Below are 144,179 nucleotides of genomic sequence, written 5' to 3'. Positions count from 1 at the left end.
TGTATGGAGTGTAGCCATGTATGGAAGTGAAACATGGACAATAACTAGTTTGGACAAGAAGAGAATAGAAGCTTTCGAAATGTAGTGCTACAGAAGAATGCTGAAGATTAGATGGGTAGATCACATAACTAATGAGGAGGTATTGAATAGAATTGGGGAGAAGAGGAGTTTGTGGCACAACTTGACAAAAAGAAGGGACCGGTTTTTAGGACATGTTTTGAGGCATCAAGGGATAACAAATTTAGCATTGGAGGGCAGCGTGGAGGGTAAAAATCGTAGAGGGAGACCAAGAGATGAATACACTAACCAGACTCAGAAGGATGTAGGTTGCAGCAAGTACTGGGAGATGAAGAACCTTGCACAGGATAGATTAGCACGGAGAGCTGCATCAAACCAGTCTCAGGACTGAAGACCACAACAACAGCATCCTCAACTTGATAAGCATACGTTTTTGGTTTTAAACTTAGATGCTTAAGACATTTTTTCCAAAATTTTTATAATTATGTTTTTTTATGGAATTCAGTAAATATTATCTTTGGATCTCGTATCTTTATAACAATCTTTTCTTCTTATATAAAAAATAAAAGTATCATTAACCATAGAACATAAATGAGTATTTTCTCCATATTATAGTTTTATATCTTTATAATGAAAAACATGCATTTTATTTTTGAAATATCTAGAATTCTCATTCCTAATTAACTTGGTTTGCTGGATTTCACTAATTTTTTCCATAAGAACTCCAACCAGATTTTCTGAAAATCTAATTGTATGTTCAAAACTTAGTTTTGAAATATGTTTTGTATATTTTTTCTAATTCTGTTCTTATTTTCACATTTGTTTTTTTTTCAATAATTTTCCATTGACTTACCATTTGTTGAATTATAAGCAATTGATAGATACTTTTTCAAATTTATTTGGAAGTTAGGTTTCATTTCTGTGTTAAAATCGATTAATTTTCAAAACAATCTCATTGTACAAGTAATAGAATTCTATGAATTTTTTAAATTTTGGACCTAATTTAAAGATATTATAAAACATACTTTTTTATTATTTATTGTAATTAAGAATTGATTTCCTCCTTCTTGTGGTAAGCGCAAATCCTTGTGTTAGTCATGTTTTCTTTTGGATTTCATATTGACTTCTAAAATTTAATTAAAACGTTTTGAATTGACCTAATTGAAATTTTTAAGTGATAAAAATTGAAGAATTGCCCATCTGTATAAATTACTTGCATTTAAATATTCAGTATAATTTAATTGGTTTTCTGGCTCAAAGTTTTTTGCATATTTGTTATTTGGTGTGGCATATCTTTTACTACTTTGAGAAATTCCTCCTCTAATTGATTTTTCAATGAATCATATCACAATCGTTAACAAATCTAATTCAATTTTTGTCATTTCTACCATAGAATCCCAAAATAAACCAGGGAATGAAAAATACGAAGAAGGATCGAGTTTATAAATCTTAAATCATATAACCTTAAAATTTTTCTAAAATATATGCTAAAATTAAAAACTCAAATTTATTATATAAACATGTATATCCGTCTAAATTAGTAATAAATTATTTTTTCCAAACTGATTTTGATCGTCTGTATCTTTATCATTCCTTTTTAAGCAATTATGTTCTTGTAGGTTTTCTTTATTAGAATAAACTCCTTTTCAACTATTAAATTTAATTCTTCATCTTTAAAATATTTTGCTTTCTCTCCAAATTGTTTTTGTAGCATAGAAATTATTTATTCTTAATTGAGGTCTTAAATTGAAATGTATCCACAAATGTTTCTAATATCCCATGTTCAGCCACTTTACTAACAGGAATCTATTATTGTTAATTATTTGGAATCAGATAATTATTTTGATTATTGCTAATTCCTTGATAATCAAATGAACATCTCAATTTGCCAAATTACCGGTATATACTGTAATAAAATAACGATATTGATAATTAGGTTTCAATCTCTGTGTGCAGCTCCTCGATATTTTCCCTTTAAATGAAAACGATCTCACTATTTCTTTCTTCTTTAGTAATACATATTTGAGTTTATAATTTTCTTATTTTCATTTGAGATTATCATTGGAACATTTGAGTCAACTATCCCAGCACTTTTAACAGATTTTTGTTTTAACAGTTTAACAAACTTCTGTGATGCATCTTTGTTAGTATTTGTTAAAGGTTTTCAATAATCATCGTTAGAATATTTAATATACTTACTAAATGAAGCTGGTAAACGATTTTCATGTATAGTAATATAAGGTTATCCTGGTTTTCTTTGAAAAGTGTTAACATCTTTTAATTATTACAATTTTTATTTTATATTGTACAGGTATCTGGCGCTTTACTTTTTTATGCTCTTTGGAATAGTTTTAATTGTTTTCCTGTGAATAAAAATATCTTTAACATCTATCACAAGGAAAAATTTTTCCATTCTGTTTATTGTTTGTGAACCTAAACTAGATAACTTTTTTACCCAACAAAATAAGCGAAATTTTTTATATTTATTATGTTTTTCATGTTCATTTTTTTGGTAAAGAGAGTATACTAAAAATTTTTCATCATGAGTGTTAACATTAATTGTAATATTTGCAGTCTTTTCAAATTTTAGAATGTTAATTGAACAGGAAACATAATTTTCTCATTTTCAAAAATTTCTTCTGTTTCTAATCCAATATTTTTATAATTTTAACTCATTCAACATAATTTACTGACTGTAAATGTGATTTCATTAAATACAGAAAACATTATTGAGCCTTGTTTTTCACATTAATTACAGTCTTTTATTATTAATTTCTTTTGTTAACCGATATAAGAAGAACTAATAAATGCATTGAGTCTATTAACATTTAGTTCTAAACTATTTTAATATAATAAAGGCCAACACAATTTTTTCTTTGCATTCCATCCATTTAAGTTAATAGTACACATGTTGTTTTTTTGTAATAAATTTCTGATTATTTGTTCTTCATAAAACTTCGCCAATTCTTTGAAAATCAATTTCTTGCATTTCTTTTTTATGTTCAAAATTACAATATAATTTTGCAAAAACTTTAAGCCCTTCATTGAATTAAAAGATTCTTAAATCTTATACTTATTTCTTTTTTAATTTAATTAAAAAATTTTAGTCATTCTGCAATATTATGGACATCATTTATTTCCTAAGTTATTATTTTCGATTTCAAAGTAGAAGTTTTTCTGTTAATTCGTTTAGATGATTTTATAAATGAGCGTCATCTAGAAAATGGTAGTGAGGAAAATTTTTCTGACAATTTTTTGTTTGATGTCTTAAGATATTTCTATAGATGCTTTCGAAAGTAATTCTCTCTATTGGTATTATTAATATTACCCTCAACTCTATTGATAAGTCGATTAATTGTTGTTTATTTAGTTTGGGATAATTTTTCAATTTTTTAATTTTATCGATTTATGAAGATCGTTAAAATGTTTTATTCAGTTCATTATCATTATTATTAATTGTGTACTCAGGTTTCTGATTAATCGTTGTTTCTTAAGTGTGTAATAATTTTTGTTTTACAGATTTCATGAAACTTCCTTATAAGTTTACTTTTTTACTATGATATCGTTAATATTAATATTGTCAATGTGATTTAAATTAAAAGCAATTAATTTCTCCTTATCACGTTCAGAATAATTTTTTGATTTCTCGTTTTACTAGTTGCTTTAACTTCTTTTATATTTTCACATTTTAGTTTCCTCTTCTTCGTGTCTTTCATATTAAAATAATCAGTTAATTCCTCTACATCTTGCTTCATTACATTTGAATAATCTTTTTCTTTACAATAGTTTTCTAAATCAACATAACTTAATTCGCATTTTTCTTTATAGTAATTTCTAAGTTTCAAGTAGCAAAGCTTTGGACTGCATTTTTGTTGTGTTTGTATTTATATAGGATAAAAATAACTTTTTTAAAATTTTAAAATGTTTATTCTCGAAATATATGTTTTAGTTTTTAATTAAAATTTCAATTGATGATATAGATAATCGATGTTTTACATAGCTTCTTTATAAAGAGAAAAATTTATTAGATTTTTATTTCTCAAATAAATAATTGATCTTCGAGAGCCTATGTAGAAAGAAAACGTTATCAAATTATTATTGTTTAATTAAAGGAAAATTTCGTTCATCGATGTAGATTAACACAATCTTAGACAATCTGCTTAAAAAATTATTAGATTATTATATTTTAAATTACTTAAAATTTGGTTCATGGATATAGATAACTATTTAAATTGAACTCAAATATTAGTTTCATATCAGGAATTTTTTAAGAATGTTCTGTTTGGTCCAGGACTCATACATATACTACCCACCTCTCTCTGATTTTACAAGAATGTAAAGGAAGTAACGATGTAAAGGAAGTGACACATATTTTCTACACCAAGGACTAAACACTAACAACAGTAAACCCTAGCTAGTAACATATAAAACAACTGTCTCTTATGAGATTGAAATAAACAATGTATGTGGTACTAAATCAGTTGAAACATATAAAATTAAACTTCTTGATATCGACCTGGACCATAATATTCGTTGGGCAAAACACATTAATTCCATATGTGAAAAAATTTTCAGTAGCTTACATCTGATATGCCAACTGCCAAAAATAATTCGATTCGAACCTTAAAAATTATATACTATGGAACAATTTACCCATTTCTTGATTATGGTATTGAACCGTTGGGCTGTGCAGCAGCATTACAGTACAGTATTCCAGAAGGAAGCAATTAGATTAATATGTAGTGATGTCCATGTGATGCGTTTGTGCTGTGTGTGTTTGTTTTTGTCATGGCTGTTTATATGGCATCCATCACAGGCGCTATGTTCCAGCATCGACAATTTCTGTTTACTCCTTAGCTTTAGAATGGAACCTTCTTCAATGTCTATAGGTTATGAAACCTTGCACAATTCTTTTACGAGATGGTTCTACTCACATGTAAAGCTTCTCTAATGTTGTTATATTTCCTCTTTTTTTAAGTATAGACTCTTTTCACAGTGTGCAAGACATATTTCGTGTACTAGGCTGGTTGATTACCACAAAATGTAAAAATATATCGTTCGAATGGCCCATGTGTCGCCTTTCCAAAAATGATCACCTGACGTGATCAGCCTGTGTAAACAGCTCAGAAAAGGCGAGAACTTCCATAAGACCAATGTCGCAAAATGACAAACGCACCGACTGTGACAATACCATCAATGTCCAGACGTGCCATGCGATTGCCACATTTATGAATGAACAACCTTACACTATTATTTGGACAACTTGAAGCAAGCTTTCGTTACCCTTGAATATCTACAGATTCCACGTAGTTCGTCTGTGCTCAGCCAATTACTTTATTACTTAGTTGCAGAGGCCTGGGACGCGATGAAGGTACCACCTGCGACTAACTCCTACGAAAAACTAAAGGCAGAACTGATCCAAGGAGTCTCTGCCTCACAAAAAGAGTGCATTCACCAAGTTTTGAAACAGGAAGACATCAGCGACTGGACACTATTGCAGTACTGGAGACATTAGAGAAGCAAGGTTGACACCTGCACTGTGCAAGACAATCAACTGCATTTGTTGTGGTGTAGCAGCTTGCCATCTCAAGTCAAAGTTATTATAGCATCGCAGACTGAAATTCCTTTAGATGCAGTGACAGACCTGTCTGACGAAATACAAAATGCCATGACACTCACTCACAGCAATGCAGTGGCAGCACCATGTAACAGTGAAACAAATGTGGACAATGACTCTCTTGCAGTGAAAGTTAATGTGTTAATAAAACGAATCAGTTAATTATTGTCTTGCCGCATGTCTAGCAATGTCAGGGATCGCCACTGTAATATGTCATGTAGCTGTCCTTCAACAAACTCTTCGACACCTGGTGATGAACAGCACTCCATTTCTTGGTATCACACAATATTTGGGTCTCAGGCAAACACCTGCACCTCACCTTGTACCTACCCAAACGCCAGTGGCAAATAATTCTTTGATACCAACATATAATATGCAGTAGACCGAATTAGATTTGGGACTGCGTTGTGCGTTTACATAGGATTTTATGATTGCTGATGTCATGGAACTATTAACTGGAACCAACAACCTGGCGTACTAACATATGACATGGGCGATGCAAGATTAATCGATAACATTAATAGCTTGACAACCACAGGCAACTGGAGTAGCACATCAATGTGCACTGCCAATCCTGTGCAGGTGGTAAATGGTGATTACACAGATCTACAGGATCACCTCTTATTTTTAAACAGTTATAATTTCTTTATTTGTGAACCAGTTTTCTTAGAACTAGTTTCATTAGAAACAGCATTGCGAGGGGTTGCGTGTAACATCATTTTCTTCTATTGTTTCAGTTGGGAAATGCTGTCTGTATTGAATGTGGAAGAAAGTGCCAAAACACTATCTCATTATGAAGTCTGGGGACCAGTGGTGCAAGTACAAAAGTGGTGAACGTATGAACGAGGGATCTATGCAACACTGCGAGAAAAACAGTTAAAAATTACCATTCCAAATTACTAACAACATGGAGTGTCGCCACCGCAAAAAGATCAGGAAGACCATTAACTTTGAGGACACCAGAGAATGTTGACAGAGTTCATTAAATGTTCATGAAGAATCCTAAGTAATCAGTCCATCAAGGATGTTGTGAAAGCAGTACTTCACATTAAGCAGTTGCAACGATTTTTAAGAAAGATATCAATTTTACGCTGTAGAAACCACATTATGTGGAGCACTTGTTCTCTGATGATTGTGACAGAAGAATGGAGTTGACAGATTTTCTTGTGGTGGAATGATGAGTGACATGAACTTTTTGAGAAAGTTCTGTGCACTGATGAGGCAGTTTTCCACACTGGAGGATATGCAAACAGGTGTAACTGTCATTACTGCACAGCAGAACCTCCACCCTGAATGTGTTGAATTAGCTCAGGGGCATCCAAAGCTGACAGTATGGCGTGCTACCACGGCATCTGTAGTTTTTGCTTCTTTTTTCTATGGAACACAAAATAAATGGCGAAAGATACCTGGAAATACTGCAAGATTGCGTATGGCTAGTAATTTTACAATGGAACAACGCAAAGTTTTACTTCATACAAGATGGAGCACCTACACATTTTGCAAATGATCTCAGCGAATGGCTCCATGATCATTTCCCAGGTTGGTGGATTGGCAGACGCATTGCACATAAATGGCATGCCTGCAGTCCTGATTTAACGCCCTGTGATTTTTAACCTTGTGGTGCGCTAAGGAGGAGATTTACAAGAGAAAACCATGGAATTTGCATGAATTGGAATCAGTAATGTTCGATGTGTTAGTCAATGTTCCATCTAACATGCCGCAGGCACAGTATTGCACATACCAGTTCGTTTGAAAAACGTGTAGAGAAAGCTAGAGCTTATGTAGAAGTTTAAAATGATGTTAAATACAACCTCAAGGAATGCTATTTGTTTCAAAGGTAGTTCTTCAAATGGTTCAAATGGCTCTGAGCACTACGAGACTTAACAGCTATAGTCATCAGTTCCCTAGAACTTAGAACTACTTAAACCTAACAAACCTAAGGACATGACACAACACCTAGTCATCACGAGGCAGAGAAAATCCATGATCCCATCGGGAATCGAACCCGGGAACCTGGGCGTGGGAAGCGAAAACGCTACCGCAGGACCAAAAGGTAGTTCTAGTATACACTCTGTACTGTGGAATTTTCCAGTCTTGACACGGTATCCTGGAGTTATTAGGCAGGCTATTAGGCAGGTATGTCATAGCACTATTCACCTATTAAGACTAACCTCAGCCTGTACATCTCATGTAGATCTAGACAATCAGCTCCCAACTGCCTGGCTATTGTGAAAGCAGAATTTCATTCCATGTTCAAAGGAGGCATTATTCACCTGTCAAGTATCTCATGGTCATCTCCTCTCCATCTTGTGCCTATGAAGTGTGGTGCGTGGCGTCTGTGGGGTGACTATCAAGCAAACAGGACAGTGCCAGACCAGTATCTAGTATCCCTCTTGCAGGATTAGAAGTACACTTTTCATCATGCAACAACAGGAAATGTGTTTACCTGTGCGAAGGCCTTCACTCAAATTCTGATGGCAGAAGAGAGCATCATCCCTCCATTTTGTTTATTTGAGAGTCTTTTTACAACATTCAGCTTATGTAAGACAGCACTGTCGTGGCAAAGGTGTGTTACCTTAGTACTGCAGGGTCTGCTATTGTGTTTCGCCTGTCTGAACGACATCCTTGTGTTTTCGGCCACTGCAGAACAAAACCAACAACACCTAATCGAAGTCTTTGAACCCTTAGTACAGCACAGAGTGTTTCTATATACTGGTAAGAGTATGTTTGCCCAGTAGCAAATTAACTTTCTAGGCTACCATATTTACCGTTCGAGCTCAGTATCATTGCCAGAAGAAGTAGATCCATTCTAGACTGCACGACCAAACACCGTTACGGAATTACGCAGATTCTTAGGCATATTTCATTTTTACTCTCACCGTTTTCCACGAATTACGGGAACATCTGACTGCAACACTCGTTCAAAAAGCAAAGGAAATTCTCCAATTCAGTGGACAGCCGCTACGAGCTCTGAGTTGAAGCGACAAAACAGGATATAGTGAATGCTGCACTCCTGGCATACCCTAACCTCGACACTCCCCTTGTGTTAGTGGAAGACAAGATCCAGGCTACCATTGATGCATCATTGTAACAGTTACAGAATAGCTCATGACAGCCACTCGCTTTCTGTTCACATAAACTATCACTATTGCAGCAAAAGTGTAGCGCATATGATCAACAACTTCTCGTACTCTAGGAGGCAGTAAAGTATTTTTGCCCATGATTGGAAGCCAGAGTGTTTACTGTCTTTACGGATCATACTCTGCCGACACGAACCTTTTTGCAAAACGACTATTATTCACCATATCAGTACAATCATTTGGAATTTATTGCCCAGTTCAGTAGTGATATCAAGCATACTTCTCTTGTCGACAATGTTGTTGCTGATTGTCTTTCTTATGTCAGCAGTGTGTCAAGCACCACTGATTTACCAGAGCTCGCTAAGGCACAGCATGCGACCTGGAGATTCTGAATCTCCTCAGTGATGCATCAACCTTGGATTTGCAACTAGTCAACGTTCCTGGTGCAAAGTTATAGTGTGATATCTCAAGTGAAATGTCTCATTCCAACAGTGACATCCCGCAGATGTGTCTTTGACAGCCTGCATAATCTGTACCACTCTGGCGTCAGACCATTATCTCGCCTGGTCCTGAATCGATTTTTTTGGCCTAGAATGCAAGAAGACTGCCATTAATGGACACGTGTATGTATCTAGTGTTAACGCAGTTTGGTAATCCTCCATGGGGATACGCCAGTGATAGGTTTCCCTGAAACAACTTCACCGTTTGTGGACATATCGATGCTGCAGGCGCACTACATCCACCAAATGGTCAGCACTATCTTCTGTCTTCTGTCACTATCATTATCACTATCTTCACTCGCTGGCTGGAATTAGTGCCCACTGACAACATTGCAACAGACATTCTAGTATCTGCCTTTGTGTCATATTAGACATATCGTTTTAGTTTCCTGCTATCCCTCACAATGGACCACAGCCGTCTCTTTGACTCTCATCTTTTCCCGCAACTTGCCAAATTCTGCATCACCGTTTACTACAACAAGTTATCAGCTGGTGAATAACGGCATAATTGAAGATTGGCACAGGTCCCTGAAAGCAGGACAAATGAGTCTTGAACTGAATGACAGGTCTACCGATGATCCTACTTGCATAGATTCCTCATAACTGGTACTAGTCTACAGTGAAGCACAGTGTTTTCCTGGAGAATTTACTGATGCGAATTGCCTACAGCATTGTGACCAAGACCAATGAGACATAATTCATTGGTTGAGAGAAAATGCACTACTCATTCCCCTCACAAAGCTCCAGGGCACAGTACAACACCCATCAGCGTGGATCACGACTTGGACACATGCATGCACATATGGATGGTGTCAAGGCCTCACTGCAGGCACCTTACACATGTCTGCACTGTTTCTTAGAAAGAGGACTATGGACACTGGACGTAACACTAAACAGCAAACGCTCTACAGTTTCCATCGACCAAATTACGCCAGTGTATGTGTTTCAAGACGTACTGACAACTGATGTTGCACGGAACCAGTCACATCTGCAAGTACATAATGCAGATTCGCATTCAGAATGCAGAAGAATCGGACTACAAGTATGTTTCCCTGCATGTTTTTTCAATGATTCTCTACTTGCCCTAAGAGAGCTGTTGCAGCAATCAAGATTAACGTCCACTCTATTTGTGTTGTATGTGTGTGTTTTTGTCACGGCCGTCAAAGGGTTTATACACCAGCCATAGCTGTGTTCCAGCATCGACAATTTCTGTTCATTCTCTGGTCTTAGAATGCAACCTTCCTTGGTGTCAAAAGAGTAAGAAATTATGCATCATTCTTCTAAAAAGGCGATTCTACTCACACATAAATCTTCTCTTAAACTGCTTTATCTAACAAGATTTTTTCCTTGTGTGCTGCGCCAAATAAAGATATTTTTCCATGGCAAGCAAGAGTTATATTTCGAACCTGGCTAAATACACTACTGGCCATTAAAATTGCTACACCACGAAGATGACGTGCTACAGACGCGAAATATAACCGACAGGAAGAAGATGCTGTGATATGCAAATGATTAGCTTTTCAGAACATTCACACAAGGTTGGCAACAGGAAGAGCACTGTTTTTACAATAATCAGAATGAATCACGCTCAGTTGCCATATTCGATACTTTAGGGGTCTTGAAACAGATCTGAATCGTTCATGTAAATACAATAACTGACAACATTAAAATAATAAAAACTGCTTGAGTACTTCCCAATCACTGTAGTGTACATGCAGCAATACCCATGGAGATGAGTATTCCTTAATAATGAGATGATATTTATTGTACAACTGCAGTACACACCATTTAATCCATAATAGGAAATACAAACACAAAAATAAAGATGAATTAAGGCAAAGGGTAAATGTCACTTAGGTCAGAATCATTTTCTCCTTCGACACTGTCATTATCTGAACTCTGGTCCATCGATGGGCCACTAAAAATGCCCAAGGATATAATTATATTTTCTATATTACTCTCAACATTCACTTCACTTCTCCACACCTCTTAAACAAGCGTTTCTGTGTGGTGGACAACATTTCTCTAATTCTCTGGCGTAATTTGTGTCACTGCTTCCTCTAACAGTTTTTGAGTTTCTGCCCCAGTGAAGCTTCCGTTATTTGTTGCTACGTAATTTTTAATTTGTGCCCAAATCGATTCGATGGCGTTAAAGTGACAGTGGTATGGTGGAAACCTAAGAACACTGTGGCCAGGTTCTTTAGCTACCTCGACCATATCTTGTTGAAAATGTCGCTTATTTTTCTTTGCCATTTCCAATACCATCGCCTTACATAAATCGTTCTGAATTTTCACGTTGTTGTGTTTCAACCTTTCAACAATGTCAACTTTTTTCGTTGCCATCGTTGGAGCCTTATCTTTAATAACTGAATGGTATGCGAAATTATTCATTAAAATGACAGATGGCCAATTTATGTTTCCCAGTAGTTGTCCCTAGAACCACTTCAGAAACCTATCGTGGTTCATGTGCTCATGGTAGTCGTTTGTTTTCCTCTATTTGTAAACAAAGAGACAGTTAGGTACGAAACCAGATGCAATTCCAGCATGAAAGACAATAATTCTTGCGCCCTTTCCCAATGGAACAGCAGAACTTACACATCTGCTATCATTTGACCAGTCTTGTCTGACAGAATGATCGGCGTTTATACAGGTTTCGTCGAGCCGCGCAATATCTTCAAACGGCACGTTAACAGTAGTTCTTAAAAATCAAGAACGCCAAGCTACGATGTCTCCATTATAATTTTCCGTCCATTAATTTTTTTATACCGAAAACCGAGGAGTCTGGCAACCTTTGACAAAGACGTTTTGTTTCCACTGAATAACTCTTCCTCACGAAGTGTAACGCACAGTTTTTTAGTAGTTGGTTGTTCTTTTCTCACACAATATCCATATATGTAGCGACGAACAGCATCTTCTTGAAAAGAATCCAAGTTTGTTAGATGTGGTTCTGTTCTTCTCTTTTTTCCGGGAGTCCATAGCTTAGATGAACCAGGCTCTTCCACAGTATTTCTTCTTGCAAATTGTGACGACAGTAGTGTTGTGTATCTTCAAGTCATTTGTAGTTCTTTCTACTACCTTCGTGAGAGACAATAGAATTGCACAATTGTCTCACTCTTATTCGAAATAGTCTCCAACTGAGTACACAAACTCACGTGTCTGTATCCAGAAAGGCCCGTACAGGACCTGCAACATGCGGTCGTGCATTATCCTGCCGAAATGTAGGGTTTTGCTGGGATCGAATGGAGGGTAGAGCCATGGGTCGTAACACATCAGAAATGTAACGTCCACTGTTCAAAGTGCCGTCAATGCGAACAAGAGGTGACCGTGACGTGTAACCAATGGCATCCCATACCATCACGTCTGGTGGTACGCCAATATGGCGATGAGCATTACACGCTTCCAATGTGCGTTCACCGCGATGTTGCCAAACACGGATGCGACCATCATGATGCTGTTAACAGAACCTGAATTCATCAGAAAAAATGAGGTTTTGCCTTTCGTGCACCCAGGCTCGTCGTTGAGTACACCATCGCAGGCGCTCCTCTCTGTGATGAAGCGTCAAGGGTTAACCGCAGCTGTGGTCTCCGATCTGATAGTCCATGCTGCTGCAAACGTCGTCGAACTGTTCGTGCAGATGGTTGTTGACTCAGAGATAGAGACGTGGCTGCACGATCTGTTACAGCCGCGCGGATAAGATGCCTGTCATCTCGACTGCTAGTGATACGAGGCCATTGGGATCCAGCACGGCATTCCGTATTACCCTCCTGAACCCACCGATTCCATATTCTGCTAACAGTCATTGGATCTCGACCAACGCGAGCAGCAATGTAGCGATACGATAAACCGCAATCTCGATAGGCTACAATCCGACCTTTATCAACGTCCGAAACGTGATGGTACGCATTTCTCCTCCTTACACGAGGCATCACAACAACGTTTCACCAGGCAACGCCGGTCAAGTGCTGTTTGTGTATCAGAAATCGGTTGGAAACTTTCCTCATGTCAGCACGTAGTAGGTGTAGCCACCGGCACCAACCTTGTGTGAATGTTCTGAAAAGCTAATCATTTGCCTATCACAGCATCTTCTTCCTGTCGGTTAAATTTCGCGTCTGTAGCACGTCATCTTCGTGGTGTAGCAGTTTTAATTGCTAGTAGTGTATGTCTACCTACATAATTGTATATATATGTTCATATTAGTTGGGGAAAAAGCGGTAAAGTGAGAGAGAGAGTAACTGAATAATAGGATGTGGCTCCACTTGGTTGGAGAGTATGCAATAATAATAATAATAATAATAATAATAATAATAATAATAATAAAGTAAAGCAAAAGAAATGAAATAGTTAAGTGGTCAGTGCGATGGACTGTCTTACCACAGACCCATGTTCGATTCCCGGCTGGGTCGGAGATTTTCTCTGGTCAAGTACTGGGTGTTGTGTTGTCTTATCATTATCACCCAAGTCACCGAAGTGGCGTCAACTCAAAAGACTTGCACCAAGCGACTGGTCTACCCGACAGAAGGCCGTAGCCACACGACATTTCCATTTCCATTAAAAGGTGCTGTGAGAAGGTAAACAGTAGGGAACCACACAGCTGCTGCTGCTGCAGCCATAATGCGCGGGCACGCGCCTACAAACCCTTCCACACTCAATTCTCCTTTGCTGTTAGTCACTTTGTTATTCTGATCCAGTATAGAAGTAGCAGTAACTACGTCAGGCAGGGGACAAAATTAAAAATAACTGACAATACTCCTTATATTAATGGGAAGACATGGTTGTACGAAGTGCCGTATACTGCGAAAACTTGATAAGCAAAGCTGTTCCACAAGGAGTTAAAAGCCTTCCTGGTTAATGAATGTTTGTATTCATTCAGTTAATTATAGACTACACATCCTCTGTTGTAGTATGGTATATTTAGAACATTAAGATGAATATTTGTACCACTACTGTAAGCGTTATTTATATTAATTTATTACATAACCCATGTACAGCATTTGTAGAAGTCATCACCTTGATGGCTACATACAAAAAAAGGTAAATAAATAAAAGGTAAAGTACCACCCAGCAAGGCAAAGTGGTAACGTGGCCATAGCAGGAACTAGCAAGATCACGTGACTACGTACAATTACATTGTGGTTGAAGTAGTGCACACTGTTACGCTGCATGGAAGGTGAGTGTGGAAAATGTCTTGGCAGCCAGGCGAAATGGCTTATGTTAACGTGATTATATTTGTTGATGATGAGAAAGAGGGGGGATTTATCATAGCAATGGAGAAGGTTACGGAACACGTAGCCAAAATGTTAAAGCTGAACAAGAGGACAGTTTGCAAATTACATTAGGTAGGTCACAGAGTCAAGCGATGTGAATTTCGTTTCTACACCAAAGAAGAAAAAGGAAGGTGCTCACAACAGGTATTCCAGTGACGATCTCCATAAATACACTCCTGGAAATGGAAAAAAGAACACATTGACACCGGTGTGTCAGACCCACCATACTTGCTCCGGACACTGCGAGAGGGCTGTACAAGCAATGATCACACGCACGGCACAGCGGACACACCAGGAACCGCGGTGTTGGCCGTCGAATGGCGCTAGCTGCGCAGCATTTGTGCACCGCCGCCGTCAGTGTCAGCCAGTTTGCCGTGGCATACGGAGCTCCATCGCAGTCTTTAACACTGGTAGCATGCCGCGACAGCGTGGACGTGAACCGTATGTGCAGTTGACGGACTTTGAGCGAGGGCGTATAGTGGGCATGCGGGAGGCCGGGTGGACGTACCGCCGAATTGCTCAACACGTGGGGCGTGAGGTCTCCACAGTACATCGATGTTGTCGCCAGTGGTCGGCGGAAGGTGCACGTGCACGTCGACCTGGGACCGGACCGCAGCGACGCACAGATGCACGCCAAGACCGTAGGATCCTACGCAGTGCCGTAGGGGACCGCACCGCCACTTCACACCAAATTAGGGACACTGTTGTTCCTGGGGTATCGGCGAGGACCATTCGCCACCGTCTCCATGAAGCTGGGCTACGGTCCCGCACACCGTTAGGCCGTCTTCTGCTCACGACCCAACATCGTGCAGCCCGCCTCCAGTGGTGTCGAGACAGGCGTGAATGGAGGGACGAATGGAGACGTGTCGGCTTCAGCGATGAGAGTCGCTTCAGCCTTTGTGCCAATGATGGTCGTATGCGTGTTTGGCGCCGTGCAGGTGAGCGCCACAATCAGGACTGCATACGACCGAGGCACACAGGGCCAACACCCGGCATCATGGTGTGGGGAGCGATCTCCTACACTGGCCGTACACCTCTGGTGATCGTCGAGGGGACACTGAATAGTGCACGGTATATCCAAACCGTCATCGAACCCATCGTTCTACCATTCCTAGACCGGCAAGGGAACTTGCTGTTACAACAGGACAATGCACGTCCGCATGTATCCCGTGCCACCCAACGTGCTCTAGAAGGTGTAAGTCAACTACCCTGGCCAGCAAGATCTCCGCATCTGTCCCCCATTGAGCATGTTTGGGACTGGATGAAGCGTCGTCTCACGCGGTCTGCACGTCCAGCACGAACGCTGGTCCAACTGAGGCGCCAGGTGGAAATGGCATGGCAAGCCGTTCCACAGGACTACATCCAGCATCTCTACGATCGTCTCCATGGGAGAATAGCAGCCTGCATTGCTGCGAAAGGTGGATATACACTGTACCCTGCCGACATTGTGCATGCTCTGTTGCCTGTGTCTATGTGCCTGTGGTTCTGTCAGTGTGATCACGTGATGTATCTGACCCCAGGAATGTGTCAATAAAGTTTCCCCTTCCTGGGACAATGAATTCCCGGTGTTCTTATTTCAATTTCCAGGAGTGTATATTACCAGACAATTGTTGTTGTTGCGGTCTTTAGTCCAAAGACTGGTTTGATGCAGCACTCCATGCTACTCTATCCTGTGCAAGCTTCTTCATCTCCCAGTACCTACTTCAACCTACAGCCTTCTGAATCTGCTTAGTGTATTCATCTCTTGATCTCCCTCTACGATTTTTACCCCCCGCACTTTCCTCCAGTACTATCCCTTGATGCCTCAGAATGTGTCCTACCAACTAATCTCAAGAAATCAGGTTGTACCACAAATTTCTCTTCTCCCCAATACTATTCAGTACCTTTTCTTCTGTAGCACGACATTTCAAAAGTTTCTATTCTCTTTTTGTCTAAACTGTTTATTGTCCATGTTTCACTTCCATACGTGATGACATTCCATATAAATACTTTCAGAAAAGACTTCCTAACACTTAAACCTATACTCGATGTCAACAAATTTCTTTTCTTCAGGAATGTTTTCCTTGCTACAGCCAGTCCACATTTTATACTCTTCTTACTTCGACCATGATCAGTTATTTTTCTTCTCAAATAGCAAAACTCACTTACTGCTATATGTGTCGAATTTCCATTTCTAATTCGCACAGCATAATTTGATTTAAATCGAGTACATTCATTATACTCGTTTTGCTTTTGTTGGTGTACTCCCCCCCCTCTTCCCTGGAGATCTGAAGGGGGGCTATTGTACCTCCAGAATATTTTACCTGAGAGGGCGTCATCACCATTTAACCACTCAGTGGAGCTGCATGCCCTTGGGAAAGATTACGACCATAGTTTCTCTTTGCTTTCAGTACCAGCACACCAAGGCCATTGTGATTGATGTTACAAAGCCAGATAAGTCAATCGTCCAGGCTGTTCCCCTGCAACTACTGAAAAGGTTGCCACACCTCTTCAGGAAACAAACATTTGTCTGCCGTCTCAACTGATACCCCTCCATTGTGGTTGCACCTATCATACAGCTATCCGTATTGCTGAGGCACAAAGGCCTCCCCATCAATGGCATGGTCCATGGTTCAGACAGTAATTACTATGCTATTACAAACAATGTATGAAATACCAACTTTGCAAGAATTACATGGCTTTTATCACACAGGTCTCAACTTACTGGCTACTAAGGAATGACTTAGAAGATTGTTCTGCCTATGAGATTTAATTTTAAAAGATGCCAAAATAGACGTGTTATTTGTCAAAGACAGGACATAATTGCAAAAAGGGCACACTACATTACTTTTCTATGCAAGAATGAAGCATCAGAATGAAAGAGACCAGTGATTGACCTGGATGAACAAGGATTCACACACATCAATCCATAAATAAATGTTGGCAAAGTGAAATTGTGCAAGGATTGTCGAATGAAGTGTTGGTCACCATTTAATTTTTGTGCCCACAAGAGGTGACATGGATTTCATGAAGGTTTCACTTCTCATATATGACAGAAGAACCAAAACATCAGACTATCACTCACAGATGGACTATGAAGTCTTTCCGTTAATTTATTTGAGAAGAATCACATATCGTCTTTCTTTGATGAAACAAGGCGCACAAATGCTAAAATGCTTTCTAGATCAACAAAACAAAACAAACTTTTGACAACTGTGTTATCCTTCATAACAGGATAATTTAAAAACTATTATAGCCTTTTTCTCTTATTGGTAAACGCTCTCATCTGCAATCATTTGATGGTGACAGAACAATTTAACTCATAATGGGTGGGGTGTAATCGACTTCTTGACTCCATCTGCAATCTTCTGGGAAAATCAGAAAGCTAATACAACGATTAAAATGACGCGGGGAAGGATTAGAAATAAAATAAATACAATTAATTTAATAAAATTAATAAATAAAATCATTTTGATAAATAGTAGAAAATAAAGAATAAAAAATAAAATCTAGTGGCGTCTGGTTGGATCCAAACTGTGAGCCCTGGTTCAACACAAATACGACAAAAACCCCTATGACACACTACTGTGTGGAGACCACTACTACTTTGACTACTATAGATGTTCATGCAAAATACATTTTGTTAATTACTTGGGAAGTCTTTTCCGATTTGGGATATTTCTAGCCATTGTAAGTATCTAAATTTCTGATTCCAATATTGTTCAACCAATGATTACTTTGCAGTTATTTTCCAAGAACAGATGTGCGATATGGCGGGAATTATAAAACGCTATCAAATGGTTAACATTTTTAAACATCTCTTAGCGAATAATCGTCTAGCTCTATTATATAAAAAAGCTATGAAGGCACTGATAATCTCACTGCACAGAAGTGGATAAATTGTAACATTAGATTTACATAATCCATTTGTGTTAGACAAGTGACACTGGGAAACCGATATTTGATCGGGTCACCAAAACGGATTCTGGTCTGATGTGTAAACACGACATGTAATTCAAATTTCGAAATAAGATTTTAGTCTTCCAAGAAGTGTGTCATTTGTAAAGATGGTGACAGAGAGGCAGCATGTTACACCAGTCCACTTGTAAGCACAGAGGTGTATGGCAGTACTGCTTCCACTTCTATTATTTTCCTCAGGAGTAAACACAGTGGCGAGATAACCGTTTTGCGGTGTTTGAAAGGAGCTGAGTCAACGTTCATTCAAAAGCAAGGTAACAGAGGGTACCATGAGCATAGTTAAAGATCAATCACGATTAAGTTGTTTCTACTATGCACCAAAATTGGATGCCAGTTAGCAAAACGTGTTCAGCTGTTGTAATTTATTTCTTCCGATAAATTTAAAAACTATTAGATGGTTTTTATTAAACTGAAAGGGGTAACAGAACAACTGAACAAAAACGCCTGTTTTACTCTTTGATGGTACAGCACTTATCGCATCACACAGAGAATCATTAAAATTGCGATCTTAACACCCCAGCTCAATTTAATGATTTTACATTTAATGCTAACAAAAATTAAAATAAACCCAATAAGCTCTTCAAAGCAATGAATGTAGGAGCTGGTAAGACTCTGGTAAAAAAAAAACTACAATCTGGTCCTTCAAACGTACATGCTCGGCCATTGATGATCGTGCACTGGTGAAGTTGATGCACAAGATCATATTTAACATTGACATGTTTCAACCATCGATGTTCCCATGTTTTCAGTAACTGTATACAAGGCTGATTATCCTCAAATATACGAATTGGTAGCTGGAGTGGAATTTGAATATCGTCCAGCAAATATTTCACCCACAGTAACTCAGCTCAGCTGCCACCAGAGCTACATATTCTGCCTCTGTAGAAAACGAAGCAACACTAGTCTGTTTCTTTGTTGCCCAACAGACGGTGTTTCCAAAACATTTTAATAGGTAACCAGAGGCAGATCTTGCATCTTCTTTTCTATTCCCCTTTCGAGAATGTAGTCTCATATTGACGGTTCCTCTGATATATATCAAAACTCCTTTTAGGCTTTTCCAGAGTTGTTCTGATGCATTTTTTTGGTATCTGCTCAAGTTCACCACAGCACACGAATCAGGTCTTGTTGCTGTCACTGCTTACATCAAACATCCAATCAACTCTCTGCAGGGCTTGTAGATCATTTTTCCTTCCTTGATGATGTCTTGACTGGATTACAGCCTTGCATGTTGAATTGTTGTAGTAAATTCTTCAAATACGATGTTTGGCTCAGATACATTTCTCCGTTGTTCATAAATATCTCGATTCCCAGTTTCTTTATTTTGAACTTCTGCTTGAACTTAAATTTCACTTTGTCCATTTCCTCTCTATTATTTCTTGCCATCAAAATTTCGTCAACATAGATCACAATGTAAATGACAAATGCCTTTAAAATCATATAGTATGAAATTTATCTGCTTCTAACTGAGTGAATCGTATAGACACAAGAGAGGTATGAATAGACTGATTCCATGCTAGTGGTGCTTGCTTTAAGTCGTATAAAGATTTCTGTAACCTTCAAACCAGAACAGTTGTGCCTTTCAGTTCTTATGGAATACCCACTCCTTCAGGAACAATCATGTATATTTCCTCCTTGAGTAATCCACGAAGAAAAGCGTTGGTGACATCAAATTCTTCCAGAACCAGTCCTAGTTGGATTGCAAAAACCAGCATTATTCTAATATTTGCAAGTCGAGGCACTGGTGCATATCTTTCATCGTAGTCAAATCTCCTTTTCTGTGAACATCCTTTTGTCACAACTCTAGCCTTGTGTATTATGATATTTCCATCCTTGTCCATTTTCAATTTCAACACTAACTTACTGCCAATGGTCTTCCTTCCAGGTGGTAATTTAACAAAGATCCAACTCTTGTTTTCCTTTATAGAGTCAATTTCACCCTGTAGAACTTTATACCAGTATTCTTTATATTCACGATTAGCAATTTCCTTGTAACTTTTCGGTACATCATCCACAAATGAATCAGCATTGAATGCAAGAACAGCATGGTCTTTCAGACATTTAGGAGGGTTCCTCTTCCTGGTAGAACGCCGAACAGTTTTCCTTCCAGACAAATTGACAGCTTCCTCTTCGTCACTGGTCAGTTCTGGTATAGGAATTCTTTCATGACCTCCATCACTTGATTTGGCATCTTCTTCGACAATGTCTTCTCAAATCTGCCTTCGTAGAAAACATTATCCCTTCCTGTGACTATTTTTCCTTCCTCTGGACACCAAAGCTTGTAGCCATTAGGACAGTAATCAGTGAAATAGCATTTTAAGAACTCGCCTTCAAATTTCCCTGTCCTCAATTACTTTGGTACCAGCAGATAAGCAATATATTCGAACACTCTCAGCTTACTCAAATTAGGCTTCTTGTTATACCACAAAGCTGCAGGCACCTTTCCTTCCAAACTCGCGGTAAGACTTCTATTAAGCACGTACATGGCAGTATGAACAGCTTCTGACCAGAACATTTTATCTAATTTACACTGAAGTACCATCGAGCTTTCTCAATAATAGTTCCGTTCATTCTCTCTGAAGCACCATTTTGTTGAGGAGTATATCTGATTGTAAACACAAACTGTATTCCTTGTTCTTCAAAAAACTGTTTTATTTCATCTGACATGTATTCACGACCACTGTCACAGCTCAGTCTGCAAATCTTCAAGTTGAAATGAGCTGCAACCATGGCATGAAACATCTTCAGATAATGAGTTACCCCTGACTTCGATTCCACTGCATAGGCCACTGTGAAATGTGTAAAGTCGTCGACGAACGAGAGCACATACATCTTTCTGTCCAACGATTCTGGTGCAATTGGCGAACCCATTTCACTGTGGACCAACTGAAAAGGTCTGGTGGCACATTCCCTATTGTGATTGTATGGCAGCTGTGATTGTTTTCCTTCGACACAATTTGAACATTGTTCCTTGCGGATTGTTGAAGTGTCCAGTTCCTTACCATCAACTTGTGACTGGAGGTGTTTAAAGTTATCATAACTCAAATAACTTTATTTGCTATGCAACAGTTTCGGACTAGTTGCAGCTGAATCATCTGACAAGGCTTTTCGTTGCAAAAAATTTAGAAGATATAACTGAGATTAATTCCTATTTGCAATGGCAACAGTTTCCTTTAGTTTTTTTAATTAAACCTTAAGTCTTTTCAAGCATAATACTAAAACCATTCATTTCCAGTTTTCTAACTGACAGCAAATTATAATAAAGATCAGGCACAGATAAAACATCTTTAATCGTTATGTGAATTTCCTTTCCTTTTACCACACTAGTGACTTTAATTTCTCCTTTTACTTTAGCCTCAAGAAAAATGGCTGACTTAGCTACTCTGACTTTAATTAGCTGCTCCAGTTTCCTTAAATTAGTGAGAGATATTTTACTGTTCATCAGATGTTCCGTTGGTCCAGGGTCCGAGAGCCAGTTTATGTTGTTCGTTGACTAATATTCATTTGATGCTGCAAAACAAAACCCCTCTTTTTTATGTTAGCTACGACAATAGAGCTGCTGATTCCTGAGTTCTTGTTTGGTACCTTAACTCTACAATTAGCCCCTTTGTGTCCAGGCTTCCCACAATGGTGACAAGTAAAATTGAAAGAAGTTCCTTGTTGACTTGTTGTTTTGCTGGTATTTGACGAACCTTTTTTAGTTACCGTTGAGTCTGAAAAGCTATAGGAGGCGGTGTTTAATCAGTTTAGTTTTTCCAGACGACTCCCTTCCGCTTCGATTCTTCATCCAGTAGCCTATTTTTCAAGAAGCTCAGCGTCAAGTCTGTCATAGAGAGCGTTTCGGCTGCAGTGACCACTAGGTTGTATTCCACAGGCATCGTTAAAAGCACATGGCACACTATGTTCGTTTTTCGACAGTAGCTCCAATCGAACGTAAATCACGTATCAGTTTATCAAACTTCAGAAAGTGGTTAAGTAGCAAATCATTTGTTGCGTTAAATTTCATTGTTAACAACTGTTTTCTCAACAGAAGTTGAGCAGCAATTCCGTTTCTCTCGAACGTATTGCACAGAGAGGTCCATAAATCAAAAGAAGTTACCCTATCTTTTGCGTATTCCAAGTGACTGTCGGTAATGCGTTGACCAAGATGAGACTTACATTTGCGATTTTGTTTAGACATTTCAGCCAATCGTGTTTCCTTTGCGGCACGCTGCGTGTTCTCCTTTCCATCGACAAACTCCACCTTTGTGAGATAATTCGCTAGTGCAGATGGTAATAGTTCCAGATCCTCAAGGAGAATTTCCATCCTGAATTTCCATTTGTTGAAATTCGTTCCGTCGAATAAAGGAATACGATATTTTCCGCTCCAGTTGCCATCTCGGCTTAATTTTACGTGAGAGTACACTTGGGGCCAGGTATTTATCGCAGATTCCGTTTATGTGAAACAAACATGGGCCCATAATCTGTTGTAATTTAGTTTCTTACGATAAAATAACTATGTGAAGTTAAAAACTATTAGATGGTTTTTATTAAACTGAAAGTTGTAACAGAACAATTGAACTAAAACGCCTGTTTCACTCTTTGATGGTACAGCACTTAACACAACTCACACAGAGAATCATTAAAACTGCAATCGTAACAAGCTAACAGGGAATTTAACTGTGGTAACTCTATGTGTTAGAAACGAACTCGCCCATGATGCATGCAGAGATAATGATAATCATTATTTGTGGTACTATGTTAGCTTTTCTTCTTCTTGTCTTCTTGTTGTAGTAGGGCTATTATCACTGTCCTGTGGAAAGCAAGGAAATGAGGGCTAATTCATCAAAAGCATCTTATCTGAAATACTGGGTGATCAAAAAGTCAGTATAAATTTGAAAACTTAATAAACCACGGAATAATGTAGTTACAGAGGTAAAAATCGACACATATGCTTGGAATGACATCGGGTTTTATTAGAACAAAAAAAAAGTATTGCTAGACGTGTGAAAGATCTCTGGCGCGCTTTGTTTGGTGATGATCGTGTGCTCAGCCGCCACTTTCGTCATGCTTGGCCTCCCAGGTCCCCTAGTCCTCAGTCCATGCGTTTATTGGCTTTGGGGTTACCTGAAGTCGCAACTGTATCGTGGTCAACCGACATCTCAAGGGATGCCAGTTGTATAAACTTCGTAAGTTGTGAGACAAGCATTGTATAAAGGGAATGCTGAAAGACAACATCTGACGCCAACGTCTCACCATAACTCCGGTCATGCTTTACAGTGCTGTTCACAACATTATTCCTCGGTTACAGCTATTGTTGAGGAATGATGGTGGACATATTGAGCATTTCCTGTAAAGAACATCATCTTTGCTTTGTCTTACTTTGTTATGCTAATTATTGCTATTCTGATCAGATGAAGCGCCATCTGTTGGACATTTTTTGAACTTTTGTATTTTTTTTTTGTTCATGTCATTCAAAGCATGTGTCAATTTGTACCTCTCTATTTACATTATTCCGTGATTTATTCAGTTTTCAAATTGATACTGACTTTTTGATCACCTGGTACTTCTAGAGCTCGTCTGGTGTAATGCGAAAACTTTAGAATCCAAATGAAGGAATCAGTGTAGTATTCCGAAGATTCAGGACTCGCTCGTTCGTGGTCTGAACAGCAGAAAATGTTGTACAATGATTTGACATACCTAATAGTAGAAGTTATTCATTAACTCAGTTGAATATTCATCCGATTTTCGGTTTTAAATTGAATTTAATTAAGCTGTAGTGTCTAAGGCCATGCAACAGATGTGCCGCCACAGCTAGTGGCATACTGCAGTTGCAATGCACTGGCGAGTGAACTCCCAGTTTTTAGTACCACAAAATAAGAAACGCAACTTTTGTCGCACCACAAAAAGTTCAGCTTGGTTGTACTTTGTTACGCCATTTTCCTACCACTACTGGTCCCTGGCGGCAGTATTGAGAAACACAGACATTCTGTCGCAGTTATCATGCAGTAATTCCTGCTGTACTCCGTTCGATTACAGTGGGTGCATATTTTATTTCTGAAGAAAGTGAAAACAATGTTTGATGGGTACATTTATGCAACTTCAAAAACTACAAGAACAGCAAACTAAGTTTTGATTTTTCTGTCATCCCCACCATACTATCCCTCCCCCTCCAGCCTCATCCTTACCCCCTTACCCCCACCAGTCGCCACTCTCATCATGCACTAGTGCAGCTGCTCAGAGTGTGGTTTCAGTTGCCTGAAACTGCAGAGGTGTGTGTGTGTGTGTGTGTGTGTGTGTGTGTGTGTGTGTGTGTGTGTATGCGTAGTATTTGCAGACCAACAATGTATCCCACAAAGAAGAAATAAATAAATAAAATTAATATATTTAACAATAAATGTCAGTTGTATAAACTTCGTAAGTTGTGAGACAAGCATTGTATAAATTGTGGATTATATGCAGGAAATAGCTTAAGAGTGTGATATGGCAGCTGTTAAACTAAAAATTAGTTATTCAAATTGTCTATATGAATGATACAATCTTGGAAACGTTGTGTGTTTGCAGATGATAATTACATACCAGTCATAGGTTAGTTTGTCTTTGCAGATAGCATTATACTATCCGAGTGATATTTTGTTTATAAATATGTTTGTTTCCCCTCATTTATCCTTGTGCGAAATCAATTTTCGGATATAGCATTTGGGTTTCATTTTCCTTGTATTCAACTCTTTTCACAGCTGTAATGCTGTAGCCTGCACTATAACATTAATACCCTGCCATCTGATTTCATCTGACGCCATATTGAAAGCTGTACAGCTAAGTAGAATCTGTTGCGTCCTGTGTGAATGACAGCTCATGATGGCACTACATCAAGCCACAAGCTGTGACACCACGTTAGATGTGTTAGATGACAGTTTACATGGGCATAATATCCTCTTTATCGATGTTACACTGACTACCATCACTCTGAAGCAGATAGATCGAGGGTTCATTTGATTGGAAGAGTAGATTTCTTTGAAGCTGCTCATCATCAGTGAAAAAGATACTTACCAACAATGTATGAACATGAGTCAGTCCATAAAACCAAGAGGTGGGTATATATATTTTACACGAAATTTCACAATAACAAAAATTTATGTTAACTTTCGGTCATAGTCAACCAGTTGTGTTAAGATTTTCAGCCACTGGGGGTACATTCCAGACGTTGGCTTTTGCAACACAAATTGCAGAAATACATTATCTATAATAAATAACATCGGTTACTGCATGTAAGACTTCTATTAGTTTAAGAAGAAAGACGTAGAATCTTTTTGAAAACAAAAGGTGTAAAATATTTTTCTCTTAGCAGCTCATGATGGTATCAATTAGGCTACAGCTTCAACAGTGCAGCCGTCTTCTCTGAATTTGTATACACTGTGTAAAGAGCATATCCACAAATGCTTTTATTTGATATTTAAGTATGACAAATTGTACCAGAACGATACAAATTTGATACATAATCGTTGTGTTGTAATATTGAAATCCACTGTACCAATGAGTCCAAGAAATCCAGCTAGTGTCCTGAAACCATGCCTCACAAAGGGTAATTCTGTTCGAAAAGGCAATTTTTTGTATTGTAGGGACACTACTGCTATGATCCCCAGTACATCACTTATAATTATTTGCACTGCTGTAATGTGTACAATGGCAGTGTCACCAATAACTGTGTTAAACGCACCATGTGCCTATGCCCTTTAATATCATTAGAAGTCTGTTGGTGTGCGAGACAGAGTTATTCCGATAAGTAGTAAATTTTAACCCCTAGTTGATTTTACCTAAGGACCACATGTTCGTGTAATCTTTGAAATGATTTTTACTTGCCAAAAGTACACAAATAAGGTTGCGGCGACGATTTACATGAACATCTTCTATGCCCAAGAAGGTTGAAATCCAGCCTCCTTGTTCCATACAATGGACCAGATGTACAATCTGCGGTTAGCAGTCAGTTAAGCTCTATTACACAAGTAGCGCGAGGAACTCGTTGTACAAACCCTGAAGAACGTCTAACCCGATGATAAACTCAGGATAACTTAACTTTTTGACCAGTTAGTGAGCTTAACGGGGCAATATGTTTTCAAGATGGTAGGAATATTGACAGATACAGTTCCAGACAGCAATGACGTGGTTTTCTTCTGAACTGTCGACGATTCCGAATTTATAACCATATTTCGCTGATCAAATGAAACCATACATAGTCTTTTTAATCTTGTATGCGAGAAACTGGAGTATATGATGAACAGGTGAGCCTATTTCTGTGTTTCCTAAAATAATACTGTTTATTTTTGGTAGTATGCATTTGAATTCAGTACTTTGTGAATTCCATCATGTTTGTATGTAAATCAGGAACATTAAAATGCCGATTCGTGGCAAATGGTCTTATTTATTTGGCATGTGTTGCAATTCCTGTAGCAGTGGAAAGGACTGTTTCGTTTTATTTAGCAGTGCCTTAATAGACATAACCAAATCGAAGAACCACACCAGTTGTGGGTGCTATTTGTGTTAACAGATATTTCACTTTTATACCAAAAACATTGTTTTCTCATGTAGCAAAAAAATTTGATAAAACGTCTGTGTTCCAATTTCTTTCAGCTACAATACAGTAGCAGAAACTCTTGTTCCACTCTGTTTTCCATTCGGATGACCCTTCTTTTCAACATTACATTGGGTCAGAACAGCTATCGTCTTTTAGTGAAGGTATTAGGATTACAGGCCCATTAACACTTCAGAGCAACGACATCGTCCCTCAGTTGTTATTATACATTGAAGCCTGTGAACTATCTGTGATTACTCAAGCTATGTTTATCACAGTTAGACGAACAGGAAACGTAGTATATAAAAAAAAGTAATAAAATAAAATAAAAAGGGTAATGCCTCCTCAGCTACAGAAGACAGCTGTAGTGTTTCTCTATTATAAGTGTTATCCACATAAGCCCATCCATATTTATCTTAAAATGATAGCTATACACGTATTTTATAGGATCAGAAGAGGAATCTAGTTAACGAATCTAAATAGTTGTAGCATGTGGAAGGAGTGCCTGGGATACCATGTTTTTATCTTTCTTTGAATATCAACTTACTTTCAGTGTCCTCTTTTGTTTCAGGCTGTGTCTAGCTGAAGGTAACTTACACTGAAATATCTTATAGTACAAATTCTCTGAAACTGATGGCTTTTTATGACTGTTTAATGTAAGAAAAAGTCTGATAGTATACTAATGTCAAGAGTTCACTTAGCCACATCTATATCAGAAAATATTGTACACTCTTATTTCTCACTGGGGTAACAACTTTCCTTCTTTTAGTGAATGCTTCAGAACAAAAAAACTATACACCACCTAGTATTATTCCTATAAACATTTATGCTTACTCAGAGTAAGTTTAAAATAGTAAAATTGACATGAAAGTCAGTCTTTTTAAGAAATCTATAGGATATGACGGTTGCGTTTCTCAGTGTGTAGTATTATCCACATCCATATACATCAGAAAGTAATTTTTATCTGCGTGTCATAAGAACGTAAGTACTTGTCATTCAGCTAACAGGGACTCTTTAGTTACTCAATCTGCATAATCATAACAGTGGAAGTAGTGCCTAGCAAGCTATGTTTTTAAATTTCTCTTGAACTGTCAAATTATCTTATGTTATTCTATTTCTTTCTTTCAGAAATGACTTTTTCCATCAATAAAGCAGCTACTACTGACACTCAAATATTTTGTCTCTGGTGATTTTTTTCTGTCCATTGGAGACTTCACCGGTATTGGCAAGGGATTATTGAAGGGATGACACTGAACAAAGTGCACAGGAGACAGGTTTATTAATTATTTTAGATCTCTGATGTAATTAAATGAAGATAAAATAAACACATGTACCTGGAATAATACAAAGGATGTATCTGAAAGAATAATCTGATTAAAAAGCATAACTATTGTGTTAATTGAGTTATGTGTGTAAACCATGTGCTGTTAGAAGAGCAAACTCTCGAGTTTTACATGGTTCTCGCTAGGTAGCAGCAACGTGCGTCCACTTCAGTTCTAGTAAAAGGGTGTTGGGACATCAGAAATTTTTTTGTGTTCTACGTTTTGTGCAGTGCGGGTCGTACTAGGTATGGCGTGCATCTTCCTGCATCACAGAGCATTAGACAATGGCGTGAAAAATTCAGAGAAACAGGTTGATTGTGTAAAGGCAAATCACCGGACCGTCCCCAAGTCTCTAACACAGATGTCGAGCACATCTGAGAAGTTTCACAAGGAGTCTGCTTGAGAACTTTCTTTTCTCACAGTTTGGATGGGGCAGCACCACACTGGCATCTAGAAGTGTGGGAACTCCTAAATCAAAGGATTACTTAGCAATGGATTGGTCTCACTGGACTAAATGAGTCACCCTTACATTACTGGCTTCCAAAGTCTAATATTTGTTGTTTCATTGCCCCAGAAGATTTTGCCATACTGTTCTGGTCAGTATATTGCACTTCAACCACCTGTTTGCGACCACATAGGTATGTCCTGAGCCACTCATTGGATATACCTGTAATTCCTAATTGGTCAAGCTTCTGCAGTAGGGCATTATGGTCAATAATGTCAAAATCTTTGGATTAATCAAGGCATATGCCCATCACAAACTCACTTGCATCCAATTTAGTATAGATTTCATTAAGAAATTCAAATATTGCACTGTGAGTTGGATTGCCTTTTCTGAAAGCGTGTTGTGAGGGAGAGAGAATTTTATTTTTATTTATGAAATCGGACAACCTCTTATAAAAAAATTCTAAAATTTTTAAAATACAGGCAGTAGGTGTATTGGTCTATAATTTGAAACACATTCTGGATTTCCTTTCTTGATCAGTAGTTTCAGTTCTGCTGTTTTAAATCATGAAGGGAAGGTTCCTGATGCCAGTGAGTTGTTGCACAAGTGTGTCAAGGGTTCAGCTAAGATAAAACAGCATTTTTATAATTGTATTTGGTATTCCATCAATTCCACATGAGTACCTTGTTTGCAAGGTTTTTATAACTGATAAAATTTCTTCAGTATTTGTAGGAGAAAGGCACATTGATGTTGACACATTTTTCACGCTATTGGATGGGGGAGGTGATATTTTGTTGAGTTATTCTAGTCCACTCACCAACTGTGAACTTACATTTGCAAAATATTTGTTGAAGGTCCCTGCAATTTTTGTTGGGCAAGAGATGATTTGTCCTTCATAACATAAGTTTATATTTTTATATTGTTTAGTTTCACTTTTTGTTTGATATTTTATATCTTCCCACATAGATTTAGATTTGTTTCTTGAATTTTCAATGTATTTGTCATTTGCCATTGTTTTAGATTTCCTCACAACATTTTTGAGGATCAACTTGTAATTCTTCAGGTACAAATGAAATTCATGAGCAATGTTCTGTGTCCTTGCCCTGTTGTGTAATCTTCTTTTCTCTGCTCAAGTGATTCTAATACCTGTTGCAATCCATTTGTTCTTTTTAAAGTTAGGTTGGCATTTTTCTTTTTTTAATGGAAATGCAGCTTCAAAGTATGACATGAAAATTTCCATGAATTTTTCAAACTTTTTGTTGGTATTTTCACACGTATACACTTCATACCAGGTTTCTTCACTTAGTCTCTGTATAAAAACGTTTATTTGTTTGTTAGTGAATCTTATTGATTCTCTTACAAGTTACTCTTTCTCTTTTGTTTCACTTGGGATGTGTAAAGCAATAAACAGTGTATTGTGATCACTGAAGCCAGTATTAAGATTTCTGGCACAGAAGTTGTGATTTACATTTGTGTTTATTAATATCTGATCAATTGTTGAGGTAGTTGTTGGTGTAACTCTTGTAGGAGACTCTATGGTGGCTTTTATGTTATATTAGGGCCAATAAGCTTTGCCGGTCTTTCGAGATTTCTTGAAAATCAATATTAAAATCTCCACATATGATCACTGTTATGTTGAAGTTTATTATAGTATTAAAAAAGCTGCTTCTAGGTGATGACAGAAGTCATTTAAGTTCCCATCAGGGCTCCTATATAAACAGATGACTATTAATTTTAATGCAGAGAGTTCAACTGCAGATACTTCAAAACCTTTCTCTTCAGCTAACAGTTCAATGGGTTTTATGATATAGTAATCAATACCAGTTTTAACAAATATACATGACCCTCCATGACTGGATATAATTCTAGAGAATGATGATGAAAGATTGAAGTCTGTAAGTTTTGTGACTGACATTGTATCTTTAGGCAGCCAGTGTTCAGTTAAACACATTACAGAAGCGTTTTTTTAGCTCATCAGTACATAACATTTCAAGTTCACTTAATTTGTTTAGCAATGATGGGACATTTTGATGAATTAAAAGATTTGTTGGACTTTGGCATAATGTTAGACTTTAGCATATTTAATTGATCACTTACCTTTATCTTGTCAATAAAAAATCATTCAGGTGTGCTGTAAGTACTGCTTTTCTTTTCTCGACTGCACTTATTCTTCTATATGCATCTTCAGCAGAATTTTCATCTGTGTCTGGCTCCCCTGTTAACTGTTCAGCTAATCCGATTATTGATTCTGCTGCTGATCCTACTGTTGATAATATTGCTGCTGGTGTTAGAGCTAGGTCTCCAATTGCTGGAGCTGTTACTGCATTCATTGTTGTTGCTTGACCCTTAATTTTGGAGACACCTTGTTTCTTCTTTTGTTGTTGATGGGGAGTGAAGCCTTGCTGGCGTTGTTTCCTTCTAATATTGGGGTGGGGGTGGGGGCAATCCAGGATGATTTTGTTTTTGACTGTTTAATGTATCTTGTTGATAATTTCTTCAATTTTTCCGACGAGCAGTTTTTTCCCCATGTTGTTAACGTGCAATCCGTGTAATGTGTGGAATCTGCGCCTAATATTAACATTTACGGCTTCTAAATTTCTGAGATGTTTACAAAGTAATGAATTTTGTTGGTTGGCATTGATTATTTCTTTATTTACACATGACCAAGATGGTAAGTCATGCTGATGTGAGATGTTCAGCACTAAAACATTTGTGTGTGTCAACTGTCCTGAGCACCTTTTTAGTTCTTGTTTTGCTTTGTGAGTTTCGTTTCTGTACATCTCATTTGACCCACCAAATATCACAATAAAATCTTCAGAGGATAAGTCAGCAACGTCTGTGGATCGTACATGGTTGCAAACTTCCGACATAGAAGCACCAGGTTTTTGTAAGCGATTGTTTGTACTCTGGACTGACCATTCAGAAGGCGAGAAAATCCACGACCATGACTGTCCGCCATCACAACTACTTTTCTTCGTTTATGTTTCTCTGCGTGTTTAGAAGGCCCGCCAGCTTTATAGGCAAAAAATTTAGTATCAACGCTGAAAAAACACAACTGTTCAGGTCTTTAAAACTCATTATCTTTCATAACAGTAATTGAGTTGTTAGGCATTCTTTTGGATGTATCACTCCGCGTTTTTTTACTTTGTAGTTTCGTATTCAGCTCGAAAATTAGTTTTATGATATGCACAATGTTTCTTATCTTGCACAGTTGATTGCACGCTGAATCTGCTTGCAAACACGATATTGGGTTTATAGAATAAGCTTCCCAGATTATATATGAAATAGTTACTGTTCGTCAAACATTTATAGTGAGATACAATAACAACGTCCAGTTTGGATATTTGCCCTAAGTACACTTCTACACTAGGATCATAAAAAAATTATTGTTGTTTACTGTAAATTCTGGCTTTTTATTGTTCATATATATATATATATATATATATATATATATATATATATATATATATATATATATATGTGTGTGTGTGTGTGTGTGTGTGTGTGTGTAAGAATTATATGTGCCCAGTAACTACAAAAGTGGATGGACAATGATCACTAATTCAGCAAAGGCATCTTCTGTCGAAACCCTTTACTGATGTAATCAATTAATCATTCTAAGTCATAAATAGAGCAACAAATGAGCCAGTAACACCTGTGAGGATCGTTAGTCGGATCAGTCTCAACGATGTCTGTGTTGCCACAGTTGGAGACTCTGTAAAGACCAAATATTTTACGAAGTTGACCGCATTTCGCAGTTGCTTTAATATTATGTCTCTACTTAAGCTGTGAAGTCCTTCCCTTGACTTTATCAAATCGTAAATTCCATCGAACATAACGTGAAACTTAGATTTCACGCATCTGGCACTACCGATCTTTAGTCTCTACTTGCTTTTCTAGGTGTAATGTTTATGCGTTTCTTTCTTAGTAGAAAAAAATCGTATGTCTGTTGTAGCTGCTCTGTCGGTATGTACGAAGTTGAATGGAAACTGTTGCATACTTTTTCCCACAATTTATTTGGAAATCCTGAAAGATCTCTTACTGGTAAACACCAAATACATGATAATCTTTTAATTAATTTTACGATAGATCGTTATACGTTCTACACCCTATAAACTCAGTGAAATGTTTTGCACTTATGTTTCTGTTGAAGTTTTCTACTACACTCTTGAACCCTTCTAAAGTACATACCACCCTCAAACGAATAATTTTGCTAACGTTAGAAGCGCTATTTCTGCAGACGACATTTAAAGTATATGAAATTAATTACATGAAAATACCCATTGTGATATTAAGTTGTTGCCCACTTAACTGGACGAGATAGCATATGGTGTCGTACAACGCGCCCTCCAAGTTAACCCGTGATTAGCCTTTTCCGCGGTTAGTCGTCACTGGATTTACAGCCCAAGATTGTACAACTGGCCCATAAAAAATGAAAACGGGCCGCCATTTTCATACGGTACGTGTTTATCGCCTTGTAACTGCGATCAATTCAAGGTAAACGAGACTACAACCTCAGATAACTTTAACCGCGGTTAATTCCCTCATTTAACTGTTACTGTAACGAGGGTGGTGTATTACAATTTTTGAAAGGCCGATTTTTCCGGTTAACTTTAATCGACCTTGGTGTAGTCGACAACAAGTGTCGATAATCGAATTGTACACTGTTGACATTTGAAAATTTCAGCGCGAGTTGAAAGTGGCAAGCGGCGTTATATCCAGTGAACTAGTGACAATTAAGTGGGATAGAAGATGGAAGAATTTCAATTAAAAGTCATAAATTGGAGAGCAGCTCTTGGACTTCCTCCACCAGATGATGAAACCTTGCGAAGGTTGGTGCGATTCAATAAAATCTGCTTATCCTGACAGCCACCTATAACCATAGTGCTATGTTTTCGTTTTCTCGCTGGATTATTGCTGAATACTTAATTTGATTATTATAACGGGACCTACTTCACGACATCATATACAAGTAGGGGCATTTTAGGGTTTAGTTTTAGCTTTTCTTAGTGTTTGTATTACGTTGTTTTACAGAACAGATCCTTTTTTTCGCTCATAGGATCAAACTGTTATGGTCTCATTGGATTTTTCTGCCAGGACGAGTATCCTGAAGCGCAGTTTCTGCCTGTTCAATTTTTATGTACAATATTTTCATACTTAAGAACAATTTTTAAATAAAAATGTTACTTTCGTTTTTCCCTATTGGATTTCTTCAGTGTCTTCAGCCCCATACTGACATACTGGTATGGTGACTGTGTTGTAGTGTCCCAGTTTTGCGTATTTTGATATGCATTTTTTCTCATGGATGTCACTGGTTTGTCAGAAAGCTGTGTTTAACTTAGATACAGCCAGTTTCGTAGTCAGTCTTCTTCAGCCTAGTTTCCTGAATAGTTTAACATATATGTATTTAGGTTGAGATGCACTCTTGGTATTTTCAATGTTGAATTTTAGAATTGTAGGTACCAGATAGGCCTATTTGCAGGATATATTTTATTTTTCCAAATTACATTTGGCATCCCACTCTTGTCTTGTTTCTTGAGGAGTTTTTGTACCATTTCATTGTCCTGGGATCATAATACTGGTTCTTCCTAATTTGATTGGTTCATAAATTTTAAACTCTGATCTCATTTTTCGCCACTTTCGGATTACTTTTTATAAGACATTTGAAAAGTAATGGAGGAAATCCACCACCTTGTCTCACTCTTGTTTTAATTTCAAAATATTCTCTCACAAATTGGAATTTGTACCATTTAATGTTTCACTAATAATTGCAGTGGTTTTTAGCTCTAGATCACCTCTTTTAAGAATTTGTAGGAGACCACAATCTAGTAAGCTTTCTTAAAATCTACAAAGATACCTTCTTTATTATTAATATTTAGATGTGTGAGAAATAGTTTCATAGCTAAAATTTGTTTCAGATAAGATCCGTTTGGTCTGGAATTTTCTTGATATTTGCCGAATTTGCAGCCAAGTTCTTGTGTGTGTTGACTAGGACACAATTTTGTATGGCACAAAGTGAAGGCACCTCTAAAAGTATTATCGGTTATGGTTCTTTTTTATTTAGTGGATGTATCAGTGCAGTTTTCCTGTGTGCGTGGTTTCCTGTCAGATATCTTGCTTGATCACTGTAATTTTCTTTTAAAATTTTTATGGGAAATTTCAGGACTTCTGCAACAGTTCTGTCATCAAGAGATGCTTGTTTTGAACCTCTTGTCCAGCAATTTCCCCTTCATTTGGTGATTGTGAATCTAAATTGGTTTTTAGAATTTCTGGTAGAAATCTTTCTTTGGGTTTAGGGCAATTTAGAACTTTCATTAATTATCTATTTCTTGGTTATGTACCAAGTGTGCACTTTCTTTCATGAAACAGAGTTTTTGGAGCTGGTATCCGTTTAGCTTTGTTTTAAAAGCTTCATAAAAGAATCCCTGTTTTTTGGAAGTCTGTAATTACCTGAAGATCACTTTGCATAAAGTCTTTTTTGTTCAGTTTTGAAACTGCTTTGAGTTGCTTGGCACATGTTCTGGTTTTTTCTTTCCAATTTATTATTTCATGATATAATTCCCTTTATCAATATTTTACAGCTTGTGCAGCCTTTGTTCCACCATAGATGTCACTTTCCATTTTTGGAAATTAAATGTATGCAGTTTTGATAAGTTTCTGTTAAGATTTATTTGTAGTTTTGTGCTTGTGTTTTGAGTTTATTTGCTAATAATATTGCTTGGAGTTAGTCAGTATCAAGTTTGGTATTACCTGTATCTGTTTGCTGAACTTTTGAGGCTTTAAATTTAGTTTCACTTTGGTTAGGTAGTGATATGTCAATATTTGGACTTTTGCGTACTTGTACATATTTAAAATCCCCTTGTGATGTGGCTGTGAGATTGTGATATGATAAATTTGGAATTTGCCTAAATTCTTGTCAGATGATAACAATGTTTTGTTTTTTTTTGTTTTGAGGATTTATCTTAAAATGTGTTGACAGTTTTGTGGTTGCAGTTTCTACACAGTTAGACAAGTATCCATTTTGCATGTTCCATTTCTGCACAAGGAAGTCACAAATTATTTCCTTGCATTTTCTCTTGCACTAACTGATCATTAAGATACTCCATCAAAAGTTTCCCATGATTGTGGAATTTTAGATATTAATTTTTCTGTCACCCCATCACATGTTTACTTTTCTGGATTTTATTTTCTTGGCCGATTATCATTAATTACTGTTTAAATTTTATTTGCACATTCAAAGGAAATTGTCATTGATTTGTTCTTCACTTTGATTATGGATCTATGAATGTCTTGTGAAACTGTTAATACAGTCTTCCTCATGGGATATATTTATTGGTGTTCTTTCACCTTTTTTCTTGTTGAATAGCCTTTAATTTTCAAAATCCATAGTAAGTGGCATTCTCACTTCGCAATCTTGTTTCTAGCATGGTTAAAATTTGATTTTTCTCCTGATTTGTAGAAATTCCTTGTTTTTAGGAGTGAAGTAATGTTGATCATACCAAAGAAAGTTTTGAATTTGGCCTGAGCAGACCAGAGAATTCAAATGTCTTCTGGTTTGGGAACCTGATGATCGACTATTCCAGAATACTGTATATTGGGTTGATAGAAGCATCCGATCCCACGCATCGGCTTTGACTCGTGACGTAAGGGTGTTGCCGCGTGTGACGTCATGATGGCGCGGAGTTTGGTTTGCAAGTGTGGCATGTTTGTAGATGTCGTCGTGTTTTTTGTTGTGCTCTCTGGTGGTATGTTCAGGGTCTTAGTTTGTGTGGTGTAATGGGCTCAGTTTGCTTATGCTCATTATCCAGAATTGTTAGTGTGTCGGCTGTGTTTGTAGTGGAATTCGTTTCAGTGAGCTAACGATTTTGTGTGAAGGTTAATTTAGTGTTGTTCGCTGTACATCATGTGGTAATTTTAGTAAAATTAATAGGTTGTTGTTTTTGTTCCAGACTGGATATGACGGATAAAATTAACAGTGCGCAGGTCAAGGGAAGTGTTTGATCCCAATGTGTGGCTGTGTGTGTTGATATTGGTATCGGGATATGTTTTTGAGCTATATAGGCCAAGGGAAGTGTTTGATCTTAGTTTATGGGATCAGGAGCTGGTGTTGAGCTATATAGGTCAAGGGAAGTGTCCGATTCCAGATGATATTGTGTTTAGTAGTATTTGAGGAGTTTTGTGATGTCGTTTTTTTTCGTCATTTTGTATGGGGGTGAGTGTCTAAATTTGTTTATATTTAGTTTGCCCCCACCCAAAAACACCCCATTTCCCCGCGCTTGTCCCGTTTGTGTCATTATGCTTTTTGTGGAAAGTGTGTGTGTTTGTTTTCGATCTCGTAATGTGTACTTACTGACTTTATATGCACCATATTGGAATCATGGTTTATGGCCGTTTCCATATTTGTGATGTCATGGGTCAAAGCAGATGGGGGGGGATCGGACGCTTCTGTATTTGCTGTATATTTATCCATGTGTAGACAATGTAAGTTGTATGTATGTCATAAATATGTGTATGGATGTAGTATAGACCCACTAACATGTGCCCAAGTACACATAGTTACGTACATAGATCTGCAATATTTGCTCTGTTACATGTTTGTACAGAATTTTTCACTATTCTATTGAATGTATTGCAAAAGCCCCTTAATCATAGTAGTTATAATAGTATAGTTATCTATATAATTTATGTATTTCAGGTAATCCTGAAGTTTCAAAATTGCTATTTAATAAATAATTTTGAGTGTATAGTATTACTGAAGATGTATATTCCACTTTTGTCTTCGATCACTTATGGAAGTTTATTGCATAACTGTATTCAGTTATACAGCACAAGATTTTATTTTCTTTCCTTCAGAGGTGTAACTGGTGGCTGCAACTGTTTCCATGTTGATGTAAAGACCGATTTCTTTGGTGCACTTGGAACAGTAAAGATTCCCTTGTTATAAACAATTCAGTACAGTGAGTTCTCTTCCCACTTTGTTGTAATGTCTATAGCCCCTTATTGCAGCTTAGATGTTGTTACTGTATTCAGTGCATTTGTTTCCTGGCATATTTTCCATAAATAAAAACAGAATTGACAATCCAATATATGTTTTAATGTGTAAGCTACTGCACACTTGAATTATTATTACTGAAACTGCATAGCATGCTGATGCTAGTTACTTCAGAGGACTGTAAATTGATAATTTCGTATTAGCTTTGGATCAGCATGCATCCCTAGAAATTTTGTTCTTGATAAACATTCGGCAGTCTCAACTTACAATTTGTGTTTCTGTACATCTCAGAATTCCATATGTTGCTTATATGTACTTTCTCATAATAAGCCAGAATTATGTACATATTCTTATCACTTGTATTTTTGAGTCAACCGAAGCGTCCAATCCCGCCCGTTGGGTTTGACCCATGATGTAAGGCTGTTGTGGTGTGTGACGTCACGACGGTTTGTGAGAGTAGCGTGTTTGTAGGTGTCGTTTTGATGTGATTGGTGGTGCTCTCTGGTGGCGTGTTAGGTGATGTTTTTGGTTTAGTTTGTGTGTGTGGTGTGTTTATAGGTGGCGTATTGTTGCGGTCAGTGTTTTCCTCTGGCGGTGTGTTTATGGGAAGCGTGTTACATGTCGTATGGGGTTCATTTGCGTGATAGCATTGCACGTATGTGGTAACGGGACTTTGCTTTCAGCGAATATTTTTCAGTGAGTTAACGATTTTAGTTTTGTTATTTCGACGTTATTATAGTTTTTTTCTGTTCGTAGTGTGTGAATTTTGGTAAATTGCATTTTTATGTCTTTGCTAGGTATGGATATGACTGACAGGGTCAACAGTTTCCAGTTGTCACCTATGATGGGGGACAGTCCATTGTCTCTAATAAAATTTCTTCAGCTATTGGGATTTGTGGATGAAGTCGTGAAGTGTTCAGTATGTCGTGAAGAAATGAGGCTTACTTAAAGTTCCGGTGTCTCGGACCAGGGATGGTTGTATGTGGAGATACCGTAAGAATAACTGGTCAAGGGAAGTGTTAGATTTCAGTTTTGTTGGTTTGTTGTGTTTTTTGAGGTAGTGATTATCGTGGACGTGGTTGTAGTTCTGGATTTTATGATTTGGTATCGGTAGTTTCTGTTGACGTAGATAGGTAAAGGGAAGTGTCAGATTCTAATGTGTGGTTGTGGCTGTGGGTATTCCGGTATCGGGAGTTGCTGTTGAGCTATATAGATCAAGGGAAGTGTTTGGTTCAAGAGGATATTGTGTTTGGTGGAATTTGGAGAGTTTTGTGTTTTCAGTTTTTTTCGTCGTTTTGTGTGGTATGGCGGTGTGTGTCTAAATTTGTTAATATTTACTTTGTCCCCACCCAAATCTCCCAATCTCCCATGCTAATCCCGTTAGTTTCATTAGGTTTTTTGTGGAAAGTGTGTGTGTGTGTGTGTGTGTGTTGGTTTTTCAATGTATTTTAGTGTTTGTGTCATAGGCGCCATATTGGAGTCGTAGTGTGTGGTCGTTTCTGCCATATTTGTGACGTCATGGGTAAAAGCAGACGGGTGGAATTGGACGCTTCTGTATTTCTCTATTTTTTTGTGATATCTCTCTGAACCAGAACTGGCTGCAAATTGAACATAAAAGAATACACACACTTGTTGGTTTCTTGGTGCTGAAGAGGTTGGATGGATTTATTTATTGCTGATGAGATATTCACTGTATGAAATTTATTTATAATTTTATATGCATCCCAAGTGGGCTAGTGTGTGATAGAGTACATATCCCTACCCCAAACCAAAAATCGACAGAGTGTAGTAGCGCAACAAGAGGTCTAGGTTTGTCGTGAGGTGATAATCTGGTAGAGTTGATGTAGCCTACAAAAGTGAAAGCTAAATATAGGTGTTTGTGCAGGTGGCTATGCAGCATAGCCCAAAGTTTGTGCCATATTTAAAATACTTTGCCCTGTTTAACATAGGTGTTGTCATGAAAACTTATCTGTACAATAAATTCAGAAAACCAGTTTTAGATAATGGGTAGGCTTTAGAGTATTTTGATGCATTATGTACAGGTCTTGTGCATTACCTACAAAAACATAAGGGGGAACTACTTCATAACTTTCACTCATGAGTGTGATAAAACATGGTTGTAGAACACAGCATTTTTTTCATGACTGACTACACATAAAGTAAAATATACAATGCCATTTGTAATATAAGCAAGTGATATCAGTCTTTTAGTAGAGTACACAGCAGTAGATAGGATTGTTAATTCCAAATGAAAGATAATTAGGTCAGATGCTGTATCAAGTTGAAGCTGAGTCCTGTTTGAAACTATTATATCAACATAAAAAAAGTGTAAATGCTTTCAGTAAGAAACATGTTTCATGTTATTGTAAGGCAGTGGAGGTAATTTGTTTCTTCCTAGGTGAACTTCTAATTTGATATGGTCAGGGTTGTCTGCTGCACTTCAAGATTTTTGTGAATAAAACAGTCTTGGCTGCTTAACATTTCTTTGTTTATAATACCTTTTGACTTCTGCCATCATCAGACCTGCAATTATGACTATAGGCACATAAAGAATGACAAGCGTTCATTACTCAGTATCATGGTACAAAAAGTAAAAAAAAAATTAAAAGTTAAATAATTGTAAAAAGGTAATGCAACAAATCTTAGAATTTGTAAAACAAGATTCAGTCCAAAATCAAAAACATGTGCCTAATTGTGGTGTCAACTGTAAACTTTGCAAAAAAAATTTATAAAAATGTAAGTTCTGAGAGGCAACATCCCTACACTGCCACAAACTGTGAGCTGAAACTTAAATATATTATTCATTTTATGAGCCAAGTTAGTCTCCTGATTATGCATTTGTTTTTTATGTTGACTTTTGCATGTTGTAAGGTTTGTTGAATCAGCTTTTTAACATCTAATATTTCATCTTTGTAGCATGATATTGTATGACATGCTGCCTGTTGGCTTCTGTCTCGGGTTCTTCAGCTAATGTATGATTAATTTTTCTGATGTTTTGCCAGCACAAGTGGCTGGCATTGTCAAAGCTTCACCCTTCATCATGGGTGGTGGAGTGGAGTCGTGCTCGTGGCCGCAGATTTTATGTACCTTCTGTGCCAATGTCAAAGGGCCTCTTTCCGTAGGCATTTCCAGTGCGCCTCTTTGCTTTCTATCTGCAATCAAAATGTCCGTAGTCTTGGGTTCAAAACATGCAACCACTTGAATTTTGATTAATAATCGGGATTGGTGGTCAAAGACTTCAAACATAACAAGTAACCCTCACTCTGCCAATGGCCTTGCCAAAGAGGGCAGAGGTTCAGAGCAACTGGGGCGGGTAACTGCCCCTAAAGGCAGAAGAGTCAGCAATGATCAATGGAATGAGGCTGTAGAAGGCAAAGGAAACCACTGCATTAGAGGCACGTAACTTGTAGCCACAGGACATGTGGCCTGTAGGTGAGTGTCGTGATGGCCTCTCTAAAGTGTCACGTGACCTCTCCATCGGCAAAAGATTCTGGACTATTCCCCTGTTCAGATCTCTGGGAGGGGATGGTGACCATGAGAAAAAGATTCAATAATCATCGAAAGGATAACATTCTAAGAGTTGGGACATGGAGTGTCAGAAGTTTGAATGTGGCAGGGGAGCTAGAAAATATGAAAAGAGAAATGCAAAGGCTGTATCTAGATATAGTAGGGGTAAGTGAAGTGAAATGAAAAGACAAAGATTTCTGGTCAGACAAGTATATGGTAGTATCAACAGCCACAGTAAATGGTATAATGAAAGAATAATTTATTATGAATAGAAAGAGTGGGCAAAGAGTGTGACCCTTGCAGGCCTGGCGGTTAGAATAGGCCCAAGGTATTACTGCCTGTCATAAGAGGCGACTAAAGGGAGTCTCTCACCTTTCAGCCTTTATGTGATGGTCCCCTGTAGGGTTTGACCTCATTTTTCAAAATTTTCCTGAAAAGCGAGCCAATTGGGGAAGCGCGCCTTACACGGTGCATCGTGTCCATCGTGCATTGAAATCTATAACCAACTTTCTTGTTGTCGCATTGCGGTCCCACTCATCCTTCATCTCTTGGGCAAGGACATCTTCTTGGGTGAGTTTTCCTCCACCCACTATGCAGTGTTGTTTTCTGTGTCAACTGTGACCGTGCAATTCTTTGCACAACATATCCAGCATGGTAGGCAGTCCATTGTGGTGGGACCGCCATGTGCCCTGTTTGTTGTAGCTCACTGTCTACACAGGGATTGCTGTGCTGATGACTGCGCCATTAATTCCCCATGTATGCCAAGGAGTAGATGCCTGTCACACTGGAGCATCAGGACTCCCTGCAATGGCCATCCTGCCAGGTGGCCTTTGCTGCAGCTGGGTGGTGTCTGTGGGGAGGGCCTCTGGTCAGAGGGGGTGGCATCAGGGCAGATGACATGCGATGAAGTGTAGATCATCACCACTTGCTGGTGGTCAAACACCAGCAGTCTCTAAGTGTTCACAGGCTGAATTCAATGCACAAAGGTATGACCCCAAATCGTTTTCCTCCCTGGCCACACCATGGCTAAGGATGGCAGCGGCTCTTATTTGCCCCAGTACCTTGTATATTTGAGAGCTGATGTGGAAGTTTTCATGACGATGAAGCCTCAGTTTTTTGTTGAGCATTTAGAGGGCAAGTTTGGGGGGGGGGGGGGGAAGAGAGGTGGAGGGCTTTTCCAAAATGAGGTCTGGGTCAGTCTTGATCAAAACAGCATCCTCTGCCCAGTCATGAGCGTTACTCACTTGTGACAAGCTGGGGGCTTTTTCTGTAACCATCATGCCCCATAAGTGCTGAAATATGGTCCAGGGTATCATCTTTCACTAGGACCTTCTTTTGCAATCTGACGATGAGCTACACCCATTTTGAGTGGTGAGGCACAAATTTCGGTCGGCATGTCCACTTGGGTCCGAGGGATGATAAGGTGGCCACAGGTGCCTTCATCTTGGCCTTTGAGGGTGATACATTACCTGAGGAGGTCAAGGTGATGGTCTACTGCTGTGGTGTAAAGCCCTGGATCCCTCCCCCAGTGCGGTGCTTTAAATGCTGGAAGTTTGGGCATATGTCTTCCCACTGTACTTCAGAGCATCACATGTCAAGATTGCGGATGCCCATGACATCCCAATACTCCATGTACCCCACCTCCCATTTGTGACAACTGTGGAGAGCTTTATTCGCCTTGCTCACCTGACTGCAGGATCCTCCAGAAAGTAAGGAAAATCATGGAGTACAAGACCCTGGACCAAGTGACCTCTACTGAGGCTAAGAGGAAATTTGAATGCCTACATTCTGTACCTCTGACATTGTCTTACACTGCCAGTACAACAGTTCTAGCGCTTTCAGCTCCGACAATCCAGTTAACTCTCAGCTGGAAGACTACACCTGCCCCGTTGATGGTGGGGGGCACTTCCCTCCCTGTTGCTCCTGTGCAACCTACTTCAGGAGCAACACACCCCAATCATCGGTGATGTCAGTACCCACTTCTCAGCTAGAGAAGAGTAATTCTTCTTCAGCTCCACTCGCCAGGAAGGGGTCCCTAGGGACACTCCCTTCCCAGGTTTCTGCTAGTGGGAAAGGTGACACCCGCCAGTGGCTGAAGAGCCCAAAAGCAGCTGGTCGTACAGCTTCACGCTCTTCCTCGATGCCAGAGACTGAATCAGCGAGAGAAATCCAAAAAGAAGATCCCCAAGACCAAGGTAATTGCTGTGGCTCCCACACCACCTCTACCTACAAGCTCTGCAGATGAGTTGGAGATTCTGGCGTCAGCTGAGGACCTAGATCTCGCTGTACCTTCAGACACAATGGATATAGACTGCTCAGGCAAAAAGTCGGTGGCAGCAGGTGACCCTGAGTCATAAACTGCCCCATTGAATGTTCCATGCCTTCCCAGTCTCATGATGTCATCCTCCAGTGGAATTGCGGTGGTTTTTTCCATTGCCTGGCCGAGATATGGCAAATGTTAAGCTTTACACCTGCTTGCTGCACTGCCCACCAGGAAAACTGGTTCCTGGCAATGTGGACCCCTGCCCTCCGTGGCTGTAAGGCAAATTACCGGAACTGTAGCGACTATAATAGTGTCAGGTGGAGTTTGCGTTGATGTCCTAAACTCGGTCTGTAGTGAAACCCCTTTTGAAGCTGTGGTTGTGAGGATAAGGACAATGCAGAGAACAACTGTCTGCAATGTACCCCTGAGTGTATTAGTTGCACTGATTGATCAACTCTCTAAACCTTTCCTACTTTTGGGTGGTTTTAATGCCCATAACCCCTTGTGGGGTGGTACCGTGCTTGCTGGCTGAGGCAGAAATGTCAAAACTTTACTGTCTCAGTTCGACCTCTGCCTTTTAAATATTGGGGCTGTCACACATTGCAGTGTGGCTCATGGTACCCTGCCATTGATTTATCAATTCGCAGCCCAAGACTTCTCCCATCTATCCACTGGAGAGCACATGACAACCTATGTGATAGTGACTGCTTCCCCATCTTCCTGTCACCCCTGGCATGCCCACTTACGCCTACCCAGATGGGCTTTAAACAAGGCAGACTGAGAAGCCTTCACCTCTGCTGTCACTGTTGAATCTCTCCCACATGTTGCCGTTGATATTGTGATTGAGGAGGTCACTACAACGATAATTTCTGCAGTTGAAAACGCGATCCCTCATTCTCTAGAGTGCCCCCAGCAAAAGTCAGTCCCTTGGTGATCACTGGAAGTTGCTGAGGCAATTAAAGTGTGTCGGCAAGATCTACAGCGGCATAAGCTCTAGATTTTTATGTAAAACTTCCTCTCGCTCTGTACTTTCCGTATGGTGCCTCCCTTAGTTCCCCCCGTATTCAGGAGAATGGCATTCCGAAGGGCTCCGTATTGAGTGTATCTCTATTTTTAGTGGCTATCAATGGCGTAGCAGCAGCTGTAGGGCTGTCGGCCTCCCCTTCTCTGTATGCGAATGACTTCTGCATTTCATACTGCTGCTCCAGTACTGGTGTTGCTGAGCGGCACCTTCAGGGAGCCATCCACAAGCCGCAGTCATGGGCTCTAGCCCACAGCTTCCAGTTTTCTGCCGCAAAGTCGTGTCTCGTGCACTTCTGTCGGCATTGTACCATTCATCCGGAACCTGAGCTTTATCCTAATGATGATCCACTCGCTGTAGTGGAGATGTATTGATTCTTAGGTCTGGTTTTTGATGCCCAATTGACTTGGTCTCCTTACCTTCATCAGCTTAAGCGGAATTGCTAGCAGCACCTCAATGCCCTCCACTGCCTGAGCAACACTAACTAGGGTGCAGATCACTCTGTGCTGCTGCAGCTCTACAGATCCCTTGTTCAATCACAACTTGTCTAAGGGAGTCTGGTTTATAGTTTGGTGGTGCCCTCAGCATTGCGTGTAGTCAACCCAGTGCACCACTGTGGCATTTGTCTAGCGACGGGAGCTTTTAGAACGAGTCCAGTGACCACTGTCCTGGTAGAAGCCGGAGTCCCTCGATTGTGGATCCGATGTGCACAACTGCTTGACAGTTATGTTGCACACATTCGTAGCTCCTCTGAGCATCTGAATTGCCATCTCCTGTTCCCAGATGCTCTTCAGCATCGACAGCCCACATTAGGGCTCACGATTTCGGTTTGCGTGTGATCCCTTCTCTCTGAACTGGAGTCCTTCCCTTTACCATCTTTGCCTGAGGTCCATTCACGTACACCTCCGTGGTGTACACTTCGGCTGAACCGTTGTCTGGACCTTTCGCACGGCTCTAAGGACTACGTTAACCCCGATGCTTTCTGCTGTCGCTTCCTCTAGATTTTGATGTGTACCGAGGCTCTGAAGTTGTTAACACTGACGGCTCGATGGCTCTGTATTTATGTAGACCTGGTGGCCATATCTCGGCCACTTTAGTACATCCGTTCCTGTTCTGGTAAGCAGTTTCTTCTCTGTTCTGACTCCCTGAGCAGCTTACTAGCTACTGACCAGTGCTACCCTCGCCATCCTTTGTAGCAAACATCCAGGAGGTCATGTCTGCCCTGGAACAGCCCAGCTGTTCAGTGGTGTTTGTGTGAACCCCAGGACATGTCGGAATCCCAGGTAATGAACTTGCTGACAGGCTGGCCAAACAGGCTATGCGGAAACCTCCCCTGGAGATGGGTATCTCTGAAACTGCCCTGCGTTCTGTCTTATGCCGCAAGGTGTTTCAGCTTTGGGAGACAGAGTGACATAACAGTATGCACAACAAACTGTGCGTCATTGAGGAGACTGCTAATGTGTGGAAGTCTTCCCTGCGGGCCTCTTGCATAGAATCAGTTGTTCTTTGTCGACTCCGTATTGGCCATACGTGGCTCACACCTAGTTACCTCCTCCGTCACGAGGACCCACCTCAATATTGCTGTGGCTTCCAAATGACAGTCGTCCACCTCTTGCTGGACTGCCCACTTTTAGCCACTCTGTGGCGGACTTTTAAATATCCCAGCACCTTACCTTCGGTGTTACATGACAATGTACCAACAGTAGCTTTAGTTCTATGTTCTATTCGTGAGGGTGTGTTTTATCATTTAATATGAGTTTTAGGATATGTCCTTTGTCCCTCTGTGTCCTCCACTGTAGGGCTTTTTAGCTGTCATGCAGAGTGGCTTGCTTCTCCTGATCAGCCAGCCATGGTGATCTGCTTTCTTGTTTCTAATGTGTTACTTCTGCTTCAATCATTATCGTAAACTTCTGGCGGCCTCACTTTGACTTGGAACACACGAGCAAGTGATTGTTACTTAGTTTCTGGAATATCAGTTTTGTCTCCTGTTAGGATTTTCTATTGACATCTTGCTTCCCATTGATAGGATTTTTTAAGCATTTCCTTACAGTAATTGACACTTAAGTTTTGTGGCATTTGTTGGGCACAGATATTTTTCGTAGCTAGATGTTAATGCAAAATCAAATGCATTGCAGTCTCATCGTGCCTTGGGATGTATCACAATAAGTCATGTGCCAGTCCTTTCCAGTCTCGTCTTAACATAATTTACTGCTCACAGAATCATGCTTGTGATGATAGTCTACAAACCAATTGTAAACAGCTATCTGTGGAGGTGATTATCAAAAGTTGAACAATATGATTTGAGGCACTGTTGTTAATTTAGGCCATTAGAAAAATTGTAAAGTCGTATAACAAATCTGTCACACACAATTTCCATTTTTCGCAAGTTTCCTTAAATGCAAGCTGAAAAAACTCAGCCAATTTCTGGTGTGCTGCTAGAATGAGTATGGTACAACTGGTGTCGTGCTGAAATGGGGTTGATTGGTTGTGATGACACAGTTCTGTAGCAGTAGCCTAAAGTCTAGGTTAGGGTGGAAGGTGATAACTTGGTAGAGTTGATGAAGGCAACGAATGTGAATGTTAAGTAAAGGTTGTTGTAAGACTGGCATCTAGTATAGCCTAGGTTCATATTTGTGTGTATTTAAACAGTTGACTACAGCCGAACACTGATTGTGCTATTGTCATTCTAGTTGTTCGTCTGTTTCTGAGCTGTTTTTTCTAACAGTAACAAATGAAAAACTTTAAAACAGTGGTAACTGTGCATTTCACTAGGTGACACTACAAATATTTAGCAAATTACACAGCACAGTAAATTCCCTGATCTTTTCTGATGCCTTGAGACTTTTGTATTTATATTATTTCTTTGACTTTTAACATTTATTTTTAACACAGCAAACCAATTGTAATAGCATGTTGTACTATTCAGTGTGTGTAATCCACAAATGCAACCAATCGTAGAAGAGATGATGATGCGCATCCGCCCAGTGGAAGAGGTGAAGATGATACGGAGATGTGTGGCTATGAGTGAAATGAAAAAGAAGTCTGAATCTGAAGAAAAAAAGGTAAGTTCTCTCTATTTTAAAAAAGTCTCTGTGGTGATTATTTGCTGTTATATATTGAAAGAGGTCTAGTCTTAACAGGTCTTCCTATCCATTCTTTTTTGCATTAGCATTACCATTACTTATAGACCTGTGATTTTCCGCTGTACTTTATCATTCATAGACTGCTTGAGCACATAGCAGCAAACCAGATCTTTGTCATTCTCTTTTATTTATGTGCTTATTTAACCCAGGAATTGTCATGATGGTGTACGATGTCTCACAATAGCACTATGAATACAAGTGGCTCCAGTACACACACACACACACACACACACACACACACACACACACACACACACACACACACACACACACACAGAGAGAGAGAGAGAGAGAGAGAGAGAGAGAGAGAGAGAGAGAGAGAGAGAGAGAGAATGAATATGTTTTATGTGGATACGACAGTTGGTTAGCAGTGGTCTTGCTGAAGGCACCAATCTGGTATTTGCCTGAAGTAAATTATTATGTCAAATGGTTATTCTGTAATAAATTGTTTTAATCTTAGCTGCACTAGTTGGAATGCTCTCCCTCGATCCCGTAACACCAGGGCCTTGATCTTCCCTAATTGCTTTTCTCCACCTGCCTCTTCCCACTTCTCTTCTTCGCCTCTGTAGCGCTGCACGCCAGTGTGCAAGGGTTGGTGAACTGGTGAAATGCACCCATTCTAAACTCGCTAAATTACTTGTGCTCGAGCTACAGAAAGTGGTACTAGCTGGGGTAATTCACTGACTACTTCAGAGAATTGCTTCTGATTGTTGAACACACAGGCTAAGAAGTGCACTGTCCAGTGAAGGAGGTTATATAGAGTAACATAGTGATTTTTAATTTCATTTATCTTCAGTAGAATTTGTAAGTAAATTTTGTTCCATATTATGTCTCAATTATCTTTGTTCAAAAAATTCTTGGAATAGTCTTTCATTGTGACATTCTCAACCATTTTGTTTCAAATACTACTTCCAAATCAGTTTGAAGCTGATGTGACATTCTTTTGGTTTTGGCTGACAGTGTTTTTGACTACGGAGGCAAGTTTTTTCCTACTGTAGAACAATAAAAATTCATTAGCAAATTTGTTGTCTCCTACTTTACCTTTCCTTCATACTGTATTCTAATAACTTTTCTCAGTATGAATAAAATATATAGAAAAATATTACAAATTTCTGTTGTTACAAAGTATTAATATTGAACATGATATTCATATTGCACATTATAGAGGATGTACATAAAGTCCAGGAACACTTTAAATTATTTACCGCACAAGAACTAAACATTGTACAGATGTCATACATATTGCATTTTGAAAAGAACCTCTGAAAGGTTGTTCTCCTCCTCCCCCTGAACATTCAATATGCAAACCATGAGTGACCCGGCAGAAGATGTCAGTGTGGTAATAGAATTCTTGCCATACCCGTACCAGTGTGGCATCGTTGACTGTGGTAGTCGCTTCTTGTATTCCCCCGGAGCTCTTCTATGTCGAGTGGTAGAAGCAGTACGTACACCAGATCATTAATGTGTCCCCATAGAAAAAAAGTCTCTCACAGTGCGATTTGGCGATTGGGGAAGCCATTTCATGAAGCAGCTGTCCCCTTCTGTAACACAGCTGTGTTTGTGACTAGCACTGACTATCGGCAAATTAACAAACTACACTATGGCGGTATATGTGGGGGAAAAAAACTGTCAGAGTTTCTCTGCAAAATGACATATATATAATATCTGTACAATGTTTGGTTCTTGTGCAGTAAATAATTGAAAGTGTTTCCGGACTTGATGTACACCCTGTATTCATATTTCTTAGCAAACTTGTTTACAATGCTAGCTCAATGTGCAATAACCAGCATTAAATCATGTGGCAACTAAAAGTGTTTAATTAGCAGCCATGGAAGTTAGATAAATAAAACTTGCTCTCACATACAACAAAAAATTACTTCTGGAAAATTTGGAATTTCAACCTGGAAATCTCAGAAATCGTATGATGAGTCATCACCTTGAGGTTTTTTTTTCATGTTTGTTTTCCATATTTCTCAACACTGACAGTTACTAAATGTATTGAAAATATTTGTGTAGTATGTCTGCCTTCCATAAACAGCTATCTGATGACTGACGCTGGTCTGTCAGTCCAGTTGTCATTACATTGAAGGCAAAACCACAAAAATAACAACTAATTATTAATAATGCTGTATTTTATTTTTTGCAGTCAAAGGAAGAAGAAAGGTTAGCATTGCTAAGAGAATACAAAGCATTAAAAATGGAAGTCCAGGAGAAGAAAGCAAAGGAATTAGCACAAAAGGAGAGGATAGAAACTCTCAAAAGAGAGATCAAAGAAAAACGTACGTCTTTTCCAATGTTGGTTAGTTAATGACTAGTAATATGCAGTAGTTGATTTTAATTATTATTATTATTATTATTATTATTATTATTATTATTATTATTATTATTATTAGCGAATGTCCCCATAGGAGAACGATAAGCAGGTGATTTATCAATATTTCTTTAGGTTCTTCTTGTTTTGCCAATATTTCTTCATTTTCTCCCCAAACGCTTTCTTTCTTTCTTTCTTTCTTCAGTCCACTTTGGTCGGTATGGTTTTGGTGCCGTCTCTGAAGTAAACTTCCACTTGTCAATTTTTCTTCTGAATGTATCCCTGTCTGATGCGTCTGTTATGTCAATTTTTGCTTTTGTCAAATCCTTCTTAACTTCAAAGATTCCAAGACTTACCAAGCGGGAAAGCACCGGCAGACAGGCACACAGAATTGTGTGTGTTTGTGTGTTTTGTTAATGTGCCTGTCTGCCGGCGCTTTCCCGCTTGGTAAGTCTTGGAATCTTTGTTTTTAATATATTTTTCCCATGTGGAAGTTTCTTTCTATTTTATTTACACCTTCTTAACTTCAGTTACCCAGGGTATTGTTGCTTTAAGTGATGTCACATAGTCCAATAGACGTTTAGTTAACCTGTTTCCAGGTAATCTGTGTAGGTGTCCATAAAATTTCATTCGTCTCTTTCTGATGTCACTTTCGATATTTGATAGTTTTTCAGTTGTTTTGATGGTCTGCAGTCTGTATCCATCTTGTGTGTATCGTGGTCCCAGAATTTTCCTAATAATTTTTCTCTCTATTTTCTTGTAAATCTAGTTTTCTATTCAGCGAGAGCGTGACTGTAGGTTTGATAACTGTGTTGTAGTGTCTGATTTTAGTTCCTTTTGTTAGGCATTTTTTGTTATATATGCTTTGAACAAGTCCGAATGCTTTCTTGAATTTCTGTACTCGGTTGTTTTGTGCTATTTTCTCGAGTCCTGTTGGTTCAATAACTTCGCCGAGATACTTCAAGTGTTTGACTCTGTTGATTTCACCAAAATTTGTTTCCAGTTTCGGAATATCTAATTTGGAGCACATAAACTCAGTCTTCTCAAAGGAGATTTGCAGGCCAACCTTCTCTGCACATTCTTTAAGGATCTCAATTTGTTTTATTGCAGTTTCTTCACTGTCAGTTATAATTGCTAGGTCATCTGCAAACGCTAAATATGGGATGTTCAATTTTCCTTTACCTCTTCCTAGTTCAATTGGTTTCCAGAAGTTTGGTTTCCTTAGTTCGATTTCCCATTCTTCCATTACTTTGTCTAAAACTATGTTGAATAATAGTGGCGAGATCCCATCTCCTTGTCTTACTCCTGTTTTAATTAAGAATGGTTCCGAGATTTCGTCTATGAATTTAATTTTTGATTTGGTTTCTGTCAGTGTTTGTTCGATTAGTTTTCGGGTTTTGGTGTCTAGTCCACGTTCTTTGAGAATATTAGAGACTGTCTGTCTATAGAGTCATATGCTTTTTTAAAATCAACGAATGTGCACACTATTGGTTTAGACCAGATTGCTTTCATTTTTAAAATAGCTTTAAGGTTAAAGATCTGTTCAGGGCATGATCTGTTAGGTCGAAAGCCTGCTTGGTAGTCTGAAATTGTATGTTCTAGTTGTTCTTGTGCCCTCTTTAGTAGACACGCGGATAAAATTTTATAAGTCACAGGTAAAAGTGAAATGCCTCTGTAGTTGTTTACATCTGCTCTGTGTCCCTTTTTGTGCAGTGGATGAATTAGTGCACACTTCCCATCCTCTGGAATATTTTCTGTGATGATTTGGGTGATCTCTTTCAGGGAGTTTGGGCCAAGGTTCTTCAGTAGTTCAGCTACAATTCCATCCTCTCCTGATGACTTATTATTTTTGAGCTTCTTAATGTGGCTATATATTTCTTCCTGAGTTGGCGCTGGTGAACTTTCATTCGTGCATTCTGGTTGTAATCTGGGGAATCTTGTTTTCGGTTGTGGGCAGTTTAGAAGTTGTGAAAAGTATTTAGCTAGTTCTTGGCAATTTTCTTTGTTAGTTAATGCTAATTTTCCATTTTCTTTCCTGAAACAGAGGTTTCGTGGATTGTATCCTTTGACGTGATTTGCGAACATTTTGTAAAAATCTTGTGTGTTGTGGTTCCTGAAGTCTTCTTCTATTGAGTTTAGTTGTTCATGAAGATATTTTCTTTTAGTTTGCCTAAGTATTTTAGCTGTTTGCTTTCTCACTTCGAACAATGTCTGTTGCGTGGTTTCCGATTTGTCACAATTGTAATTTAGGAAGGCGCGTCGTCTCTCTTCTATTGCATTATCACAATCTGAATTCCACCATGGGTGTTTGGATTTTTTCTTTAATGGTATCAGTTCTCTTGCTTTCTGTACAATTTTTGTTTGGAAATCTCTCCAATTGTTTGCAGGTTGCTTTTCCCATACTTCTGTAATTTTTGATTCTTAGATTTTTTTCAGATCAAATTTGGGAATTAGTGGAGTTTTCTTTCCTCCTTTCCTTTTTGGAGTGAATTTAATTTTCACTCTGGTAAGATAGTGGTCAGAATCTATATTTGCCCCTCTGCGGATTTGAACGTCATGTATTTCTTTTTGGAAATCATAGGAAATCGCAACATGGTCTATTTGAAATTCCCCTAGCTGAAGGATAGGGGATCGCCACTTTTTTGTTTCTTAGGGTCCTTTCGAAATGATGTCGACATGATTTTTAGGTTGTTTTGCTGGCACAGCTCGATGAGCCTCATGCCATTTTTGTTCGTGAATTTGTGTGCAGGGTAGTTGCCGACTGTTTTTTTTATATTTCTTTTCTTTGCCGATTTGTGCGTTAAAATCACCGAGGAGAATTTTTATGTCCTCCTTTGGAATTCTGGACATTTCATTTTCAAGTTTTTCCCAAAATTTTTCTGTCTTCTCGGGTTCTTTTTTGTTATCAATGTTGGTGGGTGCATGCACATTAATAAATGTATATGTTTTGTTGGTGTGCTTACTGACTGACTGACTGACTGACTGACTGAAGGTCATCAGTAAAGAACACGTAACTAACATTTCACAATTAGTTGTCATCAACCATAAAGGAACTAATAGTACATTGGTAGTGAAAAACACATGCATAATAAATATACAGGTTTCAAAGATGTTTCCTTTTCAGTGTATTATACTTAAACTATCTGTTAGAACCTTTAATCACCAATATTGCGTGGATATTCAAACACTCTCACTTAGGAACACTCTGGTTACATGATATCAACTCAGTATCTCGTATTCGACTGCCGTGCTGTGACATGCGGCTGGCGCCATTCGTAGCTAGGTGGCGCTCCCGCACTCAGCCGAGTTGCGGAGCGCCTCTATCGTTGTTTGTGCGTACTGTCGTGGCGGCACTGTTAAATGTGGTGGCACTGTCACAACACTATCTTCCCTGCTGTGATCATTTGGATGATAAGAGTTATACAGTTGCTCACAGATCTACAGCACTGTAGGTCCCATGTCAACATTTAGATATTTCTTTGATCTAGGAATGTGTCCTTGTCACTTTTGTACTCATTTTACAACCCCTTTTAGAGACATCCATTGTGATCAACCATTCTTCAAAGTCCTTTGCTGTGTGACAAAATTAGTGTTCCAGAATGAGTTTGGAAGGTAGGAGACGAGGTACTGGCAGGAGTCTCGGTCCGGCACACAGTTTTAATTGGCCAGGGTGTTTCAAAATTAGTGTTACTTGCAAATGTCAAATTTTTTATTCCTTTGCCAAATTTTTCCTTTGCCCTCCACTGCTCGTTCAGTCTACCTATTCAATAGCATTGGAGATAGGCTACAAACCTGCCTCACTCCATTCTTGACCACTGCTTCCCTTTTGTGTCCTCAGACTCACAGCTGCATTCTGGTTTCTATAAAAGTTGTAAATAGTCTTTTGCTCTCTTTTTAATTCTGCAACTTTCAGTATTTCAAATAGTGTATTCCAGTCAAATTTGTCAAAAGAATGTCTGTAAATCTACAAATGCTATAAACACTAATTTGTCTTTCTTTAATCAATCTTCTAAGAAAAATGGCAGGATCAGTATTGCCTCATATGTTCCTACGTTTCACCAGGGAGGTTTGATTATCCAGAAGTAGTGTGTGTGTGTGTGTGTGTGTGTGTGTGTGTGTGTGTGTGTGTGTGTCAAGGTTATGCAGTACACACAGCCAAAGAAATTGTCAGGACTCTTTGATTGGTGAAATCAAAGCTTTGAAAAAACTTGACTAATGCCAAATGGAAAGGCATAGTAACAGGTGGAATATAATGCCCAATTAAGTCCCATCTCCAAGGTGTCATTGAGGCAAACAGTATCACTTTTGTGAGGAGTGCCAAAGACAATCACACAGTTGGCTATGGTGCTGAGACCCCCCTCCCCTACCCCCTGCTCCTTTCCCAACAGCATGACACAGCAGGTAATGTCTGTCTGCCATGGGAATTAAAGGTGACAATGTCAGCGTGGCCTCAGGAAACATAACCTTGATCATTTTTGTGCTGGCCTTGTCTATAATTTCGTAGTCAAAGCATGAGATCCCATAAAGGCATTATAAGTGTCATATTTTGAAGGTAAAAACAGTCTTGCTCTGCAGTCTACACATTGTGATTTCACTATTTCTTGGTTGCCTGATCTGAACACCGCATGATTGCCTAACAGCTTCACCTGATGCTTGAAAGTAAGGAAATTATTCAGTGTTATGTGAATGAAAAGGTGTATATAGTTGAGGCTTACATTTGCACTGGCTCATAAAATTGTTCAGACAGTGCCTAAGTATTTAGCACTCTGTGAAAGAGTAATATTCAGAAGTTAGTAGCAAAATGAGTGATGCAGCAATGTCTTACTCTGATTTTAACTGTAAGTCATCTGTTACTAATATGGAGCTTGCTGCTTAATAGGCCGGTACCAAGACATTTGTTTTCAGGACAATAAAAAACATGAAACACTGTATAAAAATTGTCAGCATATAATTTGAAGATTGCTTTGCTGTGTCACCTACCGATATTTGTTTCGTATATTCTATCATATTTGTTGGGCATGTACTTTCCACTAACTTGAAGTGATAAACCAGCAGAATCACAGAGGACAATAATAATGTTTCAAAAGAATGTCAGTGACATATAAACAAACAGGCAGCTCCATAATGGAGATGATGGTCATGATTTTGATTTAATTTTCATGAAACAAATGCACTGTAACAGTTATTAGCACATGCCACTTCATCACTCGTAGCTTTCTTCATAACCAGTTTGTGGTCCATAGGATTTACTCCCAAGTTCCAAAAGCTTGTCACTAGACAGTAACACTAGATCGATGTCAGTCAGACAGACGTCCCAGTGCTCAAAACTATGAATTCCTTTAGTGAGACAGTCTAGTGTTCGGCTATGTTGCAAAAAAGGCGAGAAGAGAATGGAGAGACATCACCAAGAGCTGCAGTTGGAAAGAAAGGTGAGTACTCTAGGAATGTTTGTGGGTTTGAGGTCTCCTGAAAGAACATGGCAACCATTTTCTTATTGTGTAGATTAACATGCATTATTTTCAAACAGGTCATGTTTGAAATGTTCTGTTGTCATTACCTTTGTAGGCTAGTATCATTAAATAACCTCATGCAATACTGGTGCTGTTTGTTATAAACTTAGTTATTCCCTCTTTCCTGTAATTATCAACTTACCCTGCCAAAAATGTTTGTCTTCATTGCCAGTAACATTGTCACGTGTAAAAGAAATTTTGCTTCCTCCTGCAGTTGTTCAGCAGCTAAGTTAGAGAGCATTTCTCTCTTTTCCTTCAACAGCGTATTTCATTCACAACATGTGTGTAGCATGATTGATGCGCATAGTGTGTAGAATCCTGTGGTAGATGATGCTGGTCTAGGAGGAAGTGTGGTTATTGTAGGACACACAGTATTACAGCTTCCAGTTACTCGTATTAAACATCTGTTTTATTTCAGATCAAAAAGCTTCAAGTTTGCTACATGAAATTCGGGAGCTGAACAACCTAACTTTGACCGTGAATGCAGCATCCCAGCAGCTTAAGAATGGCATGAAGCTAATGTGTGACAGTAATTGCATCACATCGTACAGCAAGAATGTTACGCAGGTAAGTGAAGAGGTCTGCTGTAGCATTCATTTTGTTATTAATTTAACTGTAAGTATTTGGTTGTTGAGGGTGATACCGTGCTGCATTCATTAAGTTATCTGCACGTTCAGTGTGCCAGCAGAGGATACTTTCACAAAAGAAATCCCCCCCCCCCCTACTCCCATGTCTTCTAGATTCATAGAGCAATTTCATTATGATACTACTCCTAAAAACAGGAAAAAGTAATCCTCCTCAGAAAGTTAGCATAGTGTTTAGCTTTCAAGCTGTTTGTAAAAACTCGATTTTGGCTATTGTGATCTAAATGCCCAACAGACGTGTGCTACGTATGCTCCTCGGTATCCTGGGCGACATCATCCAAGTGCCCGGACCATTCGTCAGATAGTTACGTTATTTAAGGAAACGGGAAGTGTTCAGCCACATGTGATGTGAAATGTCAACCACAACCTGCGACAAATGATTGAGAATGCTACATCAACATTGATTGCACCTATACCATATTTCTATGCACCAAAAATTGCATGGCGACGACTTTGAATGTTGTGTACAGTTCTGCCACTGGGCACAAGAGAAATTACGGGATGATGACAGATTTTTTTGTATGCATTCTATTTAATGACAAAGTGTCATTCAACAACAGCGGTAACATAAACTGGCATAATATGCACTAGTGGGCAATGGAAAATCCACTATGGCTGCGACAAGTGGAACATCAGTGACCTTGGCAGGTTAATGTATGGTGTTGCATTATGGAAGGAAGGATAATTGGCCCCCATTTTATCGATGGCAATCTAAATGGTGCTATGTATGCTGACATCCTAAGTCAATTTTTCATATGCAGGTAGAGCCTTACGTGGCTATTCTTTGACATTGGTTCATTAACTGGCAAGTATTTTGGAAATGTTCTGTGAACTCAGATTGCAATACCTGGAGGGAAGGGGGCATTCTTTCAGCAAATCACAACTGAGAAAGATTATAGAACTGGAATTTGTGAGAAATAGGAGAATGACCTTACTGCCCCAATATATGTCTTGTGTAAGGGCCACATTTGAAAGTGCAAGAGGAAAGGGAATGACTTACAAATTGCAGCTATCCAGAGGTCAAGTGTAAGCTGTAATCATCATATGGCAGTGAAACTTGGTAGATATGCTAATGTGTTAAGGTGGAATGGGTTTATGTGTGGGAAAAATTAGTTCCATTTTTGGCCACCAGACACAAATGTGGTGATGTTAACATTGGAAAGATGTATAGAAATGTATCCATATGTAATGGAATAGGACATGAGTCAAACAAGCGAGAAAGTCATAATGTTGTTTTTATTTTTAATCTCAGTTACAAAATTCATTCAATGTGAGCACCAGAGACGTGAACGAGATGCTGTGTCTGTGAAATGATGCGATTGACAGTTGCCTGCAGCAGTTCTGGTGAAATCTGAGCAACATATTTCTGTATACTGTCCTCCAGAGCATGTAGAGACAAAACGTGTCCCATGTATACACATTATTTTAGATCTTCTCAGAGTCAAGTCACATTTTCATATCAAGTGATCTTGAACGCCTTGCATCTGGAAAATCTCTGGACATAACATGATCATGGAAGGTTGCATTAAGCAGATCTTTCACTGGACGGGCGACGGGAGATGTTGCTCCGTCATGCACGAAAACAGTGTATTCCACAGAGTTGTCTTCCAAAGCAGGAATTGTGCAGTTAGAGGACATCTCGATAATGTGAAGATGTCACTGTATAGGTACTCACGAATCCACATCACACAATCTCATACAAGAGCAATGGCTCTCGTGTACAACACAAGGTTTGGCAGTACCCCAAATTCGGCAGTGCCGTGCATTCACTGCACCCTGCAGTATAAAATGTGCCTCATTGCTTCAAATAATGTCAGGCCACATGTCATAAAATTTCATCTGTGCCAGAAACTGAAGAGCAAATTCAGAGTGTTGCTGCTGATTCAGAGATTCCAGTTACTGCACTGTCTTGATGTTGTGCAGATACTAGTGTAAAATGGAACTTGAAACTTTCCATACTGTTGACCATGGGATAGACAATTTTTGTGACACAGCCCAAGCACTAACACCACCTGGGGCATATACTGCTCGGTTAGTTACAAAAACGTCAATCTCGTCAATACAGCATGCCTGCCATACTGTTGTACAAGATACAGTGCCAGATTCACACCTGGTGGCCAAAAGTGGAACCAAGTTTTTTTTCCAATATAAATTTGTTCCACATTAGCATATCATCGAAGTTTCGCTGCCATGTGATAGTTACAGCTGAAACTAGACCTCTGTGAGTAGTTTCACATTAATTACAGTCCCCTGGTGTGAGGTACACTCTGCCATGCACCCTGTAGTGACCTGAATATGTATGTACATGAAAGTATAAAAAGGATTTGGGTGCAGACAGGTGCTTTCTAAAGCTTTCTATAAATAATTCACTCTGTGCTGTATAGACTAAGAACAAATAAACAATATAATGCACTGAGAAAGTCACAGATAGGCCATAGCAGGCGGAGCACACAGTCATTCAAGCAAAGTCGAGCCAGCCAGTGGATGTGGAGCTAGGGCTAGCGCATTTTGGGCCGGTATTTTGAGTTCTCCCCATGACAGAATTTTCCGAGAGAATGCTATTTAAGTTGTAAGAGAGAAATGCTTGTTTAAACACACAGGTGGTGTGGCTCTGTGGGTATGTGCCTTGCTTCAAATCCAAAGATATGGGGCAGATCCCCGTTTAGTCTTGATGTTTCCTTCATTTCCCTTACTGTTTCTTTCTCCTCTGGACAACTGTCTTTTAACGTGAAAATGCCAGTTGGACAGTGGTATGGAGTCGTTGAAGTGTAACACGCCTTCACTCGCTAGGGACCGCGTCTAGTAAACCACTACATTGTTGAAGACAATACAGGATAAGGACAACTGTACTTTTTTGTGTCAAAATAATCAGGTGTGTAGCAGTTGTCTTAAAAAGCAGTGCCCCAGGACGTTGTTTCCTCCCCATGCATAGGAATGACTATTTATGAGTCACTGCCAGATTGTCAGTAAAATAGTTCAGTGTAACTGGACAAAGCTGATGATGGTTTTCTTGTAATATCAGATCACTTCATAAAAGTAATAACTTAGTACCTGTACCAGGTGTAGAAGTATGAAACTGGAATTCCCCTATCGATGGTGCTAGCCATCAGCGTAGGTCCTGAGACATCGCGTCCGCGGCACCATCTGCTTCCTGTAACGGCTGACGACGAATGTCAACACACACGAATCCAAGTTTCATACATTGGTATCTGTTTCAAACCTGTAAACATGACAAGTTTTTTGCTTACAAACTAATGTTTGCGGACACCATTCATTTTTTTGACGTGAGAAACGACGAGTGTGGGAAACCACCGGAAAAGTTAGAAGACAACCAATTGCAGGCTTTATTTGAGGATGATGGGGGAGGAGTGGGTGATGAGGAGGATGATACTCAAACTCAACAGGAACCCACAGAACAATTGAATGGAACTCAAAAAGCCATTTGTCTTCGGTTGAAAGCTATGTGAAAGATGCAGAAAGTGGGAAAATTGGTTCAGCATGAACTGAATGAAATACAGAAAGCAGATCAAAAGACCACTTGTGAAATACAACTCACCAGATAAAAAGAAAGTCGTTTCCCCATCAAATAGTGACAGGTGACGAAAAATAGATAATTTTGGGAATCCTAAACGTTGTAAATCATATGTGAATCCAGGCAAACCAATGAAATCCAGTGTAAGACCAAATCACTTTGAAAAAAGAACAATGCTCTATGTTTGGTGGGATCAGAAGGATGTCGTCTATTATGAGCTGCTAAAACTTGGTGAAGCCTTTCACACTGATCACTGCCAACAGTAAATGATCTATTTAATTCGAGCATTAAGTAAAAAATCACCGGAAGAGGGAAAAGACAAGTCATGTTGCTCCTTGATAACACCCCATCACACAGCAAAATGGGTCAGGGAAATGATAGAGGCATCCAGTTGAGAAATACTAAGGCATGCTGCTTACTTTTCAGACTTGGCTTCGTCCTATTATCATCTATTTGCATCACTGGGACATGCTCTCACTGAACAACGCTTCAATTTGTTGTATGTAAATGGCTCACTGACTGGTTCTCTTCGAAAGAACTGTGTATGTGTGGGGGGGGGGGGGGGGGTTTAAGCCTGCTGGAGAGGTGGGAGAAATGTATAAATAGCAATAGAGATTATTTTGAATGAAATATTGTCAGTCAGTTTCAAACAGATGTGTAAGTATTGCAGCCAAATTCAAGTGACATACAGTACTTATACACCTGCTATGTTTCCAGTGAGTGATGGTCATGAGCACATAGGAATTTTGTTAAGTGGGTAATAAGTGAGAAGTAGAGAATTCGTTTATATGTGCACGAAATCGGGAGGCTGGACATCTTGTTTCCACAAGCAACTGGTTACCACAGTACAGCACTCTGTGGAGATTCGCCACTTCCCAGAGACAGCACTGCCCCAGAGAACCCTGAAGCTTGTAACAAAAAATGATATCACAAGGACAGCAGAAGATACATTGTGTCTAGCCCATAAATTGGAAAGACTGCTCAATTAATGTGAACAATGTTAATGTTTACGGACAGAAATGTAGTAAAAGATGTATTTACTGCTGCAATATTCAATTAATATTACAAGGTTTTGTGAAGAAGCTAAGCTAAGGTAAGCAAAGCAAAAGGGGATCTTGGGTAATTGTGTTATGGTTCCTGTACTCTTTCAACTCATTCCTAATCGAACTACAAATTAACTGAGGCAGAACACAGGTAACATTTCATTTATGGCTTTCACATAAAAACTATCAATAATTCTGAAATTTCAACTGCTATAGCAGTAATGTGTACCAAGCTGGAAGTTTTGGTCGGACAGGAAGTGTGTTTAGCTAGCCGAAGTTATTGTGACCGCCCGTTTAAAAAGGCCCTTGTAGTTCTGTTGGTACATTGTTATATATAAGTGAAACGTGCAACTGCTAACATAAGAAGAAAAGTTGTCTCTGTTGTCGTACTAATAATTCTGTGAAATTACAATAATACTACACTCTCTGTTACTAGGAGCAGCAGTCTTCACCATCAGAAACTCCTTCTGTGGTCGAAAAATTTATAGCAGAACAGGAGGTAGTGATTGCAGATCTCGCTGAGTCTCGCATCTCGGCGCCACCTGAACCGACGCCAGATGTGGGGTTGTATGCCGAGCTGATTGAGGCAGAAGTTCACAACGTAGCCCTGAAAAAGCAGTTGAAAGAGAATGAATCTAATATTGAACTGGCCATTGATAGTCTGTTGCAGAATACTATGGTAAGTTACTATGAGACTTCCCAGATTCATTACTCTTTGTGAATATTACCCAAAGAAATGTGGACAGTTGTCATATTAACAGAGAGCATGTCATCATCCTGTCACTGAAAATCTGAAAAAAATTACTTAAATGTTTGTACTGTTATGGTTGTGGTCTTTAATCCAAAGATAACTTTGATGTGTTTCTCCACAGCTGCGTATCCCATGCAAGCATCTTCATTTCTAAATAATTGTTGCAGCCTCCATCCATTTGAACTTGCTTACTGTAGTCATCTCTTGTTCTCTCCTAGAGTTTTTACCACTTGCACTTCCCTCCATTACCAAATTGAAAATCCCTTTGTGCCTCAGGATGTGCTTTACCAACTGATAGCATATATTAGTCAAGTTGTCATAAATTTCTTGTTTTTCAAATTTAATTCATTAGTTTACTTGATTCAGTGCTTGCATCCAGGAAGCTATACACAAAGTTTGAGAAACTACTGAGGTGAGGATCAAAATTAATGGGCACAAGATAGTAATGCTATATTATGCAGATGATATTTCTATAGTCACGGAGACAAAGATGATCTAAGGGAAGTCCCCAGAACAATGGAAAAAAGTCCATGCAATCAGTATGGAATGAGAATAAACAAGAAAAAGGCTAAAGTGTTGATATGCAGTAGAGGAGCAGAATATGAACCTCTGAGAATGAGAAGTGGAAGAGAGAAGCTGCAAGTGATAGAGGAATTTACTTATGTGGGAAGCAAAATCACAAGGGATTTTAGGGGGGGAGGGAGCACTCTGTCCTACTGGGACCATCCGACCGCCGTGTCATCCTCAGTGGAGGATGCGGATAGGAGGGGTGTGGGGTGTAAGATGGTATTCTTGACTGAAGCTGCTACTGTTCGGTTGAGTAGCTCCTCAATTGGCATCACGAGGCTGAGTGCATCCCGAAAAATGCCAACAGCGCATGGGTCCTGGATGGTCACCCATCAAAGTGCCGACCACGGGCGACAGTGCTTAACTTCGGTGATCTCACGGGAACCGGTGTAACCACTGCGGCAAGGCCGTTGCCAAGGGATGGTAGAAGCTGGAAATAAATTGCGAGCAGAATACAAAATGTCAAAACCGCATTTAATCGGTGAAGGAACTTACCAGCGACAACATCAGTCTGAAAATAAGGAAATATATCATGAAAGGTTTCATTTGGAGTGTGGCCCTATGCGGATGTGAAACTTGGACAATTGGAAGAGAAGAGAGAAGACGGCTGGAGACCCTGGAGATGTGGTGCTATAAGAGGAGGATGATCAGCTGGAGAGACAAAGTAACAAATGAAGAGGTGCTTAGAATAGTATGGGAAACCAGATCTCTGTGGAGGCACATCCAAACAAGGAGACAAACTTGTAGGGCACATCCTACGACACATCATCATTGGAACAATAGCAGAAGGAGCTATTGAGGGAAGGAATCGGTGGGGGCAACCGAGGATATCGTACATGAAGAGGAAGGCAGACAGAGAGGAATGGCGCTCTGCTGCAAACCAACCTCAGGGTTGAACACTAAAAGAGAAAAGAAAGTTACTTGATCTGCCCATCTAATCTTTCTTCTCATCCAAACCATATCACACTTCTGCATAATGCTACACACCAGATGAATATCTGCAGGGAAGGCTTCCGAACACTTAAATTTATCTTAAATCTTAGGAAACTCTTTAAATTTATGACTTTCTCCCAGACAAGAAACAAATTGTTTGTAAATGGAAGAACTGTGATGTACTCAGTACTTCACTGCAGTATAAGTTGTGCTAAGGAAGACATACAAACTTAGTTTCACACAGGGGAAAGAGTCTGAGATGAGATATAAAAAAAGTCTGAGAGATTGATTTTTTGGCACTAGAAAGATGTGACTATTTGGAGTCATGAAATGAATACTTCAGTATATACAACACATTATTCCACTCATCTTTCTACAGATGCAGTTCTTCGAAATAAGAAAGATATTGTGAATCTCATAGGAAAGGAGCCTACTTCAACAAAATGTTCTATCAGTATGAACATGATACTCCTGCATCTGTTTTATGACTTGACTCCATTGCATGTAAGTGAACTAGATCATGGCAATTACTGATCGCACACTTTCACTTGGCTCCTGAGTGGAGAATGCTGGGAGTAAAGGCTCACATTCGGCTTGTAGCACATTAGCTGGTGTGACAAGCCCCACCTCCTTCTTGTATGACAGCCAGTTACAGATGCAGCTTATAAAAGAAATGGAATAAGCATCACTTTAAAGTGAGCAATATCTAGGTAGAACTAAAACCTTACAAAGCTAGTCGCTTCCACTGCAGTTGTTCATGGTTTTGTCCATGCTAAAGTCGACTGATTCGGTGGTGGTGGCTGGACACGTGTTAATGACAGTGTTGTCAATGGCAATTTTCATCACACCGTCACGCCTTCAGTAATCTTCCTCCAGCTCACATCTTTCGACAGTATGGTTCCCACTCCTCGGTGGTGACAGACCGATAGGCAGCATCGGTGAGACTGACATGTTTCCAGCAGAGACATCCGGGGTGGCGCATTGGTTTGCGCTATGGACTCGCATTTGGGAGGACGACTGTTCAATCTTGTGTCCGACCATCCCGATGTAGGTTTTCCGTGATTTCCTTAAATCGCTTCAGGTAAATGCCGAGGTGGTTCCTTCAAAAGGGCATGGCTGACTTCGTTTCCCATCCTTCCCTAATCCGATGAGATCAATGAGCAAACACCCCACCCCTCCCTCCCCCTCTTTCCAACAGAGATATCACCCACAACATTTTGTTCTCTGAATTGTCGTTTCAGTTTAGCCCGTGGAAGCTCAGTTGCGTTCATATTGCAGTTGTATGCTTGCAACTAAATAAAATTTAATGAAAACAAAATGATTCATTTTCACAAAACAAATTACTAACAAACTTTATACTCAACACCCCTTCTGGCTGCCTTTCTGCATTTTACAAAATCAAACTCACTCGGACATAAGTTGCAAATCCCCCTATTGCACAAACTTTCTCATTCATACATTTGCATAGTTATAATGAAATATCACATTCTCAGTTTATGTATGTCATCCACTCTCTGCTCCCTCCCCCCCCCCCTGCCCAATCTCTCTCTCTCTCTCTCTCTCTCTCTCTCTCTCTCTCTCTCTCTCTCTCTCTCTCTCTCTCTGTTATCCATACAATTTTGTATACAAAGTATGAAAAAGATTGATAATATTTAATAGTACTGCTTCCGATTCGTGAAGGGTATGCGGAATATACTGCATGCAGCTTTAGTCAAGCACACAGCTCACACGGCCCAGTAGCCAGTGTCAGTGCGTGAACCAAAATCTGCCCTCCTCACAGCTCCATGCCATCCTATGCTTTCAATGCAAGATGACAACTCTCAGTACGAGGGTCGATTGAAAAGTTCTCGTAATCACGTGAGGTCAGCACTAGTGCAACGAGTTGTTCACATAATATTTGTTGGACTGTTGCCTGTAAACACGTGCCACGTCATTGCTCTTGGAAAAGAGCTGTGGTGGTTATGTGGCTCTGTTGTTGTTCCTGCATAGTGGTTTGTGAAGCCGGAAAAAAAAATTGAAATTCAAGCAGTTATTATGTACTTTGTACAGAAAGGTATGAAAGCAAAGGACATTGGTGCCGATTTTCAGAATACACTGGAGAACTCTTCTCCTTCATATTCAACAGTTTCCAAGTCGACAAATGAATTTGAATTTGGTCAGGAGAGCTTAGATGATCATTTGCTAAGTGGTCAGCCGAGATATCACTAACCCAAAAATAATTGCAAAAGCGCACAAAATGGTCATGGAGGATCACTGATTGAAAGTGCGTGAAATTGCTCATGCTTGCCAGATGTCATCTGAAGAGGCATATCTTATTTTAACTGAAGAATTAGAATTGGAAAAAATTATCTGCAAAATGGGTGATGCGACTCTTGACGCTGGATCAAAAACGCACGAGAATGGACATAACAGAACAATGTTTGGCCCATTTTAGAAGAAATGTATAGAATTTTTTTGCACCTGTTTGTGACCACAGATGAAACTTGGGTGCTCTACCATACCCCAGAGTCAAAAGCAACAGTCAAATCAGTGGAAACGTGCTGATTCTCGGCCACCAAAGAAAGCAAAGACAATTCCTTTAGTGAGAAAGGTCTGGTATCAGTGTTATGGGAAGCAAAAGGGATCCTATTTGTACTCCTAGATTCTCCCCCCCCCCCCCCCCCCCCCCTCTCAAGTCCTTTTCCTTCACCCCTCTTCCTTCCCCTTCAGCCTTTCTGCCTAGAGGAGCAGCCTCTGCCTCTGAAAGCTTGCCTAATTACAACCTGATTATTGCTTTTGTATTGTACAAAGTGCTATCTGTTGGTTATTTTGCACACTTTTTGGTTTCAATAAAACCCCATGTCATTTCAAACATGTGTAAATTCTTATATCACTACCTATGTTATTTTGTGAAGTACTGAATTTTCAAATGTTAAGACTTTTGAGTCATCCTGTATTATTACTAATTAATGTGTACTGCGCTTTTGAGTCAGCACAAATTCACAGGAGAAATCATATACAAAATAATAAAAATATGTCACTGAACAATTATTACTGTGTCGTGACTAATGCATGTGGCCAGTGGTTGAGAATACCGCTACAGTTGTAAGAGTCTTTTATTTAACATACAACCGGTTTTCGGACTCTCGTATGCCCATCTTCAGTTGACGTACTGAAAACAGTAAGAGGCGGGAAATAAATTTTACCATCAGCAAACACACACAAAAAATCCATAAATTTAAAAACATTTAAGAACTGGTGGTTGGGCTAGGTGCTGTGAAACCTAAGTCATTGCCAAAGTGACAAGACAGTACTATGGAAGACTGCCTGGGTAAAGAAATATGCAAATTATACCAGAACACTTACATGTGGTACTGTGACCCCGAGCACCCTGTTGGATGAGTAGAGGATGCGGTGTGCTGCCGATGGGCGCAGGTAATACATTACATAAATTTTATGTCGCAGCTTCCACTCAGTTTTACTACAGTTCTGTGCTGCCCTGGTGAACATGTTACTTTACCACACATAATGCACTTTTAACATTTCTCCTGTAATGTTTTTTAATGTAAATCACCAATTCTAATTGTGAATGGCTGGGCTAGTGGCCCCGCATAATTCTTCCGGTCAATAGATGGCAGTACTTTCACCACTCTGGTTTATCAGTTTGCTTCCTCCTTCGTGTCCGCTACTCCGAGCTCTGCGCTGATTGGTAACACACCGCATCTTGTACTCGTCACTGTGGCACTCGGGGTCACATCACTAAGTGTAAGTGTTGTGGTATTCTGTGCATATTTCTTTACCCAGGCACTCTTCCATAGTACTGTCTTGTCACTTTGGCATTGACTTAGGTTTCACAGCACCTAGCCCAACCAACAGTTTATGAATGTTTTCAAATTTATGGATTTTTTTGTTTTGCTTTTTATGTTTGCTATGTGTAAAAATTTATCTCCTGTAGCTTCCTATTTTCACCCGGTAGACGGGTGTATAGGAACCCTAAACTGGTAATGTGTTAAATAAAACAACCTTGCAGCTGTAGCAGTATTTTCAGCCTCTGGTATAATTTTCAGTAGTGGATGTTTCTCAGACAGGATTAATTGTAGTGCATATAGATTAAGTTTTGACAACAAGAGTTGGTAATATTTAGTATCGATATATTTTAGGTCAGCACCGTAACTGACTACCTTTTAAAATTACCATAGTTTTACAGGATTATGCTACCTGACCACGATATTGTTCCACTTGACCTCCTGTAGCCATTACCGGAAACGTGCAGTGATGTTACAGTAAACTAGAGTTGTGATTAAGAAAAGTGCATCATACTGTGAACTGCTTTAAGACAGTTGTGCATATACTGTCAAGTGTTTCAGTATGTCCTCATGAAATATCACTGTGAGAGCTCATGATAATCTGACCACAGCGCCGTCACTCTCGGGTGCAATAATATTGTTCGACTAATACTACTGATAAGGTTGCGATTGATGGTTTTATGGGCAGTGACAGGTGTCCTTATACCAAGGATGTTGCAGCTCTGTCAGATATTTAGCAGGGTAGCTGTAAAGAAAGGAAATCAATTTGTAATTATATACTTGAATTATTTGCAATGTAAATGTTCTGTCCACTTACAGCACACATTATCAGATTCAGCAGACAGAGAAATCGTACGAGAATGGGCAAAGCTTCAAGTTACGAGACAGACTAGTGACGTAGTCTGCCATTCTCTGAAGGAAATCATTTCAACTCGTAGCAGCTCACTTCGTTGCGACAGAGACTTCCTCCGTGTTGTTTTAATTGATGCTGAAAAGAAACTTAATGCACTTGATGAAAGATATGTAAGTATTAGCTTTTGTCCTTCATACACATTACATATGTAAGCTGAAATAATATACCATTGGACATGTGCAGTGCATAGTTCTAGTAAGTAACTACAAAAGCATTGATTGGTCTGTATTTCCAAATACTTCTATTCTTTCAAGGTGGTGGTGGTGGTGGTGGTGGTGGTGGTGGTGGTGGTGTTGTTGCCGCCGCCACCTTCAGTCCAGAGACTGGTTTGATGCAGCTCGCCATGGTGCTCTATCCTATGCGACCTTCATCATCTCCGAGTAACTACTGCAACCTACATCCTTCTGAATCTTCTTAGTGTGTTCATCTCTTGTTCTCCCTCTGCATTTTTTACCCTCCATGCTTCCCTCCAATACTAAATTAGTGATCCTGTGATGCCTCGGAATGTGTCCTACCAATCGATCCCTTCTTCTAGTCAGGTTGTGCCACAAATTCCTCTTCTGCCCAATTCTATTCAGTACATCCTTATTAGTTACGTGATACACCCACCTAATCTTCAGCATTCTTCTGTAGCACCACATTTCGAAGGCTTCTGTTCTCTTCTTGTCTAACCTGTTTATCATCCATGTTTCACCCCTGTACATGGCTACACTCCATACAAATATTTTCAGGAAAAAGACTTCCTGACACTTAAATCTATACTCGATGTTAACAAATCTCTCTTCTTCGGAAACGCTTCCCTTGCCATCACCAGTCTACATTTTATATACTCTCTATTTTGACCACTGTCAGTGATTTTGCTCCCCAAATAGCAAAACTTATCTGCTACTTTGTCTCTCATTTCCTAGTCTAATTGCCTTAGCATCACCTGATTTTATTCAACTACACTCCATTATCCTTGTTTTGCTTTTGTTGATGTTAATCTTAAATCATCCTTTCAAGACACTCCATTCTGTTCAGCTGCTCTTCCAGGTCCTTTGCTGTCTCTGATAGAATTACAATGTCACTGGTGAACCTCAAAGTTTTTATTTCTTCTCCATTGATTTTAATTCCTACTCTGAAATTTTTCTTTTGATTCCTTTACTGCTTGCTCAATATACAGATTGAATAACATTGGGGAGAGGCTATGACCCTGTCTCACTCCCTTCCCAACCACTGCTTCCCTTTTGTGCCCCTCAACTGTGCCATCTGCTTTCTGTACACATTGTAAATAGCCTTTCGCTCCCTGTATTTTACCCCTGCCAACTTCAGAATTTGAAAGAGTATTCCAGTCAACATTGTCAAACATAGGTTTGCCTTTCCTTAACTTATCTTCTGAGATAAGTCGTAGGGTCAGTATTGCCTCACATTTCTCTCTCTCTCTCTCTCTCTCTCTCTCTCTCTCTCTCTCTCTCTCTCTCTCTCTCTCTCTCTCTCTCTCTCCCTCCTCATTTTCATCCACTGTGCTGCTCCCTCTGGTTGTTATGGAAGGTGGAAGATAGTGTTGTCGCTTCGTCAACAATTTTGCCATTCTTATTGCTCCAGTTACACTGCTTATGAAATCTAAAAGAAATCGAAGGTGAGAGGCTATTTGCACCTTGAGCTGCACTGGACAACACTGACGTTTTTTCCACTATGTCTCTTATACCAGTGCTGAAACTTTTGAATTTATTCATCATTCCCGCTGAATAGATGGCAAATGATTAGGAATGATGTCATGCACTTGAGTAATCCAGTGTCTGTAAATATTGAAATATTCAACTTTTTAGCTTCTTGTGATTCCTTGTAAGGTCTATTATATCATCCTTTCAATACTTGTTTCCATGTTAGCCACAATTGAGCATGGTTTGAAATAGCATATAGCATAAGTTAACTAATTTACAAACACTTGTCTGTTTTATACTGTGTATTTTTCATGTAGATTTTGCAAAATACTGCTCCAGTTTCTGAAACACACAGAGATTTGTACCGCTCACAGCTGTTTGTCCGAACCAGAGAAGGGACTGTCTAAAAAAGTAACAAAAAAATCATGGAAATTTGCTTTTTATTTTCCAGTAATGGTTCTGACGTTTTCAATGATTATGCTGCTTCTTAGAAATCTTCGGAATGACTTTTTTCACAAAATTCCTACAGTGTACTAAGTAGCATCACATCTGTGAATAGTGATCAAATATTAAAATACATTTACAGCAGTCTTCAAAAGTTACAGAAATCAGATAAGCTACACACAGTCCCCACAGCCTCAATGTGATTAGGGAATGAAAACATGGTCCAAGTAGTCTGTGTTCTTATTATCTGTGAAACTGACTAATTTCAACTGTGGGTGATCTTAAAGCACCTGTAATACATTCAAAAATGGTGACATTGGTTTATCCGTCAATTCTCTACAAACTCTTGCATATACATATACTTTCTGTCGTAAACTTCCAGCTTCGCTTCACATTCTAATGTATTACTGGTACATGTGGACAGGTAGGCATCACATTTCTGCGTGTTTGTGGCACATAAATACAATAGTGTACATGATTAGGTCCCTTAGCTGACAAAACTGGAAAGCTGCCACATCATAGTATAGGGACAACTGTTGTTGCATGACCAAAGATGTTGAGTCTGATCTGTGGGTGATCAACAATATTAAGTAAGCTATTGGTGCAATATTCACTGACATATATTTGTTATTCTCACTTGTGCTATCTTATTAAAAGTAGAGGATCGAAACTCGTACAGCATAAGACATGCTGCATGTAATATTAGAAATTACAGTGCAAAGGCCATCTACAGAAGATTGTTGGGCTTCTTAATGAGGTGTGCCAGTCAGTGTAGAAAATGAAATAATACTGATGTAATTACAAATGATATGACCTGCCAGGTTAGCAGAGAGTGCTAATGCACTGCTTCCTGGGCTCGGGTAGGCGCACCAGCTCCAGATCAAATCTGCCCAACGGATTAACGATGAGGGCCAGTGTGCCAGCCAGCTTGGATGTGGTTTTTAGGTGCTTTTCCACATCCCGCTAGGTGTAAACCAAACTGGTCCCCACGTCCCGCCTCAGTTAAGACTGGCAGACATTTGAAACGTGTTCGCACTCTTTCATGATTTACACTAAATGCAGACAGCTGGGGTACACTGATCCCGTAATGGGGCGGGGGGGGGGGGGGGGGGTATGGGGTGGTGGCAGGAAGGGCCTGCGGCCAAATCGGATAGTCACCACTCCAACCCTGTGAAAGGTGCGGGACAGGGTGCAAGCAATACTAAGTAACAAATGGTACATTAGAACCAGTTAAAAATTCTACATATCATAGTCAGTACAGTTATTTCAACAGTATATTACAGTACAGATGTTGGAACCTACAGGTGGTGTGTGAGGGAGAAGGACCTACCTTGGATTGCCTGTATGAGGAATCTAAATTACTGTAAAAGTCAATGCAGAATAGAAGTATTAGCTACTGTTTTGGGAAGATAGCCTCATTTACAGCTTATATTTGAAAGTCTTATAGTACCAGCTGATTCATAGCTCGTACATGATGTCATGTTACATGTACAAATTTAACATTCATTGTCATATTAATATCTCTAAAAATATACCGCCATAGACATGGGGGCATATTAGTCACACTAAAAACTAAAATCTCCATTGATAAATTATTAACAGGATGATATTTTCCTCAAAACTGTAGCTACTACTTCCATTTCGCATAAAATTGTAGAGTGATTTAGATGGTCCAGACAGGCAAACCAAAGTAGGTCCCTTCTTCACATAACACTTGCATGTTCCAATATCTGTACTGTAATATATTGTTGAAATGACTATATTGACATGGTGTAATCCAACTATGGTTTTCCAGTTTTATTATAACACTGCATGGTGAAAAGATTCACCTACTAGTTTTGATCCTTTACTTCCAACAAAATAGCACGTGTGAGAATAACAAGCTTATGTCAGTGAATATTCCATCAGTACCAACTTAATGTTATTGACCATCCACAGATAAGATCGTAAACAACTTCAGTCATACCATAACAGTTGTGCCTATACTATGACATAGGGAGTTTCTGTTTTTGTCAGATAAAGGATGTACTCACATACACTATTGTATTGCCTTTGTGCCACATACACACCGAAATAAGAGGCATACCTGTTCACATGTACCAACAATGTATTGGAGTGTGAAAAGAAGCTGGAAGCATAAGATATGTAAATAACTTGGGTTATAAAGTGTATGTATGTGCAAGAGCTTGTCAACAATTGGCGTATAAACCAATGTCACCATTTCTGAACATGTTATCGGTGCTTGAAGATGACCCAAGGATAATAAAAAGAATACAGTCTACTTGGACCATGTTTTCATCCTCAAAACACTGGACCGAGTTTACCCTCTTCAAAACAACAAAAACTGTGGAGCTCTGATTGTGTGCCTCTTCCTGTTGGCATGGCCAGCAATGCAACATAACAAAAAAAGGTCCATGCAGACATAAGATCAGCTGTGCAAGATGTCTTTAGTGCTTTTGAAAGTGAAACCTGCATTGCCAGTCTGTCAAAGGATAAGTTTTGGTCCTGTGTGAAATCCACCAATGGATCAAATTTATCATTTGTAGATAGCAACTGCACAAAACTGGAAGTTGGGAAAATTCTAGAGTTATAAACAGTTACTCAGATCACATGTTCTCCACATTCACTTCCGTGCACACATTGACATATATGCATGTGACACGTGTAAGGAGGAGTGTTTGTGAGATGGAAAATTAAGAGTCAGGAGGAACGGGCGAGGGTCCAGTGGACATTATGAAACAACTATTAGATAATACATGTAGCCTCTCTTAATTTTAAGGCGCTCCAGACAGGTTGATATCTTAATTTCCATATATATGCTTACCAAGCGGGAAAGCACCGGTAGACAGGCACAATAAAATAACACACAAACACACACACACAATTTCTAGCTTTCGCAACCAACGATTGCTTCTTCAGGAAAGAGGGAAGGAGACGGAAAGACGAAAGGATGTGGGTTTTAAGGGAGAGGGTAAGGAGTCAGTCCAATCCTGGGAGCGGAAACACTTACCTTAAGGGGGGGAAAAAAAGGACAGGTATACTCTCTCTCTCTCTCTCTCTCTCTCTCTCTCTCTCTCTCTCTCTCTCTCTCTCTCGCACGCGCGCACACATTTGTAAAGGCAAAGAGTTTCGGCATAGATTTCAGTCGAGGCAGAAGTGTGTGTATATATTTTCTCTCTGGTCATGGTCTACAGAATTCATCATTCCCAATAATAAATAAAACACATATATCTCCTTAGTTCTCGTTTATTCATTCGTTTCAACAAAACGTTGTGAGTAACCATGCATACAAGGGGCATTTGAAGAGTCTGTGCATAAATAAAAGCTATTTATGTGTTTGGAGTAAGCTTTTATTTTTCAAAATAGTTTCCTTTTTGACTTATGCACTTCATCCAACATGGTTCTAATTTGTTGATCCCTTCCAAATAATAGGAATTATCCAAGTCTGCAAAACAATTATTAGTTCCTGCAATCACCTCCTCGTTTCAATAAAGTCATTGTCCTGCCAGATATTTCTTCAAATTTGTGAACAAATAGTAGTCAGAGGGAGCCAAGTCAGTAGAATGTGGGGGGGGGGGGGGAGGGGGGGGGGGGGAGGGAATGAGTTGGAATCCTATTTCCATTAATTTTGTGACCACAACTGCTGAGGTGTGTGAAGGTGCATTGTCATGATGAAAAAGGACTTTTTTGTGATCCAATCGCCAGTGTTTTTCTTGCAGCTCGGTTTTCAAACAGTCCAATAATGATGAATAATATGCACCTGTAATAGTTTTACCTTTTTCAGATAGTCGAATCCCAAAAGACAGTTGCCATAACCTTTCCGGCCGAAGGAATGGTCTTTGCTTTTTTTGGTGCAGATTCTCCCTTGGTAACCCATTGTTTAGATTGTTGTTTGATCTCAGGAGTATAGTAATGTATCCATGTTTCATCCACAGTGACGAAACGACACTTAGTCCTGCAGATTCCTCCTGAACGGCTACAAATAATCCTTGCGATGCTTCACACAATTCCGTTTTTGGTCAAGCGTGAGCAATCGCTGAACCAATCTTGCGGATAACTTTCTCATGTCCAAATATTTATGCAAAATAATATATACCCATTCATTTGAGATGCCCACAGCACTAGCAATCTCACACACCTTAACTCTTTTGTCATCCATCACCATATCATGGATTTTATCAATGATTTCTGGAATTGTAACCTCCACAGGGCATCCAGAATGTTCAGCATCACTTGTGCCCATATGGCCACTCCGAAAATTTTGAAACCACTTATCAGTGGTTCTAATCGGACGTGCAGAGTCACCATAATGTTTATCAAGCTTCTCTTTAGTCTCCTGAAGCGTTTTGCCTTTCATAAAGTAATGTTTAATCACCACACAAAATTTTTTTGTCCATTTTTTGACAATCACTCCACTTCCTTGATTCATACGAATGTCAAACACAAAGAAATAGACCAATATGGCTGATGCTTGGTGTGCGTTCTTTCCAAAGATGCTACTAACTAAACATGACCTCGATACTTGCCATCTCTCGGACTTTTCAAACACCCCTCGTATGTTTTGAATCCCCCCACCTCTGAGGGCAATTATTTAGGAGGTAGTGATTCAGTAGCTTTCAAAACAATTGAGGAAGAGAAGCTATGTGGAGGAAAAGTAACTATCACCAAGCAGGAGCGCGAAAAAGCAAATGGGTACGAGGCTATGAGGGCTGAAAACTGCATACAAGGGAAAGAAATTGCAAGATGGCAGACAATTAGACGGTAAGAATAGACTGAAAGAATATGTCGTGGAAAGAATTCAAAACTATTATGGCAGGGCAGTAGCATAGAAGATATGAGAAAAGCTGTGTGGGCAGTTTTGTTTCACCTCTTTTAGAGACGACAAACCCATTCATAGGCCTTCCAGAAAGTGATTCATGGTGCAAATGCATCACAGCACAGCAAAATGGTGAGAAGTTTATTTACAAACTATCTATTTCTTTTGCAAGTGGAGATCTTGAAAGAAACTTCCAAGGATTTGTCAGATGTAAGCCCACTGAAGAAAATCGCTCCCAGAGTCCTAATGAGTCCGTTAACAGTGTAATCTGGGCGAGAATTCCTGATAGTGTTGGTGGCAACCAGTATACTGCATTTTGGTGTCTTGGAAGCAGTGACAACATTCAGTGAAGGAAATGTTGAAAGATATGAAGTACTGAAAAGCCTGCTAGAAACCTTTGGTTATTTTGCAGTAAAACAAATGTTAAATTTAGATAAAGAAAGGCTTGTTGTGTCAGAGAACTGTTAGAGACTTTGAAACAATGGCAAGACAAGCAGGAAATAGGATATTGTAAGATGAGATGGAAGAGGATGTAGACAATCCAATGTATGGAGCTGGGAGGTGTTGACAACTTTAATGGCTGTTTTCCGTAAGTTTCTATTAGCCAGAATTTGTTCAAAATTATGGGGTATACGCAGTGGAGTATCGTGCATATTTTAACACAGAGTTTTTCTTATTTTGTAAATCTCATTATGTACATAGAAAACCGTAGAAAGTTTATTATGTCTACTTTTCACAAATAAAAATAATCAAACCTCTGTTGAAGTGATTAGAAATGTACAATCCAAGGCATATTTTCTTCAAATTTTTATTCCCAGTAATTACTGAAAAAAGGTACCTTTTATATGAACAAATATTACATTGTTTAAGAGAGGGATTTTTCCAATCTGTTCAAGGCTCTTTAAATGAAATAAGATCATATCAGCCATATTATGCCTTACGTGATTGTGTAAAGTTTGGGATTGCCATTTTAATGCTTTCTCACAAAGGCCACATAATCGTGTGGGCAGTAGAATCAACATTCATTGATGTTGAAGAAATGTAATGCTTGCCATGAAATAACTCCTGTTCCTCTATACCTGCAACAGCTGAAATGAATATTGTTTTAATGTACAGCCTTTTTTTTTTCCAGAAAAGTGCTCAGAAGGAATTAATGAATGTGGCTAGCGATTTGTCTCACAGCTGGCACAATATTGAGGAAGCAGCAGAAAAAGCTAGAAGGAAACGTTCACAGCTAGACATAGAATCCAAGGAAGCACCAAATCGTCTCACAGAACTAATGAATAAATTGAGAAGAGCTTCAGCAGAGGAACTTAAAGCTGTAAGTATATTCTTCTCCTCTTCCATGCACATAAGCTGGGGGGTCTGTCTCCGTCCAGAACATATTCTCATCTCGACGCAATATTTCAGCGGTCCGCTGGGCCGCCATCTTCAGTTGAGTAAGCTGTTACAGTAGCTTGCCAGAACTGAAGTCAGCCACGGCATGGTGGCTCATTCATATACAGCCCATAGGTCCAATGCAAGTGCACAAACATAACTGCCCTGTAGTGCAAGGCACAGCAGTGCACTGGTGGTGAAAAATTGTTGAAATGATAAATTGATATCACACACTATTGACCACGGGCATACTGTTGTGCCCTGCACTAAAGCACAAATATGTTCACGCACACATGATGGACCTACGGGCGGTGTATAAATGTGCCACTGCAGTGTGTTCGATTTCATTTGTGGCACGTTCGTGTGACAGGTTACTCATCTGAAGTTGGCGGCCGGGTGGACTACCAAAATATTATCAAGATGATGATATGTTCCAGCTAGAGACCCGACATGTATATCACCAATTACCACACCGCAAAAGTTTAGAGCCACAAGAAAACAGAGTACTTTGCATTAGAGAAGTAGGAAAAACTGATTGCTTTCTTCTATAAACTGTACAAATTAAACCAATGCTTCTAACTGAAAGCCTTGCAAGATCAAAAATAACCCCAACATTCTCCAGATTGAAAGGATGACATTTGTTTTGTAACCAGTACTGTGGAGGTTGAGATGGTGATTCTTTGTTAGGGGTAAGAATCTTTACCTTACAGAGGTCAGGCAAATCCTCACTGATACTGTGAGGATTTGTCTGCCCTCTGTCAGCTGAAGTTTCTCACTCTGAACAAACTAAGAATGTCCAACTTGTCCATACAGGTTTTATCATTTTGAGCAAATTCATTTGTACTCTGCACTCAACATATCTCAGACATTGCAAAATGCTAAATTACAAATTCCATATATTATTCACACAATGATAACCCAGCACAAAACCGAAACAAAAAGTGGTGGCTATCATAGTATACAGTTCGTGAAAGAGAGCTATCAGTCTGACTTAAAGAAGAATATAATAATTCCAATCCCAAAGAAAGCAGGTGTTGACGGATGTGAAAATTACCGAACTATCAGTTTAATAAGTCACAGCTGCAAAATACTAACGTGAATTCTTTACAGACGAATGGAAAAACTAGTAGAAGCCGACCTCGAGGTAGATCAGTTTGGATTCCATAGAAATGTTGGAACACGTGAGGCAATACTGACCCTACGATTTATCTTAGAAGCTAGATTAAGTAAAGGCATACCTATGTTTCTAGCATTTGTAGACTTAGGGAAAGCTTTTGACAATGTTTACTGGAATACTCTTTCAAATTCTGAAGGTGGCAGGAATAAAATACAGGGAGCGAAAGGCTATTTACAATTTGTACAGAAAACAGATGGCAGTTATAAAAGTCAAGGGGAATGAAAGGGAAGCAGTGGTTGGGGAGTGAGACAGGGTTGTAGCCCATCCCCGATGTTATTCCATCTATATATTGAGCAAGAAGTAAAGGAAGCAATAGAAACATTCGGAGTAGGCATTAAAATCCATGGAGAAGAAATAAAAACTTTGAGGTTCGCTGATGACATTGTAATTCTGTCACAGACAGCAAATGACCTGGTAGAGCAGCTGAATGGAATGGACAGTGTCTTGAAAGGAGGATATAAGATGAACATCAACAAAAGCAAAACGAGGAAAATGGAATGTGGTCGAATTAAGTAGGATGATGCTGAGGGAATTAGATTAGGAAGTGAGACACTTAAAGTAGTAAAGGAGTTCTGATATTTGGGGAGAAAAATAACTGATGATGGTCGAAGTAGAGAGGATATAAAATGTAGACTGGCAATGGCAAAGAAAGTGTTTCTGAAGAAGAGAAGTTTGTTAACATCGAATATAGATTCAAGTGTCAGGAAGTCGTTTCTGAAAGTATTTGTATGGAGTGTAGCCATGTATGGAAGTGAAACTTGGACAATAAGTAGTTTGGACAAGAAGAGAATAGATGCTTTCGAAATGTGGTGCTACAGAAGAATGTTGAAGATTAGGTGGGTAGATCACGTAACTAATGAGGAGGTATTGAATAGGATTAGGGAGAAGAGGAATTTGTGGCACAGCTAGACTAGAAGAAGGGATCGGCTGGTAGGACATATTCTGAGGCATCAAGTGATCACAAATTTAGCATTGGGGGGGGGGGGGGGGCAGCGTGGAGGGTAATAATTGTAGAGGGAGACCAAGAGATGAATACACTAAGCAGATTCAGAAGGATATAAGTTGCAGTAGGTACTGGGAGATGGAGCTTGCACAGGATAGATTAGCATGGAGAGCTGCATCAAACCAGTCTCAGGACTGAAGACCACAACAACAACAACAACAAGAAAAACACAGCAACTACTCACTGTAAAAGACGTGCATTTATCCACAAAAGATAATGTTATACATCTGGTAGAACAATGACGGTATGGTGAACTACAAATTGCTTCCCTAAGGTGTAACCGTTACTGCTGACATTTACTGTCAACAGCTGAAATGTCTGGCAAATGCAATCCAAGGACAATGACCGGGAAGATAGCATGATGTGATGCTACTCCACAGTAATGTCGTCCTGCATTCTGCAGGACTGACAAAGTAATACAGGAGCTGGGTTGGAAAGTCACTCCACACCCACCTTATTCACCTGACCTTGCGACCTCAGATCTTCACCTTCTCTGCTCTGTATCAGCCTTCAAGGAACTCCCTTTCCAGACGAAAACATCCTCTAAGCATAGCTCAACTAGTTCTTCACCTGATAGCCTCATGATTGCTACAGTTGTGGAATTGAAAGGTTACCCTGCCATTGGCATACTGTTGTAAGTAGTGAAGAAGAATGTGTCAGTGATGACTAAGTCCTTGTTATATTGTGTGTGTGTGTGGGGGGGGGGGGGGGGCATATTTTTGATAAAGATCTTGTTGCCTAAAAGCTGATTTTGTGACAGTTTTTTTTTCTTGTACCTCTCTGCACCTCTTCTATATGATGAGTAACAGCTACCCTTTCCATAATATTGTTACATTTTAGAAAGTGTTGCAGGTGTCACTAAGAGGAAGGTACACCTTGGCATTTTATAAGAAGCTGGAAATTTAAGATATGAGGATGGTTTGAAAAGTTCTCAGAATGGAATAGAAAAAAGTACTTACATCACTGAAACTTTTTCATTTTTCAATGTAGTCTCCTTGTAGACTAATGCACTTGGTCCAATGATGTTCCAGTGCCTTGATCCCATCTCGAAAATGAGTTATCTCCAGCACTTCATTTGAAGTGAATCTACATCCACCAAGAAAAAATTTCAGTTTTGGGAAGAGATGGAAGTCTGACAGAGCCATATCAGGTGATTAAAGTTGGTGTGGCAACAGTTCATACCTTAGTTCGTGTAATTTTGCCATGGCGACGGCACATGTGTGGGCACATGTCAAGAGCTGCAGCACCCATCTTGCAGATAATTTTTTCATTTCTAATTCTTCAGTTTAAGTAAGGTATACCTTTCCCGATGACATCTGGCAAGTGTGAGCAAATTCACGCACCTTCAATGGGTGATCCTTCACGACTATTTTGTGCACTTATACAATTATACTTTCAGGGTTGCTATTCAAAGTGACATGTGTAATATCTGTCGAATGTTTGATTCTTGTGCAATAAATAATTGAAAGTGTTCCCATACTATATGTAAACCCTGTATATGTTGTAGGAAGCAATATACTAGTAACTCTTCGAGGAATGATAATTAATTAATTGAAACCATCAGCTGCCGAAATGTGTTGATGATACCTCGATGGAGACAGTTGAAAATGTGTGCCCCGACCGGGACTTGAACCCAGGATGTCCTGCTTACATGGCAGACGCTCTATCCTTCTGAGCCACTGAGGTTACAGATGAATATCACGACTGCAGGGACTTCTCTTGCACGCTTCCCGTGAGACCCACATTCCCAACTGTCCACAATCTATATATGTAATGTATCTAATAAATATTTGCCCTTCCACTCATTACTCGTGCACACTAAGTTGTCGATTGCCATAAGAGTTCAGGCAACCTGTGCGCATTCGCACAGACGAAGGTCAATGGCTGGGTAGCCTGTAACTATATATATGAAGATAGTAATTGTTCTCTAAAGAACAGATACCATTGATCACCGTGCAGCTTCCCTAGAATAAATGATAATTAATTGAAAGTTGCTGACAGGTGTTGTTGATATACCTCGACGGGGACAGCTGAAAATGTTTGTGTCTGCCATGTAAGCAGGAGATCCCGGGTTCGAGTCCCAGTCCACACACACACACACATATATATCCATCCGCACATACACAGACACAAGCAGACATATTTAAAGGCAAAGAGTAAGGGCAGAGATGTCAGTCGAGGCGGAAGTACAGAGGCAAAGAAGTTGTTGAAAGACAGGTGAGGTATGAGCGGCGGCAACTTGAAATTAGCGGAGGTTGAGGCCTGGTGGATGTCTGCTTGTGTCTGTGTATGTGCGGATGGATGTGTGTGTGTGTGTGTGTGTGTGTGTGTGTGTGTGTGTGTGTGTGTGTGTGTGTGTACGAGTGTACACCTGTCCTTTTTTTCCCCCTAAGGGAAGTCTTTCCGCTCCCGGGATTGGAATGACTCCTTAGCCTCTCCCTTAAAACCCACATCCTTTCGTCTTTCCCTCTCCTTCCTGAAGAAGCAACCATCGGTTGCAAAAGCTAGTAATTCTGTGTGTGTGTTTGTGTGTTTTGTACATTGTGCCTGTCTGCCGGCGCTTTCCCGCTTGGTAAGTCTTGGAATCTTTGTTTTTAATATATTTTTCCCATGTGGAAGTTTCTATATATGCGTGCGTATACCTGTCCTTTTTCCCCCTGAGGTAAGTCTTTCCGCTCCCGGGATTGGAATGACCCTTATCCTCTCCCTTAAAACCCACATCCCTTCATCTTTCCCGACGAAGCAACCGTGGGTTGCGAAAGCTTGAATTTTGTGTGTATGTTTGTGTGTGTATCGACCTGCCAGCGCTTTCTTATCTGATACAGAAACCAGCCTGATGAGGTTCATAAAGTATTGGTTGAACAAGGGTTTTGTAAGCTGCCTGCATTGTGGGTTGCCTCCATCTCCTCAGGATCTTCCAATGAGTCTGTTTGGTGTCTACCTCAGCAATAAGTTTCATGTGGTTATTCCACTTTAAACTGCTCCATACATATATTCCTAGATGTTTTATGGGAGTGATTGCATCCAGTTTTCTGCAGTTGTTCAGCCATATAGCAGTGGGGCTTCCTGCCTATTTATTTGCAATGCATTAAATTTGTTTTACGTTGAGGGTCACCTGCCAATTCCTGCACCAAGCATTGATCATTTGCAGATTGTGTTGGATTTGAATTCAATTTCCTAGTGTTGAAACATCTCTGTACACAACAGTATTGTCCATGAAAATCTTCATGGTACTTTCAACATTAGGACATTTGTGTTTTGTACATCTGAAGGTTTCTCTCTGTTCAAAATGACATTGTGTTCTGTTACCTAGAAAATCTTCAGTCCAATCACTCAGCTAGTCCAATATTCCATATGCTCCTCTTTTGTTGTCAAAGGTATGAAATTGTGTCAAACATATTCTGGAAGCTGAGAATGTCGTCCCCCCCTCCCCCCTTCACAATTCATTTTTGTAAGTTAATTAGTTTCTGTAGTTGTAAATTATTTCATGGAGGTTGGATTTCTCTGGGAACCATGTTCTCAACTACCACAATATTAGTACTGTAAACAAGAAAAATTGCAGCCTCACTTGTAAGAGATGGGAAATCATTTATTACCGCAAATTGATTTCAGTCCCTGCATGGCCATTTTCAGTACAAAAATAAGTATTGAAGACTCGTGTAATAAAAGCACATACTAACAACTTCAACATGGCGGTCCGCAGCTTGTGGTCTAGTGGCTAGTGTTGCTGCCTCTGGATCACAGAGTCCCGGGTTCGATTCCCGGCTGAGTTGGGCATTTTATCTGCCCAGGGACTGGGTGTTTGTGTTGCGCCATCATTCCATCATCATCATCATTTGTGAACATGACTAAAATTTGACTGTATAAAGATTGGGACACTGTACGAGCACTGATGACTGTGTGGTTAAGAAGCCCACATCATCATCATCATCATCATCATCATCGTCATCATCCTCATTCAACTTGGCCAGAAACAGACAAAACATTTGTTCACTAGCTGCTATGTTTATTCTGTGTTGAGATCATGCTGAATTTACAATATGTGCTTTTATTGCACAAATTTTAAAACTACTAATTGCACTGAAGAGGGTCCTTAGTAAATGAAATAGATTTTCTGTAATAAATGATTTCATCTCTTAGAATTGAGGCTGCCATTTTTTTGTATAGAGGAGCTATTATTGTTATTATTATTATTATTATTATTATTATTATTATTATTATTAGTATTATTATTATTAGTATTATTTTTATTTGAGGTTTTAATGACGGAACTGCAGTATCCAAATTGTGCCCCCAATCTTTCTTTGATTGCAGTTGCATGAAACCATGGTATCACTGATGAACAGAGATTCTACTTTACAAGAGTCATTGGACTTTGGTACAGCATATAATGACTTGTTCTATATACTGGATCTTGTGGCGCAAAAGAGGATGGCAAGACATGTGACACTAAGTTTACCTGAAATGTCTATCCTCGCAGGTAAGAAATAGTAACTTGGAAAAACATTGCAAATAATGATTGGTCTTTCAATTTATGTGCCAAAACTTTGTAAGAACTGTGTTAACGATGGTCTGGCTGAATTAATTTCTGCAAAATGTTGCATTTTTAATAAAATAGAACAAAGTGACACATTAAAATCATTAGGATGATGAAACTTTGATATGGCTTACGAAATAAAAATAATTTTCAGATGACCCTCGTTTAGAGCATCTCATTGGCATGCACTCAGATGAAACACATGAATCTGAAAGTTCCAACAAATTCTCAAATACCTATGAATGGAATCAACATATGGATGCTTTCCTGTCTAATAATGATCAACTGGTTCAATCATTAAGAGACCTCATTGCTGTATGGTGAGTTCCAGCAAATGTATGTTTCTATATTTCAATTGATGTCCAGTGTATAATCTTGATTTAAATAATTGAAGTAACAAAATTCATATCTTTGTGGACTGACTGCTATGCTACAGAATGTAAAAACTAACATACATATTTAGAAGTATTTATTGCAGTGTCATGGTGTAATGTCAGTTTGAAACAGCAAGGTGTGAGGAAGGGACCTCCAGGAGTGCATACATCGTATTTGTTCTACACAAGTATCACACATTATTACTCTTGCGTTTTGTTTTGGAAGTTTTGATTCGAATTCCTTTGTTTACCAGTTTTTTGTTTTCATTTCTATGAGAGGTATATGTGGCATCTTGTGTGCTCTCACTCTTCATCTCATTTACTTGTGATTGGAGTATATTCTTAAAACATGACTCATATTCTGCAACCAGTGTATAGTATGACAGTTTCCAAGACTACAGGAAGAGAACACACACGTAATCATTAAACCGTGCAGTAGAGCTTAGATGCTGCTTATGGTTGCCACATCAGGGAAGGGTGGGACGTTTACCATTTACCATTTGTAATTTTGGTTCCAGGGCTCCCTAAATGGGTTAGACTATGTCTGTCCTAACTACTAACTGATACAAAGACCTAACTGCAAGATGAGATCTACAGGTAGCACATTTCTCAACACTTTATCGCAGTAGACTGTGCGGAAAATGTTTCAAAGATATCTTTTGCAGTGTATGTTAACTCTGCTGCAATCTTAAAGGTTTTCAGTTTTCGATTCTGAATTACACATTTAATGCTCATTGCATGTATTCAATCTGATGCTTTTCAATATGTGTGATAAAATAATGGTGTTACTTTTAGTAACAGGTCCTGTGCTGTGTTTGGCTGACAGAAGCAAACTAAGTGCCGAATTTGAATTGAAATGTATGCGAAGATAATGTGCCTTATTTTGTTATTTTTTGTACTCATGCTTTTGTATAATGAAATGTGCAGATTGGTACACCACATTAAAGATCTGTCCAAAACACATTATTTGTAGTATCGTTTGTTGAAATAGTCTCCGGAAAAGTGGCATACGTAGCAAGCTATTACCATACAGGTATATTGCTCTGTTGGAATTACGTGTACCCTTACCTGGATCTGTACTGTTTATAGTTCTCAGTTGTTCAGGTATGGTCTGGATGCACTAACTTACCTCACTTTTACCCTGAACCCATATTCCAAATATTTGTCTGATACACAGCACACTCTATTCATATTTTTCTATTCTGGCTCCCAATATGTACACTTATTTGTGAGAAAATGAAATTCTCAAGAACTCTGGTACAATACATTCAGGAGAAGAAACTTGCTAATAATGCATTTCATCTCCCAAATACTGTCAATGAGTGAGGAAATTCTCAGCAAGTAGCAACTAAAGGTAACAGGACATGTTTCACATGCATCTTTTATGAAACTCTGTTTAGATGGTCCTACTTGTGTGAACATATGGTAGTGCCTTCCGAGACATTTACAAACTTTACATTCCTTCTCTACAGCAGATAGAATTCCCAATTGATATTGTCGTTTCTATTGAATTTATTCCAAACCATTGTGACATGGTTGTGCAGCAGCCTTATAATGTGATTAATATTGAAAAACACTCCCGGCGAACATGTTTCTCAGTGGATTTTTAAACCATCTTCTATGGTTTGCTTCCTGTTAGGTTACAATTTAACCTAATAATTCCATAACACAGCCCCCCCCCCCCCCTCTCTCTCTCTCTCTCTCTCTCTCTCTCTCTCTCTCTCTCTCTCTCTCTCTCTCTCTCTCTCTCTCTCTCTGTCTGTCTGTCTGTCTGTCTGTCTGTCTGTCTGTGTGTGCGTGTGTGTGTGTGTGTGTTTCTTTCTTGCCAGCTCTCTTCCAGCTTCAGTCTTCCATACTGGTGATATCTTCTACAGGGTTGAGTAAAACGTGGGTATATAGAAAAAAACTCGGAGGATAAAATTTTTTTGGGCATTTTTTCATGTTTGTAATGAAGCAGCTAAATTTAAAGTTCCATGATTAAGTTATTCACAAGTCTAACCCATTCTAGTACTTCTTTAGTGCCTCATTTCATGCCCTGCCAGCACTGCATCCATTGAGAGAATCTTCTGCAGAAAAGATAATTTACATGTAAAAGTTAGTTTTGTTGATTACTAGCTTAGCATCTGCCACTTCACTCTGACTGTGTGCTCTGCACAGATTTTTGAAAATTGAATTTTTATGTTCACAAATTGCAGTAACTTCTAAACTTCTCATGCTAATTAAGGCCATAGAAGCATGGTCTTTCCCAAATATACTTCTTACCAAAATGTGAATCTTGTAGCTGGAGTCAAAAATGGGCGTTAATCATGCCTTTTGCATTCTTGTGGAGACATTTCATCCCTAAAACACATTTTTTATATATAACTGAAAAGTGAAATACCACTTTTCAGAGTGTTAGCTTTAAAAATTTTTTTAATACAACAAAATATTTTCTTACACGTTTTCATCTCTCATTTCATACCCTTAGGGGTTGAATTTCCAAAAACAATGTAACAGCTATTTTTTTTTTCTAATGGAGAAGCCAAATTGCAGTTTTAAGATTTAGCTTTAAAATATGTTCATCATGAAATATTTGCATAAAAAATTTCATTCCCTATTTCACCACATTATCATTTTAATTTCAAAAACACTAACACAGATTTTTATAAAAAAAAGTCTGTAACCAAGAAGACAAATACCAATTTTCATATCTGTAGCTTCAAAAATACTTCTTTAGAGCTAGCTTCGAAATTGACTTAATAGCTAATATTTTCAAAAAAACCTTTTCTTCCATGATGAGTCATTCAGGGCATTGCCTTTTATATGTATGATACATATATTGTAGTTTAGAGAGAAACCTTCAAATCATTTGGATAAAGATGTATAAGTAATAGCTAGATTCCTTACAGTCTGATGCAGGATACAAACTCTATCTGTGCAAAATAGCTCAGTGCAAGCAAATTGTCAAAGGATAGAAAACCCAGAATGGAACGTGGGCAATATGAAAGGAGATAGTGCTGCTCACCACACACGACAGGCATCGAGTGGCTGGCAAACGATGGTTGCTGGGAGGAGTGTTGCCAGCTTTCCATGGGAACTACTGGTGGAAACCATAGTATGATTAAAAATTACGTGTTAGTTGACACTTCTGGCTTTGTAGCTGCTTTCCTGAAATTTGAGTGCTCAATGTCACACCCACACCATCCACTGTTGCCAAACTGCCACAGCAGTTGGTTCACTTCCAAGTGCTTGTCTGGCTGTCTTTCTTGATGATGTTTTCAGATCCCAACACACACACACACACACACACACACACACACACACACACACACACACACGTTTGATTTGATTCACAACACAAACCAGACACTGCTGGAGTCTTCCAAACAAGGCGCAATTCAGCGTCACGTACACAGTTATTATAATCCCAGAGATGAGCTTACGTTAGATAAGCTTCGCATGGCATTGCATGAAGCTGAATTTTTGAAGACTGCACTTAATCGCTGCAACTGGGTAACCAGAGTCAGTAGAGGTGTAGCTCAGTGTGCAAGGTTGTATCTTTAAATCTTGTTAAATACAGCAAATTCTTTTCTTTTCCTGAATCTAATCAAAGGACTTTATTATTTTAGTCATTTAATTGGTTCAGATGTATTTTATTATTTCCAATTCTTTGCCTCATCATTTTCATAGTTACTTGCTATCATTCATTTTTAATTGAAATATGCTTGTGCTGTCTATAACCTGCAACTGAGTGCCAAACAGGACTGCTCATCTGTTGGTAATACAGCAGCTGATGTAGGCAGTGAGAGGATAGTTTCAGATAATCAGTCATAGAGAGAACTTACAATTTGCTTTTAGCAGTGAAATTGAAGTTTTTCGGTCTTAGTTTGCTTCTAGAGGTTAGCTGTAATAGCCTTGAAAAAAGTGATCGTGATTTTACTTCTGCTGTAGATTGCTGACTGTCACTTTCTTGGCTAGATTGCAAATCACTGGGTTGTGTTTAGTTTAGGACAGAAGTTTAAATTCAGGGCTGTAAAATGATTCTGCTGACGTAGTTAAGTTGTTGTTGTAGTCTTCAGTCCTGAGACTGGATTGATGCAGCTCTCCATGCTACTCTATCCTGTGCAAGCTTCAGCATCTCCCAGTACTTACTGCAACCTACATCCCTCTGCATCTCTTTAGTGTATTCATCTCTTGGTCTCCCTGTACGATTTTCACCCTCCATGCTGCCTTCCAATACCAAATTGGTGACCCTTTGATGCTTCAGAACATATCCTACCAACCGATCCCTTCTTCTATTCAAGTTATGCCACAAACTCCTCCCAGTTTCTGTTCAGTGCCTCCTCATTTGTTACATGATCTACCCATCTAATCTTCAGCATTCTTCTGTAGCACCACATTGCGAAAGCTTCTATTCTCTTCTTGTCTAAACTATTTATCGTCCTTGTTTCACTTCCATACGTGGCTACACTCCATAGAAATACTTTCAGAAATGACTTCCTGACACCTAAATCTATACTCGATGTTAACAAATTTCTCTTCTTGAGAAACGCTTTCCTTGCCTTTGCCAGTCTACATTTTATATCCTCTCTACTTCGACCATCATCAGTTACTTTGCTCCCCAAATAGCAAAACTCCTTAACTACTAAAAGTGTCTCATTTCCTAATCTAATTCCCTCAGCATCACCCGACTTAATTCGACTACATTCCATTATCCTTGGTTTGCTCTCAGCCTCATGATGCCAATTGAGGAGCTACTCGACCAACTAGTAGCGGCTCCGGTCATAGAAAACGATCATAACGACCGGGAGAGCGGTGCGCAATGAAAACGATCATAACGACCGGGAGAGCGGTGCGCTGACCACACGCCCCTCCCATCCCAACATCAGATGAGGATGATACGGCGGTCGGATGATCCCAATGGGCCACTTGTAGCCTGAAGACCTGCCATCTAGTTTCTGTACAAATTGTAAATAGCCTTTGCCCCCTGTACTTTACCCCTACCACCTTCAGAATTTGAAAGAGAGTATTCCAGCCAACATTGTCAAAAGCTTTCTCTAAGTCTACAAATGCTAGAAATGTAGGCTTGCCTTTCCTTAATCTATTTTCCAAGATAAGTCATAGGGTCAGCATTGCCTCACGTGTTCCAACATTTCTACAGAATCCAAACTGACCTATCCCGAGTTAAATTGTGGGTAGCCTAAAGTCGGCTGTTGACAGATCATCTCCAATTGCTGTCTTATCTCATGCCAACCGCTTCAGACATTGCTCTGCATTACACAATAACAGCATCCAAGAAGTGTCCCCGCCATGTGTCCGTGCCACTTGTAACAGAACGGTAGCCGGCAACCGATGTGGCAAATTGTAGAGGCAAGTGACAGACGTCAACTATTGAGGAATTGTGATCGGACCATAGTTTTCTGTAGAGTACTGACAACAAAGAGGTACTGTGTACATGTGGAAAGCAGGTGCACCAAGACAATTGCAACTGTCAGCGATCTCATCTCACGATTCCACTGTCATTGGTTGCTTTGAAATTTGGTCAGTTTTCCTCACCAAACATGAATATGCATCCATCTTAAGTTTTTATTTATTTATACTTGTTCTTCATTATAGGAAGTAGGTAGTGTTTAGACTTAATGAACATGTTAATCTACTGACAGTCTGTTTGAAACAGTAGATGAATGTTATCAGTTTATTTAATATGGGATTCCCTTTCTAGTGAACTGACTATCCAATAAGAAATTCATGTACATGTAAGTTACTGCCTAATCTTATTTGTCTTTATTGTTACACGTGTAGCTGGATATCAGTGTCAGAAGTCACTTTCTGCCAGTGATGTCCTCTGATTCTATGCTTGTAGTTCTTTGCTGCTTTTATCATTTACATCAAGTGCTTGTTGCAGTGGGTAATCAACACAAAAAGCACTTTAGTTGCTGAAAGTACCTATTTTGATAACTATTTCTGTTTTTTAGGTGGCAACAACCGTTTGAGACAGGTGTTCCAGAAGATATGATTGTAAATGGAAAGAACATATTGCAGCATACAGCTCACTGGGATCGGGTAACAGCTTTCTTGGAAAGAAAGCAAATGAAGGAATAAGTTGTGGGAAATCATATTTGAAAATTATGATTTACAAATTTATTTATATGTAATTTTTGTTAAGTATTAAAACAATATGAAGTTACGTTCCTCTGTTAACTTGCAAGATCCTGGTTGAGTTATAGCTTTTTATACGTTTAATCAGTGCAATATGTAAATTAAAATAAACTACTTTCTTCATATACTACTACATAGTAATGGTCTTTGCAATGCACCGATGCACAGCTGTGATTTTATATATGTAAATATCTAAGTACGTAGCATTGCCTGTGTATGCAACCCCCCACCCCGTTATGATCCCACCCCTCTTCGTCTGTCGCCTTCACCCCATCCTTGTCTGCCCCCCTCTCTTCCCTCTGTGGTACATTCAGCAGCAAATGTGAATACTGTCTGCTAAATGTGTCGGGAATAGAGTTAGTAACAAAGTAGTAATCAATTTAAACATTATGCCTGATGTGACAGTTTAACTGCACGAACTGCAAGTATGTAGTACACAATAACTTTTTTTGCCTCATAATTTTGTCAGGTCTGCAAGTCAGAAAAAGTTGAGTAATTGTTTGAAATTAAGTATAAAGTTTGTTGCAAGTCACTAAGGACTCCCGTTGTCAAGTACTGGATAGCTACACATTATGCAACAAATAGTTTGGAAGTACGAATTAAACGCATCGAAGATTGTATAAGCACTGTATTTGTTTCTTTCAATGTTATTGAGTAGCAAAAATTGATTAACATAAGCATTTTCACAAATGTGATGAAGTTCAAAAGTGGAAGAGTAAATACTACCCCTAATTCGCATAAGATTCTTAAAGTCAATAAGTATTTTGTACTATAAACTTTGTAAATAAGGCTTGCCTGTCCTCAGGATTCGAGCTATCTTATTATCAAGTTTTATGAAATCTGTTCAGCTATTTAGTTATAGTAAATTTAAACATCATGTATGATGTGACTGTTTCTCCATCTCACTGTGTATGGCATTTTACTCCTGAACTGTAATAGGTAGGTGGCTCTTACCCATACAGCAATTGTTGGCTGACAGTAAGGGATGTGTGTACCAAATTTGGTTGAAACTGATCCAGTGGTTTAGGAAATGTGGAATATACATATGTGTATACATAAGTTTTTATAATATGGATGGATTATTTGAAGTTTAAAACTTTAGAGGTTGTAACACGCCCCCCCCCCCCCCCATCAAATAAATTGATAGGCTCAGCAGAACAAAACTTTGAAACTATCTGTAATAGTTTCACTAAAATTCTGGTGTAAGAGCTGAAGTGCTAAGCCATTTGATTTCCACAACTGTATTAAAGAAAATTTCAACTGACCATTGTTGTTTTTCTGATTACTGTGAGATATGAAAAAAAATCAGTATCCTGATACCTTGTGATATTGAGACTTTCTAATGTAATGAAACAACTGTTTAGGATAAACATGAATACAAAAGTAGCACTGGTCAATTTTTTCAATGCGGCTTTCTTTATCTCTCTCTCTCTCTCTCTCTCTCTCTCTCTCTCTCTCTCCATAACAAATAAGTATAATCACTATCTCTCAGAATTTGTAATATTAATACGAAAGTTACAGAATTTCTCAGCTTGAAAATAAAAGTTACAATAAAAATTCTTGTTGTCTCGTTCTCACTGCAGGCATGTACCATGGAATGCAAGAAGGGGACGTTGTTTGGTGGCTGGTATCCTCTTCTATTACACAAACTGCCCGCAAGTATTAGTTGGATTCTTTACTCATAAGAATAGGAAATTAGTTAACTCAAGATAGTCCAGGTGTTGTGGTACAGGCTCTCCATAATAGTCCACGTTAGCCTCACTCCTGGTGAAGTACAAATCCGCTATGTACACTGCTCTGGTCACTAGGTAGAGGCTGAGCTAATTGTGACTGTGACTCCCCTGGGCTGTGACAGTTGGCTCGGTGACTCACTGGATGATAGACTGGAACTGACCGACTGGGGCACGGCGATGATCTAAATACTGGTGGCGCGTTTCTTGCACGTCTGTCTTTGGCCTCTATCAATCGATCTCCCAACCTCTGCTACCTGGTGTGTCGGTGACAGCATACGCCAGCACAAAAATAAAAACCGATAATGTTTGAAATACAAAAATTTTTATACTATAAGAACGGAAAACTTCCTTAATATTACAGCACATTTTGATGTTATAAATTGGACTACATTTTAACACTTTGTTGACCTTCCTTGTACAATTAATATGAAAAACTAGTTTTTGTTGACACGGAGAGAACCAGAAAAGCTAAAATGAAGAGTTGAAACATATTTTCTATTGACTAGAAAAATAAAGTCGTAGTTTTTCTTAGACATTTCTGGTGGTATTTTGGAGGCTTGCACAACTTTCCATTAACAAATGATTTTCTATTTTGCGGCAGATTATATTTTTGTATTTCATGACTATCTTCTCAGTTTACTCTTCCTTTCACGGTTTGACTCGCATTTTCTTTCTGTAGACTTCTCCTTGGAATATTTTGACGGCTTGATAATCTTTACTGTAAAAAATGTTTACAGTAACTTGAAGTGGTCTTCATGAATCGTGAACTGTTTTACATTTTCAATAGGATTTTTTAAGATCTCTGTTCATCATGAAATGCTTCTCTAGTTTACTAAAAAGGTTTAATCAATGAAATCGTATAATAATGCGAAGATGTCATGAAATTGTGGATTTTTCTTCATGCTTGTAATCTACTGAACACTGGTGTGAATCGTATTGTTGTTATTTCTGCACCACTTGTTAGCAGCAGACACAGTGGCTGCACCAAAGGCTGAGACAGCCTGGAGTTTTACAATTATTTATTGAACTTTCTTTACAATTTCTCCCTCATCGTCGCTGCCCGGCCCTGCGGATCCCTCCGCCTGGCTGCTGCTGTGTAGATTCTCTGACAATGCGCGCACCGCTGATAGCACTCGGGAGCCTCAGGCCACCAGTGCTCCGCTGAAGCCAGGATGCGCTGTGGTTGAGATGAATTCGGCACCCCAGTACGGGCACGCCCACGGAGCCGCGTCGCCGTGAGGCCAGCTGCCGAGGCCTGCTGCATTGGCGGCTGGGAAGCCGTCAGTCGCGATGTCCACGAGGTCCCGTCATGGACGGACCATGCCCCGTGGGGCCGGGTTGCTGTGAAGTCTGAGCGTCAGTCCCCGGCGACGCCTGTGACCAAGACCGCGCTGCGGCCGGTCCTGCTGGAAGTTCTCACTGTAGTCAGTCAGCTGTGGTGCCGACTGAACTCGGGCCGATCTCCAGAGCTGAAGTTGACATCTGGCGGCGAACGTATGACTCCTGTGAGCTGGAACAGACTTCCAGAATCATCACCTACGAAGATTGAACATTCAGACATGGACCACGTCCGTCCTCAGATCCTAACTGCTTCCTAGTGACTTCTGCCTGTTGCTGCCTGTGCTCCACTATTTATATCTGGCAGGAGGACGTTTTTTACCCTCAGTGGTAGGTTTTTGTTATTACTCCCACAGTATATTGCAGCATAACTTAGCGTGCTGGCCTCACTTCCCCTCATTCAGCACTCTCCAGGCTTCACTCGGCACTCGGTCTGTGTGCGTCCTTGCGTCAGCCTGCTACTGTCAGCAAGGCTATCTGTGCTTGCCTACTTTGCAATGCCTCGGTCACCGGCGTGCCTTTGTTTTGCCATTCTCCACTGCCTGAAGCAACGCTTACTACATGTGGCTGCGACACTTCCTCCTCCTAAAAATTAAATTCGTCCCCGAGTTTACCCAATACGTTAACTCTAGTTCTATCCTATATTCTACTTCTTCCCTATATACGTCCAGGTTGCCCTGACTCATGCCCTACTGGCAATCCATTCTACAGGAATGTCATGGAGCGGTCTTGCATTAACATGCTGAACCTTCCATTTTAATAAGACCTATACCACACCGATAAATACAATCAACACGGTAATAGTAGTGGTTGAAATACCAATGGTCACTATGCTAAGTTTCCGCCTGGTATTGTACTACTCCAGATGCCTTATTAATTGCTGCATTGAAATTTGACCTTTCTCCGAATCTACTAGGTTATCTATTGTTTTCAATAGTGTAGCATCCAAAGTGTTGTTAATATATGTCAAATTTTCTCCTAGAGCAATGCTGAATGATGCATCTGGCCAGTAGAATGTCAGATGAGTATTTGTAACCTTGGTGACTCCTGTGACTGTCGCTAGTAAGTTGAAACGATCCCATACTATTTCACAATTTGTCCCTTTGATTAGCAAACCACTGTCCCGTAATTCCATCTCCGTGGTTGCTTTCCAATTCCCATTGTTACAACACTTGGCTGATATCCTCTCCATAGCGAATACTACCAATGCCTCCTAACTTGCTGAAAATGTGGCGTAGGCTTCACTATTACTCTCGGACACTCCAAAGCTTCTGCTTCTGCCCTAAATAACTGGATCTCACATGACCCCTTGCCCTTGAAAATAACCCGTGAGGGACAAATGGAAACTGACTCCATTAGACATCTACTCAACTCTAAACTTGACATAGTAGCATGAGTATCCCCCTCCTTAGAAATTAATAAAACCTCCTGTGTCCTGAACTGTATGCCTTTCCCGATGCGCTCCCATCTGACCAGATAAGGATGCACTGGTAACAGTGATACTGTCTCCCCAAACTAGTTACTGGAAATCTAATCTCTATATACATATTAACTAGATCCGTTGTTACCTTAATCCTAGATATCTGATAAAGTCGCATACTCTCTTCAATTATCGGCACTACGTGCTCTACCCCCTCTGCGTGCTTCAGACTCCGTCTGAATTTTTCTGGTTACATCGTCACACTCACCTGCTCGTGCAACGTGTGATGTATTGCCTCTTGCAATTCATCCATCCTCACTCGTGCATCACCAATGCTGTTAACCAGTTCCCGCAGCAATTTAGCCATTTCCAGCGTCCTTTCCACTATATCAAATTGCGTTTGTTCCTGTTCCAGATCCGTATTCATTAATTTCTGTGTTTGTTCTGTATATGCTCATAACCCTGAAGCCATCCCACGTACCATGCATGTCACATTCAACAACTCTGTACCTAATCCATGTATCTCTGTTGTGTGCATATCCACTAACTTCCCAATGCTTTCCTCCCTGTCACGAATAACTGTCCAAGAATTGTTCAGCATATCCTGTACCTGGTCAGCTTGTCAGCTGCCAGAGGACTACGCCCCATACTATTCACTTGTTACCCCATCCTGCGTCACCTACAGCATGGAGAGAGAGAAGGAAAAATCTCCCATCACTACCCCTTAATACCAATAAAATAACCGTAGTCTGTGCACAAAAATAATACACACATGATAATTACTGCTAACTACACATCCTTCGAACGCAACATATGCTTAATACACGATTTACTATCTGCTTCTGGCGCTTCTTTTCGCTTTCTGCCAGAAGTAGTACATATACTCAGATCTACTACCCCCTGGAACGGCTTAACTCTACTAACATGAACCACCATTGTCTTGGTAGCCAATTATAATTTTGCATTGACATGTGATGTCATTTTCACTACCTGGTATGGTCCCTGGAACTTGTTTGTGAACTTCTTCCTTCTCCCTTTTGGAACATATGGATTAGCTAGTAGCACCCATTGGCCTAATCTGTACTGTGGTAACTTCCTCGTTGTACCTCCCATCTGTTCTTCTCTTTCCAATGTTTTCGTGTTAGCCCGTCTAACTATCTGCCATACTTCCGTAATGGTTTTCGCAAATTGCCTTGCATGCTCGCCGTCTGCTGCCAGCCTTGGACGAAGCATGTGAAAAGGTGATGCCATCTTCTGCCCATACACCACTTCGTATGGCGACAATCCTGTCGACGTATGTACCTTACTATTATATGCACTGCTTACGAATTGCAAGTACACATCCCAGTCGGTGTGTTGACTATTTACATAGTGATTCAACATCTTAGTGATCGTGCAATGCACTCTCTCCATTCGTCTGTTTGCTCGCGGATGGAATGGACTAGTCCGTAGTTTCTTTACCTTAAGTGACTTGCACAGTTGCTTCATCAGATCATACGTAAAATTAGTACCTTGATCCGAGATTGAGGTATCCCATACATGAGTAACCAATTATTAACTAAAGCTTGTGCCTCCGTACTTGCTTTTTGATATGGTAATGTGACCATGACTAAATACCTAGAAAAGGGGTCAATAACTGTTAACACATACTCATTCCCTGCTGCACTCCTATTAAATGGGCCTAATACGTAAATTCTGATTTGTTGGAAAGGTCTGTCTGCCTCTGGTAATCTTTGAAGCTGAATCTTTTGATGGCTCAAGTCTGTACACTGTGCGCATGGCACACAATTGCTGACGTGCTTGTCCACATCTTGACGTCATGTCTTCCACCAAAACTTCTCCGCTATCTGCCTATCCGTAGCTCTTCTCCCGCCGTGTCCTGAAAGAAAGTGATCATGTGCCTGTTGCAAAACTTCAGATCTTAACACTGCTGGTACAAAGATGCGCGGGCCGCATTTCGTCGACCTGCAAAGTAACCCGTCCTGTACTAGGAACTGGTTACTTTCTGAACAATTGGCAGTCACTATCCACAGCTTGTGCCCTTTTCCACTCATCTTAAGTCACCCCTGTTACTTGTAATACTGCTACTTTCCTGCTCAATGCGTCAGCATTGGCATGTTTCACACCTGGCTTGTGTATTACCTTATTATCGAACTCACTGAGTTTCAGCACCCATCTCACTAGCCTACTCGCTGGGTTTTTCAGACCTAATAACCATTTCAGAGCTGAATGATCCGTTACAGCCTTAAACATTCTACCATACAGACAACATCGAAAGTACGAAATCCCTTATATTACTGCTAACAATTCCTTCTCCGACGTGGAGCAATTTTGCTCCGGCTTGTTAAGTTGACGAGACTTTAACGCAATCGGATGTTCTTTGCCATCAATATCTTGCCCAAGTATAACCCCAAGTGCATGATCAGATGCGTCATATTGTAGTATAAACTCCTTCAAAAAGTCTGGAAACTTCAAAACTGGATCTGATGTCAGTACCAATTTCAACTCTTGAAATGCTTTCTGACACTCTGACGGCCACTGGAAGGTAACATCTTTTCTTAGCAACTTAGTAAGTGACCCCGCTATTTCTGTGAATCACTGTACGAATTTTCGATAATAGCTTGTGAGACCAATATACGATTGCAGTTGTTTAACCGTTCGCGGAACCGGAAAATCTCATATGAGATGAGGATCTGTCAGTACCCCGTCCTGACTGATAATATGCCCAAGATAATTTACTTGTGCTTGCGCAAAATGGCATTTGTCCAAACTTAATGTTATCCCTGCTGCCTCTAATCTTTCAAACACCTCCCCTAACCATTCCACATGCTGCTCTATATCTCTTGAAAAAATTGTCATCCAGATACACCATGCATTTTTTCGATTTCAACCCGTGAAGGACTCATCCAACCACCTCTGAAATGTTGCTGGGCGTTTTTTAGTCCAAACGGCATTCTTTTATATTTGAAGTGACCACAATGCTTCGTAAATGCTGTTTCTGGCCAGTCCTCTGGACATACTTCAATCTGGTGATAACCGCTTCGCAAATCCATAGTGGAGAAAAATTTAGACTGCCCTAGGTTGTCTAACGTAACTTCTGTGATATTTGGAATTGGAAATACGTTCGTCACTGTCCGTCCATTCAAATTCCTGTAATCACAACAAAAGTGAAATTTTTTCGATTTGTCCGGTGTCTTGTTCACAACTAGGACCACGCTACTAGACCAAAGACTATTACTGTGCTGGATTATCCCATCTTCCAGTTGTTGCTCTATTAATTGCTCTATTACTGGTTGTAATTGTCTCAGTAGTGTGTGTGGCTTACGATACACCAGAGCGTGATTCCCTGTCAGAATGCGATGCTGTGTTATCGGTGTAGCGGGTAATGTACTCTGTGCTTCAAACAATGCTTTATACTTCAGTAATAATGTTTCCATACCTGAACAATGAAGTAAATGAAGCAGGCAAAAAGGAATACAAACGTCTCAAAAATGAGAGAGACAGGAAGTGCAAAATGACTAAGCAGGGATGGCTAGAGGACAAATGTAAGGATGTAGAGGCTTATCTCACTAGGGGTAAGATAGATACTGCCTACAGGAAAATTAAAGAGACCTCTGGAGAGAAGAGAACCACTTGTATGAACATCAAGAGCTCAGATGGAAACCCAGTTCTAAGCAAAGAAGGGAAAGCAGAAAGATGGAAGGAGTATATAGAGGTTCTATACAAGGCCGATGTACTTGAGGACAATATTATGGAAATGGAAGAGGATGTAGATGAAGATGAAATGGGAGATACGATACTGCGTGAAGAGTTTGAAAGACCTAAGTCGAAACAAGGCCCCGGAAGTAGACAATATTCCATTGGAACTACTGACGGCCTTGGGAGAGCCAGTCCTGACAAAACTCGACCATCTAGTGAGCAAGATGTAAGAGACAGGCGAAATACCCTCAGACTTCAAGAAGAATATAATAATTCCAATCCCAAAGAAAGCAGGTGTTGACAGATGTGAAAATTACCCAACTATCAGTTTAATAAGTCACAGCTGCAAAAATACTAACATCAGTTCTTTACAGACGAATGGAAAAACTGGTAGAAGACGACCTCGGGTTTGGATTGCGCAGAAATGTTGGAACACGTGAGGCAATACTGACCCTATGACTTATCTTAGAAAATATATTAAGGAAAGGAAACCTACAGTTCTAGCATTTGTAGACTTAGAGGAAGCTATTGACAATGTTGACTGGAATACTCTCTTTCAAATTCTAAAGGTGGCAGAGGTAAAATACAGGGAGCAAAAGGCTATTTACAATTTGTACAGAAACCAGATGGCAGTTATAAAAGTCAAGGGGCATGAAAGGGAAGCAGTGGTTGGGAAGGGAGTGAAACATGGTTGTAGCCTGTCCCTGATGTTATTCAATCTGTATATTGAGCAAGTAGTGAAGGAAACAAAAGAAAAGTTCGAAGTAGGTATTAAAACCCATGGAGAAGAAATAAAAAGTTTGAGGTTCGCCGATGACATTGTAATTCTGTCAGAGACAGCAAAGGACTTGGAAGAGCAGTTGAACGGAATAGACAGTGTCTTGAAAGGAGGATATAAGATGAACATCAACAAAAGCAAAACGAGAATAATGGAATGTAGTCGAATTAAGTCTGGTGATGCTGAGGGAATTAGATTAGGAGATGAGACATTTAAAGTAGTAAAGGAGTTTTGCTATTTGATGATGGTCGAAGTAGAGAGGATATAAAATGTAGACTGCCAATGGCAAGGAAAGCATTTCTGAAGAAGAGAAATTTGTTAACATTGAATATAGATTTAAGTGTCAGGAAGTCATTTCTGAAAGTATTTGTATGGAATGTAGCCGTGTATGGAAGTGAAACATGATCGATAAATAGTTTGGACAAGAAGAGAATAGAAGCTTTCGAAATGTGGTGCTACAAAAGAATGCTGAAGATTAGATGGGTAGATCACGTAACTAATGAGGAGGTATTGAACAGAAACGGGGAGAAGAGGCGTTTGTGGCACAACTTGACAAGAAGAAGGGACCGGTTGGTAGGACATGTTGTGAGGCATCAATGGCTCACAAATTTAGCGCTGGAGGGCAGAGTGGAGGGTAAAAATCGTAGAGGGAGACCAAGAGATGAATACACTAAGCAGATTCAGAAGGATGTAGCTTGCAGTAAGTACTGGGAGATGAAGAAGCTTGCACAGGATAGAGTAGCATGGAGAGCTGCATCAAACCAGTCTCAGGACTGAAGATAACAATAACAACAACAACACCCGAACAATCATTTCCTCTCAAATGATTTACCTTGTCACGAAGTGCAGACGTGCTGACGGTTTGCTTTACATCATATTCCAGTCTCTGTCTATCTATGTCCTCTTCATCCATTAACTCTACCGTGGCTATTGCTAATCCCTTTGGCAGTTCGACATCATTCCGACCAAAGTTATCTAAACTCACCGGAACCATAAACTGCCCATTTGTGTCCATTACCAGTGATACACCCCTACGAATAAAGCAATGCTTTTCGTCTAAAACCTCATTACTCAGTAGTGGCTCTACCAAGAATAACCCCTGCTGTGGCACATTGACATCCGCCGGTACCCAAATCAACTTCCCTGTACTTGTTCATACTATGTCAGTCGAAATCACCTTTAATGCACTTGTACGCAGTTGGTATCACCTTAGCTATCGGTGCACCTTACAACTCTGAAACATTGGCAACGGTTGCACCCATTGAGAACAATTTGCCATTGAGTTCCAGCGTACGTTGTGAAAGGTCAATTTTGGCGTGACGTTTAATCAGAAAGTCCAACCCAAGTATCGCTGAAAATCCCTGTCCCGCAATTAACACCACCTCCATTTGCTCCCAGAACCACACATTCTCTGTCTTAAACTTGAGCTGTGCTGTCCCTAGTGCAACCAAATTTTTATCACCTACTGCGCGCAATCTGTATCTCGGAACTTCCAATCCTTTCTTGCCCACGAGATCCACACTGACAACTGATACATGTGCTCCAGTATCCACTAAAACTCTTCGCCACTTATCTTTTATCCAAACCATCAAACTACAATCCGTCTCTTCGTGCACTCTGAGTACCTCTTTTTATTGGGAATGCCCCCTGACGGCAGGAACACTCCTTTTCTCGTTTAGCAGTTTTTTACCTCCTGTATCATTAATCCGTTTTTCGCTTTACACTGCCGTGCCTTATGCTCTATTTTCTGACAATTGAAACACTGCGGTTCCCGACATTGTCCCTTAAAATGACGTTGCTTCCCACAACGGTAACACTCTCTGGAAGATGAAAAAAATTTCTTGCCATTGCGACTTCTAGTGGCACTATCCACTTCCTGCAAATGTGTAGCTTTGCGCAATGCTGCTGCTTAGTCACTTTGATTTTCCATCCGTATCCGGCGAGACACCTCGCAAAAATGTGTCTAAAGCTCTTTTCTCTGATTCTTTCAATAGAACTTCATTTGCACTCGCATCTTGTGTTAACTCATACGTGTGCGAATTCGTTCTCCTAATTCTGTCTGAAAATTCTTCTAGCATTTCACCCGTTTTTTGCATCATCCTCCCCAATTTTTCTCTAAAAAATCTTGCACTGTTTTGTTTCCTAAACCTTTGCAATAATCCCTCAGCCAACTCTGTGAACGTAGTAGCACCCTTTAACCCTTCGTGGTATGCCACATAAGTCTTTGCATCACCTACTTACTGTAACCTTGCCATTTGCAAACACATTTCATCTGACCAGCCACACAGTCCAGCCGTACTACGTATGTCACCAATGAAAACATTCACGTCCTCTGATGTTTTACCCGAGAAGGAAGGTATCAAATTAGCTGCTGAACAATCTGCCACACCGGAAAATACAGTACCCTTGCATTCTACACTATCTCTTTCTGAGCCTGATTATTTTGCAACAATTGTTGCTCCATCCTCTTCATGTGCTGCTTTTGCAAATTATTTTCTTGAATTTGTTTCTTAACTAGCTCTGTCAATGCGACTACGGCGTCACTTGTCCCGGTTGCACGTGTGTCTGGCATTTTCCGTGTGGTATACCTCACCTCACAAAAATAAAATTGTATTAGCCGGAAGCAAGTTAATTCCTAGCACGTCTAATGGCAAGCCATCTAGTCTTTACCACATTGCCCCATTACATGACCATAGGAGCCACACACATCACAAGTCCTTGGTACAAATTTATGGCAAGCAGCGATGTGACCTGTTAATCCACACACTACATATTTAGATGGTACTAAGTTAACATGACTATCATTCCCACAAAACTACGATAAGTCTACAGGGCTGCTAAACCTTTCAAATGACTCTCTCACATCCCTTAATGTTACCCTCGACATGTCTAGCTACACAGAAAACATAGAGAGAAGGCAGTTGCCGGACTCACCCTATTCGGTGTTTCTCGGTTCCTCGGCACGGTGCTAGTCAGCACTTCTTAAGACTTCTGCACCTTGTTAGCTGCATCAAAGACTGAGACGGTGTTGAGTTTTACAATTATTTATGGAACTTTCTTTACAATTTCTCCCTCATCGTTGCTGCCCAGCCCTGCAGGTCCCTCTGCCTGGCTGCTGCTGTGTAGATTCTCCAACAATGTGCGCAACGCGCGCCGCTGATAGCGCTCGGGAGCATCAGGCCACCAGTGCTCCCCTGAAGCCAGGATGCCCTGTGGTTGAGATGAAGTCGCCGTGAGGTCAGCTGCCGACGCCAGCTGCACCGGCGGCTGGGAAGCCGTCAGTCGCGATGTCCTCGGTCCCGTCATGGATGGACCATGCGCCGTGGGGCCGGGTTGCCGTCTGGGCGTCAGTCCCTGGCGGCACCTGTGACCGAGACCGCGCTGCGGCCGGTCCTGCTGGAAGTTCTCACTGCAGTCAGTCATCTGTGGTGCCGACCGAACTTGGGCCGACCTCCAGAGCTGAAGTTGACATCTGGTGGCGAACGGATGACTCCTGTGAGCTGGAACAAACTTCCGGAATTGTCACCTACAAAGATTGAACATTCGGACATGGACCACGTCTGTCCTCAGATCTGAACTGCTTCCTAGTGGCTTCTGTCTGTTGCTGCCTGTGCTCCACTATTTATATCTGTCAGGAGGATGTTTTTTACCCTCAGTGGTAGGTTTTTGTTATTACTCCCACAGTAATTGCAGCATAACTTAGCGTGCTGGCCTCACTTCCCCTCACTCGGCACTCTCCGGGCTTCGCTTGGCACTCGGTCTGTGTGCGTCCTTGCGTCAGCCTGTTGGTAGACTGCTGCTGTCAGCAAGGCTATCTGTGTTTGCCTACTTTGCAATGCCTCGGTCGCCGGTGTGCCTCTGTTTTGCCATTCTCCACTGCGTGAAGCAACACTTACTACATGTGGCCGCAACAATATATTGCTTCCCGACTTCATCTCCATTTCATTCGGCAGATGTACTAATCTCCATTTCTTGTAAACTCTTTCATGAAGTATTTAATTTTTTATAGGATAGGAATGGTATGAGTAAAATAAAGTCTACAGAATTTCCTTTGTGTGATTTGGCAATCTTTACAATCAACTTGTAAGTGGGTTTTGAAGTTTCCCTTCACTGCCACCTCCCAAGTGCCACATACACCAAGTTCCTTGTTTCATTCTATAGTCAAATATTGTGATATTGTAAGAAATAGAAAATTGTTACATCCCCTTTATATTAGGAAGTGCTGCTTGTAAATCGCACATATAAACGATCAGATTGGTGGCTGGATTCAACTATCACATTCTTTATTACTTTTTCAAGGTTCTTCTGCAATTGGTGTGTGATACTCGTTGCTCTGGATGCTACTTAATGTTGATCAGAATTTACGTAAGCCATGCAAAAGTCACATGAATCTGTGTTGGCCACAAAAAGGTCTATTGAATTCAAAGTTTAATAATTTTGAAAATGTAGAGAGACTAGCATAGTCTCTATAGATAATTGCAATAGTTCTTCCTCCTATAAACTTGAGGGACTTCTGTGTTAGTAGATAACGATTCTCAATGCGTGGGACTGATTTAGTAGGTGTGTGCATGTAATTTTTAGCATTGCTGCCAACTGAGGAAGGATTATCTTGTTTTAGTATCAAAGCTGACATGTAATAAAGTTTTCAGACACTCAGTTGTCTATTCTTTCAAAAATATAAACAGGGGTTATCCTTTCTGTCTTTCTTGGGTTACTTCTATTGATGTTTTATTTCAACACTAGGGCCTAAGATATATTCATGTTTGCTTAGACAAACCCTCTTTCTTCCAGTAATTAGAAACTATCGATCTCCTGTTGTCTTCTGTAAACAATTTTGAATACAGTTTTACATGGTGGTGTAATACTTCTTACATACAAGAATTCTTGATCTGAAATATTTAATTAACTTTATATATGCTTATGTTTGGAAGGATGGTTTTCTTGTTCCCTTAAGTGTTTACATAATATTTGGCAGCCCAGTTTTTGTCATCATTGGCACTAGTTGGAACAAAAAGTTGATCACAATCCATGTGACAGTTCTCTTTCAATAGTTGATCCACAGAAGTAAAAGAAACGTGCATTTTGTACTTTCCAGTGGAATCTTGATAGGAGCTCAGTGGTTGTAGTCTGCTGTGCATCCTTTTGTCACCATGGCCTCCAAATGAATCATTATTCTTCTGCTGTTGATATATTGGTACATTGAAAGTTGAAATCAGGATCTCCTATTTTGTAATTGCTGTTAAAGACTTCTTGGATACTGTTGTTTGGTTGGAAGTGTTCTTGTGTTTTAGCATTTGTCAGTGATATGGGAGAAATTGTTTTCTCTAAAGAATAGACTTCTGCTCAGTTACAAATTGCAAGTACTGAGCATATTCATAATTGAATAGCAGACAAAATTCCCACCTATCAACCTGCGTATTAAAAGCAAGCATGCTTAACAAAGCTTTTAATGTTTTCATCTTTTTCTTTCATGCTAAGCAGTCAATCTGGTTCTTGATGGTCCACAGTGTTTTGCCCTTGGGAATTAAAACCATTTTTCAGCCTCTTTCTGTGAGGCGTGATATTGTTGATAGGTGTTTTAATGTCTAAAAATCTGAAAAAAGAAAAATGAAAGCAACCTTTCTGTGCGGCATATGACATACTTCTGCCTTCCAATTGTAGACAAAAGTTCAAATGGTGTCACAGCAAGATTATTTGTTGTATCTAACAGCACTGGGATCACAGTAGTTCACTATGATGACAAAGAAGGTTGAAACATGACGTGTATGTGTACAGTTTGGTGCAAATTGCATTATTATCTGAGCTTTGGATCATGAAATTTCAATTTCTATTCAGCACAGGAATCAAAATTTTCTATAGCATGATATGTCCAAAGGCATCCATTAGGTCAAACAAATGGGTCCAAAGGAACAACTAAGGAGATGGTCTTAAGTAGTTTACTTCTGTCATGTCCGGTCTCATTCCTTGGAGCATTGTTCAGAGTTCACTTCAGGTAGTCTTGTACTCTCGCCTTGATCTCGCTTGACTGGTTTTGCTCTTTTTGTATACTCACTCATTCCATTTCAATTTTTTAAATTATGTACTTATACAAAAAATTAACTTATCTGAAATACGTTTATATTTTTCTGGAAACATGAAGAGAATTCTACGCATCTGTCATTTTGATGGACTGCAAAACAACATTTATCAAAAGAAAAGCTGTTGTTGAGCAATTAAACGAGCAGCCAGTGCTTTTTATTTCATACATTCTTTAGTTTGTTTGATTTGGCGACTAGTTTTTAAGATAACTTTAATAATTTTTTAACTGTAATGTAAAAATGCTTACATAAAACTTGCAATTTTCACATTTTTTTCTAAAAATGAAACAGGACACTTAGTGAGGCTCCAGTTTTTTAAGCTGAGCCAACGTAATTTACTACCTTTAATTCAGTAACTAGGTGTAAAATGTTACAAACATTAAACTTTGAAGAATCTAGGCGCTTCAGTCTGTAACCACACTGCTGCCACAGTCACAGGTTCGAATCCTGTCTCGGGCATGGATGTGTGTGATGTCCTTAGGTTAGTTAGGTTTAAGTAGTTCAAAGTGTTATAAAAAAGGAAAAAAAATATGTATTATTACTTCGTATTTTCATGAAGTATGTTTTGTGTATATAGGATCTCCTTTAAGTTCGTTTTTCTAGTTAAGTGCCAAATCTGTACCCTAAAGAAATATACCGTTTTAAATGAAACTGTATTGTTCAGACTTATTAATTTACTACACGTTATGGGCACAGGCTACGTGAAACTGAACAAAAGTTTTTTTCTTTTTTTTTCCCAAGTTTAATTCAATTCAGTGTGTGCTGTTGAATCTAGCTGTACGGTAAGAATATGGCTACAAACGGAAACTATAAAGTGATTATCGATAAACTCGTAATGTCTGAAGATGGGCAAAATGGAAATGGCATATCTCTATGGTACTCCGTTCATATGAACTGGAAGACGTTATTACCGGCACGCGCGAAGCCGCGGTGCTACCGCGGAAACAAACAAGTGAACAGAAGACAGCGTACGCAGAATGGCAAAAGAATGACGCGAAAGCGGCAATTTTGATAGCAAGTGCGCTAAGCAAACCAGTAGCTGAACATGTATGGCGTGCAGAAACGCTAAAGAAATATGAGACAAACTACAAGCAAGATTTAAACATAGTAGCACGCAATTCTTGAACATCTTAATTGAAACATTCTTCCGTGTCAAACGTGACGAAGCATAAGATATTAGCTCACATGTTGCTAAGCTACAAAAGTTATTTGTAGATTTAAATGATGAATCAACGAAACATGAAGAGAATACGTTGTCTGAAAGAATATTAAATGGTCGAATTTTATCTATGCTGGGAAAGGAATAAGATAATTTTAAAGATCTCTGAGATCCAATACCGGCTGAAAACCAGAATTAGAAATTACTTATTGACAAACTTTGTGGTATTGAACTGCGTGAACAAAGTACAATGGATGTAACTGCATTGGTTGGGTATAACTCATGAAAAAAGATGTCAAAAGAGCGAGCAAAACAAAAATTTCCGTGTAATCAATGTAAACTACTAGGACACTGGGCAGCGGAGTGTTCACAGAACCCTCGTGACTGCATTAACGAGCGGCAAGCAGAGAAGGTGAGTAAAAATGGTTTACTTCGTGTGCAATGGGTGCGTCTACTGTAAATTATATTGACGTATGTAAATGGTATTGTGATAGTGGTGATACGAAGCATATCACGCCGAATAAACAATACTTCGTCTTGTACAGCGAATTTGATGTTCCTGAAGTGGTTTCATTAGGAATACAAGGTACTAACATGCATGCACTGGGTAAAGGCACAGTTTACACCGAAATAAGACGAAACAATGAATGGTATAGTGCCAGGTTGGAAAATGTTTTGTATGCGCCCGATGCAAGCGCTCATTTGTTCTCTCCCAGAGCAGCTGCAGGTAACGGCTACAGTATAACATTCGATTATAAAAGTGTTACGATCAAAAAAATAAATCAGCGGCGTCGTCATGACAGGCTATGTGGTCTGTACGTGTGGAATATGCGTGTTGTCAGACCAGAAAATAGTGATCAAGTAAATAGAACGACATCTAAAACACTGCAAATGTATCATGAAATAAAATAAGCAACACATCAAGAACATCTTGAAGAAACTTAACATCAGTGTTAAAGGCTGTAATGATGAATTTTGTGACGGTTGTGCATTAGGAAAGATGCATAGAATACCATTCAAACAACGAACAAACCGCTCCACAATTACTGGTGAAGTAATTCACGCAGATGTTAATGGACCAATGAGTACAGAGTCGTTTGGAGGAGCTCGATATTATGTACATTTTAAAGACGATTTCAGCAAATTTTGTCGAATTTTCTTTCTTAAGCACAAACATGAAGTGTACGATATGCTTCAGCAGTTTTTAAATGATGCACAAACGAGAGGACATGTTGTTAAACAATTTCGATGTGATGGAGACAAGGAATTTAACATCAACATGATTATGATAGGTATTAAAATCCATGGAGAAGAAATAAAAACTTTGAGGTTCGCCCGATGACATTGTAATTCTGTCAGAGACAGCAAATGACTTGGAAGAGCAGTTGAACGGAATGGACAGTGTCTTGAAAGGGGGATATAAGATGAACATCAACAAAAGCAAAACGAGAATAATGGAATGTAGTCGAATTAAGTAAGGTGATGTTGAGGGAATTAGATTAGGAAATGAGACACTTAAAGTAGTAAACGAGTTCTGCTATTTGGGGACCAAAATAACTGATGATGGTCGAAGTAGAGGATGTAAAATGTAGAGTGGCAATGGCAAGGAAAGCGTTTCGGAAGAAGAGAAATTTAACATCGAGTATAGATTTAAGTGTCAGGAAGTCGTTTCTGAAAGTGTTTGTATGGAGTGTAGTCATGTATGGAAGTGAAACATGGACTATAAATGGGTTAGACAAGAAGAGAATAGAAGCTTTCGAAATGTGGTGCTACAGAAGAATGCTGAAGATTTGATGGGTAGATCACATAACTAATGAGGAAGTATTGAATAGGATTGGGGAAAAGAGAAAGTTTGTGGTACAACTTGACCAGAAGAAGAGATCGGTTGGTAGGACATGTTCTGAGGCATCAAGGGATCACAAATTTAGTATTGGAGGGCAGCGTAGAGGGTAAAAATCGTAGAGGGAGACCAAGAGACGAATAAACTAAGCAGATTCAGAAGGATGTAGGCTGCAGTAGGTACTGGGAGATGATGAGGCTTGCACAGGATAGAGTAGCATGGAGAGCTGCATCAAACCAGTCTCAGGACTGAAGAAAACAACAACAACAATATGATTAAGAAATTACTCATAGATAACGGAATAGAATTACTGATTCTTCCGCCGTATACTCCTGAACAAAACGGTGTGGCTGAACGTGAAAACAGAAAAATTGTTGAAGCCGCACGTTCGATACTAAACACAAGTAAGCTATCATGAGGACTGTGGGCAGAAGCATGCAATACAGCAGTCTATATTTTGAATTGTACTGGAAGGTCTTCGGTTCCAGACAAATTTCCAGATGAGCTGTGGTACAATCGATCAGTGGGAAAACTTGATCATCTCAGACCTTTTGGCACAGGTTGCTGTGTTCATATAAGCAAACAATTCTGTTCAAAATTTGATGACAAGGCTGTTTTTGGACAACTAGTTGGGTATGTCAATGACAAAGATGGTTTTAGGGTCTGGGTTCCTTCCAAAAGGAAAGTTTCTTGAGTCTTGATATAAAATTTAAACCAGACATTGTGTGTAGCTTCTACAGTGATCACATTACCTTAAACATTCCTCGGTAGTCTGCTTCTGGAGGAAGTCAAAGTGAAGAATACCTCAACAGACTTTAATCTGGTGGAAGTCAGGAATCAGATGACAATAACAAAAAATCAGCAGAATTTCTGAAAGCCAAAGCATCTGAATCCTCTAACGTAGATGAACAGAAGACTACGAAGAAAACCTGCCTGGATAGAAAGTGCTGAGTTCTTAATGTTTTCAAAACCTACTGCTGGCGAAAAAAAAAGATCCAAACCGGTTTTCTGATGTATTACAGTCGAACGAGAAAGAAAATTGGATGCAAGCTATCAATGAAGAACTCGAATCACTAAAGAGAAATAATACTTGGCTGTTAGTTGAACATCCTATGAATGCCAAAGTATTACAAAACCGTTGGGTTCTACGTCGAAAAGTTTCAGCTGATGGAAACACTCGCTTCAAAGCGCGATTAGTTGCTAAAGGATATATTCAGCAAGCAGGAATAGATTATGAAGATACACTTAGTCCTGTTGCACGTTATGACACCATTAGTTTCGCTAGCGGTAGCTGCTTCAAAAAAAAAAAGAAAAGAAAAAACTGGTGTTGAAACAATTGGATGTGAAGACGGCATTTTAGAAACGGAATATTTAAAGATGAAGTATACATGGAACAACCAGAAGGCTTTGAAGATAGTACGCATCGAGTGTGTCTCCTGGGATGGAGTCTCTATGGACTAAAACAAACACCACGCTGCTGGAACAAACGGTTTATGGGCGTTATGGACAAAGCAGGTTTTCAGAATAGTGCTGCAGATCCTTGTTTGTTTTATCGTAAATGCAATGAGCAAGACTTTATGTAGCTATTTATGTTGATGATGGCCTAATTGTTGAAAGAGACGAAGAAGAAATAACAGCATTTCTGACCACTTTGCAATGTGAATTTGATGTAACATTGGGGACTCTTGAGTTTTCTTGGCATAAAAATAAAACAAAATGAAAATGGAGCAATTATGATAAGTCAAGAAAAGTACACGAAAGAAATACCGGAAAGATTTCGAATGGCAGAATCTAACATGAATTCAACTCCCATTGGATATGAAGAAAATGATCAGAATGAAACAGAAGCGATTTCGCCCTCTGTTCCCTACAGCAAGGCAATTGGATGTCTCATGTATCTCTCAATAGCCAACTCGTCCAGACATAAGTTTTGCCGTCAATAAAGCTGCTAGAGCTATGAGAAAACCAACTGCTTCAGACTGGAACCGAGTTAAACGCATATTTCGGTATCTGAAAGGTACATTAAATTATGGCATTATCTATGATAGAGAAGAAAATCTGAGAATTTACAGTGATGCTGATTTTGCCACAATACCAGTTGTTGAACGTCTTGTCTGTCTAGGGCAAAGTACCATTGAGCGGCAATATCATGGACAAGTCAGTTGCAGAACGTAGTGGCTACATCTACAACTGAAGCAGAAATCATTTCAGCAAGTGAAGGAGCCAAAGACTTAATTTGGTTACGTCATTTACTAAGTGACTTCGTTGAAATGCCGGAACAACCTTCAAAACTTTATATTGACAATTCCAGGGCATTAAAATAAGCAAAGAAACCCTGAATATCATCGTCTGTCGAAACACAGAGGTCTGACACTTCTATGTCCGTGAAAGATTTCTGAATGGTGAAATTTTGGTAGAACATATAGATGGAAAAAAATAGTTACCTGATCTGCTGACAAAGCCACTTGAGCGAGTTCTATTTAAATTGCTGCGTGCAGAGATTGGTGTGAGGGAAGTAAAACAGTAACTCTTTGTTTTCATATGACTGTTTTATTTATCCTTTTGGAGGAAGTGTTGTAAAAAAGGACAATTGTTTTTAAACGTTCAATGTAGTATTCCTTGGTATTTTCATGAAGTATGTTTTGTGTATATAGGATCTCCTTGAAGTTAGTTTTTCCATTTAAGTGCCAAATCTGTATCCTAAAGAAATATACCATTTTAAATTGAACTGTATTGTTCAGACTTAATAATTTACAACACTAAGTCTAGGGGACTGATGACCTCAGATGGTAATTCCCATAGTGCTTAGAGCGATTTAAACCATTTTGAGAAGAATCTGCCTGAAGGAAGTTCAACACATCAAGGATGATGCTGTGGAAAGTATGTATTGGTCTGCCAAAGTAATTATACTTGAGGTGGCCTTTGAAGCACTGGTGGGGTGGGGTGGGGGTGGGGGGAACGGATGAATCAATTGTGGAATGTGTAAGGAGAGAAATTGGTGACGATGGAGGCTTATAATAAATAACTCAGCACTTGGCTTGATGAAATCTATAAAACATATGAAGGTAAACAGAAAGAAGCACAAAGGGTCATTACTAAATCAGAAAATGGGGTTTTGCTGAAAGTCAGAGGGTATAAAAAACATATGGTAGTAGAGCAAGCAGTGTGGATGACGACGATAGTTGAAAAAGTGCTGTATTACTCTGATAAGCTTAGGAGTGGGTCAAGTATTACCAAGCACTGCTCACAGAGAGAAGAAACTAATTTATAGAGAGATGTTAAATTTGATGGAAGAAGATAAAAATCATATGAGAATGCAGGCTTTCTCAGCGAATCTTGAAGATAAATTCTTCTCGGGTTGACAGTCAAGTCGATGCGTTGTTCTCCAGCAACGTTTCAGCAAGTTTCTTACTTGCCATCTTCAGGCGAAGTGGCTGTCAACCCGAGAAGAATTTATCTTAAAGTTAAAAATCCATGTCCACGACAGATAACCTCAGAAGGAATTTGTAAAGCTGTGAAGCCTGTGAAAAATGGGGAAGCACTGGGGCCAATTGGAATAGTTAAAAATAACGAAGGCAGCTCCTATGGTTGTGTATGATATCTTTGCGGAGTTGCATTATTGTCATGATAAATGAACCTGTCATCTGATAGCCAAAGTTCCAGGAATTTCCTCCACGAATCCTCTAACAGATGTCTTAAAACTTCGAAAAAAACTGAAGGTTGACAGTCTGCCAAAAAGTACAGATTTTCGGTGCACAATTCCATGAACATCAAAAAAGACTATGATCATCAAATGCAGGTTCGACCATACCTGCCGCTTTCTGGGTTTCTGTGTCATATCCGTAACACCAACTCTCATCACCTGTAATGGCTTTGTTCAAAAAGTTTTAATTACTTTCTCTCTTTTCAAGTCCTGACTCACAGTCATGTGCATTTTTTCCCCTGTCGTGTGGGAGGGCGCGACAAATTCAGTGGCAACACGTCTCGTGTGCAAATCCTCACTCAAAATACTCTGGTTACCCTAGGTACTGTACAGGTGTTGGAGTGGGAACTTGTCCAAATACGGTATCTCGTAAATGACTCGAACTAGAATCGTTCAACAAACACCACTGAAATGCTAATTTAATCTAATTTTAGGTTGTTCGTGACAATGTTCGTTGTTCCAGTCAAAAAAACGTGCGTTAGCACGACAAATACGCTTCCAAGAATTATTACAGACTGTTTATGGGCTAACAATACAAGCAGCTGACTACCAAACCTTTCTGTGAAAATGGCACATCAATAGCACTTTCCATTTTTGCTATGTTTGCGGTGCAAGTTTTATGTGATTCACTCTGTGTAAATAAAATTTTTTGTGTGCTTCGCATGTTTTAACGATTGAGAAATATCTTGTGAAGTGCGCAATTCCTGCGAAAAAAACAGCTTAGGAAAGCCAAAACTAGGTAATATCATGTGACCATGTAAGATGGCAAGAACTATGCCCCTTACATGAAGCCATTAAAAATCACCTAACTGATGTTGAGCGAACAGTAGGACTGAACAAAAAATGACTGACAAGGCACAATGCATCTTGTAGAGGGTATAGTATGGACGTATTGGAATAATTAATGTCGGGTGACGGTTTTAAAATAATTCACATGACATGAAAACTGTGTGGAAACGAGTCGATTTACTGGACTCTGGTTTACCCCCAGGGAAGCATTTAGAGTCGAACGTGGCCGACTGGGGAACGGCGAAGGGAAGCGACAATAGCCAGCGTAGGGCGGCTGAAGCTCTGAGAAAGCGGTAACGCGGGGCGGCCTCCAGCCGCCTTAAGATGAGTGACAGTGAGTGGGTGGTTGACCCCGACTCCATGCTGGTGTACCGGGAAACAGACGGAGAACTTGTACGCCTGTTGATAAATGTCCGTCGTCCCGTTTTCTGTGAAACATGCGAGAAAGCCGCGCAAAGCTACGGTGGAGCGGACAAAATATGCGTGTTTGTGCAGATGCTAACCTTGATGGGTAGCCTGGGAGGAGCGAAATAGCAGAAGTTGAGAGGAATGGAAATTTTGTGGGAATGTGTTCACTTCCCAGAGCAGGCATTGGTTGGCGCTGGGAAGCGACGCATAATGAACGTGACTTGCGCTGCAATTGGCGTAAGTAATTTTGTTGGTGGGCAAACAAAGGCGAATAGCGGACTGTGAGAAGTCTCCATAGAGGTCTTCCGTTCCCAGCTTGTCTAGAGTGCGGATGTGGCGTTCTTTACTCAGCTTGCCTGAGAAAGAGTGAGCATCTCTGCAGTTTAGGACTTAGCAAATGGAACGATTGAGCTTGGAGACAGGGAGTTTTGGTTCAGCTATGTACTGAGCAAGATAGCTAGGAGTGGATAGACGAGCGCAGCCTTGCAGCACCATGAGGTCGGCCGACGTCCACACGACGACGACGCTCCGCTACGTTGTATTTGGTGATATTGCGCCCGCTCCGGCCACTGATTAATTTGCTGGATCACATTGGCAAAGTTTCCACGACGGTTTCATGGGCCGTGTATCGTAGAGTTCTTCTCGCACTCCGCATTACGCCTGGGTCAGTCGATAGGAATTACTTTTGAGTATTGCACTTTACTCCATGCAAACGCAATTTATTACTACTGCCGAATAGGAGAGTCTTGTAATGTCATGATTGAAGGTCTTGAGTTAAAATAAATTTATGCTAATCGACTGCATCTACTTTCGATCAAGTAGTTGAAATCCCAAGTAACTTTCTTAATTAATTTTATGTTCCACATTTGCATCTGGTGTTCAATAGCTGAATAAAACATCAATATGCACCCATTTTTTATTAAGTGATCAATTCTGAATAAATTAATGTCAACACTGCCACCGCAGTTCAATCAGGAGGCACAGGGCCATATTATTTTTTTTGCGTTATCCGATATTGCGGCAGTTTGCACTCTCTGTTGATCTGTTAGTCAATTATTTGGGGTGAACACACGCCAAAACCAGCTAAGTGATGGGTGGGGTGTTACGTATGGCTGACGCATGCCAGGATACAATACTTCGGGATTTGCTAGGAAGTAGTCTTGAAAAAAGAAATTTTTCGACGTGATCCATTGCTTAGCCATTTTTAATTGGAAACGGGTAGCAGCAGTTATAATAAGTTACATTATCTTCTTCATGTGCTGTCCTTTCAAAATGACATTTATAGGTGCCTATGCATTATATTTGTGATTTGTTGGAGTAGTTACGATGTGCAGTGCCGTAATCAGCCGATACTGAGCACAAAGAACACAATCATTGTTAATAGCCCTTTTGGGGAACGCTTCATGAACTATTTGTTGGGTCACTGCTCACACCCAGTGTATCAATTTGTGTCCTGATATATGTTTTGCTTTATGTAATTATTGAGAGTAAGGGGTACCTGGGTTTTAAGTTTTCGTGTAACATAAAAGTGCAAACGATAACGAGGGGGAAAAGCCAAGACAACGGCAGAATATAATCAGACTGTTACTCGGGAGAACATGGGTGATAGTAGGGAAAGCTCTACCGATGAGCGTGACGAACGCGAGTTGCAACTTCCTGAAACTGCGTCTCACGACTGGTTTAGTCCGCTGAATAGCAAGGACGTTGATGCAGGCAGTGATACTGAGGGCTCAGGGGACGCAGGGAGTACAGGATTAATCAACAAGTATGGAAGATCCAGCCCAAGAAGCCAGAGTGTGTTGGAACAAAACGGTGTCCGACCATTACCAAACGATTCATTCACAAGTGATCCGACGGGGGCGCGGATACGGTACTTGTCTAGATATCGAAGGGTTCCTCAGAACAGAGGGGAAGAGTCGCATTTTCAACCACAAAAGAAAGAGGATCAAAATGCGGCTACTCTCAAAAACAATACGGACCTGTTGCAACAGATGCAAGCGGTGAACTTAGAGCAGAGCGCCAACCTTAATGCCGAAATTAAAAAGGCGAATTCGGAGCTGAAAGAGAACCTTAATGCCGAAATTAAAAAGGCGAATTCGGAGCTGAGCTATAGGCTCACAGAAGTTCATAGGGAAGTAAAAGAGGAGGTGAAGAATATCGGCGTCAAAATAGAGAAAGAGATTGTCGTCATCAAACGAATGGCAATTGAAGCCAAATTTATTGCGAAAGGTGCAAGGAAAATAGCGAGAGAAACTCGGGACTCCACGCAAAGCACGGCAAAAGTAGGAAAGGTCATGTTATCAAGGCTACAAAGCCGGGTAAAACGTGTCGAAGAAAAGCAACAAGAGCAACCGGACATAGGGCCTAACGAGATGTTGAAAGGGGAGGTGGCGGCGATTTTAAAAAGAAATTTAGAGGACGAGGTAAAACGTCTCATTACAGAGACATCAAGAAAGAAGAAGGGTGTAATTACGGCGTCGACTGAACCGTCACTTGCCGGAACACAGGTAACCGCTTCACGGTGTGACAAATTTGATGCTATAAGCAACGGGAGCCACGCCTTGACTCGCAGCTCTGAGGCAACGACCGAGGTAAACACGGACAGCGCGCAGCAGTCCAATGAGCACAATTGCTGTCGGCTGATTAGGTGTACCGGACAACTGTCGAACATAGAGAGTGGGAGAGATGACGATAGCGTGTCGGAACGAATTAGTCTACGTCCCGAAGTTCATACGAATCATAAGATCGGGCGAAATGATAACGGGAATGATGACCGGTTTGACTACAAGCATTTTGTGTCAGTCCGAAAGTTCCATCACTACAAGGACGAAGTTAATAGCTTGCATCCAAAAACGTTGATGGGACAATTCGAGTTATCTTTGCCCCCCATACTGGCCATTGATGAACAGCTGGATTTTGTGTGCTCTCATATGGAAGGCGCGACCGCTGAGTACATGAGAAATGCAGCGAAGACGAGTGTCTCTTTCGAAGAATTCAAAAATGCCTTCTTGGGCAAGTATTGGTCTAAAGAAACCCAAGAAAGGATCAAACAAGAAATTATGATATGGAAGGGGCAGGGTACCGGAGTCCGGTCAAATTTTTTGAAAATATGACAAAAACGAGCCAGTACCTAGACAACCCATGTAGCCGTGCGGAAATCATCAGATTATGCTACATGAAACTACCCATCTCGTATCAACAATCGCTTGCCGGTCGTTGTGGTAGCGATACTGAGGTATTTAAGGGCATTTTGCGCGAACTGGAATTCGCATTTCAAGAGGAACAGGCGCGCGAGAAACGCAGACAGCGTGAACAAAATAACAACCGTCGCAATAATGGACTTCAGTGGGATAGTAGGCCAGTGCCGAACTACAACGGCCACAATCAAAATAAGAGTAATGGCAACTCGAAAAGAAGGTACACGGAAGATGAGCAACACTCTCCGGTGCAACATAATAAATTACAAACGACTTGGGGCAGTAATCAGCAATCGGGAAGGAACAGGAATACTGGTTACCAAAATAACAACCAGGAAGAGGTCGAAGTCCGCCCTCTGAAGCCTGGTCCATCCCACCTTAACGGGTAGGATTACGAATGACTGGACCAGAGCGCGGACGTAGTAAATATAGGCTTAGAACTAGGATTTTGTTAAAGTGTCTTGTTTGTTTGTGTATGTACTGATCTTAGTGGTAGAAAGTCTCATTTATATGTGCCTATATTTTGTGTTTTATTATTAATAATGATATCTCGCCTCTCGATGGTGTGAAAATGAAGCACGAGATTATTTTGTAAAAACACATGATTAAAGAATGGAATACAAGCATTTCTGGGCGTACCCGTAGAAAGAGATTGATTAGGAAGTCTGTAAATTACAGAAAAGTTCCCCGTAATTGTATCTCCGTCATTGTAGAACATATTTAAGGTGGCCAGTCCCGTAGGTCGTTATGAGGACGCACCAACGCATCTCGTAAGCCCCTGAATACGTAAGAGGACAGCTATGCGCAGTTGCGTGAATTAGCGCACCCAATGTATGTTAAAATGAACCGGATGTAATCATCTACAGAGCTAACAGCAGCATTGATACGCCAGAAATACTTGTTGATACGAAGATAGTGTAACAACTGCGAGTGTGAGCAGTAAGCTATATTTGTGTTGTGCCATTATGACATTGCTAATCCGAAACATGTTAACAGGCATTATAAAACCATTCGTGACAAAAGGAGAAAACGGGAAGAAAATAGAGGAGAGAAGTGGTGTCGCAATAGAACACGATAAAGGACGCTATCCAAACTTTCAACAAAAAATCTTGGTAAGACTGACACAAGTCTAAGTTTGTTGTGTTTTATACATGTTCGCAGGCACAATAAGAGGGACACGTCTTTCGCATAGGGAATTCAGAAGAAAAAACAAGATTAGAGATAAAAAGTAGTAAATAGTAGAATTGTAGTCCGGTTGGCCAACACCGTGTCAGTTGTAGGAATTGGTAGTTAGAAATGGTGATGGGATCCTGTCCAGATAATATTGATTCCCTATCCCTTGATTTGTGTGTGTGTGTGTGTGTGTGTGTGTGTGTGTGTGTGTGTGTGTACAACTGTGAAGCAAGTTTTCTTGTACATTTTTTATGTTTATGTAAAAAAAAAAAAGTGTATGGTACTGATGGTTAAACATGAGCACTTTCCATGTAATAAAATTAGTTGTCTTAGTGTGTTAAGGTGGCGTAACTGAGCAAGAGGGAGTTGAAGCTACGACACCTGGCACACCACACACGAGCTGACAAGGAACGAACACGACAGCAATGAGGGGAGCACACAGCTGACGATGGTGATGGCATGCAGACCACACCCTGAACCGACGGGGACGGTGGTCAACTCAGCAGCCAAGGAGAGGTGACATCCAGCACCTCTGCGTACGACAAAGAGGTCGGTCCTGGTCTCTGTACACGGTATGGGACGGGGTCAGCAATGAAGAGGTCCAGGAAGGTTTCTATATTTGTTGCTCGCCACGTCAGGTGGAGGGACAGCCCATATGACCTTTTGTGTGTAATGACACCAACTTTGAAGGCCCGAGCAAAAACTAGGCTCTTGTCTGATCACGGTCCCTCCCTTGCCCTGAAAAGTCTATAGAACGAGCAATGGCCTGTGGCTGAGCCGCGAGAGGTCACTGATCATAGACGCACCGATGGGGTCTTGTGCCTGTTGGACAAGATGTCAACAATGAGCTCTTAGGTGAGAGCCATCCTGCCTCAAGAAGATGCGGGCGCCTGTGGCGCCATCTCCGTAGTTGGCGTTGCACTCTTCTCAGCTGTTGGCCATCCCTCAACTTGCTAGTCAGAACTAATGTCACTTCCGTTCCTGCAAGAAACTTGTGCCATGTGTGTGAGGGTGTCAGTGTGGATTCAAATGAATAACATGCACTTCAACGAATGTACTCATTTGTTCTGTTTATGAATTATGTTATAAGACGATTATGATTTTATAAATGTGCCACTTGTTAAAACGTCATATATTGGTCATGCCATGTCTGTTTGTGTTAGAATAAGATATCATACTTATACCTTGTTACAAATACACAACAGTGGTTGCTCAATTCGCAATGATTCTTGTCATTTTGCTTGTTATATATATAAAAGTACATGTGTATACACAATACAGACACTGGACTGTGCCAGACCTTGTTGTATTGTGTAAAGATGACACTTACACCATGCACAATATAAACGTCCAGAGACAGACACGAAAAAACCTTTATTTATGAAATGTCAAAGGGGCATTCTCATATAATTTAATGAGAGCAACTACTATCAATTAACAAAATGTTACACGAATATTGTTCATGTATGTTTTTAGTAATTTAAGTCGAGTAGGGATGGATAACGGAGAGTGAATGGACCTTAAGTTATAATTGCGGGTCTTGCCATTCAAATGACAAGCACAGAGGTGCTTTAACATGTGTATTTGCCCTTTGCGACATGTGTCCTTGTAATATAATTGTAGTTTTCTTTTGAGTACTCTGACCAATAATTGTCTCAGGAATTGGCAGAGATGAAAGTAAAATTAAACTAAATAATGACCACGTCTTTAATAGTAAATCCAGTCACTGAAGGCAGGTACCCTAGGAATGAGTGGGAGTTTGCATCAGAGAGGAGGCAGTGGTAATCAATCGCCCATAACTAACCACACGAACGGATTACAATAACAGTTATGGAGATGTTAATTTTGTACCACAGGTGGTAACCCCATAGGAGTTATCACCTGTACTACAAAATTGATTTGAAGAGAGGGGCTATGTAAGATGGCAAGAACTATCCCCCTTACATGAAGTCATTAAAGATCACCTAACTCACGTTGAGCGAACAGGGTAGGGCTGAACTAAAAATGACTGACAAGGCACAATGCATCTTGTAGAGGGTATAGTATAGACGTATTGGAATAATTAATGTTGGGTGATGGTTTTAAAAAAATTCACATGACATGAATACTTTGTGGAAATGAGTCGATTTACTGGACTCCAGTTTACCCCAGGGAAGCATTTAGAGTTGAGTGTGGCCAGCTGGAGAACGGCGAAGGAAAGCGGCTGAATCTCTGAGAAAGCAGCCAGCCACCTTAAGATGAGTGGCAGCGAGTGGGTGGTTAACCCCGACTCCATGCTGGTGTACCAGGAAACAGACGGAGAACTTGTATGCCTGTTGATAAATGTCCATCGTCCCGTTTTCTGTAAAACATGTGAGAAAGCCGCGCAAAGCTACGGTGGAGCGGTCAACAGAGCTCAAAATATGTGTGTTCGTGACTATAGCAACTTCACACTGAATTCACAGTCCGCAGCGCCTGAAGTAAATCAGGTGAAGAGCGACAGCATGAAATACGCCAGCCTCTGATCCGCCACGCTGTATTCGGTGTATTGCGCCCTCTCCGGCCACTGATTAATTTGTTGGATCACATCGGCAAAGTTTCCACGACTGTTTCATGGGCCGTGTATCGTAGAGTTCTTCTCGCACTCCGCACTCCACCTTACGCCTAGGTCAGTTGATAGGAATTACTTTTGAGTATCGCACTTTACTCCACGCAAACGCAATTTATTACTACTGCTTAATAGGAGAGTCTTGTAATGTCATGATTGAAGGTCTTGAGTTAAAATAAATTTATGCTAATCGACTGCATCTATTTTCAATCAAGTAGTTGAAATCCCAAGTCACTTTCTTAATTAATTTTATGTTCCACATTTGCATCTGGAGTTCAATAGCTGAATAAAACATCAATGTGCACCCCTTTTTGTTAAAAGTGATCAATTCTGAATAAATTAATGTCAACACCGCCACCACAGTTCAATCAGGAGGCATAGGGCCATATTACTTTTTTGCGTTATCCGATATTGCGGCAGTTTGCACTCTCTGTTGATCTGTTAGTCATTTAGTTGGGGTGAAGACGCCAAAACCAGCTAAGTGACGGGTGGGGTGTTACAACCACAGTCTGTCATAAATGATTGTTACCCTGGTGATGACGCTGTACTGAAACTTAGTGTGGCCACAAAATGTGATGAAACCATATTAGTTTTATGTATTTTGCTGTTTTCGTATTATAATACCATTTTAAGGCAACTCTTAGTAAGATTTGTTTTACTCACATGTCAGTTAATGACATAGTGATAGAAAAAGCCTTCAGGACAACGTAGGGTGCAAGAAAATATGTCGCATGACTCATCACATTGCAATGAATAGGCTTAGAGCTTTAGGCAGATGGTAGATTCACATCCTGCTAACACATTTGTTTTCCATCTTCACGTTTGTAATAGATTCTGGGACTTAATTGTTATTGTAGTACGAATATGTTCTGAAATACTCGATTTGAGCTCTCTTAGGAATTAATTTGTTAGAGTTTGTAACTTGTCAGATTAATAAAAATAATATTTATGGGTGACGAATAACAAGGAAGAGAAGAATGTGATACGAGAAGTTTACTTCCACACTCCACCATTTTCCTTTATATGGTGTACCAGACATGATGCTCAGTCTATGCGCTCTTGCCAAAAGTGGTGAGAGCGTATTTTACTTTATTTGGCCAGTTTCAAATCTTCCCTTCTCACAGAGTTCATCCAGAGAGCTTTTCGAGATGACCTGATTTTAAGTCTAAAGCCAAGTGACAAAAACAAAACTGTTACATTAAAAGGACACAGCGCAGCCAGATTTCATGTATATAAAAGAAAATAATGCTTGGAAAAAGTCCACTCTCGAATGAAATGTAATTAATATGCATTTTAGATTATGAGAATTATTAGTACACCAGTAAATGCCGCAAGCTGGCATTTTCAATCAACACACTTCCCCAAAGAGCTGATGTTTGGGTGACTACCATGGTGGATGTCAGCTTAAACTTTTTGACATGTCTACAATATTCCTTTTATATCTTCATGGATCTCTAATATCCAGGTCACTGGACAAGATTGTTCCTGCAACAAAACACAGGAAGTGACATAATACACAGTCGTTAACACATCAAGTTGAAGGTATTGTGGGTATTATCTTCGAAAATGAAATTTTTGGCGGTTATTAAGGTCTGTGTTCGTTACTGTTTTCATCAAGATCCCTACATGATGCACCAAACTGTTGTACCAACTCAGCAAAATTCAACAAGCTATAAAGAATTTTAAATGACGAAAATAGGAGCGAGAAATGTTTGCAAAATTATTCTGAAGGGAAATGGAACTGTGATGTACAGTTAAAGTTATGTGAGATAAGTTGTTCAAATAAATGAGTGCAACTAGAACATCATACTTTTCTATAGAATACAAATACATATGATTTAATTAAGCTTCATTCTCAATTCGAAATTAAGAGAGATTATGAGTGTTTCCAGTTTTTTCGCAGCCTTGCTTTCGAACAAATGGCATTAATTTTGCTGAAAATAACATTTTAACTTCCATGAAGTTAAATTGTATAACTACAGGCACTTAACAGTAAATGTGTTAGTTGTCATGTAGAGCATAGTACAAAATTTCACTGTTGCATCTTCAGAAGTGTGGATAAAGTGCACCTTTCAAATTGTGTGCGTTTTCAATAAGTGTCCTCTCTTAAGAGAACTCTTTGAAATGTCACGACCATGGAGGTATAATATGAGTTGTCGTGTCACAAACCTGATGCTGACATCTGCCATGTCAGTTGTTTCACACATTAGATTCTGGTGGAAGTGTTTCGATCAAAAATGCCAGACTGCGTCGTTTATGAGTGTACTAATTGTTCTAATTATAGTATAAACTGTGTAGGTCTCACATTTCATTCTTAAGAGAGTACATTCATAAAACTGACCGAAAATGTAATGGACTGGAATATCTCAGCATTTAAGTAATGAAATCACATCTGAAGTGCCTGTAAAACAACTAAATGTGTGATGCGACCTTCCTGCCACACTCACTTTTAGAAGCAACGCTTTAATACTATCTCAGTGAACAATAATACCAAGGATTACCTTCAAGCATTCTGTGGGATATCGAGTTGCTGTGATAATACTCTTTGGTTTTATAAATCATGCATGGCTCTTTTCTGCATCTTAGGAATAATAACAAACCAGCAACCTTCTTTATGAAGAAGCAATTCCTGTTTTCATCCAGAATTGTAATTTATGATAGAGCTCTTGTTTTTAATGGTAGGAATGTAGAGAAGCTCAAGCCTTAGTTCTTGAAGGTATTTTTGTTCTGTCATTGCAACTACAAAAATGCATCATCTTTTATTAGCTCAATACAACGAAACGTGTCTGGTGAAAAAAATCACTTATTTTTGTAATTGCAATGACTGAACAAAAGCCGGCCGCGGTGGTCTCGCGGTTCTAGGCGCGCAGTCCGGAACCGTGCGACTGCTACGGTCGCAGGTTCGAATCCTGCCTCGGGCATGGATGTGTGTGATGTCTTTAGGTTAGTTAGGTTTAAGTAGTTCTAAGTTCTAGGGGACTAATGACCACAGCAGTTGAGTCCCATAGTGCTCAGAGCCATTTGAACCATTTTGACTGAACAAAAATACCACTTGAATTCTAATGCAACTATGTACACTATGGCCACACAAATGATGAATATGGAGGTATTAGAGAGAATGTGCTCTGTTGTTGTTGTTGTTGTTGTTGTTGTTGTTGTTGTTGTTGTTGTCTTCAGTCCTAAGACTGGTTTGATGCAGCTCTCCCTGTTAATCTATCCTGTGCAAGCTCCTTCATCTCCCAGTACCTACTGCAACCTACATCCTTCTGAATCTGCTTAGTGTATTCATCTCCTGGTCTAAGATAGGAAATTTCACTCAAGATATCTTGAGAAAAACAGATTTACAGCGCACCTCTGTAGCTAAGAAGTAGTTAAGACCTGGTAAAATAAAGAAGACAGAAAATAAGAAATCAGAACAGAAGTCTTGAAAGGAAAGAGGATCGTGAGTACAAATCTGGGTCCTTCTGAAGAGGTGACATAAGAAAAAAAACTTGAGGTTGAAGTATATATTGCATTTCCTAAAAAATATTTCTTAATGTTTACATACCTTTTCCTCTGAATATATGGTTACAATAATGAAATTTTGTACACTTATTCTTACTAATCCAATAAATGTTGTCCCAAGAGTAAATTTAGAAGTCCTTACTATAAGCTGAGAATTGAGTCCAAGTGCTTGGAATTTGCATGAACTTTATAATTGACTCCATCCGAACAGACCTCAGAAGGCCCAATGGCACCGACCAACCAGTGTGTTTCCTTAGTTCACAGGTATGACTGGGTGTGGATATGGAGGGGCATGTGGTTAGCACACCGCTCTCCTGGCAGTTGTCATTTCATGACCGGAGCCTTTAACTCTCAATCGAGTAGCTTCTCAATTTTTTCACAAACCCTGAGGGCAGCATGCTTGCCAAGAGTGCTCAACAGACCTGGCTAGACAGCCATTCAAATTCTAGCCAAACCTGATATTACTTAACCTCTGTGATCTGATGGGAACCAACGTTACTGAAGCCACAAGACCATTGGCTGTTATATTATACTCACAAATTATTAAAATTCTCCTGTTTGATACATAAAAAATAACTCAAAGAGATTCAGCAGATAAAATTTTGTAGAAATCTCTTGAATGGTGTGAGGAAGAGGTACATATATTATTTACTGAAAATAAAATTTTTAAATCCTATGAAAAAGTTAAATATATATAATCCAAACAACTTAACAGTTTCATGTGAAGTATGGTACAAAATTTAAGTAGCATATCTTGAAAATTGTGGATTTGATGCACATTAACATAGTTTGTGTTTTTCATGAACATCCTCCCATAAGTGAACTCGTTTAAGCATCACACAATTCTCTTACTGATTATTCGAAATATATAACAAAAACGCCGCAAAATACATCTTATTACTTAATCAAATATGCACTTCAATCCAGAGAATCGTCGAAAAATACCTTTCTGACACTTTTATTCACAAATGCACTGTACCATTTTTTCTTTAAAACAGCTGTTGCATGCGTGTGATAGGTATTAAGAACAGGAAGCAACTGTCTGCTAATGTTTTCGGGTAGTTATCATTGTAGGGCTGGCTTCAAAGCAAAGTAACGTATAAGTCTGTAGTGTCATCACCCATGGAATCGACCATAGGGTAGAAATATCTCTGGAGTGAGCATTCATAGGCACAGGCCAATTTTGTGTTGTCAACATACATTGGTACCATGTTCATGTGGTTTTGGAACAGCATTGGTTTGCCTGTAAGGTGCCCAGTACATTTAGAATATCATTACATCACTAGTACAGACTGATTCCCTTCGTAAGTAATGATATTTGGTACAAGCATGCTCTAGACACCATAAAAATTTGTATTCCATACCCAGAAAAACTAGGCTCTTCACTTTGAACATAAAAAATATGGCCCATTTTTTTTTTGTTTTCTCACAAGTGTCATAGCTCAATTTACCTGTCTTATATTTGTGTTACAGTCAGCGCTAATTTTCAGATTTATATGCCATCATTTTCCTATTGCTGAAGCTGTCCTAATAATCTATTGCTTTGGTGGCGTTGTAAAACGAGTAGAAGGTAGCCCACTGCCTTTGAAAGTGTCCTGAAAAACATAGTTTGCCAAACTTTAGTGACTATACTATACATTACATCATATTTGTGTATTTATTTTTCTCTTTTTTTGTATGGTCTCGCATAATTTTGCTGACTGGTAACAGTTTGACACTTTTTAGCGCAATTTTTGTATAAGCTGCCATTAAATTACGGAATCAGTAATACATACTATAATACACCAATCAAAATAAATGTTTTGCATCAACTTGGTTCCAAGAGGTGCAGAACATGTACCAAAAATTGGAATAGAGATCAACATAAACATCATTTTCGCCCTTTTTATTCGTCATTAAAACCACACATTGCATGTTGTACCACCATACAGCGAGACCTTCGGAGGTGATGGTCCAGATTGCTGCACACACTGGTACCACTAATACCCTGTAGCGCGTCCTCTTGCATTGATGCATTCTGTATTCTGTCATACTATCCACAAGTTCATCAAGGCACTGTTGATCCAAATTATCCCACTCATCAATGGTGATTTGGCGTATAACCTTCAGAGTGGCTGGTGGGTCATGTCGTTCATAAACAGCCCTTTTCAATCCATCCCAGGCATGTTCGTTAGGATTCATGTCTGGAGAACATACTGGCCACTCTAGTCGAGCGATGTCGTTATCCTGAAGGAAGTCATTCATAAGATGTGCACGATGGGGGCGCGAATTGTCGTCCATGAAGACGATTGCCTCGCCAATATGCTGCTGATACGGTTGCACTATCAGTTGGAGGAGGGCATTCACATATCGTACAGCCGTTATGGCGCCTTCCGTGACCACCAGCAGCGTACGTCGATCCCACATAATGCCGTCCGAAAACAGCAGGGAACCTCCACCTTGCTGCACTTGCTGCAGAGTGTGTCTAAGATATTCAGCCTGATTGGGTTGCCTCCAATCACATCTCCGAACATGGTCTGGTTGAAGGCACATCTGACACTCATCAGTGAAGAGAACATGATGCCAATCCTGAGCTGTCCATTCGGCATGTTGTTGGACCCATTTGTACTGCGCTGCATGGTGTCGTGGTTACAAAAATGGACCTCGCCATGGACATCAGGAGTGAAGTAGCGCATCATGCAGTCTACTGTGCACAGTTTGAGTCGTAACACGATGTCCTGTGGCTGCCGTGGCATTGCTGTCAGGGATTCTCCGAGCCATAATGCGTAGGTAGCGGTCCCACTGCAGCAGATGCACCGAGGTATGCCATCGACAGTTCCTGTCTCTCTGTATCTCCTCCATGTCTGAACACCATCAGTTGGTTCACTCCAAGACGTTTGGACACTTCCCTTGTGGAGAGCCCTTCATGGTAGAAAGTAAGAATGCGGACATGATCGAACAGCGGTATTGACTGTACAGGCATGGTTGAACTACAGACAACACGAGCTGTGTACCTCCTTCCTGGTGGAATGACAGGAACTGATCGGCTATCGGACCCCCTTTGTCTAATAGGCACTACTCATGCAGAGTTGTTGACATCTTTGGGCGGGTTTAGTGACATCTCAGAACAGTGAAAGGGACTATGTCTGTATACAAAATTGACAGTCAACGTCTATCTGCAGGAGTTCGGGTAACCACAGTATACAAAACTTTTTTTGATGTATGTATAAAGACAAGTGGCAATTTGACACTGTTACCAAAAATCTTGATTGTTTCTTGACCTATTTACTTCAGATATTTACAGAATACTCAAATAAAAGTTGAGGTGGAAATAGAGTACACATTTTTAATGTATATTGTACATAATCCCTATTATGTACAATATGGCAAAAATCTCGAAAGCTTTCTGACGATTCTAATTTCTTTGTTACATAAATGTCACAAAAATTAGGGCAGGCATAGGTTGTGCATTTTTGAATATACAGAGTGTTGCACATAAAACCAGCCCGAACAGGACTGACAAAGCGTGTGAGTAGCATTACTAGCTTATCAGTCTCTTTGCCACCTTCCAACAGCATCAATTTACTATTATCTCTTTTCCCTTAGCTTTAGCTTGTTTTGCTTCTTGTTTGGCCGAGACTAATCGTACACCTTTTGATTTTGCTGAAGGTGGGTCTGAGTTAGTTTCAGGTTTTAATATCGAATATGGTGCAGTTGGTTTTACTTTAATTTTTTTAGCTGAGTATACTAGAATTGTTTTCATAAGAATATTGTTAGCTTTAATTTTTTAGGAGGTGATTTTTATTCTTTTATATTTTTTTAAGCTTGCTATTATATCTTTGGTTTTATTTGGGTTTGAGGTACTTTGTCATGGTTCCATAACGGTAAGTTGATATACTTGGCTTGAAAAAGTTTTTTACCTTAATCATTAAATTTTTTTTATTTTTTGTTGATTTAAAGATTCTATTTATCACATTTATTTAGTGATTTTTTAAAGAAAAATTAATAGAACCGTTACACTTCTAGTTTTATGTTTTCAAAACATATGCATTTCCTAAGCTAATTAACTCACTTATTCCTTAATTAGCTTATTTCATGCATTTGCAACATGGACATTAATTAAAAAGTATGTAAAGTAGATAATTGTTAAGATTTGTCCTGTTATGGTATAAGGTTTTCCAATTGGTCGTTTACCAATTCATGTTAATAAACATACAATAACTACTATAATTCAGAATAGGATCTGATTGATAGGATGAAATTGGATACCTCGCAATGGTGTTTCATTATAGAATGGTAAAATTAAAAAGATTCTAATTGATACAAATAGTGCAAGAACACTTCCTAACTTGTTAGGAATTGATCGTAGAATTGCATATGCAAATAGGAATTATCATTCTGGTTGAATGTGAACTGGTGTTACTAATGGATTGGCGGGTTCAAAATTATCTGGGTCTCCTAGAAGTTAGGGTTAATTAAACATAATATAATTCATAGCGATGTTGTTAATACAATTGAGATAGAATCCTTGAAACTAAAGTTTGGGTGAAATGGAATTTTTTCAATATCTCCATTGATGGGGGAAGAATAAGTGAATATCTGCCATAGCTGCAATAATTAATGGTAATACAAAATGAAATGTAAAGAATCGATTTAGTTTTGCGCTGTCAACAGCAAATCCTCCTCACACTCATCGAACTAAATCTGTTCCTAAGTATGGAATTGCTGATAATAAATTGGTAATTACTGCTGCACCTCAGAATGATATTTGGCCTCAAGGTTAAACGTATCCTACAAATGCAGTTGCTATAACTAAGAATACAACCTCTGCACCAATTATTCAGGTGTGCACATATACACTCCTGGAAATGGAAAAAAGAACACATTGACACCGGTGTGTCAGACCCACCATACTTGCTCCGGACACTGCGAGAGGGCTGTACAAGCAATGATCACACGCACGGCATAGCGGACACACCAGGAACCGCGGTGTTGGCCGTCGAATGGCGCTAGCTGCGCAGCATTTGTGCACCGCCGCCGTCAGTGTCAGGCACTTTGCCATGGCATACGGAGCTCCATCGCAGTCTTTAACACTGGTAGCATGCCGCGACAGCGTGGACGTGAACCGTATGTGCAGTTGACGGACTTTGAGCGAGGGCGTATAGTGGGCATGCGGGAGGCCGGGTGGACGTACCGCCGAATTGCTCAACATGTGGGGCGTGAGGTCTCCACAGTACATCGATGTTGTCGCCAGTGGTCGGCGGAAGGTGCACGTGCCCATCGACCTGGGAGCGGACTGCAGCGACGCACGGATGCACGCCAAGACCGTAGGATCCTACGCAGTGCCGTAGGGGACCGCACCGCCACTTCCCAGCAAATTAGGGACACTGTTGCTCCTGGGGTATCGGCGAGGACCATTCGCAACCGTCTCCATGAAGCTGGGCTACGGTCCCGCACACCGTTAGGCCGTCTTCCGCTCACGCCCCAACATCGTGCGGCCCGCCACCAGTGGTGTCACGACAGGCGTGAATGGAGGGACGAATGGAGACGTGTCGTCTTCAGCGATGAGAGTCGCTTCTGCCTTGGTGCCAATGTTGGTCGTATGCGTGTTTGGCGCCGTGCAGGTGAGCGCCACAATCAGAACTGCATACGACCGAGGCACACAGGGCCAACACCCGGCATCATGGTGTGGGGAGCGATCTCCTACACTGGCCGTACACCTCTGGTGATCGTCGAGGGGACACTGAATAGTGCACGGTACATCCAAACCGTCATCGAACCCATCGTTCTACCATTCCTAGACCGGCAAGGGAACTTGCTGTTCCAACAGGACAATGCACGTCCGCATGTATCCCGTGCCACCCAACATGCTCTAGAAGGTGTAAGTCAACTACCCTGGCCAGCAAGATCTCCGGATCTGTCCCCCATTGAGCATGTTTGGGACAGGATGAAGCGTCGTCTGACGCGGTCTGCACGTCCAGCATGAACGCTGGTCCAACTGAGGCGCCAGGTGGAAATGGCATGGCAAGCCGTTCCACAGGACTACATCCAGCATCTCTACGATCGTCTCCATGGGAGAATAGCAGCCTGCATTGCTGCGAAAGGTGGATATACACTGTACTAGTGCCGACATTGTGCATGCTCTGTTGCCTGTGTCTATGTGCCTGTGGTTCTGTCAGTGTGACCATGTGATGTATCTGACCCCAGGAATGTGTCAATAAAGTTTCCCCTTCCTGGGACAATGAATTCAAGGTGTTCTTATTTCAATTTTCAGGAGTGTATATAAGATCCAAAGTAAATTCCTCGGCCTACATGCAAATAAAAATGTAGATGCTCCATTTGAATGTAAAGTTCGAATAATTCAACCGTTATTTACGTCCTGGCAGATTTGTACTACACTAGTGAATGCTATTTCAATATCTGATGTATAACATATAGCTAAAACAGTCCAGTTACGATTTGAATTACCAAGCACAATCCTAGTAGGGACCCAAAATTTCATCAAAATGAAATATTTGTTGGTACATGTAAATCAACGAAAGAGTTGTTAATAATTTTACTTAAAGAATGTCTTAATTGTAAGGGTTTAATCATTAGTAAATTATCTTATTTTACAAATAGGCCCCTGGTTAATATTAGTAATTTTAACTACTGCTAATAGTGCTAAAAATAAATAAATTATTTTTATTATTGTAATAATGAATGTTGGTCTATTATATAATTTTTAAGGATATTGTGGATTCTTGGTAATTTATTGAATTATTAATATTTATAGTTTCGATATTTCTGAAGAAGCCTATAAATATTGTTATGTCTAGGATAATTAATGTTCATATAATAAAGTCCCATATTGTTAAAGTGATAATAATGGTAATTGATTTAGGTTGAAATATTTCGTTTGATGCAATTGTTGGAATATAAATAAATAGCACTAATATACCACCTAGATATGTTAAGAATAAGATATATGATAGTCAATAGCTTTCCATTATTGTTCCTGTTATTAATCCAATTAAGAAAGTTTCAAGGATAATGAAAATTATTATTGGTATTGAGTGTCTTAATTTAATAAAATTAATATTTATTACATTTGATAGTGTTATAATTATTATTTTAATCATTTCAGGGGTTAGTTTATATAAAAATATCGGTTTTGGACACGGACAATGGAAGCTTTCCACCTCTGATGTTTTAAAAGTGGGGGCTAGACTTATTTCCGGTTTACAAGACCGATGTTTTTTAAACTATTAAAACTAATGTTTATACCTCTGTTTTAACTTCTTTGTTGGTATATTTTGCTGGTGTCTATGTTTTTTCTTCTAAACATAAGCATTTATTAATGGTTCTTCTGAGATTGGAGTATATTGTTCTTTCTTTATTTATATTAATTATTGTTTTTCTTATTGAATTTGATTATGATTAATTCTTTCCTGTTACTTTTTTTAGTTTTTTCTGTTTGTGAAGGTGCTTTGGGTCTTTCTATTTTGGTTTAAATAATTCGGTCTCATGGTGATGATTTTTTAAATTCTTTGGTTTATCTTTATGTTAACGTATTTATTTATAACTATTTTTGATTCCTCTTTGCTTATTGAATAATTGTTTGTGGTTGGTTCATTCTTAAATGTTTCTGTCTAGTTTTGTTTTTATAATTTGTGTATATTCATATGCTGATTTAAATATAATTAGACATTATTTTGATATTGATTAATTTTTTTTAGTTTGATTTTGTTAAGTTTTTGAACTGGCTCTTCAGTAATTACTGCTAGACGTTCAGTTTATTAAGTTCTTGTCATTCTAGTATTTCTGTTTTTATGGTTTTAATTTTAATAATTATGCTCTATTGTTCTTTTGCTAGATTAACTCTTCTTTCTTTTTACATTATTTTTAAGCCAGATTAGTTCCTACTTTGCTTTTGATTTTAGGTTCAGGTTATCAACCTGAGCATTCGCAAGCTGGTGTTTATTTAATTTTTCATAAATTTGGATGCTAGGTTGCCTTTGTTTTATTTAAGGTTTATGATTTTTTTAACATTTTATATTTCCCTTTATTGGTTAATTTTGGTTCATAATATATTATATTTTATGTATTTATAATTCTGGCCTTTTTAGTTAAGATGCCAATATTTTTGGTTCATTTATGGCTTCCTAACGCTCATGTAGAGGCTCCTATTTCAGGTAGAATAATTCTTGTAGGTATTTTATTAAAGTTAAGAGGTTATGGAATATTTCGTGTTATAATGGTTATTTCTTATTTGGGTTTAAGGTTTAATTATTTTGGACTATCTTTATGTATATCTGGTTAGATTTATTTGTTTTTGTCAGGTTGATTTGAAGTCCTTAATTGCATATTCTTCTGTTTTTCATATAAGAATGGTTATTGGTGGATTGATAACTATAAATTGATGGGGTTGTATAGGTTTCGTTTCTTTAATGGTTGGCCATGATTTACGTTCTTCTGGATTGTTTTGTTTATCTAATAGTATTTATGAACGTTTAGGTAGACGAAGATTATTAATTAACGAGGGTGTAATAAATTTAATACCTAGAATGGCTTTATGGTGCTACCTTTTAAGATCATCAAATATGGCTGCTCTTCCATCATTGCATTTGGTAAGTGAACTTAAATTATTAAACAGAATGATGTCTTGATCATCTTTTTCGTTTTTTGCTTTAATCATTTTGTCTTTTTTTAGAGATGTTTATACTTTGTATAAATATTCTTATTCTCAGCATGAAAATTATTATTCTGGGGTTTATACTTGCTCTCTTTGTTATTTTCAGGAAGTCATCTTTTACTTTTGCATTGATCGATTTTAAATATTCTTTGTTTGAAGGGTGAGTATAACTTTGTATCAATTGATTAAGTATTTTAATTTAAAATATTGTTTTGTGGAATCAATGATATGAAGCTTTTCATCTTAGGCCATGAATTTATTTTCTATTTGTTCTTTAAGTTTTCTTCGTTGTTTCTTTTCAAGAATTATAATTTTATTTAAGGAAATTATTATTTAATAATTGATTATAGAGTTTTTGTTGAATGACAACTTTTTAATTTGAATGGCTCTATGGTTGTTATAACTCTAATTTTGGATTGAAGATCTCTTATTTTAATGTCTTTTGTTATTTATATTTATTCTTTGGTGATGTACTGTATAGAGGATTATATATCAGGTGAAAAACATATTAGTCGTTTTATTATTATTGTTTTAATGTTTATTCTTTCAATAAGGTTTTTAATTATTAGTCTTTATTTGTTTAGAATGATGTTAAGATGGGATCGTTTAGGTTTGATTTCTTATTGTTTAGTACTTTATCATCAACATGTAAATTCTTATAGCGCTAGTAAATTATCTGCTCTTTCTAATCGTATTGGTGATGTTGCTATTTTAATTTCTATTACTTGAATATTAAATTTTGGTGGTTGAAATGATATTTATTATTATGATTTTAGTTCTAATTCTTTTGGAATAAGCCTATTACCTTATTAATTGTTTTGGCGACTATAACTAAAAGAGCTCAAATTCCTTTTTCTTCTTGACTTCCTGCTGTTATGGTTGCTCCTACGCCTGTTTCTGCTTTAGTCCATTCTTCTACTCTTGTTACTGCTTGAGTTTATTTATTGATTCGTTTGAGACCAATATTAGATTCTTATAATTGTGGTTTATTTTTACTTTTAAGTGGTTGTGTAACTATATTTATGGCTAGATTGGGTGCTAATTTTGAATTTTTTAAAAGATAATTATAGCTCATTCTACTTTAAGACAACTTCGTATAATAGTAAGAATTTTTGATATAGGTTATCCAAAACTTGCGTTCTTTCATGTATTGGCTTATGCTTTGTTTAAGGCATTATTATTTATGTATGCAGGTTCAATAAATCATAATTTAAATGATGCTCAGGATATTCGTTTTATGGGCTCAATTGTTAATTTTATGCCTTTAACTTCTGTTTGCTTTTTTCTTGTTTGTCTTTGTATGGTATACGTTTTTTAGCAGGATTTTATTCAAAGGACTTGATTCTATAAATTGTTTCTTTAAGATGAATAAATTCTACTGATTTACTGCTTCTTATTTTATTATTCAATATCTGGTGATAATAATTTTTATTCTTGATTTAATTTTGATTACTATGGTTATTATTTTTCATATGCTATGATTGGTTTATTATTTGTTGCTGTTTGTGATGGTAGTCCTTTATCTCAGTTGATTTTCCCTATTCCTCATGTGATTGCTTTCCTTCTTATTTAAAGCTTTTGACGAATACAGTTGTTGTTTTATGTGCTTATTTAGGTGATCTTATTTCTAAGTTTGATTTTTCTTTAGGTTATCTTATTTCTAAGTTTCATTTTTCTCATAATTTATTATCTTTAAGAATGCTTTCTTTTGCTAGATTTGCTGCTTCTATATGATTTATACCTTTTCCTTCAACTAAGTATGTTAGATATTTTCCATAAAATTTTGGTTATTATTCACCAAAATCATTTGATTATGATTGAGGTGAGTTATTTGGTAGTCAGTGTATATATCGATTACTTATTTAATTGGTTATATCCAAGGTTGATATGATTCTTCCTTTAAGATTTATGTTTTAACTTTTATTTTTTGAATGTTTATTTTAGTGCTTCTTTTCCTTACACTTAAATAGCTTATAATTAGTGTGTGACACTGAAGATGTTAAGGAACTATTTTTACTTTTAGATATTTATAAATATGAATATATTATTTTTAGAGTGAAAATGTAATATTTTATTTGAAGTCTATAAATTTTAGAAATATTAACGGAGTTTATCCGCTAATATAAAAAATTAATAGCTTTCATATTGGCTTTACATTTCCTTAATTGGAACCTTATAGTTCAGTTATAGTACTAACAGTAATATGCCTCTTTTTGGGTTCAATTCATAAGAATAAGGGTATATTATTTATCAATTTTTCAGGTCGAAACTGACTGCAATATTATGCTTCTTATTCTATTGATTGATTATATCAATACTTTTTGAATGCAATCCAAATGTTATAGTTAACTATAAACATTTATTCTGCTCATTGTAGGGCTCCTTGATTTTATTCGTGGTATAGTCCGCCTAATAGAACTAGAATAAATTTTTTTATACTCTTCAGATTATAGTGTCAGAAGTTTTGAAAATACTTACAAATGATGGAATTAATGAAATTTCTACATCAAACATCAGAAAAATTACTGCAATTAAGAAGAATCGAAGGGAGAACGGTATTCTTTTTCGATCAAACCCACACTCGAATGGTGATTTTTTTCCCGGTCATAGATTAACTTTTTTGATAACGTTGTTGCAAGAATTGTAACAATTATTGTAATAATAAACCTAATAAAAACTATGGTAGACAGGATTAAGATTGTTTTTTATGATTTATATCAAGCTTTCTGGTTGTACGTCACATAGACTATTTGTACTAGAAAAACAATTATCTGTCTCATCAATAAATAGAGATATATAAGAATAATCATACTATATCTACAGAGTGTCAATATCATGCTGCTTCAACTCCAAAGTGGTGTCTTGGCGAGAATTGGTTTATTGAGTGTCGAAGTAGACATGTTGTTAAGAAGATTGTTCCAACAATTACGTGGAATCCATGGAACCCTGTGTCAATGAAGAATGTTTCTCCATATGCTCGAAGTATTGTGAAATATAATCCTACTAGTAATGTGAAGAATAATACTTGTAAAGCTTGAGTGTGGTTAGGTTCTATTAAACTGTGATGTGCTCATGTTACAGTTACTCCTGAGACTAAAAGAATAGCTGTATTAAGTAATGGAATTTGTATAGGATTAAAAGGTTGAATTCCTATTGGAGGTCATAATATTCCTAGCTCAATTGTTAGTGTTAGTCTTCTTCTAAAGAAGACTCAGAAGAATGATACAAAGAACAATACTTCTGATGCAATAAATACGATTTTATCTCATCGTAATCCAATTGATACAAATCCTTTATATAATCTTTGATATGTATCTTCCCATACTACATCTCGTTATCATTGAATTATAGTTAGTAAGGTAATTCCGAATCCAGTTATAAATAAATTAATGTTACGTAGGTGGAATCATGTTGCTAACCCTGATACTAGGACTATTGATCCAACTGATCCTGTTAGTGGTCAAGGTCTATAGTGTACAAAGTGGAATGGGTGATTTGAGTGAGTTGTCAACATAGGTTAAGAATATTTCTCTAGAATATAAATTTCTTAAAATTGAGAAAACGTCAGCTACTACTGATACTAGAATTATTTCAAGTATTTGTCCAATAAATAGCAGTGGAATTAAATTTATTTGCTATAGACGGTCCTGTGTTAACTAATAAGGTTAATAATAAGTGTCATGCAATTATGTTTTTCCTGCTAGTCGTACTGCTGGTGTACCTGGTCGAATGACATTGTTACAATTAATACTATAAAGGATATTAATGCAGTTGCCATTCCTTTTGGTACAAGGTGAGTAAATATATGGTTAGTATGATTAATTCATTCAAATCATATAAATCTTGATCATATAGGCTGAGTGATTGCAAATATTAATGATAATGGCTTGTTCTAGTAAAAATATAAGGTAATAGTTCTATAAAATTATTAAATATATTATAATAAAGAATGAGATGAAGATGAATGTTGTTCCATTAAATGATTTTATAAACATATATAATAATATAGAAATTAATTTTAAATATTATTGTAGTTGGATATAATAAATAAGATTAATAATATTAAATATAAAATCTTATATTAATATAAGTAATTATATTAATTATAATAATGTAATTACATGATTGTCTATAATAAGATTATTTAATTAATAAATATTTATGCTAACTTAATAAAAGTTCATTTTGTATTAATAACTTATTACATTAATTTACATACTTGTATCAAAAATATTTATAAATAAGAAAGATTAAATAAGAACGAATAAATACATTTATTGGTATATGTGTTCCATCTCTATGTTTATTTATATGTAATACAGAAGTTGTTGTGCTCCTGGAAGTCTGTTTCTGTTTTTGCTATTTTTTGAAATTTCTTTCTTTTTTTCTTAAAATATTTGTATCTTTTCTTTTTTCCTATTTTGATTAATTTATAAATTCCTTATTTTTTCTTCTTAAAAGTTTTATTCTTGTTGTTATTCACTTTTGCTTTGTAATATACGTAAGTTTTGTTAAACTAAAAGTTCTTTTTGCAATAATTTTATTTAATTATCAAGAGATTTTGGATTTAGCAATTGATTTAGTATCGGCATAATTCATGCCAGCACCCGCTATTATACGATTGATACAAGTGACTACTATAGGTTGAAACAGTTGATTATATTATCAGCGTTAATATATAAATTTGTAAGGTGAAATGTTTTAAATTATTTGTAGCTCTTTATGTACCTGTGAAATTTAAATAAAAAAACTAGGATTAGATACACTATTATTTTAAATGTCATTTTACCAGGGTACTATTAGTTAACGTCTTTAAACCCAAAGAATTTGGCAGTATCTCATTCTATGCAGAGTAATCTAGCCCAGGATTGATAATACACTATTTACCCTACTTAATTTATTTGTTTCTATATGTCCATTATCAGAGAATCTTTTTAGAATTATAATTCTCAAGATGTATACTTATAAAATATTTCAGGTCAAGGCTCAGCTTATAGTTAAGAGGAGGTGGGTTACAATAGATTTTTTTAAATAACGGATTTGATGGTGAAATACTGCTGATGAAGATGGATTTGATAGTAATTTGATTTATTTAATTTAACTAATATTGGCTCTGAGGTATGTATACATCGCCCGTTGCTCTCATTATTGATTATTCTATTTTGATTGCTTCAAAGTAGCTTCAATTTAGATGAGATATGTCGTAACATAGTAGGTGCACTGGAAAATGTATCTAGGAAGAGGTTCAAGATATAACTTATTAGTAAAGTGTTTTACTTACACTGAAAATGTTTCTGTGCAAAATCAGAATGTCTTGATTATTTATTTATTATATTGATTTGTTGTTTATTTAATTATTTAATAAAAATAATTTTGTTGGTTTTGTCTTAGTATATTTATAGAATTGATTTTTATAATTATAGTCTATTGGTAATATAAATTTTTATGAAATATAATTTTAAATTTTTTAAAGTAGATTTTATTTATTGTACCTTTTGTATCAGGCTTGACTCGGTATGGGTTGGTTTATAAATAATTGATTGTTAATGTATGATATTTATTATTAAATTATTTATAGAAATAAGATGTTAATCATTTCCTAAGATATCTCGTTAAGAAAAAATTTAGTTTTTTAAAGTTAATCGTTTTTAATTTTTTAAGTATAAATATTAACTTATTTATTCTTTAAGGGATAAGCTTTGATGTTATTAACCTATATTTTTTAAATATAATAGCAAACTTTAAACCAACTATCTTAAAGACTAAATTTTAGTTCATTATTTTATGTTTTGATTTTATAATTATTTTAGGTTTTTTATCAACATTATTGATTTAATTTTTAAATCTTTGTAATAATGATAGAATTAATATATTTATTTGCATAAACATTTTTTTTTTGTATATTTATTATAAGGAACTAGGCAAAATTGATTTCCACCTGTTTATGAAAAACCTGTCCTCTTGAAAATATTTTGAGGTCTGGCCTGGCCACTGTGCGGATTTTTAAAGAGCTGCGTTATTTTGACCGTGCAGAGGTAGCATAATCATTAGTCTATTAATTAGTGGCTGGAATGAATGGCTTGATGAGAAATCAACTGTCTCTTAATAAATTTTTGAATTTAACTTTTGAGTAAAAAGGCTTAAATTTTTCTTTATGTCGTGAAGACGCTATAGAGCTCAACATTTTACTTTTATGTTTGTCTTTCTATATTTAATGATGATGTTTTGTTGGGGTGACATGAAGAATAAATAAACTCTTCATTAATATATCACTGAATCATGTTTGTTGTTTTGATCCATAACTTTATTATTATAAGATTATGTTACCTAAGGGATAACAGCGTAATTCTTTTTGAGAGCTCATATCGACAAAGCAGATTGCGACCTCGATGTTGGATTAAGAAAACTTTTAGGTGCAGGAGCCCAGTTATTAGGTCTGTTCGACCTTATATTTTTACATGATCTTAATTGAGATCGGCGTGAGCCAGATCGGTTTCTATCCTAAGACTATTAGTTCATATTAGTATGAAAGGACCATATGGTTAAAATAGTGCTAGCAATTGTAGTCAAAACAATGTTGTTAAGTTATGTTTGATTAATATTTAATGTATTTGCATAACTATAATTGTTTTATATGTTTAGTAATTAGCAGTGTGAGTGTTGTATGAGTGAAGAAGAACTGAAGTAAATTAAAATTATTTTGTTTATTCACGAAGTACCAGTTAAACTCTGCAGGGGATTTACTATAATTAAATGTGCAGTCGTTTATGTTACTAATAAATCGTGAGTAGAACACAAATTAATCGGTAATTTCAGAGGGAGTAATTTTATATTTGATCCTTTTCTAAATTTATTTATTTAGCAATTGCCATAGAAAGAAATGTTTTACTATGATTGGTCATTGAAGTAAAGTGCGGGTTAGTGCAGGATAATACTGCAACCTGATGTGCTGTTTGTGATATCAGCCAATCAGAAAAATGCAGGCTCAGCCAATCTGGGAACAAAGCCTTTGGTGTGACCTAGAGGGGGGGGCGGGGCTGAGGGTTCGAACTAGTAACATCTCATTGATAGTAGCTCTGAGGAAAGTACTGTAAAATTGCGGAAAAGTGCTAATTATGAGTTCGCGAAGTAGTACAAACTGTATTTAAGTGAACAGTATAGTGAAAGTCGTGAGGAATCTCGGACGGAATATCATAATTATTGCTTTAGACTGTTAGTTAAAAGCGTGCGGCGTGTTGTGCGATCTAAGGCTGGAACAGGTATTACATATAGAGCAGAGTGCACAACATTTGAGGGAGCACTTTTATAACTAAACGATCCAGTAAACTCTATTAACTTCGGTAATGGGTGCAAATATCATAAACTGGCTACATGTGTGATTGTGGTGTGCATGCGAACTTTACATTGTGTTGCCACTTAGTACGGACTTTGCAGTATTAACTGTGATCTTTATCGTGAAAATAATCTGAAAATTTACATTGCCAAGTTAAAACTTTTATTTCAGTAGCTAGCCACATCCCATTTACCAGACAATTCTATGTATGTTGCGACCTCCAGTAGACAGTACTGGTCTAGTATTTTCTTCTATAGCTTTTAGCTAGAGAAATGAACATTGCTGGACACTGGCAGGGCGGTAAAAAGGTAACGTGCGCGCCGCAAGTATAATGCCCCTTCCTTGTTTATAAGCCTATTCACATTGGCCATAGTGTCACATCACATCACAGCAGTCTGTAATGCATTTCCAATGACGGAATCCACATTGGTCGTTGTGTCACGTCACATCATGCCACTGACAAGGTTTTTTCAAGAAGAAAGTTTTGATGACTAACGACATCATCTGTTGTTGTCAGGCAACCCACAAGCACATTTTCTCCCAATTTACATCCATAAGCATGTCTCTATATTTCATTTCATTGTGGTTGATATCAGTTGTATTTCTAAGTGTTATTTGTGTGTTACTTTTTCATATTAACTATAAACTGATTCATTTCGTTATTTTTATTAAAATTTATAGTTTTATACTAAATGATAAAAAGTGAATTGAAGCACTGAGACAGTAGTCTGAACTGTAAGACACGAGCGTGTTTAATTACTCGCCCTGTACTACATTTATGAAGTGGATTTTTATGCATACCAGTACGATATTTAATATTTTAAAATGAAATGAATAGCAGTATGACTGCAACTTGACGTGAAAAGAGTACTATGTCTGAAATCAGACTGAGTAGTAAGTATAATTTACTTGTATGTTGTCAGGCATTTGTAATGTCTCATAAAGAAACGGACTGAATAGTTCAGACACAGTAGCAGTGGCAAAATGCTTTTTTGAGAAATATGCCTCAAGTAATGTATTAGGGCTGATGGTTTAAATTGATGTGTTTGTGTCAGCATTAGTTATTTCAAGTAGTGATCTGAATTGTGTGTGAAACAGTTTTCCAAGCACCAGTGGTCAATATTTATATGGTTTCAGTAGCTAACACTAGTATAAATAAGGCATCTGAACTGTTGAAATCCAAATACAAGATGTAAAAATACCTATAAACCTTGAAGAGAAAGGTATTGAGGGAGAAATGACTATTGTACAAAAATTTACATGGAATTGGAAACTAAACTTAAACAAACCAGATTTTCACAGGGTGTAATGGAAGCACATAAAACGGTGTTCCGCTCGGTATTTTTGGGTGTAATACGATGTAACAAATGAAAAACTGGTGCTTCAACTTACGATAATACTTATTAAATGCAGATTCCTTTGTATCACATAACGGCATTTTCCAGACCCAAACTCTTTTTGGTATTGTTTAGCACTTCTCTCTTCCTTCTCTGGACTCCATGTATACAAACCTACTGCATAGTGTATCTGTGTTTTGCATGTTAATAATGTCAAAAATTGTCTTGCAAAGATCGCAATTCCTGTGGAAAAACCGTTGAAGGCAGCCATGCTAGTTGAGACAACATGACTTGAATTGAATTGGCGTGCTGTGATGTGACGGACAATGTGAATACAATCTGATGTGATAGTGCCACAAGGTGACAGTACCATGACAGCAGTGTGAATTGGCTTTATTAGTCACGAAGTACTGATCTTCATAAAAGAAAGCACATTAAAGTGAGAAAATACCTTCAAGCATAACCATGGACTGCATTATAACGATGCTAGGCAGAATCATTACCCACATCTCAATAAAATAAGTACAAACATTTATATGAGAGGAGTGTATCATACTGGCATTATGTTGTATAACTACATGGCATCCTATCTGAAACAGATATAGAATTTATGTAAGTTTAAAGTGAAACTGAAAGAATATGTGTCGGATAGCTGCTTCTATGCTGTTTCTGACCTTTTGGAATACCAAGAAAATGTAGTGTAATTGATCACATATCATTAACATCAGTATTCTTTCAATCATCTTATTGTTTTTATAGTTATGCTACCAATATTCATCATCTATTGAATGATTTTTCAAAATAAAACTTGTATCAAACCTCACTTGCCCTATGTTATTTGTATGAAGTATATACTAAATAACATTAAGAAATACAAATACAAATCCTGAGATAATCTTTACACTGTTCATAAATAATCACATATGTTGATGAAGAAATTTTTATAAAATAACATTTCAAATTGAAAATGTCAGCTCTAATGGAGAAAAAAATACAGTTGTTTATGACGCTAATAGGTGCATTTGAAAAAATATTGCATGAGGTACACAGGTTCTAGTTACCTCTTATATATATTGTTTGATGTGTATGTAAGTGTACATATTCAAAGACAAATGCAAATCATTGTTTTGAAATGATGTTTCACTTCTCAGCAGTTTACCACACGATAATCATCAGTATATATGTTATGAAAGTTGCTTTGGCCATTAATAAACTCTTTCGTTGTTATTTTCTCAATTTCGATAGTGTACTCACACTTTTTGTGTAATGGAGGGCGTCTCTGTACATAATTTCACTGTTTGGTACTGGCCTAAACAAAATGACATGACATGATATATATCCAGTATGAATACACCATGACTTTGATGTGTCGTGATGTGACAGTCCATTGATGGTTCCTATGAACTGCATTTTAGGTCTTGCCACTACCAAACATTGAAACTGAGGTGATGAGTTACCCTTGACGATACAAAAAGTCAGAGTATAGTGCTGAAAATGGGAAACTAGTAACTACAAAGTCTATAAATGGCCAAAGCAAATTATGTAATGGATGTTCTAGATGAGATGCTGAGAAGTGGAAAAACATTACAAAACGTCCACATTTATCACACTAAACAATATTTATAAGAAATACATAATATTTTTCTACCCTACCTATTAAATTTTGGCAAATAACGTCACAAACAACTGCAGTTTGCTCGATAGAACTGACTTCTTCATTAAATAAAGTGATATATAGTGAAAACTGCTTCATCAATTTATGTCATCATTTATATGCAGTGTATGTCTCAGTTCTTCTCTGTTATTGAAAAATCTAGATCATTTCTCATTTTCAGATATCTATCCTCGCTTTTAAAAAAACTCAATGGAAAAAATCCAAGCTGTCATGCAACACTTGCAATGTGCCACATTGATAAAGCAGAATAATAAGACAAAGATTAAGAAGACATAAAACACAAAATACACTTACAGAGCTATGGTGAGTAAAGGGGACATTGGTTTCATTTATTTAACCATATAGTCAGGGCCCCCCGTTGAGCAGGCCGTTCACCAGGTGCTGGTCTTTCAGTTTGACGCCACTTTGGCGATCTGCAGTCGAAAAGGATGATAGGATAATAATGAGGACAGCACAACACTCAGTATCTGGGATGAGAAAATTTCCCGACCCAGCCAGGAATCGAACCCTGTCACAGAGGAATGACAATCCATCACGCTGACCATTTAGCTACTGGGTGTGGACAGGGAGATTGATTAACTGGTGATGACTGTATCCATACAATGTATATTGGCAATGGACGAATAACGAGATTAATTGACTGACTGATGCCCACAGATGACAATATAGTTTGCTTCAACAACATCACTGTCAAAACTTTCTTCCTAAGGCATGTTGACAGGGATGTGATGTGATATCATGTGTGTAACATGATGTTGAAGGCCTGTGTAAATGCTAATGTTTCGACATGACATTATGTAATAGTGTGAGTTTGCTTCATATCTTCATCATCAGTATAATTAGAGCATGGAGGAAGGAAAAATGATCATCTGTATGTTCAGCATTTCTGGCTGTTAACATGAATGCAGTAACATGTGGTCTTTTTGTAACTGAAGATATCAATGATGAAGACATCAGATGATTGATTTGCTTTAGTAGTAGTAGTAGTAGTAGTCGTAATAGTAGTAGTAGTAGGGGTTACTCATTTGTAGATCTCTTTTTAAAAGGATATAGGACATTTCAAAGTATTTACAAGTTTAGACCTATTTAAAGAATCTGAGTCGTACACACATGTATTTACAGACTTCTAGTTAGAGACAATCATTAGCTTTACTCAGTGGTATACAATACTTTTTTTTACAGATAACTTATTAAATAATGTAATGCCACACTGTTCACTCATATCTCACTATCAGTCACTGCACAAACTATACGCACACTGTTTCATAACACTTCCCTCACACACACACACACACACACACACACACACACACACACACACACACACACACACACACACACACACACACACACCATAATGAGTGAGATGTTGAGCTCAGAAAGTGGAAGAGGTGTTAGTATTGTGCTATGCATAGCTTGGGGGTAAGTATTTCCAGAAAGGAAAAAAGATGGAAAAAATATAAAGTGAAGGTATTATATGGGATGTTGGATGTTTTATAATAATAATTATTATTATTTATTTGTATAACATTTTTTATCAAACTCCTACTCTGTTTTATCTAAGTAATTCTTCAATTTATAAAATGTATTGAATAACAGGTACTTTCTAGCTTCGTTTTTAAATAAGTGTATTTTTGGAATTTCTTTAATCTCATTTGTTAATTTATTGTACAGTTTTATTCCTTGGTAGAAAATGCTGTTTTGAGTTTTATGTTTACTTTTTCTTGGTAAATGTAAGTTGATTCTATCCCTTGTTGCATGGTCATGGACAGAGCTGTTTGTGCAGTAATTAACAAAATTATTTTTGATGTGTACAACTGCCTGGAAATGTGTTCACATGGGGCAGTTAAAATCCCCAGTGTTTTGAACAGATCTTTCCAGTGAGCTCTACTAGTATTACTGGTTATTATTCTTATGGTTCTTTTCTGACATTTGAAAACTGTGTTCATATTTTGTGCATTTGTTCCCCAAAAAAGATTGCCATAGCTAAGAATTGAGTGTACATATGAATAATATCTCACTAAAAGACACTGCATGTTAAACACTGTTGATAGGATTCTAAGGGCATAACATGTTGATGACATTTTGTTTGCAAGCACCTTTGTGTGTTGACACCACATCAACTGAGAATCAATATTCATTCCTAGAAATTTTGCATTTGTTACACAGTCTATAGAGATGCCATCTACATTTAACTTAACATTGTCATTTTTCCTCTTCAAACTGAAATTCATGGCATTAGTTTTCTTTATGTTCAATGTCGCTGTATTGCTTATTGACCAATCATAAACTTCCTTGAGAGTTTCATTTTCCTTTTTCAGCAAGGAGTTCTCTTGTTTTCTCAGAGACTGTAATATTGCTATATTATTTAATTTCGTGCCACAGCCATCTTACATTTTTTCATTTTCCCACCATCTTGGTGACGTCATTGCCTCTGCATGCAGGCAATTCCCTGCTCCTTCATGTTAACAACCCGAAGGGCACAAGTTAAAGTGGGCTTGAATCGACATGGCCACATTGCATATACACAAACTATGAATCTATGTCATTACTCTATGTGAAGTTATTATTGAAACAAAGATTGTGATTGTGTCTTATTAATGG

The 144,179-nt window shown here is 38.7% G+C and overlaps 1 protein-coding gene and 1 pseudogene across 2 annotated transcripts; one reads left to right on the top strand and one right to left on the bottom strand.

Annotated features, from left to right (window-relative positions):
* Positions 1-33,408: 33,408 nt before the first annotated feature.
* Positions 33,409-90,569, top strand: LOC126293365 (uncharacterized). 2 transcript variants are annotated; one of them, XR_007552283.1, is made up of 11 exons: positions 33,421-33,580; positions 47,458-47,593; positions 49,821-49,953; positions 55,914-56,062; positions 61,151-61,393; positions 67,570-67,773; positions 75,699-75,887; positions 82,438-82,603; positions 82,815-82,980; positions 88,989-89,879; positions 89,925-90,569. XR_007552283.1 is itself a non-coding variant. In XM_049986567.1 (10 exons), exons 1-10 carry the CDS (start codon positions 33,501-33,503, stop codon positions 89,113-89,115), a joined length of 1,593 nt encoding a protein of 530 aa, XP_049842524.1. In that variant the 5' UTR covers positions 33,409-33,500; the 3' UTR covers positions 89,116-90,569. The 2 variants fall into 2 exon arrangements, 1 of the variants encoding a protein (XP_049842524.1); XM_049986567.1 differs by having other exon boundaries at positions 33,409-33,580; positions 88,989-90,569.
* Positions 62,331-62,447, bottom strand: LOC126293823 (5S ribosomal RNA; annotated as a pseudogene).
* Positions 90,570-144,179: the final 53,610 nt, after the last annotated feature.

This window comes from Schistocerca gregaria, chromosome 10 (genome assembly GCF_023897955.1).
Source record: "Schistocerca gregaria isolate iqSchGreg1 chromosome 10, iqSchGreg1.2, whole genome shotgun sequence".
Classification (NCBI taxonomy): domain Eukaryota; kingdom Metazoa; phylum Arthropoda; class Insecta; order Orthoptera; family Acrididae; genus Schistocerca; species Schistocerca gregaria.
This window is presented reverse-complemented; position numbering and strand designations above follow the sequence as displayed.

What these genes read in the sequence shown, in the direction of transcription:
- LOC126293365 (XM_049986567.1), top strand. Translation starts at nt 33,501, where the DNA reads ATGGAAGAATTTCAATTAAAAGTCATAAATTGGAGAGCAGCTCTTGGA. An exon ending in CTGAATCTGAAGAAAAAAAG is followed by an intron (nt 47,594 to 49,820) that starts GTAAGTTCTCTC and finishes TATTTTTTGCAG; the next exon opens with TCAAAGGAAGAAGAAAGGTT. An exon ending in GTCTGTTGCAGAATACTATG is followed by an intron (nt 61,394 to 67,569) that starts GTAAGTTACTAT and finishes GTCCACTTACAG; the next exon opens with CACACATTATCAGATTCAGC.